At 47.6% G+C, this 134,812-nt stretch overlaps 4 protein-coding genes across 8 annotated transcripts; 2 read left to right on the top strand and 2 right to left on the bottom strand.

Annotated features, from left to right (window-relative positions):
- The first annotated feature begins 21,780 nt into the window (after positions 1 to 21,780).
- TOP2A (DNA topoisomerase II alpha) lies at positions 21,781 to 52,674 on the top strand. Of its 3 annotated transcripts, none has more exons than XM_075994549.1 (35): positions 21,781 to 21,935; positions 22,793 to 22,948; positions 23,177 to 23,267; positions 23,572 to 23,635; positions 25,504 to 25,649; positions 25,838 to 25,935; positions 26,157 to 26,369; positions 26,902 to 27,075; positions 27,272 to 27,373; positions 27,483 to 27,620; positions 29,563 to 29,701; positions 30,214 to 30,371; positions 30,637 to 30,762; positions 31,006 to 31,116; positions 31,322 to 31,427; positions 31,519 to 31,628; positions 31,906 to 31,998; positions 32,380 to 32,494; positions 32,598 to 32,719; positions 34,201 to 34,349; positions 36,441 to 36,672; positions 37,195 to 37,329; positions 37,442 to 37,642; positions 37,782 to 37,977; positions 40,778 to 40,869; positions 40,975 to 41,139; positions 41,271 to 41,354; positions 42,911 to 43,093; positions 43,408 to 43,498; positions 47,952 to 48,104; positions 48,556 to 48,679; positions 48,797 to 48,840; positions 49,994 to 50,131; positions 51,048 to 51,244; positions 51,549 to 52,674. In XM_075994549.1, exons 1-35 carry the CDS (start codon positions 21,903 to 21,905, stop codon positions 51,675 to 51,677), a joined length of 4,608 nt encoding a protein of 1,535 aa, XP_075850664.1. In that variant the 5' UTR covers positions 21,781 to 21,902; the 3' UTR covers positions 51,678 to 52,674. The 3 variants fall into 3 exon arrangements, with proteins under 3 accessions (XP_075850664.1, XP_075850667.1, XP_075850666.1); XM_075994552.1 differs by having other exon boundaries at positions 21,781 to 22,000; XM_075994551.1 differs by having other exon boundaries at positions 21,781 to 22,104.
- Positions 52,675 to 64,380: 11,706 nt separating this feature from the next.
- On the top strand, positions 64,381 to 65,622 carry GJD3 (gap junction protein delta 3). The gene has a single exon (XM_012765837.2). The coding sequence runs from the start codon at positions 64,381 to 64,383 to the stop codon at positions 65,245 to 65,247; it is 867 nt and encodes a 288-aa protein (XP_012621291.1). The 3' UTR covers positions 65,248 to 65,622.
- Positions 65,623 to 71,202: 5,580 nt separating this feature from the next.
- On the bottom strand, positions 71,203 to 116,369 carry RARA (retinoic acid receptor alpha). 3 transcript variants are annotated; one of them, XM_012765844.2, is made up of 9 exons: positions 116,264 to 116,369; positions 94,518 to 95,061; positions 79,956 to 80,104; positions 78,515 to 78,656; positions 76,365 to 76,525; positions 75,919 to 76,095; positions 74,349 to 74,553; positions 73,453 to 73,611; positions 71,203 to 72,821 (listed from the first exon to the last, which is right to left on the bottom strand). In XM_012765844.2, the coding sequence occupies exons 2-9, from the start codon at positions 94,693 to 94,695 to the stop codon at positions 72,604 to 72,606; spliced, it is 1,389 nt and encodes a 462-aa protein (XP_012621298.1). In that variant the 5' UTR covers positions 94,696 to 95,061; positions 116,264 to 116,369; the 3' UTR covers positions 71,203 to 72,603. The 3 variants fall into 3 exon arrangements, with proteins under 3 accessions (XP_012621298.1, XP_012621296.1, XP_012621299.1); XM_012765842.2 differs by lacking the exon at positions 116,264 to 116,369 and adding an exon at positions 107,143 to 107,358; XM_012765845.2 differs by lacking the exons at positions 94,518 to 95,061; positions 116,264 to 116,369 and adding an exon at positions 85,385 to 86,092.
- A 4,674-nt stretch (positions 116,370 to 121,043) lies between these two features.
- CDC6 (cell division cycle 6) lies at positions 121,044 to 132,631 on the bottom strand. Its single transcript, XM_012765839.3, has 12 exons — positions 132,003 to 132,631; positions 131,006 to 131,175; positions 129,441 to 129,731; positions 129,115 to 129,314; positions 128,689 to 128,864; positions 127,877 to 127,983; positions 127,277 to 127,416; positions 126,286 to 126,386; positions 125,056 to 125,120; positions 122,849 to 123,051; positions 122,270 to 122,410; positions 121,044 to 121,973 (listed from the first exon to the last, which is right to left on the bottom strand). The coding sequence occupies exons 2-12, from the start codon at positions 131,160 to 131,162 to the stop codon at positions 121,884 to 121,886; spliced, it is 1,671 nt and encodes a 556-aa protein (XP_012621293.2). The 5' UTR covers positions 131,163 to 131,175; positions 132,003 to 132,631; the 3' UTR covers positions 121,044 to 121,883.
- Positions 132,632 to 134,812: the final 2,181 nt, after the last annotated feature.

The following is a 134,812-nucleotide window of genomic DNA, read 5'->3' as shown; positions in this document are numbered from 1 at the left end:
CAGAGTCCTTTCCACCCCACCCCAGTGCTCCCAGTATCAGCCGCTGGACACCAAGCCGCGTGAGGTGGGGCAAGGGGTACAGGCGCTCAACCAGGGGCACGGAAAGGCCTGGTGGCCCTAAGACGTTAATAGGCTCTCTTTGCACTCGCCCCTTGCAACCTCTCCCTCCCCTGCAGTCGCCCCAGGGCTTGTGCGGGTGCTGGCCCACCCTGACTTCCCCAGGACAGAATCAACTGAACTCTCTGGCGGCGAGGGAGGTGCAGAGTCTCTTCCTCCTTCCTGAATGTTTACTTCTACTACCCTGACTCACTCCTGGAGGGAGACTGGCCTGGGAGATTGCCACTTGCAATGCGCAAGTGCTGCGTTGAACAACTCCAGGGGGCACCATTCCATGTAGTCATTGTATATTTGTTCGACTGTTGTGACCGTTTCCCAGCAGATGGCAGTCAAGGATTTTGAGGAAGGGGCGCTTTTCTAATTCACCTGCTGTTGCTATTTGGGCTAATGTTGATCCTACTGGTGTGGGTATAACCCCACCCTTGCTCAAATCCTTTCTGTGATTGAGGGGAGCCCTAGAGTAGCATTGGGAGTAAAGACCCATCTCCTGGGTTTCTTCTCAGGCCTCCCTAATACTCACCTATGCTCCCCTACAAAGGCTTCTGCTATACTAGAGCTGGTTTCAGGGTAGGGGTGCCTGTCCAGGCATAATCAGTGACCCACTGTGGATTCCCCCGCCCCTCACCCCCTTAGCTTGGCCTAGAAAGCTGCAGGGCACCAAACAGAAGTGCACTTCAGATATCCCCTTTCTGCCTCTTCTCCCAGGGAAAGGGTCTTGCAGCCTCGCAGGGGTTGGGCCACCTCCTATTTTCTGCAAGTGCAAACTGCTGGGGTGATTGGCGGGAGAGGTTGGAAGCCAGACCTGTAGGACAGACCAAAAAGTTGCAAACTGACGGCACCTACTGGCAGCCATCAAGATTGCAGGAGGGCTGGAGAGTGATGGCCAAGGACAAGAATCTGTGATTCTCTCATGGCATCTCACAGACGAAATGGAGACTCTTCTACCCCAATATGCCTTGGAGAAGGGCAAACAGAACCAGGTTCCTCAAGTCCCTGAGGGAAGATTAGCCTATACCTGATTCAGAAAACTGCCCCCAGCCCTGCTCCCCTGCTTCGTCATCACTGGACCCAGTTCCGCCACCAAGCTATGTGAACTTGGAGCTTTGGCTGTCCCTAACTTGAAAATGGAGATAGATCATCTCCACCCATCCTACCTCTTGATGCTCTTGTGAGAATAAGATGGAACTGAGAAGGCAATTTCTGACCCCAATGCCAGACGTGCCCCCTAGACAGCAAACCCAGGAGGAGGGAAGGTGCTGGGACACAGAGGCAGGAGTGCAAAGAGAGGCTGGACAAAGCCCCAGAGATGGATAAAGCCCTGGGATGATGCATGAGTGCAGGTGAGTGTGGAAAATCTGGAAGAGTTGCCAGGTGAGACGGATGCCCACACCTCAACCCCAGCTCCAAATTCATCCTCTGGTGTCCTCCCCAACCCTCATCACTATCTGAGATAATTCAAAGGAAGCAGAAAAGTGGACAGGAGGAAGCCTTCCAAACACCTCCCACCATCCATGCAATACACATTTACTGAATGAACACCTATTATGCACAGGCTTTATGCTACATACCAGGAATACACACATGGCCAAGATTACCCTCTGCCTTCAAAGAGCTCACTGCCCAGTGCAGGAGACAGTATGTGAATAAATAAGTCTAAGAAATGTGCAGATGGCCTGGGAGATGTCTATATGGGGCACTGTGGAGACCCAGAGGCACAAGCAGTCAGTTCTTACATCCAGGACATGGAAAACCTTCATTAACGAGGTTACCTTTGAGCCAACAGTAGGCCATGCGAGAGCAAAAAGCACAGGTGTTAGCATCAGGCTGACCTGGATTCTAATCCCAGCTTTGTCCCTGGACTCACTAGGGAACCTGAAACAAGTTACTTAAGCTCTCTGAGCTTCAGGCCTTAGCTGGAAAGTGGGACTTTGTGGTGAGAGAGAGAGAGAGATCTATGCAAAGTGCCTAGCACATAGTAGGCACCACATGTTTGCTCCCACCTAACCCTCCCCTGCTGGGAACTATAGCTTCTCCACATGGTTAGGGATCCCCTGAAAGCAAGACCTATGCATTCTCCTCCCCACATCACCCCCGACTGGAGGCTCTTAGAATACTGGGTTTAGTGTCCCCACTCAGGCTGCAAGTATCTGGAAGAGGCTATACATAAGGGGCATGGGATTTGGAGTCAGAAGACCTGGGTTCAAGTTGCAGCACAGCCACTTAAGAGCTGTGTGACCTTGGACTTGCCACTCAACATCTTGGAGGGTCATTTTCATCCTCTGTAAAAATATATGTATGTGTATATGTGTGTGTGTGTGTGTATATATATATATATGAAATAATTGGGCTTACCACCACAGAATCATTGGAAGAAAAAGTGAGATAATGAATGAGAAAGAGCTGTGGAACCCAAGGAGTGGGGTACAGGTGCAGGTGCTGGTTATGGGTTTTCTCCCCCGGACTGCTGCCTCCCTTTAGACTGGGAGCTCCAGACCAGGAGACTCCTAAAGGCAGAAACCCAGCCCTTCTGCCTTGCCATCTTTCCCAGACCAGGTTCTACCAGAAAGTGAAACCTTCTCTCCCACAGCATCCTTGTCTGTCCCTGCCTCCTGGGCACCTGAGGGCTGGGAAGATGCTCCTCCTGATTGATGGATGAAGAAAATCCCCACTCCCTCCCCACCTCTCCCACCCACACACTCATTGGCTTGTTGCTCCAAAAGTCTCACTAGCTCCCTTGTGGTACAATTTCAAATCTCTACAAGGCTCAGGCCAGGCTTCTTAGAGAATAGATAAGAGAAAAGCAAGCTTGATTCCCAGAAGAAAGACAAAGCTCCACTCTCAAGGAATCCCCAGTTTGATGGGCTTGCCCTTGGGATCATCTTATCTGATGGAGTAGACAAAATACACAAAGATCACAGACTATATGCTGGACATGATTCTAAGTGCTTCACTCATGTGTGCTTCACAACAACCTCATGAAGTAAGTGCTATAATTATCCCCTTTTTTAAGACAGGGCAACTTCCTGTAACTTGCTCTTGTAAAAAAAAAAAAAAAAAAGACAGGGCAACTGAGGCACAGAGAGGTATGTAACTCACTCAAAGTCACACAGCAAGTAAGTAGAATAGGGAAGTAAACCCAGGCAGTCTGGCTCCAAAGTCTGTACAACTAATCCCTATTGCTTTACTGCCTTCCAAAACAACTGTCAGAACTGTTCTAAACTAATGCCAACAAGAGCAAGATTATGATACACAATGCACGCTGGGTGTGGGGGATCAGAGGACAGGAGCAATTGGTATGGCCCAGGCTTCCTTATAACTTTGGCTTCCCAGCCCCACTCCTGATCACCCTGGACTATCCACTGTGCCCACACTGAGTAGGGGAGTCTCCCCAGGCATGGGCTGAGCAATGGCCTATTAGTACGGCTGCTTTTCTGCCACCAGGGCCCCATACTTGGAGAGACCAGATCAGGAGAGCCAGGCTCTCCAGAGAGTCACCACAGTGCAGAGGGATGTCTGGTCCTGCCCAGCTCCAGACCATGGAATCTGGGTTTTGAGGTGAACACCCAGGCAGGAGAAGGGGAGGGCAGAAGAGAGCCATCTGCAGGATCCAGTTTCATATCTCCAGACAAGCCAGCTCTGCTACTTGCCAGCTTTGTGACCACTTCCCCTTCCTCAGCTTCAGTTTTACCATCTGTAAAATGGGGGAGGGGAACTCACTGAATTATGGAGCTACTTTCAGCTCTGGCAGCCTAGAAATCCAGGACCTCTGGAATCCTTTTGCATGGTCCAAGTCTCCTTGTGTGCATGGCTCCCAACCCTCCAGAGTCTGCATTGCTTCCAGGCTAGTTGGCACCCACAGTATCTCCTTCTCATTGGCCAAAGCCTGCACAGGAGACAAGCCAAGTGAATGATGTTGGGCCCTGGGAGAGCTCTGTCACCAATAGAGAGATGATGAGGCTCACCCAAGAGCACACAGTTAGCAAGTAATCTAGCAAAGACTGTGCCAAATATATTTACTGCTTACTGCAATGTTAGCCCTCTGTGCCATGCTGCCTCTGCTGCCAGAGCCATCACCAGCAAGCTCTGGGCTCAGGACTCAAGAAGAATGGAGGTTGGCAGAGAAGTGAAGTCTAGGAGAATCTCACCGAGGACACTTGCAAAAGCAGAGACACACAGGGAACTCTGGGCAGAGAAAGCCAGAGGTTGGGGTGGGAAATCCTTTGCCCACCTCCCCTGACACTGGTTGAGTCAAAGAGCAGGTTGCCTCTTGGCCTGCCAGATCAGAAGCCCAGAATCACAGCAGACCCCTTTCCTTTCCCCATACTCCTTGAAGGGACTCCAGGCCCTGCCTCCTGTTCCCCCAGCCCTGAGGAACAAAGTGGTACATACACCTTAGAAGACCCCAAAGAGACTACCAAGTGACCTCTAAACCCAGAGAAACACCCCAAAAGGGCTCTAGGCCTAGAGAAGCCCCACAGAGGTGTCTTCAGACTCAGAAAACCCCCAGAGTTTATGGGACCTCCAGAGAGACCCCCCAACATCCCTACACACAGAGCCCTTACCCCCAAGCTACATGACTTCCCTTCCCACCAGCACTGGGAGCTCACAGACAGCACTAGTCGTGCCTTCTGAGTATTTCCAGAGCTCTCTCTGGCCCCATCACTCCACGCCAAGAGCCAGGTTCTCTCATCCCTCACGCCAGCCTTTATGCCTCGTCCTCTCTCTCCTTCTCACTCCTGCCCATTTCTCCCTAACCTTCCTCTTCTCCCTACCCAGGAAAGCATGTTGGCCTGAGGGACCCCCCAGATTAGTGGTGACCAGACATCCCAGCCCCACTAGGAAAAGTAGGGAGGGGCCCCCAGGAAAGGTGAGAATATTGCAAGGGAGGGAGGGAGTAACTGTGTGTCTCCATTTCCTCATCCACAAAATACCTAGCTCACAGAATTGTTAGGAGAAGCTGTACAGAGTGGGCGTTAAGAGTGCTTGCTTCCATTTTTACCTCATTTAATAAATGCATATGGAAAAACACAATGAGATACCAGTATATACCCACCAGATTGGTAAAAAATTAAAATACTAACAATGCCAGGATGTGGAGTAAGGAGATTCTCTCATAATACCGGTAAGAAAACAAATTTGTACAACAACTTGGAAACAATCAATAATTCCATCCCTGGATATATACTCAATAGAAATGTGTGTGTGAGTATATACACGTGTGTGTGTGTGTGTGTGTGTGTGTGTGTGTGTATCCCAAAAGACATGTTCAAGAGTGTGCATAACAGCACCATTCTGAATAGCCAAAAATGGAATCCATAGAATAGTTAAATCTCTATTTGAATAAGCTGTTGCTACATCCAACAATATAGATGAATCATATGTCGAACAAAAGATTACTACTATATGACTCTCTTTATATAAAATTCAAAAATAACAATAAACAATGCTATGGTTTGAGTGTCTCCCCGCCAAACTCATGTTGAAATTTAATTGCCATTATGACAGTATTAAGAAGCAGTACCTTTAAGAGATGATTAGGTCATGAGGCCTCTACCCTCATGAATGGATTAACCCTGCTATTGTGGGAGTGGGTTCCTGATAAAAGGATGATGTTTGGCCCCCTTCCCTTTCTGTCTTGAGTGCTCACTTCCACCCACTGCCATGGGATGACCCTTGCCAGATGCCAGCACCATGCTTTTGGATTTTGCAGGCTCCAAAACCATGTACCAAATAAATTTTTATTGTTTATAAATTATCCAATCTGTGGTATTCTCTTATATCAGCAGAAAATGGACTAAGACAACTAATCCATTTTTAAAAATCAGGATAAATGTTAACTTTGGGGAGAAGGGTGGAGGTAGTCTTTTTGGGTATGGATAATATTTATTATTTAGTTACATAGTATATTCACTATGTGAACATTTTTTGAGCTAAACATTTTTTATTTCTATACTTTTCTGTATGTATGCTATACTGCAATCTTTTAAAGAAAAAAAACTTTTTTTGTTTGTTTTTTTTAAAAGTGCTGGCTCTCAAGTCAGCCTGCCTGGGCTGGATTCCCAGCAGGAAATTCAGAATACGTTAGCCTGTGCCTCAGTGTCCTCATCTATCATATTAAATGAATATTATATAGTATGGCTATGATGATTAAATGAATGAATCTGTGTAAAACACTTAAAATGCTACCTGCCACATATTAAGTGCCCAATGAGTGTTAGTTATTAGCCATGACCAGCCAAGTGAATAAGATTAAGAGCCTGGAGCCAAATGCCTGCACTGAATCCTGGCTTTGCCATTTACTAGCTCTGTGACTTTGGCAAAGAAACATCCTCCCTCTTATCCTCAAATGCCCTCTGTTGTAAAAGAGGGATAATGCCAGCCCAGCCTGAGAGGGCTGTGCAAAAACCTGTTGAGAGATGATGTGTGTAAAGCACTTAACACAGTGCCTGGCATGGAGTAAGGCTCAATACTTGTTAGCCATGATGACCACTGATCACCATGGTAACCTTATAAACCCATTTTATAGATGGGGCTCCAAGTAGTAAAAAGACTGGCTTTTACTGGTCACATGCAACTAAATGTGATTTAAGTACATTTGTGAGAAAACAGAGCCTGTGAGCCATTCAGAACCCAGCCTCCAACTGGCACCCCTACCCCATCTTCTGAAGGTTTTCCCCAAACCTAAAAAGCACCTTTTCCTTCTGCCGGGCAGACCTGCTACCACTAAAGCTCCAATTGTCAGGTTCTGTGTACCCAGAGATTATTGTGTCCTTCCCTGCCAATGCAGTTCTAGTGCCAACCTGACAGTTCTGGTACCCTCAGTCAGGGTGCTGGGGATGCAGCCTGGACCCCAGATCTAACCTCAGCTGTGGGAACAGAGGGTCTCAGAGAGAAGCCACAGTGCCCACCAGGCTTTTCATACCAACCTCTTCTGCTGCAGTCTCCTTCTGTCCTTGGCCTGAGAGAGGTAGGGGTATCCTAAAGATAGCTGGCGAGGGCTGGAGGGAACTCGAGGGCAGAGGAACAGGAACAGCCCTTTCTTGCCTGGAGCCCCTAGTCCACACAGCCCCCATCTTCTCTCCTGAAGCCTGGATTCACTCCCTCAGCCCTAGCCATTTCCAGAGACTTGATGTTTGGAAGCAGTAATTCTCAAGATCTGTGCAGCCTGTTCCTTACCCCCACCCAGTCATGATGATCTAAAGGGTAGCATAAGTTGGGCCCTAAGCCAGGAAAAAGCAAGACAGCCTGAAATAAAGATCCACAAGCTGTGGGGCAGAGAGCACTGGTCCTGCAGCCAGAGGCAAGGGTTCAAATCCAGCTCTGCCCTTTTTAGCCATGCACTGTGGGCTTGTCTCTCCCCCTTTATGGACCTTAGTTTTCTCATCTGTAAAATGGGGATGCCAGTCCTTGCTTCACTGCATAGAGCTGTTAAGGGAGATCAAACGAGGCTGTCTATAAAAGTGAAAAGCTGTACATACAAGAAAGCAGGTTACAAATTGATGTTGTCATTATTATGACCCTCTTGGGTCTCCTTTGTTTTTTTGTTTTTTGTTTTGAGACAGAGTCTCGCTTTGTTGCCCAGGCTAGAGTTAGTGCCATGGCGTCAGCCTAGCTCACAGCAACCTCAAACACCTAGGCTCAAGCAATCCTTCTGCCTCAGCCTCTGGAGTAGCTGGGACTACAGGCATGCGCCACCATGCCCGGCTAATATTTTCTATATATATTAGTTGGCCAATTAATTTCTTTCTATTTATAGTTAGAGACGGGGTCTCGCTCTGGCTCAGGCTGGTTTTGAACTCCTGACCTCGAGCAATCCGACCGCCTTGGCCTCCCAGAGTGCTAGGATTACAGGCGTGAGCCACCGCACCCGGCCAGTCTCTTTTGATTCTAAAATCCTATCACTGATTTAGAGCAGAAGGATAAAGAGAAAGTGAGGGGGTATTAGCAAGGAGAAGGCCAAGAGAGGGGGGGCAAACACATTCAGTAGGAGAGAGAGAGATGGAGAGACAGAGAAGGATGAATAGATGTGATGACACAAAAAACTTAGAGAGATAGGAGAGATTTAGAGACAGATATGAAACCAAACATCCCAGTCCAGACTCCCTCTCTTTGTTCATTCATTCATTCATCATTCTTCAAAGGAAGGATAGAGGTAGCTTCTAGCAAGCTAGACCAAGCCTCAGAGCCCACGTCTACCCTCCAGACCTGCTCCTAGCAGCACCCAAGAGCCCTCTGAGGGCATTGGACTGGAGGATGGATCTCTACAGCTCTAGGAATCCTCTTCCTCAATCCAACCCCTGGGTTCAGAGTCCAAAGTCAGGGTGGGGGTACAGCTACCTGGAATGCTGGTCCCCTGGCCCTACTCTCTCCCTGACTTCCATTAATAAATCTCCTCCATGCTTCTTCTGATCACACTGATGTTCACCACTCAGTAGCTGGCCCGTACCTAGTCAAATAAGTAAGCCCGTCTAGGATAGGGAAGGAAGAGAAGGATCTAGAGCCTGAAAAGATGAGATGTCCAGAGAAACAGGTGGATGCTGGGTAAAGAGGTACACAGCACCCCACCCCATCCTACCCCTCTCTTCCTGGGCCCTACCATGATGCCTCCCAAAGACCTTCTCTGGGATTTCTGCCAATTTCAGAGCTGGGGAGAAAGTAACAGGTCTGGGTTACCCCATTCCCCACTATATTAGGAGGTATAATTGGCTTTCTCACACTATCCCCCAGGCCAGCCTACTGCTTCATCTCAGTCACCTACAGTTAGTTACACCTCTCTCTGGGCCTTAGTTTCCCCATCTGTACAATGAGAAGAAGGGACTTAGTGATTTAAGATCCAGCCTAGTTCTCACCTTTTCTGTCTTCCATGTGCATCCAACCCTGCTTCCAACCCACCTTCTGGGTGTGCCTGTCCTGTTGGCCCCCTTGAGTGTCAGGTAAGTGCTGACCTGGGTGAGAAATCTCTAGACTTTGGGACCCTCTGGGTGACATAAGGAAACAAAAGAAACTGAAAAGCAGGAGTGAGAAAGAAAGCCCTCTGGTTCCCACTTCTATCTCTACTACATGACTTGTCTGTTCCAACAGGCAGAGCAAGGGCAGAAGAATGCCCCCAGGTCAGAATGGGACCTGGCTTTCCCAATGGAAAATGGTTTGGAAAGCCCAGGACCACCCTGGTCCTCAAGGACCCTTCAGGGGTCCCTGGACCCCCCAGCATAAGCTGTGGCCCAAAATTGGCACTACCTTTGGAGGGAGCAGTTAGACCAGAGGTGAGAATGGATGGTATGCAATTGGTGGGAGGTAGGTGGTGAGTAGATGGTGGGTGAATAAATGGGTGGATGGTGAGTGGGTAAGGGGGAGGCTAAATGGAGGAGGGTTCTGAATGGATGGTGGGTGGGTAATGAGTAGTTGGTGGGTAGATGACCAGTGATGGCATTATTTGTGAGGAAGGGTGGTTGAGAGTCCTCTGAAGCAAGGATCTGGAGTAAACGTGGGATAGGAGTCTCAAACTAAGAACCCAGAACCCAAATTCCCCCTGAGAAATCTCTATACCATGTGCTGGGATAGGTCCTAGAACCCAGTAGACAATACATGAGTCTATGGGTGATTCAATTAGTGCCCCACCCCCAGGACCATCTTGGATTTCCCTAAGTGATCTCAAGGCCATTGGCACTTTCCCATGTACACTCTCTACTCCCAACAGGACTCCTGGGCTCCCACCTTCAAATATACACCCCTACCTCTGTGGTTCTCCTGCAGCCCTCCTGCCTCTCCTTCCCAGGAACAAGATGGAATTGGGCCCCCTGATCCCCCAGCTGCCCAGGATCTGTAGGACCCCCAGGACCTCAGGTCTACTCTGGTCTTGAAGTGCTCTCAGTACCACCCTGGATGCTCAGGAGCTTGTGGGATCCCAGGAACCCTGGACACACCAGGGCTTCCTAGACCCCAAGGCTATTCCGAACCAACAGGGTTGCTGGGCCCAGACAAGTTCCTGGGAATCCATGGAGCTCTGGGACTAGTGAAGCTGCTGGGCCAGAGTCTCCTCCAAGACAAGTCCACCTGAGTCTGCAGGTAAGAAGAAGCCACCTACCCTCTCAACCCACTCCTTTGTCCCCCATTCCTCTATCCCAAGCCTTCCCGAAGCCTTCCCAACATCTCCCTGGTAACTTCTCTCCAGGGACTGCTCACTTATCACTTTTTTTAGCCATCCTTTCTCCAGTTATCCTGCTGCCACAACTAGTGTATGAGTTACTGGACATCAATAACCATGCCTTTCTTTCCTCCCATTCCCTTTATTTCTTCAGTCTCTTCCTCCCTCCCTTTCTTTAGTGCCTGTTCCCCCATCCTTCCCTACATCCTTTCCTACCGCAAATGCTGCTCACATGCAAGACACTGTGTTGTCGGAAACCAGCACATACTAGATGCTCAGTAATGCCTGTTGGCTCACTGACCTAGTACCCCATCTCCCCAGGGATACTCCCCTGGGAGTTCTCCCAGGGCTGGAGAGCTTATCTCATCCTGTGTCCTATCCCCTTCCCAATACAGGGCCAAAGGGAGAACAAAGGTCCCTGGATATCCCAGGCTTGCCTGGTGCAAGAGTGTTGGAGGGACTCCTGGAGTCCCCAGTCTATCTGGAAAGATAATCTATGCTCAAGTGGCTCTCCCTGAGAGAAAAGAAGAAGCCCATGTTCTCAAGCGAGAGCCCACTTCCTTTAGGGCTGCCCTCCCCTCTTTCTCTTCAAACTCCTCTTCCTCCCTGAAGAAACATCCTCAAAGATGCTTCTCAGATCTCAACCCCTCCACAATGAAAATAAATTATCTTGGCTTTGAGGAGGCAGTGTGTAGAGCAGAACATCCAGTAGACCAGGAATTGGGATCTTGGACATGTCACTTATATGTCAGTGAAGCCTATGAAAATGTCTTTCTTTTCTCTTTTATATTATATAATTCCAGATGCCTCCCCCACCCTCTCTCCTCTCATCTGTTTGCTTAAAATTTAGACCACTGGCAATACCCTGCCATTCTCTTCATTCTGTTACATTCCTCTCAAAGTGCACTATTTAAGTGGATGTGTTCCTCCCTCCTCCCTACTGCCTCCAGGTCCACCATCGCCACCCCTGCACCTTCTGCCTTCAGGTAGCCTCAGGTAATAGAAATAGGGAAGCATCTAGAGAGATACCATGTGACTTCCCTGTCTCTTCTTCCAGAGGACAGACATACCTGGTTCCCATCTCTCTTCAGAGCCCACCTCACTCCAACCTTTTAAGTAATCTGGGAACAGCAGAAAATCTGATAGGAAAGGGGCTTGTGAATGAGATTGCTCAAGTTGCTGACACTTTATCCACTTCCAGTTAGAAGCAGGGTTAATTTCCTTCATGGAGAATTCTCCTCCCCTTTCACCTTATGGGATGCAGCCCTGCTCATCTGGAGAAGCCTCCCCTGGGACTCTTGCAGATGAACTTTTCTGTTTCTTCTGGGTTTTCCTTCCTGCAGCTCCCGCACTGGATGTCTTAGTCTGTTTCATGTTGCCATAAAAAAATACCTGAGACTGGGTAATTTATAAAGAATAGGGATTTATTTCTTATAGTTCTGGAGGCTGGGAAGTCCAAGATTGAGGGGCCAACATCTGGTAAGGGCCTTAATGCTGTGTCATCTCATAGCAGAAGGGCAAGAGAGGGACAGAGAACAAGAGAACAAGAGATCAAACTCACAACCTCAAGCCCTTTTATAATTGGCATCAATCCATTCATGAGGGTGGAGCCCTCATGACCTAAACACTTCCTGTTAGGCCTCACTTCCCAACACTGTTACATTGGAGATAAAGTCTCCAACATACGTTTATGGGGGGACACATTCAAACCATAGCACTGAGTCTTCCAGTCCAAGGTGCAGATGCTTGGGGAACACCCTAGTGTCCCCAAGGACAGCCCAGCCAATGTCAGCAATGGGTACTGTGCCTTCCACTGAATCCCCAGAGGATGGAGCAAACTGCTGGTACAGTAATCCCCAGCTTCCATGGGGGTGACAAGCAGAGGCATGTGTGGAGTTTTCCCTTCACTCAGGGGTTTGAATTTGCCCAACCACCCCACCAGAGTCCTGGCACTCCTGCACAAGGGGTCTGTAGCTGGGTATGCTGCCCCAGATAAACAATGATAGTATTTACAATACCATTCACAGAGGGCCTCCAACAGGGTGGGCACTGTACTTGGTGCTGAGGGTACATACCAAAGGAGCAGGCAAATCTCTGCCTTTAGAAGAGCTTATAGCCTGAAGGGGAAGACCTGCAGGTAAACACACACTGTGAGCAGTGCTGTGTAATAGAGAGAAATGCACAGGATGCCAAGAAAACAGAGAGGAAGGCGGGGTGGTTAGGGCAAGCTTCAAAGAGAGGTGACATTGAGCCAGGTGCAGTGGTCCGCACCTGTAATACCAGGCACTTAGGAGGGTGAAGTTTGAGCCTAGAAGTTTGAGACCAGATTGGGCAACATAGGAAGATTCATCTCATAAACAAATAAATCAAAAATTAAGTAAAGGGAGGTGACATTGGAGCTGAGTCTTGAAAGATAAATCAAAATTCACAATCTTGGAGACATCACCTAACACCTCCAAGCCTTGTTTGCCTCAGTTTTAAGGATTCTTGCAAAGATTAGGAGAAAATTACGCAAAGTACTTATAATTGGCACTTAACAAACTATAATCAACAAAATTATTGTTGGAAATAGAAGGTGTACTAGGGTTCTCCAGAAAAACAGAACATATATATGTTATGTATATATATATATATATATATATATATATATATATATATATATATATAATAGATTTAGTTTAAGAAATTGGCTTACTGGCTGGGTGCAGTGGCTCACACCTGTAATCCTAGCACTCTGGGAGGCCCAGGTGGGCGGATCACTCAAGGTCAGGAGTTTGACACCAGCCTGAGCAAGAGTGAGACCCTGTCTCTACTATAAATAGAAAGAAATTAATTGGCCAACTAAAAATATATAGAAAAAATTAGCCGGGCATGGTGGCACATGCCTGTAGTCCCAGCTGCTAGGGAGGCTGAGGCAGAAGGATTGCGTGAGCCCAGGAGTTTGAGGTTGCTGTGAGCTAGACTGATGCCACGGCACTCTAGCCCTGGCAACAGAGTGAGACTCTGTCTCGAGAGAAAGAAAGAAAGAAAGAAAGAAAGAAAGAAAGAAGGAAGGAAGGAAGGAAGGAAGGAAGGAAGGAAGGAAGGAAGGAAGGAAGGAAGGAAGGAAGGAAGGAAGGAAGGAAGGAAGGAAGAAGGAAAAAAGAAAGAAAGAAAGAAAGAAAGAAAGAAAGAAAGAAAGAAAGAAAGAAAGAAAGAAAGAAAGAAAGAAAGAAAGAAAGAAAAGAAATTGGCTCACATAATTGTATGGGTCAACAAGTCCAAAATCTGTAAAGCAGAGCAACAGGCTGGAAACTTGGGCAGATTTCTATGTTACAGTCTTGAGGCAGAATTCCTCTTCTGAGAAACCTTGGTTTTTTGCTTTTATGGCCTTTAAATGATTGAATGAGGCCCACCTTCATTATCAAGAATAAACTCCTTTACTTAAAGTCAACTGATTGTAGATACTAATCATACCTATGAAATACCTTCACATCACCTAAATTAGTGTTTGACCAAACAACTGGACACCATAGCCCAGCCAAGTTGACACAGAAAATGAATCATCACAGAGGACATTCCAGGAAAAGGCTATTCCAGACAGGGACCATAATACATTTTCCTATTTGACTATGCCTTTTGAAAAAATCACTGTTAAACTAGTAAAACATAAGTGTTAAAGAGGACTGTGTTTGAATACAATAAACAAGTTATAGCCAGATTTATAGAAACGCAAACTCCTAGGTAAAATCACCAGGACATCAAAAAGTTAGAAAGGATCTTGTAGCTCTTTGAATCCAGTCTTCACTCTGGAGAGATACTTCTTGCAACATATCTGGGAGAATGGTCATCCAGACTCTTCTTGAACATTCCAGTAGTGGGAGAAGTCCCTATCCCCTAAGAATGTTCACTCTTGGTCAGCTCTAATTGGAAACTTTCTGTATATGGTACTTTCTTACTTCAGCCCCTCTGTCACTAATTGTTCCTTTTTATCCTATTTTTTCCCAACCTTGAATGGAACACTTCCTTAAACTTGCCCTATATCTTAATCTATTAAGTCAAAACTCCCTTCTTGGCTTTCAGACTGCTTGATTTCAAAAGCCCATGCTAGCTTTTTCCTCTAGTGAGAAAAGAACCAACTACCTACTCTGACATTCTTCTCTATACTCTGTAAAACTCCCACCCTCTGCTCCTGTAGGTTCTCTCCTTTCATGATAAAGAAGGAAAAAAAGAGAAACACTTAAACAGCATTTAGGCCTTTGGGAAACACCATGGTTTTCTTCAATCCTAAACAGAAGGATATAGCTTTCTATTTTCTTCAAATGAATAACTTGTTCATAGCTCCACTCCACCCCTTTCCAATCTGCCTGGCATCTCAGATCATCTGTGAAGGGGGCCCTGTAGACCCAAACTAGCCCTGGTGGCCATGGAGGTATCAGTAGGAGGGACGGCTGTCAGAATAGCTTCAGAGGAAAGACACGTCAGAGACATACTTTTTTATTCCTCTTCGTAGATGGAAGATTCTGACACAGAGTCCCTCAGTGATGACCTTCCATATTCTACAGTGACCAGGTAAAACATACTACGGATAAGCATTCAGGTAGCCTGAGGACCATGAAGATACTCAATCCAGGCCAGATGCAGTGGCTCATGCCTACAATTCCAGCACTCTCAAAGGCTGAAGCAGGAGGATCCCTTGAGCCTAGAAGTTCGAGGTTGCAGTGAGCTATAATCAAGCCACTGATCTCATGCCCAGGAAACAAAGTGAGACATTGTTTCAAATATATATATATATATTCAATCTGGGCATGATGGCAGGTGCTTGCAGTCCCAGCAACTCAGGAGGATGAGGCTGGAGGATCCCTTGAGCCCAAAAGATCCCATCTAGCCTGGGCAACATAGCAAAACCATTTCTAAATAAATAAATAAATACAGATACTCAATCCAGTCTTGCCTCCCCTTCTTCGTAGAAGTTGAAAAGAGCAGAGGGGCCCAGCCCTGGCTTCTGCTGTCAGATGGGAGGGCCACAAACTCCGTCTCACTCCCTTCACAACTTCTATTCTGTGGGGTATAGAGGAAGGATGGTGGGACCTTGAGAGTATAGGGGTGAGGGAACAGTGAGGGTCTCATTGTTATGTTTGTCCAGGTCTTACTGACCAAGCCTCCAGCAGGCATGGAAACTAAAGCCAACCCCCAGTTCCAGCAGCTGACATCAGCAGTCCACTGGTGTTAGCAAGAGGCGGTTGGGGAGGCCTAGGGACCTGGCAGAGACTTAAGAACAGATCAGTCAGTCACACCACTAGGTCAGGAGGTGGGTGGAGGGTGTCACATAAGGAGTGAAAAGACTGAAAGGCTGTACACCACCTCCCCACTCACCATGGGTCAGCCCCAGTAGGCTTGAATTCTTATGTAGCCCTGGGCTGGGCTCTGTGGGGAAATGAAAGACAAATACAGGCATACCCTGATTTAGATTAATTAAGTGAACAAAAAGTCATATTGGAATTACATAGTGTTAGAACTAGAAGAGCCTTTAACAATCAGTTGTCCATGGGGTTTTTAATAAAGCTATGCAATGGATCCCTGTTTTCAATGAAATTTTACACAGAACCCAGGCCATGTAAAGATGAAAGCGGAGCTGCTCTGGATTGGAGAACCTGGGCCTCCCTTCCCTGAACTGCCTTCCCCACCCTCACCATCACCTCTCTTAGACTCTGTGGAAGGCATTTGCAACCCACTCTTCTAGCTGAGCTATCTAGACTTCAGTTTATAGATGGGGAAACTAAGAACTTGAGATGGGAGGGGATCTACCCAAGTTCATGCAACTAGTGACAGCAGAGATGGGCTAGGACTTCTCACCACAACACACTATCTTTCCATTTGGTCCAGAGATTTAGTTTTTCTAGAGTTCTGACCACTGAGTTCCCTGAAGCTGTTGAGAATCTATCTCTATCTACAAAAATTACATTCTCACACAAACTTGTATAGACAGGTATGCCTGCCATCAGTGAGATGGGGACAAAGTGACAGGGGTGAGGAGGGTGCAGGGCATGTGTGAAAATGAATAATTAGAAAGTTGCATTTTTGCAAGAGGTAATGAACACAGAGAAATATAGTTCAAGGTCCATAATTAATAATTTTAAATTAAGCTCATTTTTTACATTATGAAAATAACACATGTCCATAGTTTTAAACTTTTCAAATAGAAGGAAAAATATGAAGTCTTCCTCCCCCTCTATTTACAGTTCCTTTCAGATATTTTCAATGTATATATAAACACATATATAATTTTATTTACCCAAATAAAATTATGCTTTCCACAATATTCTTCACCTCACTTTTTTATTTTATTTATTTATTTATTTATTTATTTATTTATTTATTTTTTTGAGACAGTGTCTGACTTTGTTGCCCAGGCTAGAGTGAGTGCCATGGCATCAGCCTAGCTCACAGCAACCTCAAACTCCTGGGCTCAAGCGATCCTCTTGCCTCAGCCTCCTGAGTAGCTGGGACTACAGGCATGCGCCACCATGCCCAGCTAATTTTTTCTATATATATTAGTTGGCCAATTAATTTCTTTCTATTTATAGTAGAGACGGGGTCTCGCTCTTGGCTGGTTTCGAACTCCTGACCTGGAGCAATCCACCCGCCTCGGCCTCCCAGAGTGCTAGGATTACAAGCGTGAGCCACCTCGCCCGGCCTCACCTCACTTTTTTAAAACTTAGCAATATATCTTAGTGATATTTCCATATCAGTACACCTAGACCAACTTCATTTCCCTCATAGGTGTATATCATTCCATTCCATTAGACTGCTGCCAGTTTTTTCTATTAAGAACAATACTGAGGCCCAACGTGGTGGCTCACGCCTGTAATACTAGCTTTCTGGGAGGCCTAGGCGGGTGGATCGCTCCAGGTCAGGAGTTCAAAACCACACTGAACAAGAGTGAGACCCTGTCTCTACTAAAAATAGAAAGAAAGTAATTGGCCAACTAAACATATATAGAAAAAATTAGCCGGGCAAGGTGGCACATGCCTGTAGTCCCAGCTACTAGGTAGGCTGAGGCAGTAGGATCGAGCCCAGGAGTTTGAGGTTGCTGTGAGCTAGGCTGACGCCATGGCACTCTAGCCCAGGCAACAGAGCGAGAATCTGTCTCAAAAAAAAAAAAAGGCCGGGTGCGGTGGCTCACACCTGTAACTCTAGCACTCTGGGAGGCCAAGGCGGGTGGATTGCTTGAGGTCAGGAGTTTGAAACCAGCATAAAAGAAATTAATTGGCCAACTAATATATATAGAAAAAATTAGCTGGGCATGCCTGTAGTCCCAGCTACTCGGGAGGCTGAGGCAGGAGGACTGCTTGAGCCCAGGAGTTTGAGGTTGCTGTGAGCTAGGCTGACGCCAGGGCACTCTAGCCTGGGCAACAATGCCAGACTCTGTCTCAAAAAAAAAAAAAACAATACTGAGACGTGGTCAATCAGGCCCTGGCTCCCCGTGACGGGCGCTCCCCAAAAATAATTTTAAAAAGTAAAAACAATATTATACAATATTACAATAAATAACCCTGTCCAATAAATAACCCTTTGCACAATTGTGGAACTGAATTCAGTATTTCTAGAAGTTAAATTGCTGAGTTAAAATGTATGTACATTTTTAAATTTTTGATGGATACAGAACTGCCAGATTGCTATAGGAAATTTCTAAGTAGATTTAGGCATTAATCTCTGATCCTGAGCTGCTCCCCTCTGGAACCTCCCTTGCTTTCCTCCCAGCTCTAGCCAGGTGACCCTCCACCTTTGTCAGGGGCCACCTGGAGGCTTAGCTGTATGAGACATTTTGCGTTTTCCTGGCCTCCTCCAACTCAAGGCTGGTTTCCCTAGTAAAAAGGACTGGCCAGCCCCTGCCAGTGGTAAACCTCAAGGTAAACAGAGCCTCTTGGCCCAGGCCTAACCAGCTGAGTAGCCTGGCACTGGCCCAGCCTCAACTAGAAATTCCCAGTGGGCTCCAACCTAGCCAGCTCCAAACCCCAAATCCAGAGCCACACTTTCAGTCCAGCCCCCTTCTGCTCAGTCAGCCCTCAAGAGAAAAGAGACACTGTCTTTTCTCCGAAGAGCCCAGATTGATGATGGAGACACAGAGCCTTCAAGATCTCCCCTCCCCCTGCCACTCAGCAGAAAGAGAGGAAATACTCACCACCCAGGAGAAAACTCCCAAAGAATACTTATAAAAGGAACTCATCTGCATATGCAAATATACTTCCATAGACTTGAGGGAAGTTCAGTGAAAAAAAACTGTCAGAGAAGACTCCTTGGAGAGGGGAATTTTGAACTGGTTTTGGAGGAAGGGATTTAGGAGACTGAGAGGGAAGGAATGTCCCAGAGAAGAGCAGAGGTAATAATTGCTAACATGTTTTGAACACTTGTTATTTGCCAGGCAGTGTACTAAGTACTTTATCTGTGTTATATCATCCTGTGAGAAGGAAGAGGTATTCTCCTTATCCCCATTTTAGATAGTTAAACAAAAATTCTGAGAGGCCACTATTTGAGACTGAGTGCCTGCACTAGGCCCCAACAGACCAGACCAAACCAAAATGGAGTCATTCTTGCTAAATGCCACATAATCAAACTGAAACTTTAAGGAAGCAGATATTAAATAGATCCTGAAACAGACCACTTTTTCCTGAAAATTTTTCCAGTCTACTGGAGTCAGTGTAAGAAGGAAATCCACTCTTTAACCCTTACAAAAAGTCACCTAAAGTAACCTGATGTTAGTCAGGTTTTTTTCTATTGTTCTGTTTTCTTGTTCCCACCTTACAAAATCCACTGTTCTGCTATTGCCCTGCGGGAGCTCTCCTCCTGTGTTGCAGAATGCAGGGTGCTTATAATTTTATCCTTTGACAAGAAAAAATGAGGCACAGTGATACAGGTGACTTGTCCCAGGTCATATACCCAGCAGCTACCCTAATCTGGAGTCTGATTCAAGTAATCAAGTATAGGTGGAGGTAGGGATGGGGGTAAAGTCCAGATTGCTAGTTTGGGCCTCAGCAGAGTGGGGGCAGGGGGCTATGAGATAACTTCTTCCCCTCCCCCTACCACAGCCCCCTGGAATTGACTCCCAAACCCTTCTTGCCTCCCAGGACTAGCATCTGGCAGACATCTGGAATTCCTTCTTTGTGTGCAGTACCTCCCAGGCCCACCCATCCCAGACCCCTACCTATTTCTCCATCAATGGTCCCACAAGGCCTACAGGACCCCCTGTGATAGACTCTGGGAACAGGGAGAGGCTGGTAGAGAAACAGTTTAGTTTATGCCCAGAAAAGAAGGGAGGTGGGCCAGAGCAAGACCATCCTGTGCTAGATGGCTGGAGAAGGATTATCCCAGAGGCTTCCATATATCTCTCATTTAGCCCTCTGTGCCTTTGATAAAGGATAATGACATAGGGCAACAAACTGAGGCTCAGGGAGAATTCTAACTCAGGGAGAATCCTAACTACTTTAGGGTGTGTGTGACCCTAAAGTCCTTTTGACTCTTTAGTTCTGTTTCTGGGTTTTTGGAACAAAGACTCCCACAGTCAGGATCAGACTGAACTGCAGGGGAGATTTAAGCTGGTTTCCAGAAAATAGGGCTAGAGCTGCTCATTAAATTCCTGTCCTCTCATCTCCAGATGAGTCTTGCAGGGTACTGCAGGCTGGGATGAGCTACTGGGTGGAGGCTGGGAGCTGCCGAGCCTGGCCACCACCCCTACTGGGGTCTCTGTGTTCCAGGAGGTAGAAGGTGGCATGGCTGGTTTTCCCAGCTTATGTCCTGGGGAAACTGCAGAGAGTGACATGCTGGCCCTGGAGCCCAGAGCCTGGTCAGCCTTCTGGCTGTGCAGAAACTACTGGACAGGCTTCCCTAAACCTGTTCTGAGACCTTGGTGGTCCTGTGCTTTGAGGTCGCCTTCCTTTATAAACACATGCAGTGAGCAGGATGGAGCTGAGAACACTCAGGGATTGGTGGAGGCCAGGGACCAGAGGTCAGGGACCAGAACATGCCAAAGTTCCACTGTAACCCCTGGGCTACTTCTATCCTTGGCTTCCTGCCACATCACACCTCCTCCTCACTGGCCCTCCCTTCGACATGCTAGGGTTATGTAACAATAGTTGCCCTCCGGCTTCTTTTAAAAGAAAAAAAGAATTAAATCCACAAATTGTCATACCAGCCTAAGGAAAATTCCTGCTATCCAATTCTGATATTGTTAGGCTACTAAACACCTTACACTTATTTCATGTACTCCACATACAATTCTGATATAATATCATTATTATTCCCCCTTTTTGGCAGAGGAAACGGAAGCACAGAGAAGCTTCAACTGAGGGAGCAATGAATGGAAGGAGGTGGTTCAGATGGAATCAACAGTCATTCAAATTGTGTGGCTACTTTTTTCTAGCATCTTGTACTGTTGATAACTTTGTTTAACTCACTCAAACATTTATACATCGGAGTAATAACAAAAAATTCATCTTTGGCATTTCCTCATCAAACGTGAACAGCTGCTCTGAACCGCACAGTTCACAAAGGCAGGAGGGCAAACCCAACGAGGCAGCTCACCGGCTGTCTGAGGAAAAAGTTTCAGTCCAGGGATGGCTCTAACCCCCACCCTCGCCTCAGGAGACCATAACCACAGATTATTCCTTTTTTGATTTACTATTTGCATTCCAACGCTGCTCTACCCGGGACTTGAATGCTGCCCTCAGTTTTGCAAGACCTCGGCTATATCTTTCCATTGTGTGGAAACCAAACACCACAACTGTAGCCTTTTCTCATTTTTCAAGAAAAATGGATTCTTGTGGTGGGGGAGGGGGGCTGAGGCAGACGCCAGAACCTATTCGATAACTTTTTGTTTAACCCAAACATTTATATGTCAGATTAATAACAAAAAAATTCATCTTTGGCATTTCCTTGTCAAACGTGAACAGCTGCTCTGAACTGCACAGTTCACGAAGGCAGGAGAGCAAACCCAACAAGGCAGCTCACCCGCTGTCTGAGGAAAAAGGGGGCTGAGGCAGACGCCAGAACCTATTCGCTTAGCCCAACAGGCGTGCCTGTCCAGAAAGCCGGCGCTCGGTTTCCTCAGGAAAATAGAGCTAAGACTCCCATTCTTCTCGCTAACAAACTCAGAATGGGAGAGCGGTTTTTAGATTTCAGGGATCTAAAATAGGTTAGAAGTTCCTGGGGAATAAATAGCCTTTTTTTTTTCACTGTGGCCAGCACCTCAGGTAACCCCTTCGCGCTTCCGCCGCTCCTCTCTTCAGAGTTTTCCCGGCACTGAGCGAACTTAATAAACCCTCTTCATTGGTCGGATGCCTCGTCACGCTCTCCGCTACGTCCACGAGTAGGGCCTTTTGAAAACCCTCTAGTCCCGCCTCCCCTACCTAATTGGTTCATTCGAACATGCCAACTCGGCTGTTCATAGGTGGATATAATAGATCAGATACGATTGGTTCTTCTGATCGGGCCCGGTGAGAGCAGCCAATGATTGGCTTGTTTGGTTTGGGCGGGCTAGAGGAAGGTTCAAATGGTACTAAGGGCGCTTTCCTAACCGACGCTAGTGCGTGGGGGAGCGGCTTGGTCCCGGCTTGTCTCGTGGGTCCCGCCGGTTTAGTCGCTTTCGGGGTTCTCGAGCCCTTTCATGTCTGTCACCATGGAGGTGTCACCACTGCAGGTACAGCTCGAGGAAGGGGCCGGGTGGTGGAGCCTCGGCGAGGCCCGGCATCTCTCTGGCCGCCGGTGAGGGGTGAATCTCCTGGGCCGTGGTCCGTCCCGCGACGAGATGGGAGCCCATATTCCCTATCGACCCCCCATCTCCTGGGTCCTGGGTGATTGTGAAGAGGGTGAAGCCCTTTATGGTGCTAGTAGTGAAGGATTATCAGATAAACTGGCTTCTAGGGTGTTGTGTGTTGTTTTACGGTTTTTAGGGGCAGGATTCAGTTCGTCCCACGGTCGATCTGTATTACAATGGGACGTGCGTGACTTTAAGAAGCACTTACGGAATGCTTTCCTCTCCTGCCCTCTGGTTGAAAATGGGATTGAATGTCGCTGGTCTTGGAAGGTCCCGAGCATGGCACAGTGTTCCCACTGAGATGCTGGCCGGCTTCAAAAAATGCCCTTCCTGTGTTCAAAACTTTAAAGTAGCCAAGGGATGGAATTGATAGCTTCCCAAACTGCTGCTCATGTACTAGAATCTATATGTGCTTGGGACATCGTAGGTACAAATATTTGTGCAGTAGATGAAAGAAGTGGGTGTGTTTTACCCATCACATCTAAAATATTGTTCAAGAAAAAGGTTTCCACAACAGATACACTTGGTGAGATAACATGTCTATTTAACACCTGCGAACTTGTCTGCAGTGAATTGAAATTGTCGTGTTTGTACAAAACTATGTAAATTCCAACACTGCCTACAACAGATTGCAATTTGTGATAGACTATGTTGTGTCTCATGGTAGACATTTTGCTCATTGTTTCTGATAAACCTATGATTACAAATCTCTTTTCTTCTATTTTAAAAAACATTGCTAGCCTGTAAATGAAAATATGAAAATCGACAAAATAAAGAAAAATGAAGATGCTAAGAAAAGACTGTCTATTGAAAGGATCTATCAAAAGAAAACGCAATTGGAACATATTTTGCTCCGCCCAGACACCTACATTGGCTCTGTGGAATTAGTGACCCAGGTAAAACCGAGCTAATTAAATGCAGTTACTTAGTAGTTGAAATGTATACTTTCCAAGTTAATTTTTTGTACCTCACGTACTGAGTGTCACTAGAACTGCCCTAAACTATCATATATGTATACCGTATGTATTGGTAGTATTTAATCTAGAAGACTTAAGAGTAATCGTGATGACAAAACAGAATAAACATAGAGTAAAAATAACTGAATTTCTTTGCCTTATTTCTAGCAAATGTGGGTTTATGATGAAGATGTTGGCATTAACTATAGGGAAGTCACTTTTGTTCCTGGTTTGTACAAAATCTTTGATGAGATTCTAGGTGAGTAAATTCTTTCATGTAACAATCTACTAATCAAATCCTTCATAAGAAGTATCATTTTTACCAAACCCTCTGTAGTCAGGGTTCCTGTCACTTCATAGTTAGTTGACAAAGGTGAGACAGTCTACTGGAGCACAGCAAGTTGAGTTTTTTCCTAGGAAACAGTCATATGAACAAAAATTGCTAAATTAACACCTTGTTAATGCTGCTCCTGTGCTATTTGGGATTTTTTTTCTTAGAGTTAAAGAATATTTTTTAAAAAACACTTTAATTTCTTACAAATGTGTATTTTGTTTTATTTCAGTTAATGCTGCGGACAACAAACAAAGGGACCCCAAAATGTCTTGTATTAGAGTCACGATTGATCCGTATGTCTTCTGCTTAATTTTTTGTTTGTTATAGCTCATTGTTATTGTTAGTTGCATTTACTTTGATTACTAGTGAAGTTGGCTTTTTTTCAAAATGAAGGTTTGCAAAAGTACAAAAAGGCAAAAGTGCTAAAATGAACAATTTATGGATACCCACCACCTAGATCCAACAGTTAATCAACATTTTCCATATTTTCTCCATCTACATTTTTTTCTGAATCATTTCAAAATAAATTACATACATTATGACACTTAATCTATAAATACCTAAGCAAGCGTCTCCAATAATTGCTTTAAGTATTCGGGTTGTCTTTTTTTTTTTAACTTTTTCTCATGATGCTATTTGTACAATAAACCAGTAGGTGGTGGTAGATAATAATTTGATCAAACATTTCTGGTTATAAACATTTCTGGTGGGTATCCCTTTGTGGGTGGTCAGGGTGCTTGTCTCACCTTTTTATTAGCCTGGTCAGTTATGACGTAAGCTATACTCCAATGCTTCTAAGGACTTGATAATCATAGTCTTTCCAAAACTGCTGCTAGTTTTAATTAGTGTTTTTTATAGATAATTTTAAGTACTTTTTTTTTTTTTTTTTTTGAGACAGAGTCTCACTTTGTTGTCCAGGCTAGAGTGAGTGCCATGGCGTCAGCCTAGCTCACAGCAACCTCAAACTTCGGGGCTCAAGCAATCCTACTGCCTCAGCCTCCCAAGTAGCTGGGACTACAGGCATGCGCCACCATGCCCAGCTAATTTTTTCTATATATATTAGTTGGCCAATTAATTTTTTTCTATTTATAGTAGAGATGGGGGTCTCCATCTTGCTCAGGCTGGTTTCGAACTCCTGAGCTCAAACGATCTGCCCACCTCGGCCTCCCAGAGTGCTAGGATTACAGATGTGAGTTAAGTACTATTTAGAATAAGAACCATAGTATATGTCTAATTACAACTAAAATACATTATTTTCTGAGAATTAACCTAAAATAATTAAGAGACAAATCCAGGCCGGGTGTGGTGGCTCACACCTGTAATCCTAGCACTCTGGGAGGCCGAAGCGGGTGGATCATTTGAGCTCAGGAGTTCCAGACCAGCCTGAGCAAGAGTGAGACCCTGTCTCTACTAAGAAAAATAGAAAGAAATTAACTGGACAACTAAAAATATATATGTATATTAAAAAAAAAAAATTAGCCGGGCATGGTAGTGCATGCCTGTAGTCCCAGGAGGCTGAGGCAGGAGGATTGCTTGAGCTCAGGAGTTTGAGGTTGCTGTGAGCTACGCTGACGCCATGGCACTCTAGCCCAGTCAACAGAGTGAGACTCTTGTCTTGGAAAAAAAAACAAAACAGACAAATCCAAACATGTTTTTGGCATTTTATTGGTGAGCAGGGCAGTTTCTGATTAATAATATTTTTCCCTTTTTCCCTATCAATTTCCCATTGATAATGTTTTGCAATATGCTTTGCCAGGTGGGAAAACTAAGGGAACTAGAGATGTACATATGATCCTCTTAAAAGTGGTATAATACTGTCTCCAAATTTTGTCCTTTCCATTGGGCATAAATCATTTCCCTTTGTTTATCCTAACATTTTTATTTTTAAATTTCATATTTTTTCAACATTATCAGTGTCTACCCAGTCATTGGAAAAAGTTTATTTTTTTCCTCTTGGCTCCTATTTCAGGGCTGTCAGGAACTAAGCATGGTGGGAAAGGTTGTTCATGCTGACTTTTATAGGGTATATATGAAAAGAGTCATAAAGAAATTGAGGCTTGTGAAGTTACATATTTTAGAATTAATAGTATTTAAATATTTTTTAAATGTTAAGCATTAGTTTAACATTTGTTGTACAATAAAATATTCAATCTTTTCTTAGGGAAAACAATTTAATTAGTATATGGAATAATGGAAAAGGTATTCCTGTTGTTGAACACAAAGTTGAGAAGATGTACGTCCCAGCTCTCATATTTGGACATCTCCTAACTTCTAGTAACTATGATGATGATGAAAAGAAAGTAACAGGTACAGTCTTGAAGGAAACCAAAGAACATATTGCTTGCTAAAAAAATACATCTTTTAAATGACTGTGGCATGAGGGTTGAAACTATGGAAATAAATCTCTATAATTGAATAGCTTTGCCAGTGATTAAGAAATAAAGCTGCCAATGAGATAGTAACAATAAAATAATGTTTCATATTTATTCACCCAGGTGGTCGAAATGGCTATGGAGCCAAATTGTGTAACATATTCAGTACCAAATTTACTGTGGAAACAGCCAGTAGAGAATACAAGAAAATGTTCAAACAGGCAAGTAAATAGGTATCTTGTGCCTTGATGATAAATTGTAGTATAGCCATTTATAATGACATTAATGGTTGGTTTAATTTAACATAATTTATGAGCTATTGGATCGTGGAAAATTATTTGTGAGCATATATTAGGTTATTAGGACTCATAAATTTGTGGTATTCTGTTCTAGTTTGTGAGATTACTTGAGTTTTTCATCCTTCCTGTCTTTACTTCCATAGACATGGAGGGATAACATGGGAAGAACTGGTGAGATGGAACTCAAGCCCTTTAATGGAGAAGATTATACATGTATCACCTTTCAACCTGATCTGTCTAAGTTTAAAATGCAAAGCCTGGACAAAGATATTGTTGCACTGATGGTTAGACGAGCATATGATATTGCTGGATCTACCAAAGATGTCAAAGTCTTTCTTAATGGAAATAAGCTGCCAGTGAGTATTTTCTTGGATGTTAAAGATAATAGGGGACTTTGTGATCACTGTCAAGTGCAAAATTGATTTTTTTTCCTCCCATGTGTTATTCTTATCATTTCTCAGATATGCTCCTGAAAAGAGAATGGCATACCATGTTTTTTTAATCAGTTCATTTTAAACTTACTGAAAGAATTTCTTTCCTTCTTTCTTTTTTTTTTTTTTTTTTTAAGACAGAGTCTCACTCTGTTGCACAGACTAGAGTGCTATGGCATTAGCCTAGCTCACAGCAACCTCAAACTCCAGGGCTCAAGTGATCCTCTTGCCTCAGCCTCCCAATTAGCTGGGATTAGAGGCGTGAGCCGCCTCACCAGGCCAAGAATTTCCTAAAGAATCACTTAAAATAAATACTTTGTGTCCTTCTTTAATGACTATTTCTTATACACCCATTAGTGAACATCATTGCATTTATTTTGAAAAGTACTCATAGTCTATTATTAAATCTACTTTTTATAATTTTTTAAAAATACCATTACTTTTAACTCCTGTACAGGTAAAAGGATTTCGTAGTTATGTGGATATGTATTTGAAAGATAAGGTAGATGAAACTGGCAACCCATTGAAAGTAATACATGAACAAGTAAACCACAGGTGGGAAGTGTGTTTAACAATGAGCGAAAAAGGCTTTCAGCAAATTAGCTTTGTCAACAGCATTGCTACTTCCAAGGTAATTTTATTCTTGAATTATTAATCATGATTTATATTTACATATACTTGTTCTTAGTGTTTTTTAATATATTAAATGGACTTGAAGAGTAGGCTACCTTGGTATAAAAGAAGATAAGTTAGACTTTTTTTAATGTTTGATTATTATTATAATTTGAAGATACTGAGTTTTATAGTTTGGTATTTTTCCTCATTAGGGTGGCAGACATGTTGATTATGTAGCTGATCAGATTGTGGCTAAACTTGTTGATGTTGTAAAGAAGAAGAACAAGGGTGGTGTTGCAGTAAAAGCACATCAGGTATGGTATTTTAGCACAGTTTTCTTTTCCTAAAGTCAAAGAAGAAGAGAAAGCCTATAAATAAAGCATGAGTATGTTTTTAATGACTTATTACCAACTCTTATTGCAGGTGAAAAATCACATGTGGATTTTTGTGAATGCCTTAATTGAAAACCCAACCTTTGACTCTCAGACAAAAGAAAACATGACTTTACAAGCCAAGAGCTTTGGATCAACATGCCAATTAAGTGAAAAATTTATCAAAGCTGTGAGTACTTAGAAATTAAAAATAGAAGCACCTGACTTTATTTTCCATTGCCCTTCTTGCTCTGCAGAAACAAAGATTCCTCCCACAGTACACTTATCCAAGTCTTCCCAATCTCAAAAGGAAGTAAAAAACAGCTTTTCCTTCACTTGCTTTACCAAGGGCTTAATTACCATCTATGTGCCAATATTTTCCAATTACATATTATCATTCAGCCTAGCTCACTTTTGAATTCATTTAACTGCTTAACAAATACCCTCACTTAAATGCCTAAGATTGTTCTTAATCAATGTATCCAAAACAATTAGTTATCTCTATACTCACTGACCCCCATGCAAGGAACTCCCCACCCCTCAACAGTTTCCTATCCTAGTAAAAAGCCCCAACCAACAACTAGTTTCCATAAACAAGAAAGCTGGGAACCTTTTCTCTTTATTTCTCCTCCTCTCTAGTCTAGTTAATAAGGATCATCTCTTGGATACCTCCATAGCCTCCTGTCATTATCTCTTTCAGATTACTATAGTAGGTTCTTTTTTATTTTATTTTATTTTTTTTTTTTTTTTGAGACAGAGTCTCACTCTGTTGCCTGGGCTACAGTGCTGTGGCATCAGCCTAGCTCACAGCAAACTCTTGGGCTCCAGCAATCCTTCTGCCTCAGCCTTCCAAGTAGCTGGGACTACAGGCATGTGCCACCATGCCCAGCTAATTTTTTCTATATATTTTAGTTGGCCAATTAATTTCTTTCTATTTTTAGTAGAGACAGAGTCTTGCTTGTTCTCAGGCTGGTTTGAAACTCCTGACCTTGAGCAATCCTTCTGCCTCAGCCTCCCAGAGTGCTAGGATTACAGGCCTGAGCCACCATGTCCAGCCTATAATAGGTTCTTAACTTTCATCCTGGTTGAGTCCATTCTTTGCAATGCTCTTGAGTGACCTTTTTGTATTAAAGCATACATTTTTATCTTTACTCCTTTTTGAAATCTTTCTATTAACTTCCATTCAGGAAAGTCCAGATTCCTTAATTTGGCTAACAAAAAAGATCTGCCATAATCTAGTCCCGCCTACTTCTCCAACCTCATCTCAATGCCACTTTTTCCTATGTTGTCTAAGCTTCATTCCTATTGGTTTTAAATTACTCAAAGACACAGTACTCTTCCCCTCCATAGAGCTTGTTCACATGCTAATCCCTCTACCTGAAATACACACAGCAAAGTTTTCACTTATACATAACACTCATCACACTTATAATTTGTTTTCTTTTTTTTTTTTTTTTTGAGACAGAGTCTCACTTTGTTGCCCAGGCTAGAGTGAATGCCATGGCATCAGCCTAGCTCACAGCAACCTCAATCTCCTGGGCTCAAGCAATCCTAGTGCCTCAGCCTCCCAAGTAGCTGGGACTACAGGCATGCGCCACCATGCCCAGCTAATTTTTTCTATATATATTAGTTGGCCAATTAATTTCTTTCTATTTATAGTAGAGATGGAGTCTCGCTCTTGCTCAGGCTGGTTTTGAACTCCTGACCTTGAGTAATCTGCCCGCCTCAGCCTCCCAGAGTGCTAGGATTACAGGCATGAGCCACCGCACCCGGCGTATTTTTTTTTTTTTTTTTTTTTTTTTTTTTTAGTAGAGACAGGGTCTTGCTCAGGCTGGTCTGGAACTCCTGAGCTCAAATGATCCGCCTGCCACAGCATCCCAGAGTGCTAGGATTACAGGCCTGAGCCACCATGCCCAGCCTATAGTAAACATTTATTGAGCAAATGAACCAAAAGGAACTAGCTCACTCAGTGATGATAGCCTGACACAGGAAGATGTGCCACCCACTATCTAGAAATTCTTATTCTACATCTTTTTATATCTTTGAAATATTTTTATTGTTATGGAGGCTCATTTGTATTTTAGATTTCTTAACGAACCCTTCTTCCCTAATATGAATCTTCTCATTTTTAGGCAATTGGGTGTGGTATTGTAGAAAGCATACTAAACTGGGTGAAGTTTAAGGCCCAAGTCCAGTTAAACAAGAAGTGTTCAGCTGTAAAACATAACAGAATCAAGGGAATTCCCAAACTTGATGATGCCAATGATGCAGGTACACATTTAATATTGTTCCCAGACTTTAACTGTAGTTCAGTTACTTGTTGTATCCATTAACAGTATGTCATAGAGATTTTTCCCTTGATATTTTGTATTCAACAGACTAATTTTGTTAAAAATCAACCAATTCCCCATTATGAACATTCTAATTTTTAGGCTCTTATAAATAATGTTGAGATGATTGTTTTGGAGTATAAAGCAACAATGTTTCTTTAGTGATCTATTCCCTAAAAATAATTTTAAAATAATATAATCAAGTGAATGTTTAGCAGCAGTATAAGTGTTACGATGACAAATTAATCTAAGGAACTAAGATTTTTTATTTACTGTTACCTTTAGCTAAAATTTATATCAAATTATTGGCTCCATTTTACTCTTATTAAGCCAACTTGTTATAAATTGTAAATTATTTGTGTTTTATCATAAGGCTATTAATGGCATGTCCAAGTTAGTATATTTGAAGTTGAACTAAATGTGCTAATATTAATCTGTGTATTTTTATTTTAGGGGGCCGAAACTCCACTGAGTGTACACTTATCCTGACTGAAGGAGACTCAGCCAAAACGTTGGCTGTTTCAGGCCTTGGTGTGGTTGGGAGAGACAAATATGGAGTTTTCCCTCTTAGAGGAAAAATACTCAATGTTCGAGAAGCTTCTCATAAACAGGTAGATATAAACTATCTTTAGAATTTAAATCTAGTTTATAATATAGGACTTCATACTTATATTTCATTCCCTCATCGGGCAATTTGAAATTTTAGACAGTTTGTGATTATTTTAAGAAATTGTAGCATATCTTAACAAACCTTTCTGACTTACTAAAGTATAGGCCAATTAATAACTGGCGCTCAAGAAAGCCCAAGCAACATATTTCTTTGTTCCTTTCAAATTTAAAATTTTAAAAACACTTTTTTTTGTATGTCCATTTCAGATCATGGAAAATGCTGAAATAAACAATATCATCAAGATCGTGGGTCTTCAGTACAAGAAAAACTATGAAGATGAAGATTCATTGAAGACTCTTCGTTACGGAAAGATAATGATTATGACAGATCAGGTCGGCTTTGTTATCAGATATTTGAGGTTGTTAAACTAAGTTAAATGTATCTTAATATTGCATTGCTTTCCTGCCATATAAAGAAATTAACAAGGAGCTTTATTCATTATCTCTAATGAACATCTAGTCAGATATGCTTATATCATATGTATATTACATATACAGGTAGAGTGAGTCTGGATTTGAACAGCCTTTTTAATTTCTAAACAGTGCTTTTGAGCTTTGGCTTTCAAATATTTCTAGGACCAAGACGGTTCCCATATCAAAGGCTTGCTGATTAATTTTATCCATCACAACTGGCCCTCTCTTCTGAGACATCGTTTTCTGGAGGAATTTATCACTCCCATTGTAAAGGTATTTATTTTACCTTTATTTATAAGATAACCATAATAGATTTTTTTTTTTTTTAATTTTTTACCCCAAGCAGCTGTAACCATAATGGATATTTTAAGACCCTACTCCTCAAACCTGGATAACACATAAACTTACTGATGTGTGGTGGTATGCAGATAATACCACAGTGTACAAAGCCACAACCATGTGTTCTTCTTTACCACAGGTGTCTAAAAACAAACAAGAAATGTCATTTTATAGCCTTCCTGAATTTGAGGAATGGAAGAGTTCTACACCAAATCATAAAAAATGGAAAGTCAAATATTACAAAGGTTTGTAATGAAACCCATATAGAACTTTTCATTTTATTATATACCCTTGTACGAGATTATGTTAGTTAACCTGGTGTTATTGGTTTTGTAGGTTTGGGCACCAGCACATCAAAAGAAGCTAAAGAATACTTTGCAGATATGAAAAGACATCGTATCCAATTCAAATATTCTGGTCCTGAAGATGATGCTGCAATCAGCCTGGTCAGTTTGAGTTGTATTTCATATATGTGTGTATACACACACACACACACACACACAGAGTTTAGTTTTAGAAATCACTACTTTGGCTTGTCAGTTGAAACATTTAAATTTTTATATGAGTGTTTTATAGAATAGAAAGTTACCAGTTAGCATATCCCAGAGAAAACTCAGATATTTTAGAAAACAGGGGTTTTGTTGTTTGGTTGGTTTTTATAGAAGAGATATTGTAGAACCTGTTTAGTACCAGTGACATCTTTTTTTATCTTTTAATTTGTAGGCCTTTAGCAAAAAACAGATAGATGATCGAAAGGAATGGTTAACTCATTTCATGGAGGATAGAAGACAACGAAAGTTACTTGGCCTTCCTGAGGTAAAAAGTTTAACTATATCCCACAAATGTACTATTTGAGTGACCATTTAGGACTGATATTATAGCAAATTAAATGTGCTTAGTAGTTATTTCAATTAAAAAAATTACTATAGTAGATAACTACATAAATATTCTTATTTGGACTACTGAATAAAATATATTGAGTTTGAATGAAATTACAAAGGGAATGCACTCTTTAAAGTTATACAGCAATTAAATTTGCTATACCTTCTACAAAATATAAAGTACTTTTGTATAATTATATATTTATGAAGGCTTAAGAATAGTCATAGAAATGATAGTTCTGAGAGGTTTCTTTATTTTTGTGTTAAGCATTATTAAGACAAGGGGTCTCAAATAATACTCTCTTTGGTCCCTCAGGATTACTTGTATGGGCAAACTACTACATATCTGACATATAATGACTTCATAAACAAGGAACTTATCTTGTTCTCAAATTCTGATAATGAGAGGTCTATTCCATCTATGGTGGATGGTGAGTTCCAATTTGTTAGTCTGTTTTTATTGTAACGTGGAAATCAATGCCCAGAAATGGTTAAATTTAAGATACTTCTGTTTGCCCTTCTTTCATTTTAAAGGTTTGAAACCAGGTCAGAGAAAGGTTTTGTTTACTTGTTTCAAACGGAATGACAAGCGAGAGGTGAAGGTTGCCCAGTTAGCTGGGTCAGTGGCTGAAATGTCTTCTTATCATCATGGTGAGGTAAACACACAATCCATAATGTTTCCAGAAAGTATTATATCAAAAATACCTGCAGGCTGGGTGCGGTGGCTCACGCCTATAATCCTAGCACTATGGGAGGCTGAGGCAGATGGATCGTTTGAGCTTAGGAATTTGAGACCATCCTCATCAAGAGCAAGACCCTGTCTCTATTAAAAAAAAAAAAAAAATAGACAGAAATTAGCTGGACACCTAAAAATATACATATATAAAAAATTAGCACGTGCCTGTAGTCCCAGCTACTCCAGGAGGCTAAGGCAGTAGGATTGCTTGAGCCCAGGAGTTTGAAGTTGCTGCGAGCTGGGCTGACGCCATGTTAATCTAGCCTGGGCAACAGAGTGAGACTCTGTCTCAAAAAAAAAACCTGCAATGTTATTCTAAAAACATGTTTGGTGAAAGTAAAAGCTGGTATATTTATAGTAGAGAACAATTTGGTAAAATCTATCAAAATATAAAGTGTGCTTGCCCTTTGATTTCTAGAAATAATATTCCTATAAGGATATTCGTAAGTCTGCAAAGATCTATGTTCAAAGATATTTGGTGATATTTACTATTATAACTTTGTGATGTCAAAATTTAGACATCCAAAATGTCCACTGATTGGAAAACTATTATAATAAATTATGACAGATGTATGCATAGGATCAGTGCTATTACTTAAATAAGACTGTGCACTAATACTGAAGAATGTCCATGGTCTGTTGTCAGATGGGGAAAAGAAAAGGCAGAACAATACTTAAAATAAAATGTCTAGAAGATGCAGTCCAAATTGTTCACATTAGTTATTTCTGGGAATTGGAAAGGGCAACTTTCACTTTTTACATATTTCTGAATTGTTTGACTTTATATCAACATGTATTCCTTTTTTATTTTGTGATTTAATTGCTTTTTGCATTCATCATGTAAGACAGTTTTTAAAGAACTAGATTGCCTGTAAGTTTCTAGAAATTTAAATATAAGGGCTGTCTTCCTTGTTGCTTTAAATCAAAATGTAGTGTAGACTCAGTCAATGTTCACCCAACAAACATTTGTTGAATGCCTACTATGTTACCTTGTATACAAAGATAAACAAAATATGTTCCCTACCCTCCGGGGTGTAATAACAATTTAGCCAGAGGGTCAATACACACATAACTGCAGAATAAAATGATACTGGAATAGAAATAAACAAAGTATTGTAACACACAGAAGGAAATACTTCATTTTGCTGAGGGTAAGGAAAGGAACTATGCCTTCAAAGTTGAGTAGGATTTAATAGATACATATTGTTGGGAGACAAGAGCCCTGAACATGGAGCAAGAAGTCAGGTTTAGGTACCACTTCTACCATCTATTTATCTAGGAAAAGTCTCCAAACAACTAAATCTCATAAGACCTTACAGGATTATAGTAAGGTGTAGTCATAATCATTTGTATTATTAAAAGCGTACACTATACAGATTAATGAATCTTTTTTTCCTCCAGATGTCACTGATGATGACCATTATCAATTTGGCTCAGAATTTTGTGGGTAGCAATAATCTAAACCTCTTGCAGCCTATTGGTCAGTTTGGTACGAGGCTACATGGTGGCAAGGATTCTGCTAGTCCTCGATACATCTTCACAATGCTCAGGTATGTATGCTTTCAATTTTTAGTGAATTACCATTTCCCCAAGTTTTGAAGCAATGTGAGATTTAGTTGACAAAAAGCACAAAAATTTAGTTAATCAGAAAATATTGGCATCTAGTGGGCAAGAGACTAGGGGTGCTACTATAAAAACCCTCTAATACACAGGACAGCTGCCTACAACAAAGAATTATCCAGGCCAAAATGTCAATAGTGCCAAGGTAGAGAAACTGTGATATAGGGTTTGGGTTTGAGTAAATAAGACTTTGAGTCTTCCTAAGTATCACAATTGAAATTTTACTCCTTTACAAGTCTATGGAAAGTACATTATGAATGGTCAGTTTTCAGCTCTCATCTTATTCAACCTTTCAGTGGCATTCAACACTTACTGATTGCTCTATCCTTCTTGAAACTTTATTTAACATCTATGATAATAGATTCTGTTGGTTCTCTTATTAGACTTCTTTGCTGGGTTCTTCTCATCTTCCCAACCTCTAAATACTGGCCTACCCCGGGATGCCTTCCTTAGATCTCTTTCCACTACCTACACTCACTTCCATAATGACGTCCCATCCATCCAATTTCGTAGCTTTAAATCTCCAGTCCTGACCTTTCCCCTGAACTCTAAAGTTTTATGTCTGACTGCCCTTCCAACATTTCCCACTTGGATGTCTAGTAAGTATCTCAAACATAAGTCCAAAACCAAATCCTTAAGTTTTACTATCTCAATAAATGGAATGCCATCCTTCTAATTGCTCAGGCTTAAACTGTCATCAAGGTTCCTTTTCTCAACATTTGTATACTTGCCATCCAATCCATCAGCAAATGCTATGGGCTCTGCATTGGAAAACTACTAAGCTACTCCTGGTCATCTAATTTACCACCTTTTCTGGGTTTTTTGTGGGGGTTTTTTGTTTTTGTTTTTCCTTTTCCAGATAGTCTCACTTTGTTGCCCAGGCTAGAGTGCCATGGTGTCAGCCTAGCTCACAGCAAACTCAAACTCCTGGGTTCAAGCAATCCTACTACTTCAGCCTCCTGAGTAGCTGGGACTACAGGCATGCGCCACCATGCCCGGCTAATTTTTTCTAGATATTTTTAGTTGGATAATTTCTATTTTTAGTAGAGATGAGGTCTTGCTCTTGCTCAGGCTGGTTTCGAACTCCTGACCTGGAACGATCCGCCTGTCTCAGCCTCTGAGTGCTAGGATTACTGGCGTGAGTCACCACACCTGGCCTCCCCATAACTTTTTTTTTTTTTTTTTGTGACAGAGTCTCACTCTGTTGCCCGGGCTAGAGTGCCGTGGCGTCAGCCTAGCTCACAGCAACCTCAAACTCCTGGGCTCAAGTGATCTTCCTGCCTCAGCCTCCCGAGTAGCTGGGACTACAGGCATGCTCCACCATGCCCGGCTAATATATATATATATATATTCTTTTAGTTGTCCAGATAATGCCTTTCTCTTTTTAGTAGAGACAGGGTCTCACTCTTGCTCAGGCTGGTCTTGAACTTCTGACCTTGAGTGATCCTCCTGCCTCAGCCTCCCAGAGTGCTAGGATTACAGGCGTGAGCCACCGTGCCCAGCCTCTCCATAACTTTTGATTCCTTCTCATACCATCTCTACTACAGCCACACTGGCCTCTGCCTATACTCAAACATACCAAGCACATTCCCTCTTCAGGGCTTTTTAATTACTGGTCCCTCTGCCTGAAACACTCTTTCTCTACATATTCACATGGCTCATTCCCTCTGGTTTCTCTGCTCAAATGTTTTCCTATCAGAAAGGGCTTTTCTTTCCTTAGCACCTCTTCAGTTACTCTCCTACTTTACTTTTCTTCTTAGTGGTTACTCTACCACCTGAGAAAATATATGTTCCTCATCAATCTCTCTATACTGGAATGTGAGCTCCTTGAGGTCTGAGAGTTTATGCCCTTGTACCTGACACATAGAAAGTGCTCAGTAAATACTGCTAAATGAATATTAGTCAGCAAGTAAAGCCAAGGTAACTTTCATGCATAGACATGAAATAGCACATGTGCTTTCCATGAAAGTTAAACAGCAAAGTAAGTATTTTTGTAAAATAACATTCTTTAATTATTTTAGCTCTTTGGCTCGGTTGTTATTTCCACCAAAAGATGATCACACATTAAAGTTCTTATATGATGACAACCAACGTGTTGAGCCTGAATGGTACATTCCTATTATACCCATGGTTCTGATAAATGGAGCTGAAGGAATAGGTACTGGGTGGTCCTGCAAAATACCCAACTTTGATGTTCGTGAAGTTGTAAATAACATCAGGCGTTTGATGGATGGAGAAGAACCTCTGCCAATGGTAAGTATTCTGTGTGTGTTAGGAACTTTACTTCTCAAGTTTCAATGAGTAGTCTATATGATTAAAGAGGATGCAGGCCGGGTGCGGTGGCTCACGCATGTAATCCTAGCACTCTGGGAGGCTGAGGCGAGCGGATTGCTCGAGGTCAGGAGTTCAAAACCAGCCTGAGCAAGAGCGAGACCCCGTCTCTACTATAAATAGAAATTAATTGGCCAACTAATATGTATAGAAAAAATTAGCCAGGCATGGTGGCACATGCCTGTAGTCCCAGCTACTCGGGAGGCTGAGGCAGAAGGATTGCTTGAGCCCAAGAGTTTGAGGTTGCCGTGAGCTAGGCTAATGCCACAGCACTCACTCTAGCCTGGGCAACAAAAGTGAGACTCTGTCTCAAAAAAAAAAAAGAGGATACAAATACAAAATTTATTTCATATTTCATAGTTAGATTTATTGTTGAATGCCATTGTGATTTCTGTCTTTAGTATCACATTTAAAAAACATACTCTTTTGAAAATGCCAATTTAGCTTCCAAGTTACAAGAACTTCAAGGGTACTATTGAAGAGCTGGCTCCAAATCAATATGTGATTAGTGGTGAAGTAGCTATTCTTGATTCCACAACCATTGAAATCTCAGAGCTTCCCATCAGAACATGGACCCAGGTAAGTAATTATGGAATTCCTTTTATGGGTTTTACGATTGTACTATTGCTGTTGATTATTCAGGAGCAGCCTATGTTTTAGAAATTTACAGAAGGATTGTTTCTTTCTTTAGACATATAAGGAGCAGGTTCTAGAACCCATGTTGAATGGCACTGAGAAGACACCCCCTCTCATAACAGACTATAGGGAATACCATACCGACACCACTGTAAAATTTGTTGTGAAGATGACTGAAGGAAAACTGGCAGAGGCAGAGAGAGTTGGACTACATAAAGTCTTCAAACTCCAAACCAGTCTCACATGCAACTCTATGGTATGTCTTGTTTCGTGAGGACTACCTATGTTTCAATTTTTATTAAAAATTAATGTCAATTTAAAAAGAATATCTTAGGCTATCTTTAAGTTTAGCCAATTTATCTATTCTTGGCTCCAATTTTGTTTTCCCTTTCCAGGTACTTTTTGACCACGTGGGCTGTTTAAAGAAATATGACACAGTGTTGGATATTCTAAGAGACTTCTTTGAACTCAGGCTTAAATATTACGGATTAAGAAAAGAATGGCTTTTAGGAATGCTTGGTGCTGAATCTGCTAAACTGAACAATCAGGCTCGCTTTATCTTAGAGAAAATAGAGGGCAAAATAATCATTGGTATGTTTTTGGAGTAATAATTGCCTGTAGTTTGTTTCTTTAAAAAATGCCAGACTTTCTTTCTTTAAACATTTTTTGTGAGAGTAATGGTGGAGAGGGAGGGCAAAATCCATGTAGTTCATCTGGTTACTTATATAACCATTTCTTTTTTTGGTTTTGTTTGTAGAGTTGAGGTCTTGTCTTGCTATGTTGTCCAGGCTTATCTTGAACTCTTGGCCTCAAGTGAACCTTCCACCCCAGCCTCCCAAAGTGCTGGGATTACAGGCATGAGCCACCACACCTGGCCAGTATTTCTTTTAAATATCTGATTAGGTATTATAGTTTGAAAAAGATAGTGTTTCAGGCCGGGTGCGGTGGCTCGCGCCTGTAATCCTAGCACTCTGGGAGGCCGAGGCGGGCGGATTGCCCAAGGTCAGGAGTTCAAAACCAGCCTGAGCAAAAGCAAGACCCCATCTCTACTAAAAATAGAAAGAAATTAGTTGGCCAACTAATATATATAGAAAAAATTAGCTGGGAATGATGGCACATGCCTTTAGTCCCAGCTACTTGGGAGGCTGAGGCAGGAGGATTGTTTGAGCCTAGGAGTTTGAGGTTGTTGTGAGCTAGGCTGACGCCATGGCACTCACTCTCTAGCCTGGGCAACAAAGCGAGACTTTATCTCAAAAAAACAAAAAAGATAGTGTTTCATAGAAAGAGACAGTGTTTCCTCGATAGAGGATTTTAGAGAAATCAAATCAAGATTGAGTTGACATTTAGACTGGAAGAGAATAGAGAACTGGAAGACCTTGTATAAACTGATAGATCAAGAAAAGAGATAATGAGTCTGACAGAAAAAAAAAGCAGGAAGGAAGATTACAAATGGCTTATATGACAAGTAATTGTGTATACAAGACTTAATCATGTTTTAGGGAATTTTTTTCTTTCTTTTTTAATTCCAAAAGCAACCAAGTCAAGGTTTAAGTGACCAGGAAGAAAACCGTTTTGACTAATATTAGGGTATAAAGAAGTTTAAAAGGAATAGCTCAACTCTGGTTAGGGCTAACAAGGAAAGGCAAGTAACTTTAAGGAGTTATAGTAGCAAACATGAATTACTGGTGATCACAGGATAATTTTCTGATGGCACACAAAAATGTTTAACTTAATAGTTAAATGTTCATTTTCATGTATATCTAAAGAAATACCACTATCATATCAGCCCCCTTAGTTCACAGATACTATTGCTTAAGGCAAGGCTAAACTGAGTAATACTGGGTATGACTTGAAGAAAAATAAAAAGTAAAATTGACTGGAATTCAGGAAATAGTAGAGACTCCTTGAGGAATAAATATAGAGGGCCTAACCTGTAATCTATTTCAAGATAACTGATGAAAGGTGGTACTTTTGAAAGTTATTCTCTATATAGCTAATGACTCTCTATATCCCTCAAAGTGTAATAAATTGACTGCCATAGACACTGAAAGAGAAATACTACAGAAAAACGGAATGAATACATCATGGAAGACCATGGTTAAGAGAAATCAGTCTTTGAATAGGTGGCACTAAAAATTTGCCCAGGACAATGGCTCACGCCTGTAGTCCCAACACTTAGGGAGGCCAAGGAGAGAGGATTGCTTAAGGCCATCTTGGGCAAGATAGCAAGACCCAGTCTCTACAAAAAATTTTAAACATTAGCTGGGTGTGGTGGTGCACGCCTGTAACCCTAGCTACTCAAGTGGTTGAGGCAAGAGGATCACTTAATCCTAATAGTTCTAGCCTGCAGTGAGCTATCATCGTGCTATCGCACACCAGCTTGGGTGACAGAGTGAGACCCTGTCTCAAAAAAAAATAAAATAAAAATTTGCTGAAACAAGTATTGCAGTAAAAAAAAAAACAGGGAGTATATAATTGAGACAGAAGCTTATCAGAAATAAAGGTTTTTGGGGTTTGAGACATAGTCTCACTCTGTTGCCTGAGCTAGAGTGCCATGATGTCAGTCTAGCTCACAGCAACCTCAAACTACTGGGCTCAACCAATCCTCCTGCCTCAGCCTCGCATGAGCTGCAGCCACAGGTGCATGACACCACACCTGGCTAATATTTTTTAGTAGAGATGGAGTCTCAGTCTGGCTAAGGCTGGTTTCAAACAACTGACATCAAGTGACAACTGACCTCAAGTGATCCTCCTGCCTTGGTCTCCCTGAGTGCTAGGATTATAGGCGTGAGCCACCATGCCCAGCCAGAAATAAAGGTTCTGTTTGGCTTGTTCTTTTAAGAATTATGATTAGATCAAAACCTCGTGTGTGATTTGACTGCCCCCTTGTGGTAATTTACATTTGTAAATGGTTAAGGGAGATTTGTCTCTGTACCAGGATGTACAGATTTGTGTGAGACAAAGGCAGTTTAATTTCCAGTTTTAATCTTTTGACTTAATATGGTAAAACCTTATCCCTTTTCTAAAATGTTCCTCAAAACTAGCTGGGCACAGTGGCTCAAGCCTGTAATCTCAGCATTTTGGGAGGCCAAAGCAGGAGGATCACTTGTTTGAGGCCAAGAGTTTGAGACCAGCCTGGTCAACATAGTGAGACCCCCATCTCTACAAAAAATGAAAAAATTAACCAGGCATGGTGGCATGGCCCTGTAGTCCTAGCTGCTCAGGACAGTGAAACAGGAGGATCACTTGAGCCCAAATGTTTAAGGTTATAGTGAGCCATGTTTACACCACTATACTCCAGTCTGGCAACACAGCGTGACCCTGTCTCAAAATGTACATTAATATATATATAATTCAAAATCATTATCTCTGTTTACATTTTTTTAAATAGAAAATAAGCCGAAGAAAGAAATAATTAAAGTCCTGATTCAGAGGGGATATGATTCAGATCCTGTGAAAGCCTGGAAAGAAGCCCAGCAAAAGGTAATTTCTCAGTTAGCACTTTTCTATATTGCTAAAGACTATGTACTGTATAATTTTTATGTTTCACATGGCCTATTAAGAGCTACAGTTTAATTTGTCCTTTAGGTTCCAGATGAAGAAGAAAATGAAGAGAGTGACAATGAAAAGGAAACTGAAAAGAGTGACTCTGTAACAGATTCTGGACCAACCTTCAACTACCTACTTGATATGCCCCTTTGGTATCTAACCAAGGAAAAGAAAGATGAACTGTGCAAACTAAGAAAGGAAAAAGTGAGTTGATAATAGAACAATGCCTGTTACTTACTTTGTTCTAATGGTAAAAGTAAATATTTAATTGTGCATTGCATGAAAATGCTATTTGTGTACATATATTAGCTCAACTTTCTGACTATTTAATAAAGGAGCAAGAGCTGGACACATTAAGGAAAAAGACTCCATCAGATTTGTGGAAAGAAGACTTGGCTGCTTTTATTGAAGAACTGGAGGTGTGTAGTTTATAATGCCCATGTTAGAATTTTTATTAATTAAATAGTGTATTCCAGCAATATACCTCTTTGTAAAGTAATTTCACAATTATCAATAGAAATAGAGAGAATATAGGAGGCATAAGGATACCTTCCAAAATAACATATAAAGAAACAGATTATTAAGTACTAGTTGTAATAAAGTAAATGATAACAGGAAACATACCACCCAAAAGTTTATGGACAAAGAGAAGAAAGGGCAGGAGTTGACTTTTGATAAGGAAAGGGACTTATGAGGACTGAGAAGATAAAGAGAGCTTAAATGTGGAAGAAAACCAACCCAGTCCCCCAGGTGAACTTAAAAGCAAAAGCCAGTTTACCTTCAGAGCTAGCCAGTCAGATAGTTTCAGAAGATCCTTTTTTACTTAAATCTCCCAAATTATGCTTGTTTCCCAACATTATTTTTTTTTATTTTTTATTTTTTTTTGAGACAGAGTCTCACTTTCTTGCCCAGGCTAGAGTGAGTGCCGTGGCGTCAGCCTGGCTCACAGCAACCTCAATCTCCTGGGCTCAGCGATCCTACTGCCTCAGCCTCCCTAGTAGCTGGGACTACAGGCATGCGCCACCATGCCCGGCTAATTTTTTATATAGATATTAGTTGGCCAATTAATTTCTTTCTGTTTATAGTAGAGACGGGGTCTCGCTCAGGCTGGTTTTGAACTCCTGACCTCGAGCAATCCGCCCGCCTCGGCCTCCCAGAGTGCTAGGATTACAGGCGTGAGCCACCGCGCCCGGCCCCAACATTATTTTAACATTTTTTAAAAATCTCATTTCATGCTGGGCACAGTGGCTCACGCCTGTAATCCTAGCACTCTGGGAGGCCAAGGCGGGCGGATTGCTCGAGGTCAGGAGTTCGAAACCAGCCTGAACAAGAGCGAGACCCTGTCTCTACTATAAATAGAAAGAAATTAATTGGCCAACTAATATATATAGAAAAAATTAGCCGGGCATGGTGGCGCATGCCTGTAGTCCCAGCTACTGAGGCAGCAGGCTGAGGCAGCAGGATTGCTTGAGCCCAGGAGTGTGAGGTTGCTGTGAGCTAGGCTGATGCCACGGCACTCACTCTAGCCTGGGCAACAAAGCAAGACTCTGTCTCAAAAAAAAAAAAAATTTCATTTCATAAATTAAACTAACATGCAAACTTATATTATTGTACTTCAGTATAGATGTCCACCCCATAGTAATTAGTTGATTGGATAAGTGTACATTACTGATACCACATCCTCATATGAATTTTCAAAATATATATGTATTTTATCCTTAACTCAGTTTCCCTTTGTTATGCTCAGATAAGTGATACAATCAGGAATAGAAGAACCCAATCTTCTGTCTCCACACGTACCTTTTCAAAGTGTGCCTTAATTGTATTTTCACTATTGTTGATACTGTATGTGGTTATGGAACAGTTTATCACAAATTTATCATAAGATGTAACAAATTGAAATCAGTTTATGGTCTTTTAGAAGCTATAATATATTTGTTAGCCTATAAACTTACTTTCTTATATTCTTTTGTAGGCTGTTGAAGCCAAGGAAAAACAAGATGAACAAGTTGGACTTCCTGGGAAAGGAGGAAAAGGAAAGGGCAAAAAAACTCAAATGGCTGAAGTTTTGCCTTCTCCACGTGGAAAAAGAGTCATTCCCCGAGTAACCGTAGAAATGAAAGCAGAGGCAGAAAAGAAAAATAGAAAGAAAATTAAGGTAATATTCTTATAAAATGTTATAATATTAAATGTTAAAGCATGTTTCCACTTAAAACAAATGATATCATAAAATTTCTAATCCCATATTTTGGAATTTATTCTGTATCTAACCATAACCTTCCTTTCTTATGTGCCTTCTTTTTTCTTAAGTATTTTGAAAAAGCCATACCTGTACTTTTATGCAGAGCTCTTAACCAAACCCAAAGAAAAAAGCACTCTTTGACTATATATATATATTTGTATATTTGACTGTATATTATTCGAAATAATAAATTGGCAGAACTTGACCATTTTTGTCTTGCTATCTTTTAGAGTGAAAATACTGAAGGAAGCCCTCAAGAGGATGGTATGGAAATAGAAAGCCTAAAACAAAGATTAGAGAAGAAACAGAAAAGAGAACCAGGTAACATTTTTTTTTTATATTTTATTTTATTTTATTTTTTTTTATTTTTTTGCTTATGTCCATGTCTTTAGACGAACCAGGTAACATTTTAAGGAAAATGGCATAAAGTCAAAATTAAATTGTCTTTGTTACTGAGGACATTCCACATAGAGGTTCAAAATATTTTTGTTGAGCTTAATTGAGTAACATGAAGGAGAACTGTATATGAATTTTACTTGAACCTCTGTAATATCATCTTTGGGATTTGATTCATTTTAGAAAAGATCATTTTGTAATGAAATAGTTAATTTGGTAATTTGAATTCCTTAGTTGGGATCTAAGAAAACACCCTGTTTATTAGATTTCACTTTCTAGCATATTATGAAGTTCTAGTATATCAGGCTTCTTGAGGGCAGTGACCACATCTTAGTCATGGTTGTATTGTCTCTAGAGTTTGACATCATGCCTGGGATATAGGTAATCCTCATTCAGTAAACTAAATAGAATTAACAATTATATTAACCATTGGATTATACCTTTACTAAGTATCTACCCTTTTTTTAAACATATTTATTGAGATATTCAAATACCAAATTTACCCATTTTAAGTATATCATTCCATGGCTTTAATGTAGAGTTTTAGAACAATTTATCCCCAAAAAGAAAAACTGTACCCATTAGGCCTTAGGCTGGGTATGGTGGTTCATGCCTATAATCCCAGCTCTTTGGGAGGCCAAAGCAGGAGGATCACTTGAAGCCAGGAGTTCAAGACCAGCCTGGGCAATATAATGAGACCCCATCTCTATAAAAAAAATGTTTTAAAAAGTTAGCTGGCCATGGTGCTACATGCCTGTAGTCCCAGCTACTTGGGAGGCTGTGGTGGGTGGATTTCTTGAGCCCAGTAGTTTGAGACTGCAGTGGGTTATGATTAGGCCACTACACTCCAGCTGGGCAACATAGCAAGACCTTGTCTCAAAAAAAGACCTACCCATTACCAGTCACTCCCCATTTCCCACCAACTCCCTTTCCTCTACTAGGCAACCACTAAAAAATCTACCATATCTAGATTTACCTATTCTGGGCATTTCCTATAAATGGAATCATATAATATGTGGTCTTTTGTAGCTGGCTTCTTTCACTTGGCATGATGTTTACAAGAATTATCCACTTACTAACATGTATTAGTACTTCGATCTTTTTTATTGCCAAATATTTCATTTTATGAATATGTCACACTTTATCTGTTCATCAATTGATGAGTATTTGGGTTGTTTTCACTTTTTGACTGTTAGAATAATGCTGCTGTGAACATTTATGTACTATATAAGTTTTTGTGTGGACTTATATTTTCATTTCTTTTGGGTAAATACCTAGGAGTAGAATTTCTGGGTCATATGATTATTGTGTTTAACCTTTTGAGAAACTGCTGTCCTATTTTCCAAAGCAGCTGTACCATTTTACATTCCCACTTGCAATATACAATGGTTCTGATTTCTGTACATCCTTACCAACATTTATGTCTTTCTCTTTGATTCTAGCCATCCTAGTGGGTGTGCAGTGGTATCTTGTGGTGTTTTTTTTTTTTTAGACAGAGTCTCACTCTCTTGCCTGGGCTAGAGTGCCATGGTATCAGCCTGTCTCACAGCAACCTGTCTCAAACTCCTGGGCTCAAGCGATCCTCCTGCCTCAGCCTGCCAGGTAGCTGAGACTATAGGCACGTGCCACCGTGCCAGGCTAATTTTTTCTATTTTTAGTTGTTTGGCTAATTTTTTTCTATTTATAGTAGAGACAGGATCTTGCTCTTACGAAGGCTGATCTCAAACTCCTGAGCTCAAGCAATCCGCCCGCCTCGGCCTCCCAGAGTGCTAGGATTACAGACGTGAGCCACCACACCCAGCCTGTCTTCTTGTTTTGATTTGCATTTCTGTATTGGCTAATGATGTTGAGCATTTTCATGTGCTGCTTTCTTTGGAGAAATGTCTATTCAGTGCCTTTGTTCACTGTTTAATTAGGTTGTCTTTTTATTATGGAATTATAAGAATTTTTTATGTATTCTAGATACCAGTCCCTTATCAGATACAATTTGCAAATATTTTCTCCCATTCTGTGGGTATCTTCATTTTCTTGATGGTTTCTTGAAGCACAAGTTTTAATCTTTAAATTAAAATTTTTAATTTTTCCAAAGTTGAGGCCGGTGTGGTGGCTCACACATATCAATCATCCTAGCACTTTCTGAGGCCAGGGTAGGAAGATGATCGCTTGAGGTCAGGAGTTTGAGACTAGCCTGGGCAAGAGTGGTACCCCATCTCTACCAAAAAAAAATAGAAAAATTAGCTAGGCATGATGGGGCATACCTGTACTCCCAGCTACTCAGAAGGCTGAGGCAGGAGGATCACTTGAGCCTGAGAATTTGAGGTTGCAGTGAGCTATGACCCTGTCTAAAAAAAAAGTTTTAATGTCATATCTAATCTTTTGCCAAATTCAAAGCCATGAGAATAGAATTCTATGTCGTCTTCTAAGAGTTATAGTTTTAGCTCTTACATTTACATCTGTGATCCATTTTGAAATTAGTTTTTGTATATGTTGTAAAGAAAGTATCCAATTTAATTCTTTTACCTATGGAGATCCAGTTGTTCCAGTACCATATGTTAAAAAAGACTTCTTTCCCCTGTGTTAAAAATCATTTGAGTGTAAATCTTAAGGTTTATTTATGGACCCTCAATTATATTCCATTGATTAGTCTATATATCCGTCCTGAGTATCTATTTTTGACAGATAATGTATGCTCAATTCTGTAGGCACACATATATATCGGTTCATTATAAGGAAACATCTTAGTATTTTTTTAAAAAGTAATATGTGTGACATGCTGTGCAACATTATAATACAGCACACATTTAATTTTAAACCAAGCTAGCAATTCTTTAGCATATATAACCAACAATCATTTTAAGTATTTTGAGCATTCATGTTCCCACCATCATATCAAATATTGTGAGGACACAAGAAGTTGGAGAGCATGGCATTTACATTTACCTTCAAGAAAGTTAGTTAAGCACTACATACTAGTCACTGTAGGGATATAGAGAAAGGTTGAGGTAGATCAGTGTTGGCCCATGTACATTATAAAAGCTTTGTGAAAGAGATAAAAGTTGGGTTAGAGTCTTAAAGATTGGTTAAGATTTAGGTATTATAGATTAGAAGAAGAAAAATGAGCATATAATGTGTATGGGACAAAGAGAATGCCCCACTAACAGAGTAGAAGGTTTTATTTTGGGAAATAGTAGGAAATCCGATAATACCAGGTTGTTGGGGGAAGATGGATAAGCTAGGTTCAATTAGCAAATATGAAATAGGTGTACTTTAGGAAAATCCGCCTGACAAGAATATGAAGAAAGGACTATATCTGACCAATAAAGAGAGGAGACTGCCCCTGTCACCTTTGTGGGCCAAGATGAGGGAAATAAAAAGCAAAGGATGGGTATGAGAGACATTTGTGAAAAAGAATTAGAGTGACTTCAAAGTCCCCTCAAGGTTTGGCCCTAGCCATTCTTTTCCCTTTGAACTGTCTCCCTTGCCTTAACTTCAGCAGTAATTTCCCATTGACCTCCTTGCATCTATTCTTGTCCCTTCCTTTCCAATCTCCACCTAAGAGAACTTTTAAAAATGCAAATCTGGTCATATAGGATCCTTGTTTGAAATAAAATCCTTAGCAGGATTAGCCATTGACTACCCCCACCCCTTCTGCTTTCTAACCATAGTGGGCTTTCCATTTCCTAAGTGCATGGGTTTCCTCACAGGACCTTTGTATTCCTGAATTGGAGTGTTCCATCACCTACCTCCCTTCAGCTACTTAAGTTCTATTTAACCTTCAGATCTCAGCTCTCAAGTATCTCTTTCTTGAAGAAGCCTGACATTTATACTTATATACCATATACCCTACATAAACACATTGTATTTTTTTTTTTTTTTTTTTTTGAGACAGTCTCACTTTGTTGCCCAGGCTAGAGTGAGTGCCGTGGCGTCAGCCTAGCTCACAGAAACCTCAAACTCCTGGGCTCAAGCAATCCTTCTGCCTCAGCCTCCCAAGTAGCTGGGACTACAGGCATGCGCCACCATGCCCAGCTAATATTTTTTATATATATTAGTTGGCCAACTAATTTCTAGTAGAGACGGGGTCTTGCTCTTGCTCAGGCTGGTTTTGAACTCCTGACCTCAAGCAATCCGCCTGCCTGGGCCTCCCAGAGTGCTAGGATTACAGGCAAGAGCCACCGTGCCCAGCCAAACACATTGTATTTATTTATGAAATTAAATGACTAAGCTATATGCACGACAAAAACAGGGACTATGTTCACCATTGTATTCCCAGTACTATCATAGTGCTCAATAAACATTTGAAGGATAGATGTATTGTAGATGGAGAAAAGTGAGTCTAAGAATATTTAAAGGTTGTTAATTTCTATTTCCCCTCTAGGTACTAAGACAAAGAAGCAAACTACATTGCCATTTAAACCAATCAAAAAAGGAAGGAAGAGAAATCCCTGGTCTGAGTCAGAATCAGATATGAGCAGTAACGAAAGTGATTTTGATGTCCCTCCACGAGAAACAGAGCCACGGAAAACAACAAGTAAGGAAAACTAAAAAATATTTTAGATATGCTACAAGATTTAAGTATACTTCAAAGTACTTAACCCCGGAAATTATCTTAGAGCCGTAAATTATAATGTTATATCAATCTGTGAATTAAATGTTTCTCCTGGATGGATGCAGTGGCTCACGCCTGTTATCCTGGCACTTTGGGAGGCTGAGGCAGGAGTATCGCTTGAGATCAGGAGTTCCAGACCAGCCTTAGCAAGAATGAGACCCTCATATCTACACAAAATAAAAAACTAAGCTGGTCATGGCTGAGGCAGGAGGATCAGTTGAGGAGCTTAGAGCAAGGAGCTTGAGGTTGGAGTGAGCTATGATGATGCCACTGCACTCTAGCCAGGGGCAACAGAGTGAGACCCTGTCTCAAAAAGAAAAAAATTCTCTTGTATTACCCTCTCTGATTCTTTGTATATGTATATTTTTAATAGCAAAAACCAAATTCACAATGGATTTGGATTCAGATGAAGATTCCTCAGATTTTGATGAAAACACTCAAGATGAAGATTTTGTCCCATCAGATGCTAGTCCACCTAAAACCAAAACTTCCCCAAAGTAAGTGTCTTATGTAATATGGATTATATCCTGATTGTTTTTAATAGTAGATGATATATTCTTTGTTGTTTGACACACTTAGAATTGGTTGTCAGTATGTTAATTTTTTTATTCTAGACATACTAGCAAAGAACTGAAGCCACAGAACAGTGCTAAGTCAGGTATGTATTTAAGTAAAAGTAGTGAGACTTCCACCCTACTGGGACACTTGGATCCAATTGGCTTCTAATCCTGGTTACATTATACAAGCACTTCCTTTGAAAACAAATTTGTTTTTGTTAGGATTATGTTGATTTTGTTCATTAGGTTCAGTTTTGTACATAAATAGGTTCTACCAATATATTAAAAATAATCATAGTGTTTGCCAGATACTGTGCTAGGTGCTAGAGATAAAAATTAAATTAAAACTGTTTTTGCTGTTAAAGAATTCAGAAATTAGAACAAAGGTATGAGTATGTTTTAAGCTGAACATGGTGGCTCACATCTGTAATCCTAGTACTCTGGGAGGCCGAGGCGGGTGGATTGTTTGAGCTCAGGAGTTCGTGACCAGCCAGCCTTAGCAAGAGTGAGATCCCGTCTCTACTAAAAAAATGGAAAGAAATTAGCTGGACAACTAATATATATATATATATACACATATATACATATATATGTATATATATAAAAATAAATTAGCCGGGCATGGCGGCGCATGCCTGTAGTCTCCCAGCTACTCGGGAAGCTGAGGCAGGAGGATTGCTTAAGCCCAGGAGTTTGAGCTTGCTGTGAGCTAGGCTGACGCCACGGCACTCTAGCCCGGGCACCAGAGCAAGACTCTGTCTAAAAAAAAGCAGGTTTTAAATATTCCAGAAAAGTCACAGGCTTAATTTTTATTTTTTTTTATTTTATTTTTTTTTTTTTTTGAGACAGAGTCTCGCTTTCTTGCCTAGGCTAGAGTGAGTGCTGTGGCGTCAGCCTAGCTCACAGCAACCTCAAACTCCTGGGCTCAAGCGATCCTCCTGCCTCAGCCTCCCGAGTATCTGGGACTACAGGCACAAGCCACCATGCCCGGCTGATTTTTTATATATATATATTAGTTGGCCAATTAATTTCTTTCTATTTTTATGGTAAAGACGGGGTCTCGCTCAGGCTGGTTTTGAACTCCTGACCTTGAGCAATCCGCCCGCCTCGGCCTCCCAGAGTGCTAGGATTACAGGCGTGAGCCACCGCGCCCGGCCTAGGCTTAATTTTTAAATAGAAATTCATAGCAGGGACAAAGCAACAAGTGGATTTTCTTGTGTTGCTTATATATGCTGTTTTCCTTCCCATTTGAAGAAAAGGACCTTGAGGCTAATGATAAAGACAGTGTACCACTTTCTTCAAGCCCTCTTGCTTCTGATTTCTCAGCTGAAACTGAAATTGTAAACCCAGTTTCTAAAAAGAACGTGGCAGTGAAGAAGACAGCAGCAAAAAGTAAGCCTAAATCTTTGAGATGGTTTAATATTGCAATTAACTAACTGGTTTCTATAAGTCAGTTTCAATTTTTTATTCCCAAAACTTACTATTCCTTTTCCTCAAGGAGGATCGCTTGAGGTCAGGAATTCCAGACCAGCCTGAGCAAGAATGAGACCCTTGTATCTACACAAAATAAAAAACTTAGCTGGTCATGGCTGAGGCAGGAGGATCAGTTGAGCCCAGGAGCTTGAGGTTGGAGTGAGCTATGATGATGCCACTGAACTCTAGCCAGGGGCGAGACCCTGTCCAGTTCAATGGAAGCAATTTCTTTTAGTTCTTTATAATCAAAGTTGATAGTCAAAGGTTTAAAATCATGTGTTTCTCTGAATGCCAAGGCATTATCTAGCTCATTTCTATGACATGGTTAGGATTTATAAGCAGTTGGAAGTATTTAATATAAAACAAATTTTAAAAATTAAATGCTTAAGAATACTTCAAGGCCAGGCACAGAGGCCAATGCTTGTAATCTCAGCACTTCAGGAGGCCGAGGCAGGATCGCTTGAGCCCAGGAGTTTAAGGCTATAGTGAGCTATGGCTGTGCAACTGCACTCCAGCCTGGGCAACAGAGCAAGGCCCTATCTCTTAAAAGAGAAAAAAGAAACTTTGATTCCCTAATGCTGCAGACTAGTATCTGGCTGAGGCCTGTTAGGTTCCACCACACCCTCCCACCCTCATCCATGGAAAAATTGTCTTCTGTGTATGAAGCCGGTCCCTGGTGCCAAAAAGGTTGGGGACTGCTGTTGTAATGTTTTTTCAGCCCTTAAATTGTCTTTTCCTATGTTCAATGTACACAATCATCAGGTTGCTAAAGAAAGTTCACAATGAAAAATTCATCTAACAGTGCCAATGATAAATTACCTGTGTTAACCTGTAGGTCAGTCTTCTACTTCCACCACGGGTGCCAAAAAGCCTGCCCCAAAAGGAACCAAAAGGAATCCAGCCTTGAATTCTGGTGTCTCTCAAAAGCCTGATCCTGCCAAAACCAAAAATCGACGCAAAAGGAAGCCATCCACTTCTGATGATTCTGACTCTAATTTTGAGAAAATTATTTCTAAAGCAGCCCCAACCAAAGTGAGTATTTATCCTAGTTAGTCCTTTTGCTACAGATGTTCTGAGACACATAACTAAGCCTTTGTTCTTAATAACTTGGCATATTTTTAAGAAAATAAATTTAAATCTCACAATCTATTAGGTTTTACTGTATATAATTTAGTTGTAACAAAGTTAAATATGCCACTTAATTAGTCAATGGGAGAGCTGGCCTTACTATTTGGTAGAAGGTAGAAAACTTGAATTGTCTGTTGATATATCTTTTACATTGGAATGATGCTGTCAGGTTTACATTGTGGAAATTACCTGGGCTTTTCTCTTGTAGAAATCCAAGGAAGAGAGTGAGGACTTCCATCTAGATTTTGACGCAGCAGTTGCTCCTCGGGCAAAATCCAGTCGGGCGAAGAAACCTATAAAGTACCTTGAAGAGTCAGATGAAGATGATCTATTTTAAAATGTGAGGTGATTATTTTAAGAAGAGTCAGATGAAGATGATCTATTTTAAAATGTGAGGTGATTATTTTAAGTAACAGTTTTATTGAGCCTAAGACTGGTTTTAAGTTTATCTGAAGCTCTTGATTGCCTCACCTCTCAATTTAGTTTTGGGAAGGTATTTCTAATATAAGACCATCAAAGTGAAGTGAGTAGAGCCCCAGTATCCTTTAGCTTTTTGTAATACTGTTAAAATAGTGACCATCTCATGGGCATTGTTTTTTTTTTTTTTCTGCTTTGTCTGTGTTTTGAGTCTGTTTTCTTTTGTCTTCAAATCCTGATGTTAAGCTCTTCTGGACTTATAGAGATAGTTATGTGGTCACTTCAGCCTGAATTGTTTATTGACCACTCATTAAGCTAAAAGTGTCACTCTGCCTCCTTTCCTACTTTCAGTAAATATGAGATAGAACATAATTAATTCTGTTTTATCTTAGTTTTATAAGTAATTTTCCATCAGATAGAACTTTATAGTTCTAGTACAAATACTCTCTGCTCAGACTTTTATGTGCTGAATTTTGTTCAAGCAATGAGAAATTGCTCATATCCTTCTGAATATCATCAGAGGCTGATAAAAAGCACCTTGGCTGTGTCTATATATCCTCAACACAGTCAACAAGATGAAGACCAGTTATGTGACTATTCAATTCCTGACTTGTCCCCTCTGGCTATCTCTGAATCTGAATCTCGCAAAGAGAGAGACAAGTTTCTAGGGAGGACTGGATTGTATAAGACTGGGGACAATGTTTGCTCCAAGGTCTTACTGATGCTGTGCTCAGCAATAAGCTGTTAGATCCATTTGGAGAAATCTCCATAATTTCAATCTGTAAACTTTTTAAGACCTTTCTACATTGTTATGTGTGACTTGAGTGATGTTATCAGTGTTTTTGTAAATATTTACTATGTCTTTCTATTTAGCTTAATTCCAATTTTGTAGTTTAATAAAATGTTCTAAACATTGCAAGCCATTGAATGCCTTTTTTTAACCCACCACCTACACCCTTTTCCCTACTCTAAAATATAGTCCACTTCCTTTTTTAAATGATTCCTTACTTTAACAACTATTTTGTTAACCTAGTCAACTACTTGATGGTATCAATAAGTTGCTAATCCATTTAGGGAAAAAAAATCAGGAGTCCACTTTTTCAAGGCTTCTTGGGCATGGCTCTGAGTCATGGTCCTCAAATTTGGCTCAGAATACATCTCTTTTTTTAAAAAAATCTTAGATAAATCCAACTACTATCTTACATCTTACACCAAAATTACACTCAAATACACTAAATATTTAAATGTCAAACGAAACTATAAAAATGTTACTATAGGCCGGGCACAGTGGCTCACGCCTGTAATCCTAGCACTCTGGGAGGCCGAGCCGGGCGGATTGCTCAAGGTCAGGAGTTCGAAACCAGCCTGAGCAAGAGCGAGACCCCGTCTCTACTATAAATAGAAACAAATTAATTGGCCAACTAATATATATATATAGAAAAAATTAGCCAGGCATGGTGGCGCATGCCTGTAGTCCCAGCTACTTGGGAGGCTGAGGCAGAAGGATTGCTTGAGCCCAGGAGTTTTGAGGTTGCTGTGAGCTAGGCTGACGCCACGGCACTCACTCTAGCCTAGGCAACAAAAAGGGAGACTCTGTCTCAAAAAAAAAAGTTACTATAAGAAAAGTAATCTTGAGTTATAGGGGGATAAACTAAATATATCCAAAAGGATAGTGTTATAAAGGTGTGGAAAAATGAGTCCTTTCAAAGAAATCTGGATAGAAAGGCCAAGCTCTTTGACCCAGTAGTTCCCAGTAGAACTAAATTTTAAGGAATTTAGTTCAAGAGAAGAATCAGACATGTGCAGAAAACTATATAAGCCTGAGCAACGTGCCAAGACCCCATCTCTTTTTTTTTTTATTTGTTTCAGTTTTATTTTACTATCTCAGTTTCAGTAAAAGCTTCAGAGACCTGATTGACACACATCATAAACTATCACCACATACAGTATATATAAACTGTTTCTTCTTTTCCTTTTTCGAACAAGGTGGCTCTATCTTTGTTCTAACCAAGACCCCATCTCTACAAAAAAAAAAATTAGCCGGGCATGGTGGTATGTACCTGGGGAGGTACTGGAGAGGTTGGAGCTGGAGGATCAATTGAGTCCAGAAGTTTCAGGTTCCTGTTAACTATGATGATACCACTGTACTCAAGCCTGGGTGACATAGTGAGACCCTGTCTCAAAAAAAAAAACAAAACAAAAACAGAAATATGGGCCGGGCGCTGTGGCTCACGCCTGTAATCCTAGCTCTTGGGAGGCCGAGGCGGGCGGATTGCTCAAGGTCAGGAGTTCAAAACCAGCCTGAGCAAGAGCGAGACCCCGTCTCTACTATAAATAGAAAGAAATTAATTGGCCAACTGATATATATATAAAAAAATTAGCTGGGCATGGTGGCGCATGCCTGTAGTCCCAGCTACCCGGGAGGCTGAGGCAGAAGGATCGCTTGAGCCCAGGAGTTTGAGGTTGCTGTGAGCTAGGCTGACGCCACGGCACTCACTCTAGCCTGGGCAACAAAGCGAGACTCTGTCTAAAAAAAAAAAAAAAAAAAAAAAACAGAAATATGGGTACAAATAAAAGGAAATCTGAATAAGATCAATGGGTTATATCAATGTCAATATCCTGGTTATGATCTAGTTTTGCAAAATTGGGGGAAAGTGGGCAAAGTGTACAAGGGGACTCCCAAAACTGCATGTTACCAAACTATAATTATCTCAAAGCCATATACCAAGATGTTTATTAAAGTTTTTTTGGTTTTTTTTGAGATACAGTCTCACTCTGTTGCCTGGACTAGAGTGCCGTGGCATCAGCTTAGCTCACAGCAACCTCACAATCCTGGGCTCAAGCAATCCTGCCTCAGCCTCCCGAGTAGCTGGGACTATAGGCACACGCCACCATTCCTGGCCAATTTTTTCTATATATTTTTAGTTGGCCAATTAATTTGTTTCTATTTATAATAGAGACAGGGTCTCGCTCTTGCTCAGGCTGGTTTCGAACTCCTGACCTTGAGTAATCCACCTGCCTTGGCCTCCCAGAGTGCTAGGATTATACTCCCAGAGTGCTAGGATTATAGGCGTGAGCCACTGTGCCTGGCCCAGAAATATTTTTTTAAAAAAAGAAGTTAGTCAACTTTTGACTTCAGACTAAAGCTACCTACCCAAGGACTTATTTATCAAATATGAAGGTTAAGCCGGGCATGGTGGCGCATGCCTGTAGTCCCAGCTAACCGGGAGGCTGAGGCAGAAGGATCACTCGAGCCCAGGAGTTTGAGGTTGCTGTGAGCTAGGCTGACGCCACGGCACTCACTCTAGCCTGGGCAACAAAGCGAGACTCTGTCTCAAAAAAAAAAAAAAAAAAAAATATGAAGGTTACATCAGTGCTGGTCATTCTAGACTGTGTATACAATCAAGCTTGAGTGTATAACACATTTTTCTTTTGCTATTTTCTTTTTTAGTAATTTTCTTGGGGAATTAAATTTTGCAGACTTTTTCCTTATTTTGCTATCATGTTTTGCACAAAGCAGAGCCACTGTCTGACACAACTGTTAAGGAATGTTAAACTGAATTATACTCTAAAAGATGGTGCATTAGATTTGCCTGAAAAACTTTACCCATTTTCATTCTTTTTAAAAATACCATGTAATGTGTACATATTTAACTAAAGAGATTTATAATCATAATTATTTTATTGTAATGGTTTTAACTAAAGTTTTTCCTTTTTTCTCAAAAATAAATTAACAAGTTAGCTCTTGACCAGGAAAGTGCTTGCTAACTAAAAAGGTGAATACATTTTCTTGGGATCTCACTGTATTGCCCCAGCTAGAGTGCAGTGGTATCATAGTTCACTGCAACCTCAAACTCCTAGGTTCAAGCAATCCTGCCTCAGCCTCCCAAGTAGCTGGTATTACAAGTGCACACCACCACACCCTGCTAATTTTTCTATTTTTTTTATAACGGGGTCTCCCTCTTGCTGGGGCTGGTTTCAGAACTCCTGGCCTCAAGCAATCCTCCTGCCTCAGCCTGTGAAAGTGCTAGGATTACAGGTGTGAGCCACCGCACCCAGCCTCTTGTATGTTTTTATTCAAGAAACCCACTTAAGAGAGAACTAAGGAAGTCACCTTACCAGTAAGATCTGGAATTGACCAGAACATGCACTGAGGGCTACTGGGGAGAGATTTTTAATAGAACATGGGGGAACTATCAATCCAGCTTTGAAGAATCTCCATGGAAATTGAGCTCGATAGTGAATGGTTGCATTACCACCTGTGTCAAAATTATATGCTTCACAATTGTCTTTGCTAGATCAGAGACTCTGAAAAGGCTAGAAATGAGAATGTAAAAACCTACCTTTGATAAATTACAAAGTGAAAAGGTGGAGAGCTCTGGCAGACACCACATTAACTAAGTGATCAAACTTGGCACAGCAACAATGAATAAGACCAAATAACATAATGTCCTCCTGATGTGATGCAATGGGAAACATACATCATCACCCATGTAGTATTCTTGCCAAAAAGACTTACCCTGAACCTAATAATGAGTGAACAATTAGACAAATTGAATTATAAGACAAATTCCCACTGAAAGGGGTGAGCTTGGGGACTTCTACTAATAAAGCAAACAGGCTCAACTACAAGGAAAGAAGCAATCTGGTCCTAAATCTCAGCCTTGAATCTCTAACCCTGAATCTGTCTTGGTTTGTTTTCAAATTTAAAAATTCTATGTCCGCCTTACTGTTCTGAGTTGGGTAGATGACTAAAACCATAAAAGTAAAGAAATAATATAGAGATGAAAAAGCAATCAAACCAATAGTATTTATAATTTTGTGTTAAATTTAGGAATAAATGTCAGTTATCAGGATAATGTGTCTGTATTACATGTTTTATTTATTTATTTATTTATTTTTGAGACAGAGTCTCGCTTTGTTGTCCAGGCTAGAGTGAGTGCCGTGGCGTCAGCCTAGCTCACAGCAACCTCAATCTCCTGGGCTCAAGCAATCCTCCTGCCTCAGCCTCCCAAGTAGCTGGGACTACAGGCATGCGCCACCATGCCCAGCTGATTTTTTCTATATGTATTTGTTGGCCAATTAATTTCTTTCTATTTATAGTAGAGACGGGATCTTGCTCTTGCTCAGGCTGGTCTCGAACTCCTGACCTCGAGCAATCCTCCCCCCTCGGCCTCCCAGAGTGCTAGGATTACAGGCCTGAGCCACCGCGCCCGGCCTGTACTACATATTTTAAATGTCCCTGATGTTTAAGAGAATGTGACATTGAAATTGTAATTTCAATTTAAATGTGTGATTTTAATTTCAAAGATTTTAAGAAATTTGATTAAATTTGTAAACATTATTGTAAAATTTGAAAGAACTTGAATTACTACATTTATAAGTTTGGTTTATGAGGTTTACAAGAGTTGTTTTTTTTTTTCACGTATGCATTTGTTTTATATTTTCTGTACTTTTTTGTTTTTTGAGACAGTCTCACTTTGTTGCCTGAGCTAGAGTATAGTAGTATCAACCTAGCTAACTGCAACCTCAAACTCCTGGGCTCAAGTGATCTTCCTGCCTCAGCCTCCCCCGTAGCTGGAACTACAGGCCCTGGACACCACACCTGGCTAATCTTTCACAAGAGTTGTTTTAACGCATAGGAAGATATTTGTTAGAGCTGTAAGTCAGCCCCAACCAGGCACTGGAAGTGTTTAGAAATTTAATTAATCAAGTTTGTAATTGGTCTTCCTTGCTTAGGCAAATTTAGCTTATCAAAATTATGAGATAATTGAAAATTAAAGAATAAGAGGACAAGGAGGAGGGGAAGTGGGAAGACGGGAAAGAAGTCTCCCAGAGAGGTGGAGAGAGAGATGTGTAATGAAGACTTAGACAACGTCTTGTTCTCTGTTTTCACTGATTCTGCAAAGACTTTCAGTACAGATCTACATTGCTTTTTTTCTTTCTAAATCAACCTTATTGAGGTATCATTTACTTACATAAAATGCACATTCCATATAAAGGAAGAAGATAGCAGGCAAAAAAGGAAAAAAAAAAAAAGTACGTCCTAAGTATACAGATTGATGACTTTTTTTTTTTTTTTTTGAGACAGTCTCGCTTTGTTGCCCAGGCTAGAGTGAGTGCCATGGCGTCAGCCTAGCTCACAGCAACCTCAAACTCCTGGGCTCAAGCAATCCTTCTGCCTCAGCCTCCCCAGTAGCTGGGACTACAGGCATGTGCCACCATGCCCAGCTAAGTTTTTCTATATATATTAGTTGGCCAATTAATTTTCTTTCTATTTATAGTAGAGACAGGGTCTCGCTCTTGCTCAGGCTGGTTTTGAACTCCTGACCTCGAGCAATCCTCGCACCTCCGCCTCCCAGAGTGCTAGGATTACAGGCGTGCGCCACCGCGCCCAGCCAGATTGATGACTTTTTGACAAAAGTATGCTCATATTTCTCCCTTCCAAGTACTAACCAAGCCTAACCTGCTTAGCTTCCAATTTCAGGGAGGTATGGCTGTAGACAACAAACATCCAGTCCTGCAATAACCACCATCACTATCAAGATACAAAACATTTCTGGCTGGGTGCAGTGGCTCACACCTATAATCCCCAGCACTTCGGGAGGCTGAGGGAGGAGGATCACTGGAGACCAGTAGTTAAAGTTTACAGTAAGCTACAATCAGGACACTGCACACTAGTCTGGGCAACAGAGTGAGACCGTGTCTCTAAAAAAATTAAAAATAAATAAAAAGTTTAAAAAGTAAAATAAAGCATTTATATCACCCCAAAAGTTCTTATGTGCTCTTCAACCCCTGGTCCCAGACAAACATGGATCTGATTTCCACTACTATAAGATACTTTTACCTATTCTAGAATGTCATATGGAATCACAGTACACATGTTTTTGTGGCTGGCTTCTTTTCATTCAGCGTGTTTTGGAAATTCATCCATATTGCAGCTATCAAGAGTTCCTTCTTTTTTTGTTGCTGATTATTATTCCATTGTATTAATTTGTTTATCTATTCACCTGTTATGGTCATTCAAATTGTTTCCAGTTTGGCCCCATTATGAATAAAGCTGCTATGAACATTAGAGTACATATCCTTTTTCAGACATATATTTTCCTTTCTTTTGGGTAAATACCTAGAAGTGGAATTGTTGAGAGTATGTTTAACTTTATAAGAAACAGGAACTAGTTTTCACAGCAGTTGTATCATTTTTACATTCTCTCTTACATTCTTCAGTACTTTCAGGAGTTAGATTTGTGTTCTTTTAGATACAACAGTATCTTCATTGGCCTCAAGGTGGTCCCGATATGTCCTGATGAGTGTAAAAAGATATACCTGTTCAGATGAGATGCCCAAGCAAAATTTAAAAAAAAGAAAGAAAAAAAAAGCTGGACGCAGTGGCTCACACCTGTAATCCTAACACTCTGGGAGGCCGAGGCAGGTTGATCGCTCAAGGTTAGGAGTTCAAAACCAGCCTGAGCAAGAGCGAGACCCCATCTCTACTAAAAATAGAAACAAATTAATTGGCCAACTAAAAATATATAGAAAATGTTAGCTGGGCATGGTGGTGCATGCCTGTAGTCCCAGCTACTCGGGAGGCTGAGGCAGAGGATCACTTGAGCCCAGGAGTTTGAGGTTGCTGTGAGCTAGGCTGACGCCACGGCACTCTAGCCCGGGCAACAGAAAGAGACTCAGTGTCAAAAAAAAAAAAGACTAGGGGAAAAAAGATATACCTGTAAATGTTATTTTAGCTGGAAGAAAGGAAACCCCATCTACAGATGACCTTGTCTTTCAACCCCCAGTGACTTTCCAGAATGTGTGCCAAGTACAGCTTTTTGGATCTAGGAGAATTGCTTTCAGGGAGGGAACTGCTAAGGTCTGCCAGTCAACTGATCTTGATCTGACCTGATCCCACTTCTGCCCTGCAGAGTCCTCCTTGAGAGATGCTGAAAGTGAAGGGACCTCAGAGTACTCTCTCAACATGGCCCCAAGTCCAGGATCACAAGGCTGGGGTGACAGAAAGAGGGTCAGGACCCCCAGGCTCCAGGCAGTGACAGTGATTGCTTATACATCTTAACATATACAAACACAGGCTATTCAGAGCTGCACAGAGGGGAAAGGAACTTTGAAAGATGCTGCTAGGTTACTCAAACCCTTCCCCTTCCCCACCCCCAATCCCAAAGCACTTTCTCTCACCTGTCAGTTCACTTGGGGCTTCAAGGAATGGAAGAGAGGGACCCTCCACCCCCTTGGTCACTCAGATGAGGCTACTGCAGGGCCCAGACACCTTCAGGTACAGTTACTGTCCTCACGGAGCAAGGTTAAAATTGCGTGAAAAGGTAGGGGCTTCCACTAATGACCCCTCCGCCCAAGGACGGGAAAAAAGGGATGGGGCTTGCCAGAGACACATGGAAAACTCAAGAGGTGCATTGGTTTGGAAGGGCCTAGGGTCAAGGTGACAAGCAAGTCTGAGGAGGTTTCCCTCTTCCTTCGGGGAGAAGCTGCACATGCACGGTTGATGGGGGGAACCGAGTGCCTCTGACGCCCCAAGAGAAGCAGATCTGTGACACTGAGGGCTGCATTCTCCCTACCTGGGCACTAGGCCACCTAGAATAGACTACATTACCCAGCCTCCCCTGCGAACAGATGTGGCCAACGACCTGTGAGCAGATAGGTCACGTGACAGCTTCCCGGCATCCCTGAGAGAGCGGGCCTGTGGGGCGGGGCATGGGAGGAGCCTGCGCCCTGGGGCCTGGGGGCCTGGGCAGCACTTCGCCCTGTTTTCATGTGAGAGAGAAACAAGCTTCTCTTGTTTAAGCCACTACTTCGTATTTTTGTTGTTCCAGCCGAACCTAATAATAATCTTAAAAATTATGGGGCCAAAGGAGGAGCTAAGGCCGGCTGCGGAGGCGGGCCCCAGGTGGTGGTGGTACTTCAGAGCCCGAGGGGTCCGTGGGGGGCCGGGGCGCCCAGGTGAACAGAAAGTCTTCCGGCCTGCAGGGTTTTCAGGCCGCCGGGGAATTAGAAGGTCAGAAATGGCAAGGAAGGGACCAGAAGTGATCAAGAGGAACCAACTGTGCCCACCCTCTCCCTTTCCTACCCAGACATCTGGGCCAAAGCCAGCAGGGCTGGGGCGGGAGATTTTTACCATCAACCCATTCGGGTGCCCTTTCTCTGGACTGGATGTTCTGATCACTGAGCTGAGACTGAGGTGGCCACTTAAGTGCCCACAAGCTCTAGAGGAGACCGGAGTGAGCGGCTGAGGCATGGGACCCACAGAGTTTGCACCATCTTGAGGCAGGGAAGATCTGCACCCTCCCCACCCCTCCCGCCCCACTTCATTCCTTCATTCCCCCAACAAACACTTACTGAACATCTGCGTGCCAGGAACTGCTCTAGGCCCTGGGGACAGGGGACAGAACAAAACTCCGTGTCTGTCCTGTGGAGTGTACGTGCTAATGGGAGAGATGGGTGCTAAACAGGATAAATAAGAAAACTATAAAGTGATCAGTGCAAAGGAAATGAAGCTGAAAAGGGACAGGAAATAGGGGGTTACATTTCAGTCGGGGCAGCTAGGGAAGGCATCATTGAAAGGCAACATTTCAGAAAAGACTTTTTAAAATGTTAGCGGGGCAAGGAGACAAAATACAATCATGTCTTGATTATGTCATTGGGATTAATTTACTGGGTACAAACATGAAAAGCCTGCATACGTGTGTCTGTGTGTGACTGACGTGGGCAGTGGCCCCACAATCCGACAGGCCAGGGAGAGGTGTCTGGAACAGAGACCGGAGCAGGGCAGGATGGGCCTCTCAACCCTGCCCAGTCTTCAAGCATGGCCAAGAACGCGGCCTCGGGCTGCCAGCTCTGGGCAGCATCAGTGACACCTCCTCCCAGGCTGGACGGTGCTATCTGGGAAGGAGCCTGGGCCCCTGAGATTGTAGAGTCTCCTGTGTCTGGCCCTGTGGCATCAGGGGCTAGGGACAGTGAGGTGTGACCATGGGCTCTCCACATCCCGCCCCGCCCTAGCCCACCACCTCTGCCACTTTCCATTCCCGACAGGCAGACAGGGTCTGATGGGGTTTTTCCAGGCTGGGCCAGTGGCCTGACCCAGCTGTGGTCACAGGGATGGGGTGGGGACCATTCCTGGACAGTCAGGGAAGATGAGGTGTGACCCTGAGCCCCTGTGGCTGGGGGCAGGAGGCGGGTAGCAGCTTTGCCAGGAGCAGGCTGAGGTCAGAGAGGGGGCAGTCAAAGTGCCCCCACCCCACATCCTGTTTTCAGAAAGCGGGGCCCCAGCACTGTGCTTTTTCCTTTGGACTTTCTCCAGGGCAGCGTCCCCCCACCCAGGCCCACTCCCCAGGGAACCTGCACGAGGGTGGGAGGGTTCCCCGGCACGCCTAAGCAGGGATTCACCTAGAGTTTTTCCAGACTGGGCTGGGACCCTGAGCTAGGGAGGGGGGAAGTCACATTCCCATCCCTTCCTGAAAGCAGGCCTGAGGGGCCCCATGAGCAGATGGAAAACCACACAGGCCCTCATGGTGGGCAGGGAGAGGAAGTGGCACCTTCCCCCTTAAAGAGATAGGTTTGGTCACCTCCAGTGCCTGCACTCACCAACCCCACCGGACACTGGCCATTCAGAGCTGCACTGGCCATTCAGAGCTGCACAGGTGTCGGGCTCTGGGACACCACCTGAAAAGCCCAGCCAGACTAGGTGGAGGACAGTTCTGTAAAAGGCTCAAGAGCTGAGGCTCTGGAACCCACCAGGCCAGCATGGGGCTGGGACCTGCTCTTTACTGGCCACGTGACTGTGGGCAAGTGGCTTAGACCCTCTGAGTCTCAGTTTCCCCTGTAAATAGTGCCATCCTGCCACTGTTCAAAGGAGGATTGAATGAGCTAATTGGGCTCCATGTGGGGCCTGGCCCCCCAGGTGTGCAGGTGAGGAGGGGAGTGCTGTGTGGTGGGGCAGACTCCTAGGAAGACGGGACAAATAAAACATCCTAACCTGGGAGTGTCCCATCCCTGGCTGCTCAGATCACCATCGGTCACCCTAACTCTCCTCGCCATAGGACAGCTTCCCAGCCACCTAGGGCAGTAGGAATGGACTCTCAATTCAGAGCCTTCTGGGGGGGGGGGAGAAGTTTTCTACACTTCACATTATAAAATAACATGTTCGTTATAGTAAATCTGGGAAATTATAGAAAAAGCAGGAAGAAACCACATACTTCATTCAACTACCAAAGCCAGACACTCGACAGTTTAATGTCTTTCCATATGGGAGTTCTTCCAGACATCCCAGAGAACATTTGGTTCCCTGTAACATGGTTGGAACCTCAACTTGAAGACAATGAGCTGGAAGAAATCGTGGGTCAGCTGGCCTAGCCTCCTCAGTTATACGAAGCCAGGAGAACCCAGCCCAGAGCTGCTGAATGACTTGTCCAAGGTGAGCAGTGGCAGACTGGAACCAGAGCTGTTAGATGTTTGCTGCTCCTTAACCGCCAGCAGCGAACCTCCCTCCATCGGTGAAGACCATCTTCAAGGGGACACAGCTAGCAGCAGATCTACGCCCCCCAGTGTGGAGGAGTCTGGCGGGCTGCCATGGCTCCCCTGGTTCCCTTGATAAAGGATGTGGCTCTGGTTAACCCATCCCCCATTTCTAGGTGGAGACTTAGCTATGGGGGTGCTGGGGGAGGGCTGGAAAGGGAGGGCTGGCAGAGCCCAGCAAGGGGTATGGCCCTGCATCTGTTCCCAAGGGTGGAGCCAGGCAGCAGGGTCTCCCTGTCCCTTTAAGAGAAGGGGGAGAGCGAGCCCCTCTGGCCATCCTGTCCTGTCATCCATCCCAGCCAAATCCGAAAGGGAAAATGAAAGAGAGAGCAGGAGAAACAGGTCCCAGCCACCTCTCAAGGTCCCTCGCTCAGCTCTGACACCTCGGCTCCAGCCCCAGGGTGAGTGGGGTCAGGTGAGGGTTTGGGGGCACAGGGGCCTATGTGAGAGGGGCAGTGGGGGCTCCCAGGAGATTTGGGGACTGGAAGCAGAGGTCCCCAGGGAGGAGAGCGAAGGCCTGGGCCCGCGTTCCCACCGCACTGGGGTAGGAGTGCAGGGACACCTCCAACAAGGACCCCGTGAGAGTTGTGGAAGTAGGGGCTACTTTGTGTCAGCCTCCCAACCTGAGAGGAGTTCACCGCAGTAAAAATGGTGAGAGAAATGGTGGAGGAGTCGTCTTCCTGGGTCTGCCGCTCCCTCCTCTCCCAGCGGCACCAAATTGGGCCTGGAGTCCCGGGTTCGAGGCCCCACTCTGCCCGTGGCAAGCACCCTTGGCAGTGAGGTCCCTGCTGAGTGTCTGCTTCTACCAGGCAAGTCAGGGATTGGCCCTGCTGATCCCTGACGCCCCTTCTAGAATCTGGAGGCGCACAGGGTCTAACCAAGCAGGCTGGGGGCGTGTGGCTAGGTCGGGGTGGGGCTCCTCCCCACCCAGCACCGTCGGCCCAAAGGGAAGGGAACCCAGGGTTGAGAATTACCTGATACACTCGCCCTCAAGTTAGAGGTCTAACTGACCCCACCCCGATGGCGCGGGAGGGGTGGGGGTCCCTGACCTGCCCCAGCCTCTGACCCCGCCCTGTGTCCCCAGCGCCATGGGGGAGTGGGCGTTCCTGGGCTCGCTGCTGGACGCCGTGCAGCTGCAGTCGCCGCTCGTGGGCCGCCTCTGGCTGGTGGTGATGCTGATCTTCCGCATCCTGGTGCTGGCCACGGTGGGCGGCGCCGTGTTCGAGGACGAGCAGGAGGAGTTCGTGTGCAACACGCTGCAGCCGGGCTGCCGCCAGACCTGCTACGACCGCGCCTTCCCGGTCTCGCACTACCGCTTCTGGCTCTTCCACATCCTGCTGCTCTCGGCGCCCCCGGTGCTGTTCGTCATCTACTCCATGCACCAGGCCAGCAAGGAGGCGGGCGGCGCGGAGGAGGCGGCGGCGTGTGCCCGCGGGCGGCCCGAGGGGCCCTGCGCCCCCTGCGCCCAGCGCGCCCGCCGCGCGCGCCGCTGCTACCTGCTGAGCGTGGCGCTGCGCCTGCTGGCCGAGCTGGCCTTCCTGGGCGGCCAGGCGCTGCTCTACGGCTTCCGCGTGGCCCCGCACTTCGCGTGCGCCGGCCCGCCCTGCCCGCACACCGTCGACTGCTTCGTGAGCCGGCCCACCGAGAAGACCGTCTTCGTGGTCTTCTACTTCGCCGTGGGGCTGCTGTCGGCGCTGCTCAGCCTGGCCGAGCTGGGCCACCTGCTCTGGAAGGGCCGCCCGCGCGCGGGGGAGCGCGACAACGGCTGTAGCCGCGCGCACGAGGAGGCGCAGAAGCTGCTCCCGCCCCAGCCGCCAGCCCTGCCCTCCCGGCGCCCCGGCCCGGACCCCTACGCCCCGCCCGCCTATGCGCACCGGGGGCCGGCCGGCGACGAGGGCGGCAGCGGCCGCGGCAAGGCGTCGCTGGCCACTAGCCGCCAGGACCTGGCCATCTAGCGGAGGGTACTGCCTCGGGCGGACAGTGAGGTCCGAGGCTGGTGGGGACCCCACCAGCTCGGCGTCACTGCAGAAGCAAGAAGTGACTTCCGCAGGAGGTGTGGCAGGGCCTGCCAGAGCGGGAGACACGCAGTGGGGATGGCCCGGGAGGTGGCATCGCACCTGCCGGGTGCTCCCTCCCAGCTGCCGCCAGCAGCCGTGCCCCGCCGAGCTGGGGGCGGAGAATGAACTCAAGCAGGTGCTCCGTGCCACGATCCAGGTGGAAAGGACAGAGGCCGGGCCTGAGAGAGTGGCCGGGAAGTGGGCAGAGCAGAGTGGAAGGTGGAGGGCAGTAGGTGACCTGGTTGTTTTGCTGGGGACAAAAACAACTACGATACCAGCATTCCCAGGTGCTCTCCTCAACGAGAAGAGTGGCCTCCATGTGGGCTCCCTGTGAGTGTGCACACATGTACACACACATGCACTGTGAGCTGTGTGTGCACGTGCACATGGAAAGCTCCTTGTATATGCGTGTATGCATGAAGTCCTTGGGTGCACGCCTGCACACGGACACACGTATGTCCTGTGTGAACTGTGTGCACGCACGTGGACAAGTACACCTTGCGAGCTCTGTGTGAGTACATTGTGCACGCGCACACGTGTCCCTCCTGCATGGGCTCACTGTGTGTGCACACCGCCTGTACACAGGTACATCCTGTGAGCTCTCTGTGTGTGCACACTTACATCTGGTGTGAGCTCCGAGTGCGTGTTGGTGATCTCCCACATGCACTGCTGGGATGGCCAGGATCCCATGCCAGCAGCAGCCACAATGGCTCCCTCCCTACTGCCCGAACCCAGCCCACGTGCAAGGGCACAAGAGGTCTCCCCTCCTGAGAGCCCACCCAGGAAGGGAGGGGGAGGGGAGCACCCCATTCCCAGGGCTGGGAGCACATCCACACTGTCCACCTTGTGGCCGGGCAGGGAGGCTGGGCCCTTTTCGTGGAGGTGGAGCAGGGGTGGCATGGGGCAGCAGGGCAGCACAGAGAATGTTGTCCTTTCCTCTTCCGTCTTCACCCTCCCCACCCCAATGCTGCTTCCCTCCTCTATAAACATGGTTAAGTCCCTTCCATCCTCAGGGGGAACCTCCCCCAAAGCAAACGTGCTCCTGGCCCTGGTTTCCCCCTTCTTCCTCCCAGGTGCTCAAAGAGCTGTCTGCAGGGCCGCCCCACGCCCCCTCCCACCTCTCCCCTGCCCATCTGTCCTCCTGCTTCACCACCCAGGTGCACTGCTCTCCATAAGACCACCCAGGACCTAAGTGACAAATCCAGGGGCCTCATCAGACCCTGCTGACATGGCCCGACCTGCTACTGCCACGACCCCACTCTGCTTGAGTGTCTTCCATGTCCCTGGCATTCCCCTGCCCCCAGTCATGTGCTCACCTTCCTTAGCTCTCCTCTTGTGCCTTGCACAGCAGGTGGGGGGACTTTCTCAACAGCCCCCTTGTTTAAGCCCCTGGAGGCTCTCCTGCCCTCAGGGTAAATCCTTCAGGAAGCTTCTCAAGCCTCCAGCCCCAACACACCGGCTTCCCCCTGGTTTCTGGGTTCCTAAAGATACCCCATTTTCTGTTCTTAACAAGCACCATGCCCAAATGTTTGAACATGCTGTTTCTTTGCCCAGAGCAGCCGCCCTCTCTCTGCAGCCTCCTTTTGCCCTAGCTAAGGCCTTTTTGGTCTCACTTGGGAAGAAAACAGATGCCTTTAGGGAGAGGTCTTCCATGATGGCCCCCACCCCACGTCAGAGCTAGACGCCCCAGGGTACGACGCTTCACTGGGAGGAGCCCCTCTCCTGCAGGATGGCATCGCTCTCCCCGTCCATGGCACATAACAGGTGCCTAATGAGTATGTGTTGGATGAGAAGCTGAAGGTGTCCCCAGCCCACACCATCACCACGCCCAAGCACTTATCCACGCTGACAACAGGCACCGCTATCTCTCTGTTGACAATTCAGTGTCCACAGCCTAGATCCCTCCATACACACTGAGACTTGGATGTCCAGCTGTTTTCCACATATATTCATTCAACAAATATTTACTGAGCACCTACTATGTGTCAGGCAGTGTTTGAGATCAGCAGCATCTGATAGAAATAGCATGTGAGCCACATATGTAGTTTCAAGTTTTTCATTAGCCACATTAAAAAAGTAAAAGGAAACAAGTGAAATTAATGTTAGTAATATATTTTCTTTAACCCAATATACCCAAAGTATTATCATTTCAAAGCATCATTGATATTAAAAAGTATTAAGGAGATATTTTACATTCTTTTTTTTCATACTAAGTCTTCCAAGACTTAGAGCGCATCTCAGTCTGGACCAGCCACATTTCCAAGGCTCAGTCAACCTCCGCGTGTGCGTAGTGGCTGCGCATAGAACAGAGCAGATCTAGATGTCGGGCTGCGTTGGTGAACAACACCTGCCCTGGTGGAGCTTATCTTCTGGTGGGAAGGCAGACAATAGGTGGATTTAGGACATATGTCAGGTAGCAGTAAGAGTAAGAGGGGAGAGAATGCCATTCCTGAGCAGGTGAGACTTAAACAGAATGTAGCAAGGGGCTGGCCATGAAGCTGTCTCCAGGAAGAGCATTTAGGTGCAGGGAATGGCAAGTGCAAAGGCCCTGAGGCAGAAATGCACTAGGGGGAGGGAGTGCAGGTGGCAAGGAGGCTGGTGTGGCTGGAGTGGAGCGAGTGGCAGGGAGAGGTGACAGCGCCACAAATGCAACCCCAACATCCTTAGTTCCTCAGCTCAGTTACTGGCACCTCCATCCACCCAAGCCACCTCCACCCAGCCTGTCCTCTGCCCACCTTCCGCATCTCAGCAATCCTCTGGTCTTCCCATTTTACCACCCAAGCATCCCCTACCATGTCCACTCTTCTCTCACCCTTCAGAGGCTGCCCAGGCTCAGCCCATCACCAATGGCCTGGAGAGCCCCCCAGCCCTGCTCCTGCCTCCTCTGCTGCAACATGAGCACCACCCCACTTGCTGGTTTAAAACTCTTCACTCTCATTGGCCTCAGGATCAAGTCCAGCTCTTGACTTATCACCTCTGCACCCCACCTAGCAAACTGTTTCCCTTAGAGATTTAGCTGAGAGGGGCCACCTAGTGCCGGAAGGATTCCGAGCCCTGCCCAAGCCTGGTTAAATACCTCTGTCCTGCATGGCCCTGTAGACTCAGTGGTTGCCCTCCCCAGGTTCTACCCAGTCACCAGCCTCTGGCTCAGTCTCCCTGTGGAGGACGGCTCCTGGCTCCGTGAAAAGCAGGTCAGCCCTTGATGACCAGGTTCTAAGCAGTGGTTCTCAACTGGGGACAGTTTTGCCCTGAGGGGACATTTGGCAATGTCTGGAGCCCTACTTGGTTGTCACAGCTGGGAAGGTGGGCTGGTGGGAGGCACATCTAATGGGTAGAGGCCAGGGGTGCTGCTCAACTTTGCACAATGCATGGGAAGACCCCTCCTAACAAAAAATTACCTGGCTCAAAATGTCACTAGCGCTGAAGTTGAGAAACTGCTTTATGGCAGGGAACTGTTAATCAAAGAGGGCAACTGCAAGCCCAGAGGTTCCCAAGAGCAAAGGCATTACCGCAAGAGAGAGCGTTGTATCAATGTAGGGGCCACTGCTTTGGTTGTCACATCGTGGGGGACACTGTTGCCATTTAGTGGGAAGGGGCCTTGAATGCCAAGATACCCTCCCACAATAAAAAATTGTGCACAACTTTAGAATGCCCCATTGGACATTTACATAGTGAAAAACTTCTTTGTAATTACCTGAGCCCCAAACTTGACTCTGTTTTACACATAAAACATTAAGTGTACATGGTTTTGTTTGTTTGGTTTTTTGGGGGGGGTTTTTTGCACAGTTTTAGTATAGATGGAATATGCTGGTTTTTTTGTTTTTTGATATGGGGTCTGGCTCTGTGGCCCAACCTGGAGTGAAGTGGCACGATCATAGCTCACTGGAACTTCGAACTCCTGGGCACAGGGATGCTTCCACCTCAGCTTCCCAAATGGCTGGGACTACAGGTGTGAGCCGCTGTGCCAAGCTAAATATGCCAGTTTTTATTTCCACATCCACCCATACTCTAATTTTTCTGGGCTTCTTATATGGAATGGCTTCTGACCTTCTTCCCTTTTTTTTTTTTTTTGAGACAGAGTCTCACTCTGTTACCCGGGCTAGAGTGCCGTAGCATCAGCTTAGCTCACAGCAACCTCAACCTCCTGGGCTCAAGCGATCCTCCTGCCTCCACCTTCCAAGTATCTGGGACTACAGGCATGTGCCACCATGCCCGGCTAATTTTTTCTATATATATTTTAAGTTGTCCAGCTAATTTCTTTCTATTTTTTGAGTAGAGATGGCGTCTTGCTCTTGCTAAGACTGGTCTCCAACTCCTGAGCTCAAATGATCCGCCCGCCTCAGCCTCCCAGAGTGCTAGGATTACAGGCGTGAGCCACCGCGCCCGGCCTGACCTTTTTAAAAAAATATCCAGTTGTGGCTGGGCACGGTGGCTCATGCCTTTAATCCTAGCATTCTGGGAGGCCGATGTGGGCAGATCGCTCAAGGTCAGGAGTTCGAAACCAGCCTGAGCAAGAGCGAGACCCCGTCTCTACTAAAAATAGAAATTAGCTGGACAACTAAAAAAAAATATATATATATATATAAAATTAGCCGGGCATGGTGGCGCATGCCTGTAGTCCCAGCTACTTGGGAGGCTGAGGCAGTAGGATTGCTTGAGCCCAGGAATTTGAGGTTGCTGTGAGCTAGGCTGAGGCCATGGCACTCTAGCCCAGGCAAGAGAGTGAGACTTTGTTTCAAAAAAAAAAGTAGAGGCAAACCCCAAGCAAGAGCAAGACTCTGACTCTAGAAAAATTAGCCAGCGTGGTGGCGCATGCCTGTAGTCCCAGCTACTGGGGAGGTGAGGCGGGAGGATCACTTGAGTCCAGGAGTCTGAAGTTGCTGTGAGCTATGATGACATCACTGCACTTTAGCCCAAGTCACAGAGACCTTGTCTCAAAAAATAAAATAAAATAAAATAAAATAAATGCTAGAACTAATGTGCTGAAACACATAGCATGTTCCCTTAATTTCTCCTTTATAATACAGTTGTGATAACATATTGATTTTTGAAAGCATGTGTACAGGTATGTTATACTAAATTTCATTTCAAATTCGTAAAGACATTAGAAAATATTTACTAGAAGCCCGGCACGGTGGCTCACGCCTGTAATCCTAGCCCTCTGGGAGGCTGAGGTGGGAGGATCGTTTGAGCCCAGGAGTTTGAGGTTGTTGTGAGCTAGGCTGACGCCAGGGCACTCCAGCTTGAGCAACAGAGCTAGACTCTGTCTCAAAAAAAACCGAAAATATTTACTAGAGAGGAAAAGCGCCTCTGCCCAGCCAGCCCGCTCCAGCCCGGGGCAAGGAGTTAAGGAGCTCCCGCCACCTGGTGGCTGACGTAGAAATGGCAGGCGGTTGGACCGGTTTGCCGCCCTGACGCCCCATCACCTGGAGGCAGAGGGCTGGCCTCCCAACCTTCCATCACATGAGCCCTGACCCCCAGCCCTGTGCCATCCTCCACTCCTGCCATGAAGGTCAAGTATGTGGTCACTCCCCAAATAGCATTCTTCTGCCACTAAGTGACCCAGCCTCTGGCTTCCTAAGGACCAGGACTGTGTGTGGGCAGGGTGGCTTCCTCTCTCAGACCCCAGGCTGAGAGCTCCCCAAGGGTAGGCCTGTCTCCTCCCTCAGCTCTCCAAGGCCCCAGCACCACAGGCCGGCCTTGGAGGGCAGCTTGGAAGGGCGTGCACTGGCCAAACCTTTGGTCCCAGTACTCATACGGGACCAGAGGCCCAGAGCCCATGAGGAAGCCCCCATCCCGAGCCCCTTGTCCAGACCCTGAGAAGAGGGGGTGGAGGCAGTGAGGCTAGAAGCGTGTGTAGAATAAATATAACTTTATTCTTTATCCAGTAGATCTCAGTGGAAAGCCCAACAGTAACAGGTGCACCAGTGGGCTGCAGGGGGCTGAGACCCCAACCCCGGGTCGCGGAGGTCAGGGCAGAGCCAGCTCCCCCATCCCCCAGCTGGGGGTGCAGGGGTGAGGGGAGGAGACCCCCTGTAGGCCCGTCCTGCGGGGCAAGAAGGGGGCACGGTGTGGGGCAGGTAGGGGTGGGGGCTGGCCAGGGAAATGGAGGAACTCAGGCCAAGTGCGTGCCGGCCTGTCTACGGTCCACAGTGTGTGTGTGTGTGTCTGTGTGTGTGTGTCTGGGGCCCTGCAGGTGTGCTGGTGGCTGAGGCAAGGGACGGGGGCAGCTCAAGACCCCTGGCCAGCCCCTCAGTAGGGGCTGGAGGGCTTGGATGACAGGGGCCCTGATGGGAGGCAGCTCTGCCAGGGAGACAGGGTGCACAAACACGCACCCCGTGGGTTCCGAGCGCCCCCTCGCTTCGCCCCTGCCCTGCTCCTCGTGCAAAGGCCAGGGCCCTTCCCTCCAGGGGCTGCCGGGCTGTGCACACCCAGTGGTTAGGCAGGGGGAGAGCGGGCTGGCTGTTCCACAGCACAAGGCAGGGGACGGCAGGCCTCGGAAAGTTAGTACTTCACAGTTTGAAAGAGAAAACTGAGGAGGAAAAGGCTGAGGAGGGCGAGGGGGCACAGGGACACGGGAGGGAGTGTAGGAGCCCCTCTGAGCCACTCCCTCCCCCAGGACCCACCCCCTCCAGCTCTGGATCCAGCTCCCCCCAATACACAGCACAAATTCCTTCAGTATAAATGTGCTTAAAATGAAAATTCTTATTAAAAAAATCAAAACCAAAAAAAATTAAAATAAAAACAAAACCAGCGAGAATTAATACCTGGGGGTTGGTACGGCAGGGTATGTACAGGGGGAACCCCCACCCCTAGCCCACCCCTCTGTCACCAACCAAGGCAGGGGGCAGGCTGAGGTTCCCCAGCTGGGGAGCAATGGCTTGTGAGTTCTGAGGACGGGGAGCCAGGTCCCGGCATTTGCTGGTGATGAAGATGTGGCGAGGTGGGCAGAGGGGTACCTTGATGAACACGAGGCCCCCAGGCCCCACCCTGAGGCCCAGGACCAGGGGCCCTCACTCAGTTCACGGCCTTGGCCCCTGACGTCAGCCCAGCCTGGGGAGCGGGCAGTCCATTGAGGGCCCAGGCCTCTGTCCAGGGAGTCGCTGCCTCCTCCCTCCCGTCCCCCAGGGAAGGTCCCCCTGTACTGTCTGGAAAGACAGGTGGGGGCAGGGCTGGCGGGGGTCGCATGGTTGGTAGAAAGGCAGAGAAAAGCCGGGGTGTGGGGCGAGGGCTGTGTCCATGTGGTGCGGGCGGTCACGGGGAGTGGGTGGCCGGGCTGCTTCTGTTTGAGCTTGGGCTGAGGCTGGGGCTACAGCTGCCTGGGGGTGGGGCCAGGCCACCCCCTTCCCGCCCCCCACCCCCCGGCTGTCCGCTCAGAGTGTCCAGGCCCTCTGAGTTCTCCAGCATTTCCTGGATGAGAGGCGGCATGGAGCCCGGGATCTCCATCTTCAGCGTGATCACCCGCTCAGCCCCTGCAGGAAAGGAGAGGCAGAGGTCAGCGCCGGCCCACTCTCCCGGCCCAGCAAGCCCGGCTCTAGGAAGGACAGTCCCTGGGGACGGGAAGATCAATGCTACCAATATGTCAGCATCCACCAGACACTGAATCTGGGACCTAGTTCTTCGACATAGCCAGCTTTCTTAAGCCCCCAAGTCCAGGGCCTTGTGGCAATGGGACAAAGTGGTTCTGAGCTCTGCTCCAGCACCAGACGGCCTGCCTGGGTTTGACACTGGGCCTTTCCTCCGTGCTGTGCATTACCCTACTGACACCTCTGTGAATACCACCATTATTCCCATTTTCAATGGGAAACTGAGGCTCAGAGCTCTTAAGTGACCTGCTTAAGGACACACGCCTAGGAGGTCTGGTTCCAGAGCCATGCCCTGAACTACCATGCAGAAGTACCTTAGGGCACACATGCAGGAGGTCACCTGGGCACGGTGGAGTTTGGGGAACCCTTTGTCTAGACACAGATGAGAACAAGTTGAGCCCAGATGAGTGTGTTGCCCTGGCAAAGACATGGGGTGCTGGCTTGGATGTGGGGGGCCTGGCCTGAGCACGGGCGGCGGGTCCCGAGTCAGAGGCACCCTCCGCTCTGGGAGCCTCACCCTTAGCACTGATGCTTCGCAGGTCTGTGATCTTCATCAGCATCTTGGGGAACATGTGCGGGCGGCTGGGTCTCCGTTTCCGCACATAGACCTTCAGTGCTTCAAGCAGCGGCTCCTGCAGCATGTCCACCCTGTCCGGCTGCTCCAGGTCCTGCCGGTCTGAGGAAGCAAAGAGCCACCCACTGAGCAGCTGCCCCTGCCAAGCTGGGAACGCAGTTGCATTCCCAGCCTTGGCCGCTGGGGGGCGCGCTTGCCCAGGCCACAGCCCAGGCTGTCCAGCTGGGTGGCTCCCCAGGGCACTCAGGTCTCTGAGCTGCCAGTGGGACATAAGCCCTTAAATGTGGGAGAAGAGGAGCTGAGGGTGGAGTTACCCAAAGCCCTCCCTAACAGCCCAGTTAATGGGATGAAACCCCCAAACGCAGGCAGTGCTGCCCCCAGACAGAGGAAGGATTCCCAGACAGGCCACCCACTCCCACCTGTTATTACTCTGGAAACAGCAAGACATGGCAGAAATCACAACAATAAAATAATAAAGGGAACTAATATTTACTGGGCACACTGTACATTACCACCTTCATTCTCACATCAACTTTATGAGATAGAGACCATTACTGGCCCCATTTTACAGAAACAGGCTCAGAGAGGTTTAGCAACCTGCTCAAGGTCACACCGCTGGCCAGAAGTTGAACCTGGGAGGTCTGCCCATCAAGCCCTCACTCAATCCCCCTACCAGGAGGACTCCCAGAAATAGGGAACAGGGGCTCAGGCCCCCAACACCGCTGCCTTGCTGCCTGGCTGCAGACCAGACGCTGCCCTCTGCACCTCAGTTTTCCCCTCTAAGAGCCAGGGGCTGCACCCCCACCCCGTGCCTGGCCGCCAGCCCCAGCCCCACCCACCTCCACAGATGAGGCAGATGGCGCTGAGCAGCCCAGTCTCAGCATCGTCCATCTCCAGGGGCAGCAGCTGGTTGGCGAAGGCAAAGACCAGGTCGGTGAGGGGGCCGAAGCCAGCATTGTGCATCTGGGTCCGGTTCAGGGTCAGCCCATCTGAGAAGGTCATCGTGTCCTGCTCGGGCGTGTACCGCGTGCAGATCCGCAGGATCTGGGTGCAGAGGACGCGCAGGTTCAGGGACTGAGCCCCAGCCACTTAGCTGGGAGCACTCCTGCACCAGCATTCCCCAGGGACCACCTGGCAGGCAGCCAGAGCAGTGCTGTCTGATAAATCTTCCACAATGATGGAAAGGTTCTACGTCTGCACCATCTAATAACGGTAGCCACCAACCCCATGTGGCTACTGAGAACTTGAAATGTGGCTAATGCAATTGAGGAACTGAACTGAGTTTAATTTTAATTAATTTTAATTTAAATAGCCACACGTGGCCAGTGGCTACTACACTAGATGGTGCAGGTCTAGGTCATCCTGCCTCCATGCAGAGAATTTAGAGGAGAACTAGAATTTCCAAGAGACAAAGAACATGACAGATGTATGCGTACAGTTCCCAGGATAGGGCACACAAGAGGAGCTCAATAAACGAGTACCAGCTCGAACCCTGCTGACTCTGGCTGCGCCTCCTCCATCTGGGGGTGGGGACGGGAGGCTGCCCTGCAGGCCGCACACCTACACCTCCCGCCCCTCACCCACCCCAGTGTTCAGTCAGAGGCATCCCACAAAGAAACCCACCAAATCCCAGGCTCCCTACCCTGGAGGTGGCCCAGAGGGAACAGATGGACTCAGCCTTGTCAGGGATAACAGGGGGGACAGTCCTCCTTCCAACCTTGGCTTTGGCAGTTCCTGCCACCGCTCCCCACTCCCCATCCCCCACCCCTGGACCTGCCTTTGGCTCAGGCTGGCCAAGTGCCCTGTAGTGCCCTGAACCCAGAATGGCCTCACAGCAGCACCTTTCACCTCCTGCTCCTAAGTTAGGGACACCCTCTCACCCGCCTCTTCTACAAACCCCTCGGTGCCACCTCCTCTGGGACCAAGGCAGGCGACGGCCCTCCTCCCATCTCCAGCCAACATTTATCACAGTTTTGCAACCTCTGTTGACTTATCTGTTGCCTCCACCACATGGAAGGTTTTCAAGAGGGGATGGTCTTGTGTTCACCTCTGGGTTCCTGACACCCAGCTCAAGGACTGGCCAGAGAGCCCTGGGTGAACCTTTATTACAGACTAAATGGATGGACGGATGGGTGGGTGGCTGCATGGAGATTCACTGGCTGGAGGAGAAAGGGTGGACGATGCATGTACAGGGGAACGGGTGAACCATGCACACTTGGGTTCTGAGTGGCTAACTGGATAGGTAGGTAGGTGGACGGGTAGATATATGGGGAAGAGAAGAGTGGTTATATGGGCGGTGAGCATTTGGACAGGTCAATTCCAGGTGGACATTTAGGAGGGTGGCTGCTGGCTGGAAGGATGTCTACCAAGGCACGGGGTAGTGCCCAGGGGCAGGGGGCAGACCCTCACCAGGATGTCCAGGCAGGCAGCTTTGAGGAGGGTGATCTGGTCGGCAATGGTGAGGGTGGTGAAGCCGGGCAGTTGCTTGGCAAACTCCACAGTCTTAATGATGCACTTGGTGGAGAGTTCACTGAACTTGTCCCAGAGGTCAATGTCCAGAGAGACACGTTGTTCTGAGCTGTTGTTCTGGGGGAAGGGGGAGAGTGAGGGCCTTTGCCTCCAGGCACCCCTTCTCAGCTGGGCTCTGCCAGCCCCCACAGGCCTGCCCCCCCTTCACTTCCTGAGAGCTCCTTGGGAGGAGGCAGCCTGAGGAAGGAGGAGAAGGGAAAGGGGAGGATGTGGAGGCCCAACCAGGGCTGAGGAGTGAACGCCTGGCAGAAAGGGTGCCCCGGGGGGGCCATCCTGGCCCTGTGGCACTGGGCACAGCCCACCCAGCCAGGCAGGGGGAGCCATACCGTAGTGTATTTGCCCAGCTGGCAGAGGGCGGGGAAGGTCTCCTGGTGCGCTTTGCGCACTTTCTCGATGAGTTCCCCCACCTCTGGCGTCAGCGTGTAGCTCTCAGAGCACTCGGGCTTGGGCACCTCCTTCTTCTTCTTGTTTCGGTCGTTCCTCACAGCTGTGGGGGGCAGAAAAGCAGGTTAGAGGGCAGTTGTGGGCAGCACTCTGTCCCCAGGCCCCAGGTCCATCCCTAGCATGAGCTCTTCTCACCACAGAGCTGCCAGCTGCTGGCTACTGAGGAGGTCACCCCTGCTGGTAAGCACATGCACGCACACACGCACCCATGTGCGTACACATACTCTCTCACACACACGTACGATCAGACAGGGCATGGCCACATGCTCCAGCCCTCCATGCTCACCCAACCCACACACCAAGTTCTGCCCAGAGGCCCACAACCACAGCTGTGGCCTAGCACACACCCCCACGGCTGGCCACACTGCCATCCCCCATACGTCTACTCCAGCCCACACTCCAGGTGTGCATCACCCTCCTCTGTGTTCTGCCTCCTGCCCCCCAAAAGGACCTGCTCCTGCCTCCACTCAGCCATCCTGGCAGCAGTCTCCCTGGGGGTCGCTGGGACTGGCTATGAGCAGCTCCTTGGGCAGGCGGGGAGCAGGCTCCCCAGCCGGAGAGTGGGGGGCCGGCAGGAGAATCTCTCGGCCCATTAGCTGGGGAGCTGACAAATCACCAGGGGCGCTGAGCCGCACACACCACTCGGCTTTAAAGAAGCGATGGGGTCGTTACCAGCCGATTATCCCAGACACACAATCACTCACAGGGCCGGTGGTGGCTGCTGCTGACGCGAGAGGAAGAGAGGGTGGGGGGAGGGGGCCTGGGAAGGGGGTAGCTGGCATAATTTGGAGATCACTCATGTCGATTCTGCAAATTCAATAAAGTGCAGGGGAGAGAAGGGAGAGGGAGAGGGAGAGTGGGGGGATAATTTGGGAAGAGAAAATTGCAGCTGTGACAAGACGTTTATCATTCAGAAGCTTTAATTCTATTGAAATGGCAGCTGCTCAGCTCCAGGGCACAGAGCAGCGGGGGAGGGGGAGCTGGCGGTGGGAGGGAGAGGGGGTCCCCACCCTGGTCCTTCTGCCAGAGAAGGTGGCACACACAGAGAGAGCAGGAGGTGGTGGACCTTATGCAAAAGGTTCCAGGCTGGTGGGTCCCAAGTTGCTAACCACTCTGCAATGGCAAGCCACCACTTTCTGGGCTCAGGACAAGGTACCCCCCAGTCTCCTGTGGCAGGAGACTCCAGGTCCCTTCAGCTCCTTTCTGGGGCTCTTCATGCATGAGTCAGAACCATCTCTCCCTATGCTCCCTCCCCACTTCCCTCTCCACTGTCCTCCCCACAAAGGGCTAGGGGGTCCTGTAGCCCCTTCCCCCACCCCATCCCCCAAGGCTCAGGCTCCATGGCAACGGCCACGCAGACAAGGAGGCGTCTGTCAGCGTCATTTATCTCTGACATCATCAATCACCGGTCACCACGGCAACACCCATGATTCAACACCAGAGGGTCTCCCTGTCCAGCCTTTCCCTCCCTTCCTTCCTCAGGCCTCAGCTGGGCCCAAACTGGAAACCCCCACTCTTCAGGGATCTGAGAAGTCCCAATTCTATCTTCCAACTCCAAGTCCCAGGCTTAACCAGACAATGGCTTCTGGATCCTTGTGCCAGCGCCCCAACACACATAAATCCCAACCTAACACTCCTCAAAGTTCAGACCCCTCCCCTAAGACACACAATGAGAAGGGGCTCAGGTATGCCTCTGAGCCCCATGCCCGAGCCACGCAGGGCCTGGCAGAAAGCCATCCTGGGAGCAGACACACATGCACACGTGTGCAAGCTCACACAGCCAGACATGCACACACAGGAACAGTCACATGTATCGTACCTGAGCACCGACCCGCTCACCACAGACACACAGCCAGACAGGTCCTGACAGCCACACGCAAACCATCCGTAACCACAAGCCTGCACGCCACAGCATCTATGTTCACATGTGTGCACACACATCCACAGAGCTCTGCTCCCTGGGTGCTAGGAGCACCTTAAGCCCCACCTAGGCCAGGGCTCAGCCCCCGGCCCCTGGCCCTGCAGCACTCACACTCCTTGGACATGCCCACTTCGAAGCACTTCTGCAGCCGGCAGTACTGGCAGCGGTTCCGGGTCACTTTGTTGATGATGCAGTTCTTGTCCCGGTGACACGTGTACACCATGTTCTTCTGGATGCTGCGGCGGAAGAAGCCCTGGGAATAGAAGGGAGGGAGTCAGGTCACCAATACCCACAGTGGGGGTGGTGCCCAGCCCGTGGTCCCAGCCTCGGGGGAGAGGGCCAGGCCAGCTGTGCCCCCAAGCGTTTGCTCAACACCTACCTGAGCAGGCCAGAAAAGGTGGGGAGAATGATTCACCTAGTGGCATCCTCAGGAGAATCCCAGTACCTCCCTCCATGCTGTAGGGTGGGGGGCGAGTCTTCACTCACCCTGCACCCACATACCTGACTTCTCCCTTCTAAGGAAAAGGACCCCAGGGCTGCTCGAGTAGGAAGGCACGGGGCTACACACGAGAGAAGCAAAGGTCTGGAACCTACAGTCCTGAACTCAGAACATAGGAAGAGAAGACAAGCAGGAAGAAGCCAAGAAGGCAGACACACAAGCTGGCCAGCTAGACGGAGGTGCAGACGCACACTCATACACACTCAGGAGACAGGAAGATTCACCAACCAGAGAGATGTGCACTGACCACTCACAGAGACAGACCCAGGCTGATCAGGGGCTCTTCATACAGGCTAACCAGAGGGAGAAACCAGAACCAGCCAGGAACAACCAGACAGATACACAGCCTGGGGCCTTGTGCTTTGCCCTTGACCTTTGTGCCACACCCGGGGATACCTACTCCAGGTTGAGGGGCAGCCCAGAGCCCCAAGTCCCAAAGCTGTGCCTTTCTGAGCCCTAGCCTCTGGAGGAAGAAACCAGTACAGAGGCTCAAGCCCTAGGGATGAAGAAGCCAGGCCCAGAGCTGCTGAGGTCCAGCTACATGTGCACCCTGGCAGCCTAACATGAGGGTGGGGGAATCCAGCCAGACACTGGGGAGCCCACAGCCTGGGCACTGAAGGGGAGGGAGACCAAAGCAGGGTGCCTGCTCCTAACTGCCTCCTGCCAGGCTACCATGGCAAGGTTCAGGCAGGGCCGCCGGGGGCAGGCCTCCTGGGTCCCCAGCCAAGAGCCTGTCGGCAGCCAGCTCACCATGGCAACATGGGCAGCGGTGGCAGAGCGGGCGTAGGCCCTGCCAGCTGGAGGATGGAAACAGGGAGAAGAGATGAGGCAGGACGGGACGTCTGGTTTGGGGGAGCCCTGCTCCTTCATGGCAGAGGTTCTACTGCAGGTGCCCCTTCCTCCTCCAAGGCTGCTGCCAGCTTCCACAGAGAAACAGCAGCAGCAGCTTCAGGAACATCCTCCCACCCCCAACTACATATTCCCAGGAAATGGAAGTGGGACATCCCATTTACCCAGTCAAGACTGCCCTTCCCAGTGACCCCCTGGACTCACCTTGCAGCCCTCACAGGCGCTGACCCCATAGTGGTAGCCTGAGGATTTGTCTTGACAGACAAAGCAAGGCTTATAGATGCGGGGGAGGGGAGGTGGCGAGGGTGGGCTGGGCACTATCTCTTCTGAACTGCTGCTCTGGGTCTCGATGGCTAGAGAAAAGAAAGTGAAGGGGCAGTTAGAGACCTAGGGTCACCATCCTTAATACCGTGCCCCGCCCTGCCTCATGGTCTCTCCCTGGAGCCTCTCCCAGCCTCCCCATCGCTGGCAGGATTCAAACTGTGGAGCAGGGATGTCTCAGAAAAGCCGGGACTCCTCAGCCAGACTCCGGGAAGGAGGCTGCCAATGGAGCCTGCAACACCCCACCACTCCTGTCTCCCCAGGATTCCCACCTTCACAACCAGAAAGAGCAGATTACACACTAGCAGATTTGTACATGTGCCATGACGATACTTGGGGAACTGAGGAGGGAGTCAGACTGATTCTAAAGCCCTGCCCTGGGCAGCCTGGCTCCCTTCTCCCCCAAGTTAACAAGGAGTTAAGGCCTGAAGAGGAGGGAGGGAAGAGGACACAAGCTGGGGGCAGAGGAAACTGGGGTCAACAGGATATTCAAAGGCGGCCACTCCCCCGCCCCCTCTGCTTCCGTTCCCCCTCCACCCCTTTCTGCCAGCAGCCACAACCCCTCCTCCACCCAAACAATCCCCTGGCCAGGGACCCAAGGCAGGGTGTGCAAAGAAGAGTCACAAATGTTGGGGCACAGCAGGCAGGGACTCCCTGGGATGGGTAGGGGGACCCTCTGAACACAGAAAGAAGTCCCCCCTGGCCCCAGAAGCCAATCATTCTGGGTACCCCTGTCTGGAGGGGGGAAGGCATGACAAAGGGGGTCTGTTCCTATCAATGCTCTGTCTGTCTGGCCTCAATACTATGTCCGGGTTACTATCCCCTCCCCTCCTGCTATTCAGCTCCAAGAGGGCAGCCAGGAGGGGTGACCCAGCCAATAGGGGCAGCCCCCATTGGCTAAAACCTCCCCAGTGCATGGCTCCATGCCCATCACCCCAGGCAGAATAGGCTGGGCTGGGTGGGAGCTGTCTGTCTGTCCCCAAGCCTGGGCAGCTGGGGTGTAGGGTGCTAGATAAGAACTATGACTGAGGCAATCCCAGATTCTCAAGGGGCTGCCTAGCATCCTCCTGAAGCCCTTGCCAGATTCACTTGTCCGAGGCCAAGGATGGGCGAGGATGCCTCCCTGAGCAGAAAGGGCCCTGCCTCTTCCCATACTCAGAATCCTACCTAACACCCCAATTATGTGAGGTTCTGGCATTTTCCCGGCCCAAGCACCATACAGCCATGAGTCACATGGCCCCCATGTCCACGCACAGAGGAAGAAACTGTGGGCACATTGGGGGCTGGCTGTGTGCTACCACCCTCCCGCTTACCTGCAGACACACCAGGAGCTGCCAGGCGGCTGATGATGGGGAACCAGGCTAACAACCTCGGCAGGGCCTTCCTGGCTCTTAGTAGGGCCTGGGCACCAGTTCCCTGATCAGCCTGCTGACCAGCACTGCTGAGGCCCGAGGTCCCCTCCCCTGTCCAGAGATCGGCCTGAAGCAAAGGGACCATCCATGTCCACACCCCTATCAGTCAGGCAGACTCTTCACTGACCTCCCCCAGCCGCCCTGGCCTGGTTTTCTCCCACCTCATTCTCCCCAGGCCAGACAAGCAAATCAGACAGGCCAGAGACCAGAGAACAGCTGCTGGGGTGGGGGGGGCGGGCTTGGGGGGCCTGGGTGAGGCCAGGAGGCAGAGGGGGTGAGCCACAAAGGAGCCCTTTGTTGTGCTAACTTTTTCCAAGACGTAAAAGCAGTAACAATAGACAATCCAGACTGGTGGGGGGATGTCAAGGACAAGGGGGTGTGGTGGTGGGGGGACCATGGCCTAGAATCCTGCTCAGCATTCCAACAAGCAGAGGAAAAAGCCATTGACCTCTCCTCCCTCCTAATCCACCCTTTGCCCTTGGCCCTGCCTCTCCTAAGGTCCCACCTCTAAAGTGAACCAGACTGGAGAGGGAGCAAGGACTGAAGGCGTTTTGGGGTACAGAGGGGAGGAGGAGGGCAGGCAGATGGGCATGGGGAGACACAGGATACTGAGGCAAGGGGCAACAGCTCTAAGGTCAGGGATGGACTAGAGAGACAAAGAGCCATCGAAATTTGGAACCAAAGTAAAGTCCAGGGAGTGTTTATAGAACTGAAAGAATGTGCTTTTTAAAATTATTTTTTGGCAGGAGGGGAAAGATGACCCGAGGCAGGGGCTACAGTTGGGCTGGGTGAGGCCTCTTTTCAGCCCACCCTACAGGGCTGGCTGCCTTTCAGGTGGTAACACAGTCTACACCCTTACCCCATCCTCACCTGTCACCCAGGTAACCCAGATCTGAGGTTTCCTGCTCTGCCCTTTGAACCCAGAGCTTGAGGCCCAGTCCCCACCTCTCTAGGCCTCCAGCCAGCAGCCTAGGTGAGGTAGAAGGACCAAGGCAAAGGCATGAGGAACTCCAGGACCCTCACAGCCTCTGCAAGTTAGGACATAGCTATAACTCCCTGCACACACAGGTGGAGGAGGAGGGACAGCCCTGGCTGGGCCCCTCCCCACTAACGTCCCTCCCCAGAGGTCCCAGCCCACAAATCTCTTACTGCAGAAGGACTCAAGAGGGCTGGAGAAGGACCACACCTACTCAGCTCAAAGTTCCAGCGCTCAGCCAGGGCTGGAACCAGCCCAGGAAGCCAGGCGTCCCCTCCCGCCAACGCTGCCAGGGTGCCCCTCCCTCGTTCCCCCATCCCGGTCGGCGCAGAGCGCTCTGGATTCCCCACGCCCCTGAGCCGTTTGCAGGCTCGCACAAGGGGCCGGTTTCCTGGAGGAGATCAGCAGGAAATCAGCCGGGCCCCTGGCCAGCGCTCCCCTCCCAATCCAGCTGGCGCCCGCTCCTCCTCAAAACCCCTGGGGACGGTTGGGGAGGGGGTGCAGGGCCCTCTGTACCGCCCTTCCTCCTCCTGGGGAGCGGGTGGGGGTGGCTCTGGGTGTAGCGCTGGCAGGCTGCGGAAGAAGGCCCCTAGCCCAGCCTGCCTGATAAGCATCTCTCCCCCTCCCCCCACTACGAGCATCCACGTGCTTCACATTCTTGGACGTCTGGGAGCAGGCGGAGGCGTGAGTGGCGGAGATTGGTGGGGGACAGATGGGGAGCCACATCCTGTGCACCCCTTGTCCTCTAATGCACCAAAACAGGATTTCTGGGGAGGGAGGCAAGATTCCTCAGGGCCCTGCAGGACCCAGGGGACCACCTCCTCCCACAGCCAACCTGCTCTCTCTTTCCGTCTTCCTTGGAGGTGAAGGGCAGAGTGGAAAATTCGCCAAGAGGGGGCTGGAAAGTGGGTCCAGTCACCAGAGGACCTCCACATACCAAGGGGTTCTTTCCAAGGTAGTGATATTGGCCCCATGTCCTCTAGACAGGGTCTACTCACCACTCTCAGACTCCAGGTCCTTCTGTGCCTCAGACAGCCCCCACACCCCTATCATGCCCAACCCAAAGCCTTGGGACCTGAGTCCACTGGCACCCCACCAACATATACACACCCCTCCACTCCATCTATAGGAACTGGGAGCCGAGGCCTTTAGGTCTACCCCACCCCATACTGGGTGGGGGACAGGTCTCCACTTCTACATGTCAACTGGTTTGGGGCATGCAGGACTCATGAAATCTACCAAATCCACTGCCTGTCAGACTCTGATCCTCCTCCTCGCCTCCAGTTCTGGGCCAGGAAGAGCTGAGCTGTCCCCATGGACTAAAGAAGAGACAAGGGCTAGATCCAAGGTCTCAGATCCTAGCTTCCTTCCCTCCAGTCCTCTGGAGAAAGTGGTCAAGGCAGTGGAAGGGGTGACCCTGGCAGCTCAGCCCCAATTATCCCATTGGGGGGGCCTTCCTCCAGCACTGGGAGAATGGAAAGGGTCCCAGTGTCACCCTCTCTCTTTTGCCAAAGTCAACGGTCTGCCGCTCACACCCTCTCCCTCCCATGTCTGCAGCCTCATAGCAGATTCAGCCCCAGGGGTAAAGGTCAGGGGGGCAGGACAATAGGAAAGGCTGGCGTTGAGGTGGTTCTGGGAGGGCAGAGGTGGGCTGACTGTCCACCTCAGGTCTCTCTGAGCAAGAGGGGCTTTGGGTGGGATAAATCCTTTGCCTTTCAACCTTCTCCAATCTGCCAGGCCCCCAGAGATCCACTCCACACCCTCCTCCCTGGGAAGCAGGAGGAAGGCAGCAGGTTGGGAGAGTGGGATAACCTTCAGGAAGAGCTGAACCCAAAGCAGGGTAGGGAAAGAAACCCCAGCCATCCAACAATAACCTAGCGCCTGCTCCCACCTACCAATACACACAGCCTTATAGCTGGGCACAAAAAATGCCCAGGTGTGCACTCTGGGCACTCACAGCACCTGAGCGTGCATAGAACCCCTCCCTCCTAGAGGAGCCTGAACCCAGGCGGGGGCAGCAAGGAGAAAAGGTGATCAAGCTGCCAGGACACTAGGGTTCTCATCAGCACCCCTCTTAGGAAGGAACAGTCCAGGCCCTGGCCCTATCCCCAAGTGAAGGCAGGGTAACAAAAGGACTTGGCGGTGGGGTTGGGAGGGGATGCAGTCCTCATTTCCAGAGCAGCCCCGGACCCACAATAAACAAACTCATTCTCTGGAGAACAAACTGGATTAGGATTAGGGGGAGAGGGATTCCTCCAATCAGAGCAACTTCTCCCTTCCATTCCTGGGAACAGAAGACTCAAAGTATCAGGCCAGGACAACCCCAAGATGGACCAAGTGCCCCTCCCCAAGATATAAGGCTGGGGTTAGGATGGCAGCCAGGTAGGTGTCTGATGAAGTTGCCCCTTTCTGCCACACCTGTCAACACCAAAAGGCACTCCCCTGGCACCCACTCTAGTGACACAGGGGCTGGGGACAGCAGCTGGCACACAGGAGCGGCTCTCCTTCAAGCTTAGGCAGGAGTGGGATCTCAGGAGGGGGTTCCTCCTCCTCTGAGTAGACAAGCCCCTGACAAGACCTTTACCCCACCCTCGTGCCTACTGTGAAGCTATTGGATTCCAAGCAAGAAGATATAAATTGGGGGCAAGAGACTTGGGCTTCATTTCCTCTGGAAGAAGTGGAAGAAGAGATGAAGGAATGTTTCCTGAAAGAAGGAAGCTTAAAGTTCCTCAGTCCTAATACAACAGAAGGAGCACCCAGGGTTACTCCAGGCGAGCGTCCAATTGTCCAGCAAAGACACATGGGCTAGGTGAAGAGTTAGAATAAGACCCCCAGCATGCCCCCGGGCTTGCATCCCTGGTAAGAATGGAAACCCACCGCCCACCCTCACCCTTACAACAGCAGAGGGAGAGACCAGTACGTACAGTGGTTTGAGCCATTCCAAAGCGGAGTCCGGAGCGGGGTGGAGTAGGGACCAGGGGCGGGGAGCCCCTTTTCCGGGAGCAAACAAGCCCGGTTCTGGTTATAAAAATCCACCACTAGGAAGGGGTTAGGCGTGGGGGTGAGCCCCCCCACTTCCACACTCTCGTACATCTTCCCCCGCGAAGGCAAGAGGTCCTGGCGGGGAAGTCCTGCGCGCTGCCCCCCTCACTCAGCCGGCGGCGCCATCGGAGCAGAGCAGCTGGGGGCGAGGGGACGCTCGCCCCGACTGGCGACCAGGGCAGGGGGGCTCCCCCTGCCCTGAAGTCCCCCACGTCTAAGTCTACCGGCCGCTCCGCCAGTCCGGGTGAAAAGCGGGGAAGTTGCCTGTGCTTGGAAGGGGGGTTCTTCTGCTCTCGCGGAGAACGCCCGGCGGGCCCAGGGCACTCAGCGGCTTCCCCGCGAAGGGGCTCCAGTCTCGAGTCTCATGGTGTCCGAGGCAGAGTCCAGCGGCTCCCCAAGTCCGCAGGCCGGAGGCGGGATCAGCGTAGGGCGGGGGGGGGGGGGGGGGGGGGGGGTCAACGAGCACTTCCTCCTCCCCGCCGGGGCTCCCGGCTTCTCCCAGGCGAGGATTCCGGGCGGAGGTGGTGACCCCCGCGGCTCCGCCTCCTCCAGGCCCGGGGCAGCCGGCGGCTCGCTGGGTCTCCGGTGGCGCGCGCCGCTGCCCCCCCACCCCAAGCCAGCGCAACCCCCTCTCCAGCCCTGCGCGCCCCCTTCCCCTGAGGGTCCCACCCCCTTCTCTGTGCCCCGCCCCACCCAGGCACCGCCCCTGGCTTAACCCATTCCTGGTGGGTCTGGCGGCAGCGAGCGAAACGCTGGGAACCGAGAGGGCGAGGCTGCATGTGGACAGGCGAGTGGGGGAGCCTGAGAAGGGGGAGGAGAGAAGAGAAGGAAGGGCAAAGGCACCAGAGGAGGAGCACGCAGAGTGCAGACCGAAGCAGGGTACCGGGAGAGGTGGGGGCGGAGGGCAGGACGGAAGAGGGGCGGGCGTCTTCCCCCATCCCAGTTCCGGTTCCAAGCCTCCCCAATGGTTTGGTCAATCCCCGGCAGGGTGAAGCCGGACACGGGAGGTGGTGAGGCGGAGAAGAGGGGGGTGGTCCCGATGTCCTCCCCTTAGCACACACCCCGACCCAGGCCGGACCTCATTTGCCTAATGCAATGCGGCTGAACTCTCGCTGAACTCGCCTGGCGGCGCCTCACCTCCGAGTGACCCACCCACCGCTGCCCGTGACATCACCCGGTCGCCAGCCTGCCCGAGGGCTCGCCCGCCGGCCCCTTGCCCGACTCGGCCGGGCCAGCTCTGGCGGAGACGCCGAGAGCGGCCGCAGGAAGACTAGGGCTGAGGCGCGTGTGGCCAAGTGTGAACGCAGCGTGCCGGGTGTCCTGGGTGTGACATTGTGCAGCTTGAGTGCTGTGTCGGATTGAGACACCCGGGTTGTGTCATTGTCTGTGACATCATGTGTGACTGGGGCCACCGGAACCCGACGCGGCAGCGCTGGTGTTGTTGGCACATACATAGCAGAGGGGGCTCTCCTCCCCACACTCCGCGTGCTTCCGGTGAGCAAAGCCCCGCCCAGGGTGTCTCCCAGCTGGGGAACCAGGATAGGCCTCCGCTGCACCATCCAGCCCAGGAGAGATCAAAGAAGGGTCTGGTGCCTCCCAGCTGATCACTTCATCCCGGAAGCCCTCGGGATGCCTGTTTCATTAGAAGAAAGGCCTAGCTTGGATAGGTCCCTAGAAAGAGGGGATACCCCTGAAGGAAGGGGTTTCCTACCCTGCTCTCTTAAAGGAATGGATGGAAATTTACATGCTACCCATGGATATTCTTCTAGAAGCCAGGTTCTTTACATATGTTGTCATTTAATTCTACAGCAACTCCAAGAGATAACTTTTACAAATAAACAAAATGAGGTCTCAGCAAGGCTATGTGGGTTGTCCAAGATCACACTACTGACATAAAGGATAGAGCTGGTATTTGAACTTCATGCTGCCAAAGCCCATATTCCCACCAAGCCAGGCCAATTCAAGAAAAACTGTATTTTCTGAGCGCCTCTATATGGATATCCTGGTGAGCTTGCCCCTGTAGACCCTACGGAGCAATAGCCATTAAACAAATAATCACAAATATATACATATTTAATTGCAAACTGAGATAAGTGGTATTATGACACAAGTGTTATATGCTCTTAAGGAGAATTAACACAGGTACCTAATTTAGGTTGAACTGAATTAGGAAAGAACCCAAATAAAGCAGAGACTTAAAGAGTAAAAGTTTAGAAGTGAATTAGGCAAAGAGTAGAAAGGACTGCAGGCCCAGTAAAAAAAGAGCATATGCAAAGGTCCTGGGGTTACAGAAGTTGGTGAATTCATTCAAGGAACTGACAGAAGATTAAGAAGGATGGAGCATAAAATTCAAGAGGGAAAAGTGCAGGCTGGAGAGGTGAACTAAGGCCCACCAGGAAGGCCTAAAGGTCTCAACTGAATAAGGCTTTTGGATTTTATCCTAAATGCAAGCAGAAGCCATAGAAAAGTTCTAAGCAGAGGAGAAGCAAGTTCTGATTTACAGTGTAAAAAGATCTTTTGAAGGCTGGGCATGGTGGCTCACGCCTGTAATCCTAGCACTCTGGGAGGCTGGGCGGATGGCTCAAGGTCAGGAGTTCGAAACCAGCGTGAGCAAGAGCGAGACCCCGTCTCCACTATAAATAGAAAGAAATTAATTGGCTAACTAATATATATAGAAAAAATCAGCCGGGCATGGTGGTGCATGCCTGTAGTCCCAGCTACTTGGGAGGCTGAGGCAGTAGGATCGCTTGAGCTCAGGAGTTTGAGGTTGCTGTGAGCTAGGCTGACGCCACGGCACTCACTCTAGCCTGAGCAACAAAGTGAGATTCTGTCTCAGAAAAAAAAAAAAAAAAAAAAAGATCTTTTCAGCAGCTGTGTGAAGAATGAATTATAGGAGGATGAAAGAGACCCGTTAGAAGCCACTGCAGTAGTCAGGATGGCTTAGCCTATGACACTGGCATTGCTGATGGAGAGAGGAAAGTGGATTCACCAGAATTTTTTTTTATGAGACAAGGTCTCACAGTGTCACCCAGGCTGGAGTGCAGTGGCATAATCACAGCTCACTGAAACCTAAGACTCCTGGGCTCAAGTAGTCCTTCCGCCTAAGGTGTGAGTCACCGCTCCTGGCCTCAGCAATATATAAAATACCTCACCGGTATTTTAAAGGTAGAATCAATGGGAGGATGGGAATGAAGGTAGCAGAGAGGACTCTCTGATGTGCAGCTTATGCAACAGTGACGTTCCTGAGACTGCAAAGTAGAGAAGTCCACTGGGCCACTGCACAGGTGGGTGTGGGGCTCTGAAGTAAAGTCAGATGGAATGCTGGCGTCTGGGGCAGGGATGCAAGTCTTGACAGTGGATGGGGCCGCTAGGGAAGAGGAGAGACTGCTTCCATGCTCTTGGTATCTTCCCTCTCAAATGATGGAGCTCCTGGGCACCAGTTACATGCTAGGCTCTGTGCTCATAGGTTCAAGGTGCTCAGGGACCTCAGACTCTGTCCCTGCCATCAAAGATCTTGTGGTCAGGAAAAGATCTCCCACATGATTACAGTTCATGACAGGAACATTGAAGAAGTAACTTCATGGTAGAGAGAAGAGTGTTGGAAAAATAAATAAGTAAATAAATAAGGACCCACAAGCATACTAAGGAGGGAGGGAGAGCGTGGAAGGAAGGAAGAACATCTGTGAAGGTTTCTGAGAAGAGGTGGCATTCAAGATGTTTCCTGAAGGATGGATAGGATTTCTGAAGCTAGAGAGAAGCTGGAGAGGCCTGTTCTAAGCAACACCAAGGTCATGGGGCAGGTCAGAGCAGAGCCCAGTATCCTGAAGCAGTGGGAGAAGAGGGACAAAGGAAGGCTCCAAGCAGCAGCCAGGGGTGGGGAACCTCTGGTGGCAGCTGTCTACAGGCCTGAGGCCCTGTCCTGCTCAGCCTTATCCCCATCCAGGTCCTTCTCGAGGCTTGTGCTTAGTAAACCCTCAGCAGGTGTGGGTTGAACTGGCCCCTCCTTGTGCCAAGCAGGGATCCCTACTGTCCCCAACCCCATCTGGAGGGGATAATTAACAGGATATGAGACCAATGCCAGGTGGACACTGGGTCCCAGTGCAACGTGGCCATCCCCCAAGACAATGCCCAGCTCCACCCCACCCCTCATCATCCCTGTCCTTGCAGGGTACTTGGAGCTAACCAAGGCTTTCACCAGAAAGCAGGTCACCATGGCCTAAAAGCAACTCACCCAACCAGAGACAGATTAGATGTCTTGCTTTAAAGAGGAGGAAACAGATTCAGAGAAAGGTTGGGTGACCTGCCTGAGGCCGCACAAGAAAAGCTGTCCTTTAAGACTTGGGGGGTCATCTTGGTTTGTGAGCTGGCTGAGGTTTCTAGCAACCCAGAAGTCAAATTGGGGAGGGGAGGGCCTCTATTTTTGGCTTAACCAGGGCTGAGTGGCCTCCAGTCTACCCTGGGAAACCCAACTCACTGGCTGTGCTCCTACTCCATGAAGGGTGAGGAAGAGGAAGGCACCACCCTGAAATGATTTAGAGAAGGGAACCACTTCCTCTTCCCACAGACACTACCCCGAAAAGGGCAGTTAGGGCCTGCACTGGCACAGCCCCATGGGCACACATCCCGAGGCATGGGGTGGACACAATGTTTCGGGCCCTGACCCGCCCAAGAGGAAGACCGGCTTCCTTCCCTGGGTCCCCTCCCCTAGTCTATGCTGGGATCCTGCCCTAAGAGGGCTTGTGCATTATCCTTGGTGGGAGATAATAGGTAAGGGGTCCCATTTTCATTTAAAACCCCAAGTAATGATCTGTTGTCTGACTCTGCACTTTGGACTACAGGAAAGGCATTGCTAGGTAGTACCCCTCTCCCTGGGCTATCCCTCCTATTGTCCAGGGAAAGAGTGGGAAGAAGGGAGAGAGGGAGGATGCACAAACTGAAAGGGGAGGAAAAGGCAGAGAAGAGGAAGAAGAGAAGGGCACACCCTTCTCCTCTCCTGCAAGGTTCACCCAGACCCTCAAGCCATTCCCCAGTCACTAGGCACACGCAGCAAATATGTGGACTGGAAATCTGCAGCCACCCTTTTGGGGCTCCCATCCCTGGCTCCTCTATTGATTGCTTCCAACTTCTCCGCCCCCACTCATAAATTGAAACAAAATAAGAATAAAAACTGTGGCTTTTACACTCTGTTCCTTCAGTGTCTGTCTGAAGATGTGGGGAGGGTGCTCACTGAGCTCTGCAAACTCCCATGGGCTGCAGCGGGCAGATTTGGGGGTAGGGATGGGTGTGAACAGATTGTATCCACAGCTTCCTGGACAGGATGGCGATCTGGCCCAGGCCTCTTATCTCTCTTTCCTCCAACATTCAGGATCCAAAACAGAGTGGAGGGGGCGTGGCTTGGGGGGACCTTCCCTACGCCCCCTACTGGGGGAAGGCGGGAGGTTCTAAGGCAGAGACAAGGCCTCAGCAATTGGGGGAGGTGGTTCAACATTGGCACTAACCCCTGCTCCCTATCCTCTCCCCACATTCTGGAGCACCCCCCACAATCCCCTCCCAAAGCTGCCTATCTGGATGGCGGAAAACAGCCCAGCTTTGCAATTTTACAGGCCCAATTCTGAGCGGAGGTACCTTAACCTCCCCCAGCACAGTTTCCTGTGTGTAAATGCGGAGGATAATGTCTCTCTTCCAGTATGGTAGGGTTTAAGATTTGTAAATCACAGATTAAAGTCGCTGACACACAGTGGGAGCTCCACAGATGTTAGCATCCCATTCTCTCCAGCTCGCATTTACAAAGGGCCTAGGTCCCACGACACCATGTCACATGCAAGGCAGGGAGCTAAGTGCATTAGTCGATGATCTTGCCTAATTCGAAGCCCTCTGAGGGGTTCTGGTAATATCCTTGTTTTACAGATGAGGAAACATGCTCAGAGAGGTTGTCAGCACACAGTAAGTGGCACAAAGGTCCAAGTTTTAACTGTGAAGCCTGCCTACTCCACAGCCCCCAGACCCCTTTGCCCGTGGAATTCCCAGTGTGAGCAGCAAAAAAGGCAGATTAGCTCTCCCGTCCAGCCTAGAAGAGCCATAAGAAATAGAGACACTTCCCTCCCAAACAACACAATCTGAAGCCTACGCCCCTTAACCACTCTGTGTCCTAAGTCACACCCCCTCCCAGTTCCAGCAGCGAACAAGCTAACATCCCCTCCCCAGCTCCAGATTTGATTCTCCCCAAACACATTCACCTCTCACCCAATGTACATAAGCCATTAATCCCCTTCCCAACAACACATCCAACCTTGACCCCCCTCACCCCTAAAACACACACAACCCTGACCCTCCCCAGAATGCACACAGAATCCCAAACCTCCACGGTAAACACCAGTCCTCAGAGACCAAGCCCAGGGGCTGGCCTGGGAGGAGGGGAGAATCCCTGTACTATCTCTGGGGCTCCCACCCTGGCTCCCTGGGAGACTGTAGCAGGACAAATACTCATCCCTCCCCACAGTGACCTGGAGACGATTTCTGTTGTCCCACAGGCCACTAGGTATCTGAAGGTCACACCCAGGTCACCTAAGGCACTGCCTCCTTCCCACCCAGGGAGAGGGATGAGGGGGTAGGAAAGACCCAACACTTTCCTTTGGCAGGGACTGGGAGGAGGAAGCCTCATCAGTGAGGTTTCCTACAAAAAGGGTGGCAGAGGACCAGAGCATATCATTGTTCCCTGCAGGAACGTAGTGCCACTGATTACTACCGCTCTTAGGAACTGCCTGACCCCCAGGGCCAGCCCCAAGCCAGGGGAAGCTAAGCTGCCTCCATCGCTGAGGCCAGACATGTCATGCTTTCCTACGGAGAGCTAAGGAGCTCTAGTCACCAGGAACCCCAGCCCTGCAAGAGGAGGGAGGCCCATGGCCACGCCTCTGGTCCCAGAGCAGAGGAAGGTCAGAGAGAAGCTCAGATGCTGGGGGTCGGGATAGGAAGATGAGTTGTTGTTGTTTACTAGGAAGGGGGGAGGAACAGAAAAACCCAGGGGCTCACAGAGGGAGGGGGCAGGAAGGGGGTATTGCCTAACCTGGGTGGGGAAAGCCAAAGAAGACTACACTTGCCTGAAATGTGGGCACCCCACCCTGAGGAGAGAAGGTTACCAGGGTGGGAAGCCCTCCCCACCCACCTCTAAGAAAGAGGAAGAAGCTTGCAACATTCAGGGCAGGGCAAAGCATTTGCTCAGTCTGGCACAGAACGGGCACAGGACAGGGCCAGGCCCCAGCCCCCACCTCCAACCAACTGATGAGTCCAGGCTCCAGGTGGACAGAGTGTCTGGGAGCTCTGTTCCCATCACCTGGGGGAGGACAAGTTGTCCATAGGCACCAGGTTGTAGACCCTCAACTCCTCCCTCATTAGAAACCCCACTAGCAGGAAGCAGACATTCTTCCAGCTCCCGTGACCCAAGCTCAAAATATGAATCCCAGTCGCTTTAAATACAGCAAAAATTCCACACTGATACACACACCCATTCCCAAGCAACCCTGAACTCCAGAGGCCAGCCTCCCCCCCCCCGCATTAGCATAGACTAAAAGACCAGACCAGAATCAGGGTCTCCAGACGCTGTCCACCTCACACTACTACATGAGGTAGAAGGGAGAGAGGGAGGAAACAGATGAAGGTTTGAAAAAGGGTATCAGGGAAACTGAGGCAGCATCTGCCTGGCCTCAGGGCATAAAGAGTTGGGGGCATAAAGGAGTACAGACATAACATCCCTGCTCCTGGCGGCTGGTGGGGCCTGGGAGGGAGGGGGCTGTGGCAAAGCCAGAGGAGGCGATCCAGGAAGCAGTGGTGGTGGTGGGCAGCCAGCCAGTGTGGGCAGCGAGGCACCCTGCCAGGGCCTGCCCCTGGGACAAAGAGACTCCCTGGCTCCGGGGAGAGAGCGCTGCCCCCACACCGAGAAGGGGGTACTGACCCAGCCCAGCCGAGTGCTCAGGGCAGTGGTGCCAGGCAGTTTGCCAGTGGTCGTGGGAGGGGTGGTGGGTGCCCGGGGCAGGGCGTTCAGTCCCTGCTAGCCAGGAGAGGTGGGACACGTTTCCCAGGTCAGCAGCTGACCAGCCAGCCAGCCAGCCGGCCATGGCCCATTCTGCTGCTTCCACCCCTCCCACCCCAGGCCAGGCCCTGGCTCTCTCCTCCCCCCAGCCCTGGCCTGCCGCCCAGCTGGGCCCTGGGGGCCAGAGTTACTGTAAGCGGCCTGGCAGGCCCCAGCCCTGGACTCTGCCAGCTGGCCATAGCCGCCGTCACCTCCCACTACCTGGCTAGGCCATCCGGGGAAGGGTACTAAGACCCTTGCCTAGCCAATGGGTGACCCCCATGGCAGAGGGCAGAGGCAGAGGAGAAAACACAGGCCCTGCCAAGACCATGCATGCGTCCAAGGCCAGAGTCCAGGCCGAGCGCCCCCTCCTGGGACACTCTATCAACTGGGCTAGCCTGTGGGTCCCTCCCTATCACCCTCCCCACAAAGGGAAGCACATCCTAGCACGGCCAGAGGTGGAGCTGGCAGGGAGAGAGAAGGAGGTTCCAGCCAGACTACCTCTGTCTACTCCTTCAAGGCCTCCAAGGCACTAGTGGGGGTGGGGTATGGGAAGGTGCTGCTCTCATCCTTGGTAGAGCTGTCATTTCCACCAAATGTCGAGAGGTTTGTTTACCTGCCTCTGGCCTCTGTGTCCAGTCCTTGGAGCTATTTATAAGGCCCTCAATGGCAGAGCACAGGAGGGGCTGCAAGGAGTATTGCGGGCCAGAACAGCATGGTTTCATCTCTCTCTCTGCCTCCCCCAACATTAAACACAATCACCATGATCAGCCTACAAGCTGTGGAGCTTTCATCCTCAAGACCCCCAAATCGTGGTCCCCTCAAATGGAGAAGTACTCGCCATGCACTGCGACCGCAGTAGAACAAATGTGCCCAGAGCCCAAGCCCTGAGGCCTGCCACCCTCCACAGTCCCCTCCCACCAAGCATCCCCCAACACACAGAGACTTACTGGCTGGGGATGGTGTGCTATATCCACTAACTGGAAGCTGGTGCTGGAGAGTGGTCAGAGCGCCTGGCGGGGAGAGTCCACCCAGCATTGGGGGGAAGAAGAAGGCGTAGGGGGGCACTGGGTACCCATTGAGGTGCCCGCCCCCAGGTGTCGGGCAGGAGCTGCTGTTGCTGGCCATGCCAAACAGCCACAGTCAGAAGGGCAGGCAGACAGTCTGGCAGGGGGCTCTGGCGGGCTTCAGGCCGCCCCTCCTTGGGGCATGAGGCCTGGGCCCAGAGGGGGTTTTGGGTGGTCAGCCCACCCCCCCCTTCTGTCCTGGAGCTGCTGTCCAAGGAGGGCAGGCTAATCTTGGCCTCCTGGAGCCCCCACCCTAGCTGAGGGCCGGGGGGTTGGGGGACGTCTCAAGAGCTGGTCCTTTGGTCAAGCAGTTCTGTGAGCTGGCACTTTCCTGGGAAGGTCCAGAGCTGGCCTTCAGGGCACCAAAATGGATGCCACTCCTAGATGGGTCCCGGCTAGGCGGCTGGGGGGGCCATGTCCTGTGATGCTGCAGAAAGAGGAAAGACAGGTGAGTGGGCACTGAGGAGCAGGCACACAGGCATTCCCCGTGGAGCTTCCCAACCTGGGCTGCCGGAGATTTTCCCGTGGCACCCAGCTGAGCAGACAGCTGGCACCATGCCTGGCTGGCAGAGACAACCTGGGAGCAGGGCCCAGACACTGCTGGGGGTGGCAGGATAGTACAGCCAGGCTGGGAAGACAGAGACAGAGCCCAGAACCTTGGAGGGCCTCTCACCCACAATCCTGAGTGGAAAGGGTCCACAGTGCCACCCCAAGGGATCACTGCAGCAGAAGCAGGCAGCTGGCCCTCCTTCCCCAAGGGGGGGTTACCTGAGGTCAAGATGCAGAGGGGGGAAGAGGGAGGGGGAGGAAAAGCCGCTTCCCTAAAGCATGGGCACTTCTCAGAAAAATGACTCCTAAGCTGGGGGGCCCCTCTTACACCACTTCTCCCCCCCAAATTGAAGCCCCGGCACCCCAGATGAGTTTGTTCCACAGACCTGGGAGGAGCCCCATTTACATACACACAGATAGGGAAATGGGAACCAAGAACTCCTAGGCACCCCCTTCAATGCTAAACAGGATGGATGGTCCAATGCTTAACAGCTAGGGGTAGGCAATGTAGGAGGGCAGGGACTGCCCAGGAAGCCTCCTACCCCCAGGCAATAAAGGGGCAAGAGAGATTGATCTCAAGAGTTCACCCACATACTTCTGTCTACAGATGCAAAATACATGGAATGGGGTGGGAAATGAAAGGTCAGATGCCCCTCTCACCCTCTCACCAGTGTGTACACAGATCCACACCCTGTCTGAAGAGCTGGGACCAGAAAATATGCATAGATAATACCGTAGAGAGAGACAGAGATGAATCCAGAAACTCCAAGACACAGTGAGACAGACAGGCAGTAATGAGAGCAGAGAGAGAACACAAGAAACAGATCCACAAGACGATGTTTCAAATCCATTCTGGGATAGGCTATACATATATATGTATTTATATATGAATATATATATACATACACGAAAGACACAAGAGATAGAGATAGACAAAAGAGATAGACAGAGATAGACAAAAAGAAACACAGCCAGTGAAAAACACAATGAGATACCACTTCACACCCACTAGGATGGCTACAATCAAAAAGACAGACAATAACATGTATTGGTAAGGGTGTAGAGAAATTGAAATCCTCGTACATTGCTGGTTGGAATGTAAAATAGCTGCTTTAGAAAATAGTTTGGCAGTTCCTTAAAAGGTTAAGCATAGAGTTAGCATATGACCCAACAATTCCACTCTTGGGTATGTACCCAAGAGATGTAACAACATAAGTCCACAAAAAGACGTATACATGGGCCGGGCGCGGTGGCTCACGCCTGTAATCCTAGCTCTTGGGAGGCCGAGGCGGGCGGATTGCTCAAGGTCAGGAGTTCAAAACCAGCCTGAGCAAGAGCGAGACCCCGTCTCTACTATAAATAGAAAGAAATTAATTGGCCAACTGATATATATATAAAAAATTAGCCGGGCATGGTGGCGCATGCCTGTAGTCCCAGCTACTCGGGAGGCTGAGGCAGAAGGATCGCTCAAGCCCAGGAGTTTGAGGTTGCTGTGAGCTAGGCTGACGCCACGGCACTCACTCTAGCCTGGACAACAAAGCGAGACTCTGTCTCAAAAAAAAAAAAAAAAACCAAAAAAACAAAAAAACAAAAAAACAAAAAAAAAAAAAAAAAAAAAAAAAAAAAAAAAAAAAAAAAAGACGTATACATGAATATTCACAGTCGCATTATTCATAATAGCCAAAACGTGGAACCTGGCCAGGCATGGTAGCTCATACCTGTAATCCTATCACTCTGGGAGGCCAAGGCAGGAGGATCATTTGAGCTCAGGGGTTTGAGACCAGCCTGAGCAAGAGCAAGACCCCATCTCTACTAAAAAAATAAGTAGAAAGAAATTAGCTGGACAACTAAAAAAAAAAATATATATATATATATATACAAAATTAGCTGGGAATGGTGGTACATTCCTATAGTCCCAGCTACTCAGGAGGTTGAGGCAGGAGGATTGCTTAAACCCAGGAGTTTGAGGTTGCTGTAAGCTAGGCTGATGCCACGGCACTCTAGCCCAGGCAACAGAGTGACACTCTGTCTCAAAAAACAAAAACAAAGAGTGGAAGCAATCTAAATATCATCAATCGATGAATGGATAAATAAAATGTTATATATCCATGCAATGGAATATTATTCTGCCAAAAAAAGGAATAAAGTACTAATACTACAATATGGATATCCCTTGAAGACATTACCCCAACTACAAAAAACCATATATTATATGATTCCATTTATATTAAATGCCCAGGATACACAAATCTATAGAGACAAAAAGTAGACTTGTGGTTATCAGGGGCTGGGGCGTGGATTTGAGGGAAATGGGAAGTGGCTGTTGATAGGTATAGGGACTCTTTTGGGGTGATGAAAATGTTCTAAAATTAACTGTGGTGGTAGTTGCACAACCCTTTGAACTAACATCACTGAATTGTATACTTTAATAAGTGAGTTTTATGATATGTGAACTCCATCTCAATAAAGCTGTTTTTAAAAAATAGAAGAAAAGAAACAAGGCCACAAAGAACCAAAGTAAGAATTGTCCCTTTCCAACACCCTTTATACCCCAGCCCCAGCCCCAAGCTCAGGACATACCAGGTTCCAAGCTCCAAGTCCCAGACTCCAGGCCCAAACCTGGAGTCCAGGGGACATGCACATGGCCAGCATTTGGCTGAGGACCAGGCCTGCGATAGGGGAGTTCCTGCCAAGGCCACTGTGGAAGAGGCCAGGGCTTCTGGACCCAGCTGGGCCAGCCAGCTAGCCTGTGCTGAACTGAGGGAGAGAGGGAAGGAAGAGAGGAGGGGACAGGTACTGGCTAGGAAGGGGACAGTTACACCAGTAGTAAAATCTGGACCTTGTTAATGAAGATGATTTTTACTGTTACTCATTATGACAACCACAGGGGGTCTATCCTTGCTCCAGGTGCCCTCTTCCCTCCCCAGGCCCCTGCCTATTCCCTCCTAGGCTGAGAGGGCTGACGTCAGAAGAACAGGGGCTCCACCTACCTGACCACACCCCTGTGGGGCCCCACACAATGGGAACTTGAGCTGAAAGAGCTAGGCAAGGGAAGGAGGGGCTGGTTGAACCTCATCAGTGGCTACAATTGGACCCTCACACACTAATACACACCACACACTTGCAGAAATTCACGCACGCAGGTCCATAGAAAACATCTGGGTGGGCAAGAGCATGCTTGCAGCCCCAGCCTGTGTGTGTGCGGGCACGCATATAAGGAGAGGGAACCTAGAGATACCATCTCTCCACACCTGGGCTCCACCACACAATGAACACAGTTCAGAACTTGTGTGCACGGGCCCCGGTACTCGGCTCCCCAAAGACATACAACCACAGTCCCACAATTTCCCAAAATGCACATTCCCTGGTCCATACACAGGCAGGATGGCCCCTGAATTTGTTTCTTCTGCCACCAGACACTCTGAGACCCTCCTTGTGGGTCCAGCTTGTGTATAGCACCTTCCACAACACACACCAGTGTCCACAAACACTCAAGTGGATTCACATCCACATGAGGTGAGGCCCAGGAGGCAGCAAACCCAACGTAAAGCCTCCTGAACCAAGGATGAGGCCCAGAAAGCCATTTGTTTCAGACTCCAGGCATCCTGACCCAGCTTTTGGTGGGGGGGAATGGGTTCAGTCAGTCCAGCCTAGACCTTCTGGAACCCACCCTAGCCCCCAAAGAAGAGACAGAATTAATGCCTTAACTCTGCCCCTGAAGAGTTTGAAATTGGACCAAACTTTAACTTTCCCAAAGATTCACCCCCACCTCCCACTCTCCACCCCTGTCCCCCACCCCCTGCCAGCCATAGGTACACACTCCAGGGAGAAGCTGGAAGGCCTCCCCAACCCCTTGCAGAGCCTCCAATATGCCTAACCCAGCTCAGCCTGCAAACATCAGTGCAAAGTTACTCAGCTCCCTGGGAAGGGCCTTGAGCTGCAGGAGGGGGTAAAGGTCACAGAACTGGGCCAAGGGCCAGGCAGACCAGGAAACAGGCATGGGCAAAGGCAGGGATGACGAGGGTGGAGACAAAAGAACACGGGTCGTGCCTCAGAAGGTTCTCCAGGAGCCATGACCCATGGCCCAGGGAGACACCTGGGCCCCAGCCCCCTGCACCCAGGCAGGGGTAGAGAAGGCCCTGTCAGAGAATTGAAACCAGCACCAAAGAGAGGGAAAACAAACTACCCACATCCAACCTCCACCCTATGCCAACCACCTCCACTGCCCACAGGTACCCTCCCCTGAGAGAGAGAGAGAACCACAGGCCCACACCTCCCATATACTGAGCCCAGGCTAAGCACAGCAGAAGAAAGGGTGGGGGGCTGGAATGCCTGCAACCAGCCATGCACCCCTGCTCGATGGGGCCTCTCTCATCCCTAGAAGGTGTCAGCATCCCTTCCCCAGCATCAGGTATCTGTAACTATCCACTCATTATACCCCAGAGTCACACAGCTAGAGAAAAAAATGAGAGCTGCCTGGGCCACAAAGATGGTAGAAAGAACCTGAGGTCTGAAGGGTCAAATCTCAGCTCTGCCACTCTGGCTGACCTTACACAAGTCACTTAACCTCTCTAAGCATGTTTACCCGCCTGTGAGTTGCCTACCTCAACAACTGGTTGTGTGATTTAAGAGAGGAAGTCCTGGAAAGCACCTAGCCCAGAGCCTACCATCCCCCAGGCCTCTTGCCACCCTGGTGCTCCCTGGGCACTTTGCCTGCTTTCCCTTGCCTCTCCCCGACCAGGGCTAGCAGCTAGGAGGGAGAATTACCCATTTTCCAGGGTCTGCTTCCCCCCAGACTGAGGAGAGGGATGTGGAGAGAGGGATATTAGGGGTGTGGGTAGAAGCCTGACCACAACCCTTTCCCAAATTCCCGTCTTTCATTTCACAAACCAAAAAAGGAAACCTTTGAATTTGGGGAGGGGAGAAGGGGAAGAGAAATAGACCATTTCCTCCCCTATTCTCAGAGGAGAAGAACCAGGGGTCCCCAAGCCCAGCAGGCCCAGCCTCCCTTCTTCATTCGCTCTCCCCTCTCTGCTCCCCGGCTCCCTGAAACAGTGGTTCCCAAGGAATAGAAATCAGGCAGTCTCAGAGGGGCTGAGAGAAGGAGACAAGGATTGGGGAGCTTAAAAGAAGGGGAGACAGGGGGTTTCCTAAGCATTCTAGACAGTTAATGAATCATATGCAAATGTTACCCAGAGCTCAAGCTCAACTTGGGCAGAAGGGACTCCAGCCCTGGCAGAAACAAAGACCTGCCCCCTTTGGACCCCCTACTCTTCCAGGAGCTGGCCAAACAGGGCAGGACAGAGCAGATTTCAAACCAGAACAGTGGGCTGGAACTATTTATAAACTTTCCAGGAAAACATTCACATACACACAAAGCCACAACCTCTCCCCTCCTCCCTGCTCCTCAGTTCTGCGGACAGGGGTTGGGGAGCAGTGATGACCACTACTCTCTTTCCTAGGGGCCCCTCTGGTCAAGGCTCTCTCTCCTCTCCTCCCTGGCTAGCCCACAACCCTGCCACTCTGGTTCTCTGTTTCCAGTCTACTCACCCTACCAGGGTCTGGGCTGCAGGAAGCCAGACAAGCCCAGCCTCATTTTAAAAGAGATCTGGGGGAGGCTGGGACGTTGGGAGGGCACCCCTTCCCCACCAGGCCCACAGAACCCCAGAATATGCAGGCCATAGCACGTCCTCATGGAAGTAAGGGGAAGGTAGAAGCCCAGCACCTTGCTTCTGGGTGCTACCACTGCCTGCTGCCTCAAGATGCCTTATCCCAGAACAAATCCAACATCTCCCCCACTTGTACCCCACCGAGCTCAAGGTTCTGCCTCAACTACACAGAGCTGCCTTACCCCCACGTGCCACAATGTCAGCAGTGACTGAATACTGGGCTGACAGGGTGACTGAACAATGCAAGCTTAGGACAGGCCAAGTTCTAGGAGGAAGAAATGGGAGTCTCTGCTGGGCAGGCTAGTGCTCCCAACGCCTCCACACTCCCAGAGACCCTACCCGAGAGGCCCCTAGGGGACATTCTAGGGACCTCTGAAGCCCAGGGTGGCTGAGGGATCCACCCAGAACCAGAGCCAAAGCCTCCCACCAGATCTTCCTTCCAAGCAGAGAGTAGGTGAAAGGGCAGGGGGCAGCCCAGGCCTCTAGGAGTGGGACCAACCCACAGGGAAGGAAGAAAACAGGAAGAGGAAGAGAAGAGCCGGCCGAGGCCACAGCCAGACCACAGGAGTGTGTGGATCATACAAAGGCAGTTCTGTCTGGGTAGGGGACCAAAGGGGCACAAACAAAAGGGGACCCCCCCCAGCCTGGAAACCCCCATCCTCACATCCAACCTGGCACGGGGTTTTCCCCACCTTCATCTTGGCAGCTGCCCACCTCACCACTACCTCCCCCTACTCCACCATGCAGGAAGCATGACTCTCTCATAATAGGGGAGACAGCTCACAGAGAACAGGCAGCACAGGGGCAGGGAGGTAGGCTACAGCAATTGCCCACCCATCCCCTTGGCTCAGCCCCAACCCTGTGAATGCCATATTCTGAATCGAATCCTATAGGGGCAAACTGTCAGATACCACCAGCCCCCTCATAGCATCCCATCCTGGGGACCCAAGCTGCAGGGAAACCAATGCACTCCCCCACTCCTGCCTCAGGATATCCTGTTGGCTCTGACCCCAGACCAGGCCTGAGTCAGACTGTGCCCTGCCCCAGACCCCCCCCCATTTGTCAACCCCCTTAGGAACTTCCTACTCCACTGTTGGGGCTAGAACCAGGGGGACTCTCTTCCCCCTCTACCCACAGCTGAACAGCAAAGCCCACAGGGGGTGGGGACAGTAGGTCACAGAACCCCCTTCTCCTTAAAGAATAGAGCCTGTGGGATCAGGGGGAAGCTGCCACAGGCTGTGTGTGCAGGGGAAAGGATGGTTTGCAAAGCCATCACCTCCCCAGCCCCCAAAACACACACAGCCTGGTGCCCTGCCCAGAGTCCCTCTACAACCCAGCCTGGATCCCAAGAAGCCACAGAAACTCCCTGGGGAAGGTGGTTTCCATCAGAACACAGGACAGGGGCAGGCTCCAAAACTGTGAAAGGGGATGGGGAGTACACAGGTTCCCTGAACCAGCATCTTCATGAGGCAGAGGGACCAGGCTAAAGGTGACCAGGACTGCAAAATCAGTCACACTAACACAGACAACCACAGCCAGACGTGGTCACAGTCTCACCAACACTCAGTCTGGGTAGGTGGTGGTGACTCCTTCCCACAGACAGAAGTCTGGGGGGTCCTGGGGAATCTGGAGCATCAGAGACCACACACAGCCTGAAAGGGCCCCCCAGCCAGGTCCCCAAGTACCCACCCCAGCTTCATGGGGAGGGGTAGCTCCCTCCCCACAAGAACCAGGGGTAGTGCCCACAGCGGCCATCACCATGGCAACCAACAACAAACATCCCAGGAACCACAGTGGGACAGGAAGTGACAGCCACGTGACAGGAAGACATTTTTTTCTTAGCGTTAGGGAGGTGATGAAGATTGTTTGCAGCCCCTATGGAGTCAGCTGTCCCCAAGTTTCCCCCACATGGAGCTGGAGGGAAAGGGGATCATAGGAGGGTGGCTACGCCTAAGCCCCGTGTGCACGGTGGGGGTGGATCACAGGACTCACAGGGCCCTCCCTCCCCGCCTGCCACTCACGGTTTCCCCCCCTCAGCCCCCCTCCTCCCCACTTCCTGCCGTGACTGGAGATCAGAGAACTCCCCACCGCAGCTTCCCCTTCTCAAGTCTCGATTCCTGGGCTTAAGGTTTCGCTGTGGGGCTAGGGACAGAGGGAAGGTGGGCTGAGGACCTGCGGTAGGACCCAGGGGACAGAGGCTCCAGGGGGAGGGCCAGGAGGAAGCCACTCCAAGGTAGGTGTGTACATACAGGCACACAGCAAGTGGGTCACGGTGACACTGCCCGGCAGGGGCGCAGTGACACATGGAGACAGCCTGAACTCAGGCAACTCTAGGGGGAGAGGGAGCAGAGCCAGAGGATCCAGACCTGGCACACCCTACTCCAGACCTGTCCTGAGCCTCCAGGTTCATCTCAGGTGTCTACTGGCCTCCAAGCAAGCACGGTCCCAACTATGCCCAGCCCCTACTGCCTCTCCTCTGCTTTATGTGCTGAGGAATCCCCCTCACTGCTCCAAGGTGCCCGCCCAGACGAGGGCACCTTGGCTGGAGGTGGGAGAATGGAACCTCCCTCCACCCCCCTCCCCTTCTCTGCAGATGTCCCAGACTATATTTAGCCCAAACCGGGCAGCCAGCCAGACCCAGACTCCCCACTGGCCTGGAGCTGAGCTCCCAGTTTTTATGCAATTAAAACATTAACAGAGAACCACCCCCATCCACACAACCCCCACACCCCCTAGCCCTGCCAGGGCTGCAGAGCTTTGAAAACTTGAAGGAAGGCAGCCCAGGTCTGCAGCCAATGATGGGGGTGGGGGTCATTGGACAGGACAGGGGCATCATCCACAATATCAGGTTGACACTCGAGTGTGGGAGGGCTTTCCTTGTTCCGGCCGGAAGGGAAAGGCATATTCAGTTCAGAGGTGGGAGGGGTTGCCTGGCTGCAGAAATTACACCTGTCATTTTGCAGCCCCCTCCCTGGCCAGCTCCAGTTACAGGGCTGGGGTTGGCAACAGGTGCTGGCCAGCCTGGCAGCAGCCTAATCCCCCCACCGGCTCCCCAGGCTGACAGTGGTGCCTGGAGGTCCAGCAGGGGCCCTTCAGGGCAGGATGTTAAGTAGAAGGAGGTAATAACTGCCTTGAGGGGTAAGCAGCCCTGGCCCTTCCGTAAGAGCTGGCCCCTGGGCCATGTGATGTGTGCTAGAGGGTCTGGGGAAGCCAGGGAAAACTTAGTTCCATAGCACCTATTTCATTTCCCCATGATGCCAGGCAGGCGGGCTAGAGTGTGGGAGGTCTGTCTGCCTGCCTCTTCCTCCTCCTCCTCTCCAAATTCCAGGAACAGGCAAGGGAGGCTCCAGTTGCGGGGAGAGAGGGAGAGCAAGCAGGCGGTCCCAGCTGGGGGGGCAGGAAGGGGGAAGAACTGGAGTGGGAGGCAAGATCCAGACGAAGCAACAGACACCCACACCCCAGACACCCACACCCAAGCCAGACTGGGGACAGACACACCAACGCTGACATATTCTCACACTCTGGACCAGGTCCCCGCATGCCGCCTACTCTGTGGGAACACCCGGACACCCTCAGCCAATCCTGCCAATTTCCAGAACACTCCCTGGACACACACAGAGATTCAGGATCTGCCCCCCACCCTGCATCCCCCCCACAAACCGTGTGGGCTCCAGACAGCAGCCGGAGGGGTGGAGAGGGGAGCAGAGGGAGGAAAGACAGCAGGCGTCAGAGAGAATGTGCAGCCAAAACCCTGGGAGCTGGGGGTATCAGTTGCTACACTCCTTTCCCAAAACTCAATAAGTTAAGACAACCCTGGTCCTCTTGCCAGGGTCCCTGCCAGCTTCCCACACTCCCAAAACCACCACCACCAGACGGGTGTGGGGTGCTGAGCAAATGAAGATTACCCATTTATTCGTTGAGGGATAGGATTACCTTCCCCAGATGCCCATCACCCCAGATCCTAGGCAGTGCTCCCAAACAGACCCCACAGAAGCACAAACACACCCACCCCTCGAGCCCAGCCTAGGTCCTGCCCTGCTCACATTTCCCAGAGGACAGGAAACTGGGCATTGAGGATTGTATTTTGGGGCAGGCCCCACCTTCACATCACACAGTTCTAAGGACCATCTCACATAAGACCCTAGAGCCTAAGCAAGGAGTAGTCTAGGAGGAGAGGTCCCAGAGGGCAGAGCCAGCTTTGGAGACTAAATGATTTAGGGGAAGGGGAACTCATTATTAACTGGGGCCTGGATCAATGTGCCCGAAACAGACCTGAGGGGCCAGACAATGCCCTCTCCCCACACTAGACAGGGTGGCAGGAACCATGTCATGGCACATGTAGGTGACTATGCCCAGTGGGGGAGGAACAGGGCAATCAGGATGGGGCTGCCCACAGTGAACTTCCTGCTAGGCTGCTGCAAGTTTGGGAGTAGGAAGGGGACTAAAGACAACACGTGTCCCAGGGTAGAAGCAGGGGCATTTAGGGTCAGACTGGAAGGAGAGATTTAGAGGCTGCATAGGAGGAGGTGGCCAGGATTAAGGCATTCCAAGCCCAGGGTCTTCTCAGAACAGCCACTGCATCTATACCACTATCATCAGCCTGGTGGTGAAACCCCTGCAATGACCACCTCATGCATACTCACTTATACCCTCAAAATCCCTGCAAATCCTAGATCCTCAGCTCCTAAGCGCCTACTTGAGTCTGACCTGACTGACCTCTCTGTTTCAGGACACCACATGGCCCAGACTCCCAGGCAGTGCTGATGTCCTAGCCCCTCCCAGTGCACCATCTTTCAGAGCCACAAACTCCCTGACTCCACAACCACCACCCGTCCTCCAGGAGGATGAACCACACATCCAACTCCAAATACTCTTTTCTCTTGTTCCTTCCCCCAGACTCATCTCCTCCACCTCACCAGGGAAAGCCTCAAGACTATAAGCCACCACCCCCCACACTCCAACCTGGGGCTTCCCTAGCCCAATCTCCCTGTCAAGCCCTGAAGGAGAATTTGGGGCCTGAACCCCAGTTTCCTAGCAAGAACTGGAAGGTCCTTACTGAACCACTTCCCTCCAAATAATTTTGCCCTACGAAGATTGCAGCCAGGAAAGAGGATAAGAAACATCTCTGAATCTCCTAGCCAGAAAACTGGGGGGGGGGGGGGGAGGCACAGGGAGCAGAAGTAAGGGTTAGGGTAAGCAGCAGGGTAGGGAGTGGGGGAGTATTTTCAGGAACAATCCCCTCAGAGATTATATACATGCACACCTGTGCACACAGCCAGCAGAAGAAGGCAACCTGGCTACAGAAAAGGGGGCCAGCCAGGGCATACCCTTCCAAGCCAACACATTGGGCATCCTATTCAAGATAGGATGGAGGGTTGAGAAACATCTCCAAGGCTGAGGGGCTTTTTTATCTGATTTCCATGAGTTGGCCTAGCACACTGGGGGTCTGTCGTCCTTCCCACAGAGCAGCCTGACAATAGTGCAGTGCCCAGAAAAGAGGACAGGAGACCTAGCCAAGCTGATTTTCCAGCCCACCCCAACACACACACACACACACACACACACACACACACACACACACACACACACACATCTGGCTAGCAGCTTCTAAGCCTCATGGGTGGCACCAGGTCCCAGACACCCTCAGCAAAGCAAGGTCGGCCAGTCTATTCCGTCCTTCCCATCACCCCCAAAAGCTTCCATACCCCGTGGTAACACAAGAACCAGGGAATCCCCTCTCCACACACACTGCATTGGCTTCCGCACCCAATTCTGACGACTCCCCTCACTCCACAGGGGACACCAGCTGAGCGGGCCCCGCCCCCCAGCCGGCTCCTCTGGTGGGGGTGGGCCCCCTGGCTGACTCTCCCCAAACCACAGGGCGGCTCAGATAACAGGAGGGAAAAAGGGAGGGGGCTAGTCCGTTGGGCATCTGATCTCTCCCCAAACAGGTTTGAAAGTCTTTTTGTTTTGCTTGTTTTTGAAGAGAAAAGAGAGAGCAGGAGTTCCCAGCGGCGCTTCTGCAACAGCTCGAGGGCAGGGGACACGCGCGGCAGACGTCCCCAGATGCCTCAAGGCTGCGCGCGAAGACACCGCGCAAGCAGACGCACAGACGGGGCTCCCCCACCCTGGAGGCGGCGGCGGCGGGGTGGGAAGCCCAGGAAACCCCGGGTTCCCATCTGAACCGCCCGACACCCGGGCACCTCCCGGAGCTCCTATCAGGAGCAGGCCGTGGGGACCCGATGCCTGCAGGAACCAAGGGCTCCCCAAAATTCCCGGAGAAAGGTTACCTCGCAGCGGGGGACGCAACCCGTTGGGGTTGCCCACGGGCACGGCGTCTGCCCTAACCCGGCGCCTAGGTACCAGTCGGCATCAGGGGTGCGGAGTCCCTGGAGAGGAGCCGTCCGGGGGGCCGCGGCTTAGGGGCGCGGGGCGACGGCAGCGGCCATGGCGAGTCACGTGCGGAGGCTGAAACTTTACCCGGAGCCCCAGACTGGGGGGGCGGAGGGTACGGAGCAGAGGTGGGGGAAGGCCCTTTCCCTCGGGCCCACCCCTGCCCGCCCACTGACCAATCATCAGTCAGGGGCGGGTCCACAGGATCACGCCCGCCCCTCCCCCTTAATAGAACCAGGGAAGGGCGAGTCTTAAAGGAGCCGCTCCTAGCTGAAGGCTGGACCGTGGGAATCTGGGAGAATCCCTCCCTCAAACCCAGAACTGGAGATGCAGAACGACGAGGGAGTGAAGTTCTGCAGAAAGAATAGAAATAGGGCTCAGTGGAGAAAGGACCGCAGTGTGTGGTACCCTACAGTCCTTTCCTCCTGGCCACACACATCCACACGGGGGTTCACGGATCACACACACACACACACACACACACACACACCCTTTAGTCCCGGAAGAGAGGAGGAGGTGTAATATGGAAGTGAACGCAGTGACTCTGACCCTAGCTGTCAAGCCCCTATCTCCCATAATTATAATCCTCCTCCAAGGACCAGTTGAAACTGAGAGTTGTGTGACCTTGAGCAAGTCACCTCCCTTCTCTGGATTTAATTTTCTCATCTGCAAAAAAGAAGTACAGAAGTAGATCTCCCGCATGTACACCGCCTCTTTTCCCAAACACCTCTCCAGCTCCTGTGGTCACAGGGGCTCTGGCCTAACCCAACCCCTCAGGTCCTCTTAAAGTACACTTCCCCCAAAACGGCACAGGCTTTGGGATCTTCCACTAGGGGCGCCCTCCATGCTAGAGGACTCAGACTCAAACTTCTCCCTCCTGGCCAAGTCTGAAGGAGCCAGGAAAGCTCTCATTCATGTTCCAGCTGGACAGGATCTGAATCACTCTCCATCTGCAGAGACCCGAGTCCCCAACACGGTCTTGAGCCCCCTCCCAGCCTGCTGCCCTGTTTAGGAGGATCACGTCTCCATCGCTAGCAGTTTAATGGGGTGGAAAGCAGAATCACTAGGGAACAAACCCCCTCCCCATTCCCAGGCAGAGTAGTGGCCACAAGTGCCCCCACAGGACTTCCCACTGGAAGGGGAAGTGCCACACTTCCAGGCTTCCACCCCCAGGTGACTCTCAGCCTGATACAGTGGCAGAACTCTTAGACCCACCAGTCCGGTCTGATAGGCCCCTCTTTACAGACCAGGAACTAGAGGCCAAGAGTGGGCAAGGAGTTTTATCCACTGCCACACCAGTTGCAGAGTCGGGTCTAGAATTTAGGTATCTGATTGTCTCTGGTGTTAGCTCCCCAACCTTGGTAAGGTAGGACAAGCAGTGTCGGCAGGATGCTCTGCCTAGAGGTCTGGCGGAGAGAGCAATTGCTCCAGCGGTTGGGGCAGCGCTTCCCCAGGCTCCTTCCCGCCCGCTGAGCCAGGGTAGTGTCTTGCTCCTGTCTGGATTTCCGTCCATCCTCCGGTGCGAACCGCCCGCCCAACCTCTCCCGCCCTGTCCTGTCCAGATCCATCCGCAAACATGCGCTCAGCCGGCAGGAATGCGCCAATGGCTCCCAGATGTGGACACAGACGCTTAACCCCTTCCCCCCCAGCCCCGCCCCCACAAGGGCCTTCCAGCCTAAGCCCTGCCAACAGTGGGGAGCTCCGCCCAGATGAGGAACCAGTCTAGGAGGGGGTCAGGGCCAGCCCACCCCCAGTGCCCACAGGCACCTCCTGACCTAAATGCTACCAGTCTTTCTTCCAGCTGAGGCTAGAGGAGAAGGCTCATGGATACAAAAATGCAAGCGTGCATGGACAGTTCCTCCCCACAGGAGATGACCTTTACATACATACACCTGCCATCACATGGGGTCAGGTACACTCCTGCACACTGAGATGCAGGCACCCTCGTAAAAATGCACACTCACGTGCATTCAGGGCACGAATGTCTATACTCCCAAGATGCATGTATACACATCCATGCACAAATAAGCATATATAAACATTTATGCACGTACAAGTGCATGAAGCCAAGGATGGGGCACACTTCTGAATAGACATAGCAGTAGGCCTATGTGCAAATGAAGGAAGTAATTCATACACACACAAACTCACACCCCACAGGGGGTCAGACACTCATGCACACAAGACTAGTAGCTATGTATACAAACAGGCAGCCTGCACACCTTGGGGCACTCCATTACTGCCCAGTACCACCTGTCCAAGGTCAAGCCCTACCCAAGCTAGACTCCAGGAGGCAGGAGGGTTCTCTAGGTGGGAGGCTAGGAGTCTTTAATCTGTAGTAGCAGCTGAACTCCAGCTGTGCTGAGTACACATCAGGGCTTCCACCCCTCTCCCACCAAGGACCCTGATGCAGAAGAGTAGAGTATCTAGGGGATAGCAGGAGACTAGCAGAGAGGCCCAGAGGCCCCTCACTCTTTAGGAAAAACACTCTTGGGGCCTACGCTTTCCCTGTACACGGAAAGAGATAGACTGGGGAGGAGCCTGAGCCTGGTTTCCCAGCCTTGTCTGGTTCCCAAGACAAGATCCCTCTTCAAGCTAGAGGAAGCAAAGAGAGAGCTCCATAGGTACATGGGCCAGTGACAACTTTCAGGAGTCAACGGCGATATAAAATAGCTTTGAGACATCCTAGTAGGGCTCACACCTCTAGTAAAACAAGGCCTGCCTTTCATAGCCTGTGGGAACTCCTAAAGAATAGCATAAATGGTAGTTTGGAAAGAACATGGAAAGCAGTTGTCCTTCTAAGACCACCCGGATATGATGCAGGTAGGGTGGGAGTTGTCTACTGGAACTGGCCCTAACTGACTCCTCTTCCCCTCCCCAGCCTCCTAGCTTATCCCAAAAGGAGCTCCTCCCACAATTACCTTAATGGTCCCACCCCATTTGGTTATCACAGTCCTGAAGGGGTAGGTATCCTATTTCTATCCTACAGATGAGAAAACTGAGGCTCAAAAAAGAAATTGCCTTGCCCAAGGTTATATGCCTTGTCAATGGCAGAGCTGGGATTTGAAAACACAATCCCCTCCTCAACTCTCCTCTCCCCCAGTTTACTCCAAATCAAACATATTCCACTCTACTCTGTACCCTTCTGCCTCTTCCTTTACCCCCTCAATGGAGCATATAGGAGAAGCACCATCCTTGCCTGGCTCTGCAGATTTATGGGTGGGTCCAGGACATGCCAGAAAGAGATCAGAGCAGACACTGGGGGCTACATACATAGCCCTCCACTCCCACCCCAACCAAGCATGGTGCCCACCTGCCTAGCAGGCATGGCCGGGTGACTCAGCTACATCCGGGGGAGATGCCAGGGCAGTGACTCACCTACCGAGAAGAGCTGAGCCTGGCACCTTGCCAGCCTCAGGACAGAAGCGACTTAGTCACCACCGGGACTTCGATGCCCGATGCCTGGCAGGCACAGCCCAGGGATCAGAGACAGGGGCAGACTGTCTCTCCATGGTTACATGCGCCCCCTGGCGAAGAACAGCTCTCAGCATCCTGGGGCCAGCAATGGCTGTGACCACCCCTACCCCCTCACCACTGCCCACCCTCAGCACGGTAGGCCCTGCTCCAGTGCCAACAAGTTTTGTGAGACCCCTGGGCTGCCCTGCCCCGCCCCCTGCAGCCCGCACCCTACCCATCATTCACCACCCACTCTCCCACTTGCCCCACCTCCTCCTGCCACCCAAGTTGTACCCAGGCTGTGAGTCTCCTTTAACATGTCCTGGCAGCAACCCCTGCCCCCACAACCCCTACCACCCCCCTCGTACACACATGCACTCATACACACTTCTGCCAGCCCTGCTTCTGCCAGCAGCTGCTGAAGTTGTTGAGCAGGAGGGAAATCGGGAGGGTGGGGTGCAGGGATTGAGTTACCAGGGCTGATGGGGTGGGCTGTCACCCAATCCCTTCCCCAGTTCATCCTCCCCCACCATCTCCCTCACCCACCTGCCTCCCTCCCCACCTCTGGCAGGCAGCTTACTGCCCTTTAAGCCCCTCCACCCCCACTCCACCCAAGCTAGAAAATAAATGTTCAAGAGTATTTGTCATGCTAAGACCAGCCCAGTATATAAGAGAGAGAGAATGAAAGAGACAGAAACTGACAGAAAGAGTAATTTCTGTGCTCAGTGCTCTGACTACAACCACTAGATGCGTATATCTATGTGTATGTTGACCCAGAAGGGGAATGAGTAACTCTGCAAGTCCCAGGAGAGTTAGTGGGGTGCAAGGGGAGTCGACAGGCTGAACAGCCTCAATCCATTTGCACTATTGATTTCTCACACACTGCAGCAGGCCTGGTGGGGGGCATGATAAATCAGCCCCCCAGAGTCATAAAAACTGAGTAGAGAGCAGGGGAGGAGCTTCTGCACCACAAATTGTGGCCCACTGAGACCTGCTTGGTGGGGAGGGGGTAGGCAACAGAGGAATAGGAGATGTTGAATGGCAGAAGGCAGGGTAGGGGAGAGAGTGTTGGATTAAGTCCTGTCTGGAACACCTTCTTCCAGCTGGATCTGAAGCTAATTTGAAGAAAGAAGGTAGGGGACAGACACGCTCTGTTTGGCTACATAGGCAAGGCCCTGAACAACTCCAGGAGGCGCCATTCACATCAGAGTCTATGGAATGGCTTCCCCTGCAGCTGTACCACATAGTGGTTCTGGGAAAGAGACTGAGGCAGGAGACAGAACACAGACTGAATTCTGAGGGACCACAATTCTCCACTGAATTTTCTCCCCACACACCCTCAACTCTCCTGGAACACCCACTAGGCTTCAGAGGACGGCTGCCTTCTGACTAGTGATCATATGCTGGTAGTAATCTCCCCACTCCTCAGCCCTGCCTCCCTCCTTTGTTGGAGGGATTGGCAAACAACCATGGCCCACAGGTCCTGGGCATGGCAGGAAGAGGGCTCACAAAGGGATCTGGAGAGTATGGAGACCTGCATCCTAGTCTTCTGATTCATCCGGGAACTATGGACAAATCCCTGGCTCTCTCTGGGTCTCTAAAATGAGGGAATCGGACCAGATGTCCCTTCTCTAAGGTGTTTCCAATCCCTACAGCTTGCCAGTCTGCGAGCCTGCTGGAACCTGTCCAGCACCTCAATTCACACCAGTGGCCACAGGCCACCCAAACAAACCCCAACCCTGACCTCCTTCCAGCCTGGACACAGACTCTCTCCACACAGAGACTTATAAACAAACCAGGCTGGGGCTTAAGGAGACCCTGCACAAACAAGCAGAGGGAAACTGACCAGGTGTGCCTGCCCTGAAGTCTGTGCTACAGCATGGGAGGGAAGCACAACAAGGTATGGTGAGGGGCCATGACATGAGAAAAATGGCACAAGGGGCCTCTGTTCTCGTCCCCACACAGCTAATGACTGATGATTGCCCTAGGTTAAATTGCATAACCTCTCTAGGCCTCAGTTTCACCCTCTGTGAGGGGAAGGGTCTAGGTAGCTTCTAAAACTCCTTCCAGTTCTGAGTCTAGTTGGACAAAAAGACCCCTGAGGAGTCCTAGGACTCTTCCACCCAGCCCACCCCAGCCCGTCTACCTGGGTCAGGTCCCTCTCAGCAAGGTCCTGCCCCTGCCCAACATGCCTCTTTTCTCCGTCTGCTGCTCCTCCAGCCCTTCCTCACTCTTCTGCCTGCCTGCTTACCTTCACCTTAGCCAGCCCCTCTGCCTGCCCCGTGCTTTTCTGCACGTCCCTCCCGCCAGGGGACAGACCAACTAAAAATAGTCCCTGCAGCCTTTCTCGCCCACAGCTGCCCAAAGAGCAGGAAATGAGGGGGGCAGGGAGGCCCATACCCTGCCCTCCCCCACTAACTCCCAGGTCAGAACTGTGTCCAGCACTCCAGCCTGGGGCTAGTGCCAACTTGGCCATCTTGGGGGCAACCCACACCCCTTCCCCAGGGGAAGGCCTGCCCATAAGTGCCTACAATAACAGAGCTGCCCCTACCCTGTGGGAGGAGGAGAAAAGAGGCAAGCGGTCTAGAGGGAAACCTTCCCAATTTCTGACAAATCAGTGCCAACCACATTGTGGGCACCAAGAGGGCAGGGCCTGGCTCCACTGACTGGTCTTTTGAGGGCAGAAGGAATTGGCATGGGGAAGCTTGTGCTGGTTTCCTTCATCCTGGCCCAGATGGAAGGAAGACAAAATAGTGCCCTAGCCTCAATTATGCTAATCCTTTGCTCCCCAAAACACAGGGGTTTCAACAGCCACCCCCACATATCATGGGGGAAAAGCTAAAACCTAAAAATGATAGCAGATCTTGGCTACCCACATGTAAAGACAGAAGTCTAGATGCCTGCCAGGCTGGGCATGTGCTGCCCCCAAGCTGAGTCAGAAGCCAGGAGAGAGAAGCCAGGGTGCCATGGTGCCAGAGGCTACCGTGCCCCCACTCCTATCCCACCTGGGATTTCTGACACCTCCCAGCCCTAGGGGAAGGCCCTCCCTGCACAGGAGGAGGAAGGAAACCAGCTTAGCAACTCTCTGGAGCCCTGCGGGGGAGCCTGCACTGTGAGGCAGGCGGGAAATCCAGGAGTCCTGGCGCCCAGCCCAGAGAGTGAGTGAGAGAAATACCTCCAAGGGGAGGAAACAGCCCAGATCGAGGCAGACACATGGCACCCCCAGCAGCTCCCAGATGTGACCCATAAGGAGGTACTGGTCAATGGGGCTGGATGGAGAAAGTGAAGACATTTCTGAACAAGAAGAGAGAAGTGAGGCCATGGGAATGGAGAGAAGGTGGGGCCAACCTGGCTGTCACCTGCTATTCTCACTCCTCCTCAGAGTTAGAACTCTGACATTAAGGCCATCCAGTATCAACCAGGTCCTCAGGTCCTTGGTGTGTTTCCCTCTCCCCTAATCTCTGGACCCCAGCCTGTTCATTCCTGAGCTTCCTGTGGTACCCCTTCTCTGGGGCCAAGCCAAATGAGAATTAGCAGGCCCAAGGTGGAGCTCAGGAGGCCCAAGCAGTGCCAGGGGCTGTCCTCATACCATCCTCCCACCGGCTTCCCTCCCGCCTGCTCTTAGCCGCCACACATATCTCAGCTGTCGAATCCGATTAGGGCTCCTGCCCAGTGAGCCGGACAAGGAGGCCACTGGGCAGGGGAGAGAGAGAGACAAGGACGCCAAGCAGGGATGGCAGAAGGAAGGTGGAGACAGGGCTCAGGGGAGAAGGTGTGGAGCCCCAGAGGAAGAAAAGCCTGGTGGAGAGATCTGTACTCTCTGGCAACAGCTACAACCTGCATTAGGAGACTGCTGCAGTACCTGGGGTAATAGTCCTGCCTGGTTCCTCCATCCCCCACATGGACAAGGATGGGGGAAGAAAACCAAAGGCAGAGAGATTGACCTAGATTTAGGGAGAGGATTCCATCCTCGATTCCCCCAGCTATAACTACCATTTGCACTGGGCTTTATGATATATTATCTTGTGGGGTCTTTATGGCAGTATCCTTGTCAGGCAATCAGGGCTTGATACTGATGACCATTTTTACAAATGAAGAAACTGAGGCTTAGAAAAGGGGAAGACCTGTATAAATGCACATGGTTAAGTAACCAGGCTGTCTCTAATACAGGCCTCTCATTCCCAGTCCATTGCTCACACTAGAATCTCTACTTTCCTTCTGGGATCAAGACCAGAACTAAAGTCTGAAGCCACTCCATTATCTACTCTTTGTTCCAAAACCAACCCTTAGGGGACTCTGGGAGCCATGGAAGAATACAGAGCACACCCCACACCTAGACAGAGTTACCAGATGGGGACATGTCACTCACCCCATCCTACACTAAGAGCCAGAGGGATTCCCTCAAAGTGTGACCAATCTCTTCTATCATCCACCCTCCTCAGTCCACTGCCCCCTGAGGCAAGATACACACTCAAACATGGTTACTCGGGCAAATCATATACCCTTCCTATAAACTCACGAAAATAGAATGAGATGCCCTAGATCTTCAGAGAGCAGGGCCTGTCAGCCCACAAGAGAGAAAAATAAGCCACTATAAACAGTAGGTGCCATCTAGCCCTCTCCCAGAGGACCTATGGGGGGGGTAGAAGCTTGGGGACCTCCCAGCTCTAGGGTAACACTAGGAGCCTGAGGCTCTGAAAGCCAAGGAGCTTAGGGAGCTGGCCCAGGCTGAGCAACCTCCCCAATCTTGTCCACACCCCCTTCCCTAGCCATCTGGGCTGAGCCTGTTCTAGCTTGGGCCACACTCTGGTATCCCTCCCCTTCGATACACACAGCCACCTCTATCCAAAGTTTACAGATCTTACAACCTTAGGCACACATACACATACACACACACACATAAGGATGGGGTGGGGGCTTTTTACAATAGGTGTTGAGGTGCTGGCAGGGATGGGGGCACTAAGCCAAAGAACTTTCCCTAGAGGAAAAGGTCACCAAAACACTCACAATCTCTGCTACTCTTCCAACACCTTGACCACCCAAGTGTGAGATAAACCTGGAAGGGAGTATTAGTTCCCCTAGAAGGTGAATAGGGAGTGGGGGCAAAGTCTTGAGCTCTTTGGGCTAGGAAGCAAGAGAGAAATCTCTCAGGGAGGCTCAGGTCCCTCTCTGCCTCTCTCCACTCTCTTTCTATTACCCCAGCACTTGCCAATTCTCCTGTCTAGGTGAGGTGGGGGAAGGGATATTAGGCAACACTGCAAAGAAGGGTACAAGGGCGTGGGGCCTGGGCAGACCTTCCCTCTACTTTCCATTTTTAGTTAGAGAATGGGGAATGCCTGGGGAGGGGAATGTAGGAAGGGCACTGGAGGGTGCAGAGGCTCTGAGCTTTCAGACACTCCACTGTTCCCAGGCTCCCACCTCCCAGGACTACAGTGAGCGACCGACGGGAGGAGGGATGGGGAAAGCCAGAACTGGTGAGAGGGGAACGGCAAGATCAGAATCAGAGAGGCCGGGGTGAAAGGCAGCCAAGGAAGAATTGGGAAGGGGTGTGCATGGTCCTACCTGCTCAGGTGTGTGCTGGCAGGAGGCGATGGGGTTCCCAGGAGAACCGGGGAAGCCCTCTCAGCTCGATTCAGGATTCCCCCCTGCTTCTGGGTTAGGCGGCTGCAAGAGGCATAGGTTCCCGTTGGGTCCTAAAGCCCCCTCTCTAAACAGAAGGCTCTCCCCGCCCTCTTCTACCAGCCCTGATTGGGTCAGTGATACAAAGCTGAGGACTGATGGGGGAGAAATAACCTGCTGGAAGAAAGATGGGAGTGAGTCATGAGTTGGGGACAAGAACAGCCCCCCCCCCCCCCCCCCCCCCCCCGTCTCAAATACACAGCATATGTTTGACTTTAGGTCAGGATAGGATGACATAGAACAGGAGGAAATAGACATTTCTTTCTGCCTGACCTGAGCAGATGGATTTGGGTTTTGGTGCTGGAGATGGGGTTAAGATTTCTCTCATCACTCCTGCTGAGCCATTTAGCTACTGAGAATTTTGAGAAATTTTGGGGAGCATTCATTTTGTACGGGTGCTCACTTCTGTCCTCTTCCTCAGACTACAGCAGTCTCCTCATTCCTACCCACTATTCCTAAGTGAGTAGGAGGCCATGGGGTGGGGGAGGATGACCTGATCTGCAGCAAGTAAAAGAGACAGGATGACTTAGATGGCAGTTGGAAATGGGTAGTTTTATATATTTAGCTGGAGGTGTGTGTATCTGTGTGTGGTTATACAGGCAAGAGTAGAAGAAGGTAGGGTTGAGGGAGAAGGGGAAAAACAAAACAAAACAAAAGAGGACTTCAGGCTGCATCCATTACTAGAAATGGCAATTATCAGTGGGAGAACAGGATGCAAAAGATAGAGATCAACTAGCGCCCCTATCAATCTCTCCCTCAATAGGATCCTGAATATTCACTACCAGAAAGAACAAGTTAAAGAGACAATATTTTCCCAGGTACCATTTGGGATAAATATGGGGGCAGAGGGACCTTTTAATGCAATAGATCAACTCAAGGTCACTGACTTAGTTTAGGATAGTCAACCTTCTCAGTAGCTCAAAAGGGAGAATTCAGGTCTGGCAGGCCAGACAGGCAAGGAAAAGGCAGATGAGAAGTCTGCAAAGGTCTGGATTTAGAACATTTTGCAAGGAGAGTTGCACATATCTCCAGCAGCAGAGCAGGGAAAATGTCATGGGGAAAAGGGCCAGAGGAAGTCAGGGACAGCCTTGAGGGAAGGGAGGACAGCAATGCTTCCACCTCCTTCTCTGCCTCGCAGGAAGATCTGGGGAAAGGAGTTAGACAGTAAGGATGGAGGGCCCTAGGGTGGAGTCCATGGGGTGAACTTAGGTCAAGCCATTCACCCTAATGTGCCTCAGTTCTCTCCCAGCTGTTAAACAGGGCTCTTGGTTCTTCCCAGGCAGTTAATGAGTGTTTACAAAACACTTGGAGATCCTCAGATCTCAGCTGGGCCACCACTACAGTTATAAAGCTCAATAAGGGCTGAGTGTTATTTGGGGAGGGGAGGAGTAGGGGAAGAAGGAAATAGACTACTCTATTACAAACTAAGGATAAAACCAAGCTCAGAAAGAAGCACAAGCCTAGCTACCACAGGATATCCTTGTGCCCTGGATGGAGGTCACCCCCACCCCCAACCACTACCAAAGGCTGGCCTCCAGCTAGCTGTAGGCAGAACCCAGACTAGCAGCTGGTCTTCATTAACTCCAGCTTTTTCACCCCCCCACTGTGAACCCACAGCTTCTACAGGCCTAGGCTAGAGGGGGCTGCCCTTGCCTGACCTTGTAGCTGACTAGGGTGGGGGGCATGGCACCAAGGGCCAGGTTACCAGCTGAAAAGAAAGTCAAAGCAAGACTTTTTTTCCCACTGGGAGAAAGAAGAGAGGAAAGAAAGGAGTGTGGGGGTGAGGGTGGAGGTGGGGGAATTTAGGGCAAACAGCAGGCAGTGAAGTCAGCTGGATTGAGGCCCAGAAACCCCCACACCCTGGGGCCAAGTCTTACTCTAGCTTTGCTCTCAGCTCAAGTCTTGGCGAGGCCCCAAAGTAGGGAAGGCCCTGGTTGCCCCTTTCCGCCTCCCTACCCCCACCCTTATTAAATACACATTTTATCTCTCAGCATCTTCATTATCTTAACTGAAGGAGACAAGCAGTGGATGGCGGCAGCAGAGAGCGTCAGGAGAGGAGGGGCAGGCGCGGGGAGCAGGCGCACCCTTGTTATAAAGTGCTGATCTAGCTCTTTCAGGCAGTGTGGGAAACAGAGGAGGGATCAAAGGGAGTGAGGCTGATTCAGAACTCAATTAGAGCTTTTTAAAAAATGAAGCTGGCTCTCTCCGTTCACCAGTATTCAGCCTTTACTCAGGCCCCTTGCACCCAATTACCTTCTACTGCCAGTGCCTTGGTGCTGGGGTTGAAAATCAAGGGGAGGCCAGAAGGCACACCTTCCCCTCTAGGGAATGCACCTGAGAAGAGGGAGACCTGCCCTGTTTATAGCTTAAGAAATGTGTTTTATAGGGCACCTTATCTCTTCAGGAAGAACCCTGGATCACAACTTTTCCCAAAAGTTAAAAAGTGGGACATCAAAGGTGAGTTTCTCACTAAACCTTTGCCAATTAGAGGCACAGCTTCTGGCCAATCTAGGGACACTGCATAACATCCACACAGCCATCCGTCTAAACCAGCCTGTAGATATGACTCTCTCCCCCATAGCCAAAGCTTCCCAACAGGAACATGGAAGTTGCCTCAAGCAACATACCACTACATCAGAGGGAGTGATTGGAAGGCATCTGTGAGGCTAATAAATGCTCACAACTGTGCCAAGACACATTTTGTAAGATGGAGTACCCTTCTTTTGCAGGGGCCTGCTCCACCTCAGTGCAAAAGCACCAACAATATTTACCTTCAGCTTAGAATTGTCCTCAAGATGGAGGGAAAGACAGCATCTTATGTGGTTCATTGACCCGTTCATTCATTCAACAATTACTGAATAGCCACCAGGTACTAGGTACTATACTACTATCCCTAGACAGATACAAATGTAAATAAAATGTCAATCTTGGGTCTTTCTTGTTCTCCCTTAGTTCAAGGTAACACCTCTCAACAGATATTTTAAAAAATGTAACTTAAGTCATATCTTATTCCCACTTCCCAGTTCTTATTGGTGTATCTTGAAAAGGCACTTAATAAAGGTAGAAAGCAATTGGGAAGGAGAGAGAATAGGGCTCTGCCAACTTTTTTGATCTCTGGATAGCTTGGACCTCACACGTCTTGCAGTTAGCTAGCCACAGGCAAGTTTTCATTGAGCCAGAAATGTCAGTGGTAGCTGGGGGTTGAAACGCACTCCAGCTTTACTGTGTCTATGTTCTTTCCATGGCAATACCCAACACTCTGTGGAAGCTTAATCTCCTTGGGAGGAGGGAATAAACCAAAGTATAGACACACACCCCACCACCTTCAAAAGGAAGAATGTAGGTCAGCATCTTTGCCACTACTCTATGTGAAGCAGCCTATGATCTTGGCAAAAACTAGTAACCACACAAGTCCATCCCATCCCACTAAAACTCCCACCACCTTCCCGTAGCTCTTAGCGTCAGTGAGAAAGTCAGCAAGGAAAGGGCTTTCTTCCTGCTTTCTTCCCCAGCTGTCTAAATTACACTTAAGACTTTACTGACAAACATATATCAGCTTTTGCTCCCACAAGGGCAGCGGAAGCCAAGCAGGGACTTTAAGTCTGCTTCACGCATCAATGACAGAACCAACCCTGTTCCAATTGCTAAAGTCTTAAGAGCAGCAATGACCTAGAAATTGACAATGGGGGGAGAACTGAAGGAAAGGAAACTAACACACCAGTACACAGAAAACCTTATTTCCAAATACTAGGGGAAAGGGAGAGAAAGGAGGTAGAAGGGAAAGAAATTTGGCCCCTTTGAATCCACAAATGTGATCTTGGCTGGAAGCCAGGGAGGATACATAGCAGCCCCACTGCGAGTCAAGCTATGTTCCTGACTCAAGCCCTACAGTTAAGAGGAAGGCGCCAAGCCTCAAACACAACGAGGTGGGGAGGCTGCTCCTTTTTGGGCAGGATCCTACTGTGGACACAGAACAGACAGCAGCTGCCCACAGTGTGGAAACAAACTGTAAAGCAGTCACGTCTCTTAAGGCTGCAGCATCCAATAAAATGTAATTTAAATCAAGCTTCGCATCTGTTCTCAATCCCATTCAGTCTCTGCTTTCCATCAGCCTTCGGACAATCTTTGCAATTATGCTTGTTAACCCTTATAGTCCCAGACACTTTCCAATCTTCTAAGTATAGAACTGTGTTCCCCACTTGCAAATTACCCTCAGAGGGAATGAATGCTCTAATAAATGAGTATGAGAGAATGACATTCAGACTCATGTCTATAGACTGCTACACACACCAGTGGGTAGTGTTCATTTCAGAGGGCTCTCTCTGCTTTCCTTTCTATCCCATACCACCTGCTGTAGCTCAGATCATATTGCAAGGATACAGTGGGCAGGATGAATGAAACAGTGGCCAACAGATCATTTGTACACATATCAAGTTCTCAAACTCAAGGCCATGTCAGAAAGGCAAGAGGCAGCAGCAGAAGAGCTCAGGGAGAAGCTCATTCGGCCACTGCCTCTTAGACCATTCACATCACACATGGTTTGCATTTCAAGCCTTTGCTTGAATTATAAAAGTATAGCAATTTCCCAAACAAATCAAACTTAAGAACTCTCCCCCACCCACCTTCCCTCAAAATTACCCCAGCTCCAACCCTGCATTATCAAAGCAATGTTATAATAGTGCCCTCTGGTGTCTCTGTCACAAATTGCCATTTAATGCCATTGGAAACCAAACACAGAAAAGAGTCATCTTGAATAACCATATGTACTAATTTAATAAGACTGGAAAAATATGTTTAGATGAAAATCCAACCCTAAACTATGGTATCTTGAAACAAGTGGCTGCATCTAAGGGCAGCTAAGACTGTGGGGCAGTCTGGGAATTTTGCCTTCTGGAAGCTTGAGCTCTCTTGAGATGTGATCGCTTAAAGAGACAAAGAATGCAACTTGAAAATAAATATATTCACAATCTGTGGAGTTACATTCTTCTTACCACGCCCACAATCTTGGGAGTGCTCAAGAAACTCAATGACTCTTTAAAATGTCACAGTGCAGTAATATCTGCAACATGAACACATTATATTCCAATAAAAGAAAATTCTTGGACCAAATTGTCCTCCAAATCTCCATGTGGACTTGCTTATTTTTCTGGATCATTTTTTTCATTCTTCTTACCTTAACCTAAAAGTTCTTACTAAGAGGTAGATATATACACATCCCACAACACAAATCTGTACACTTGTAAGCACACTGGTTAGAGACACATAAGTGGTAGAAGTAATGAATGCAATTAAAAAGGGTCTACTTGTTCACTTTTATGGGTACAAATAAGACCCAAAGATATTCTGTGCCAATATTAATGAATCTATAGATTAAAATTCATTGGTTTTAAGTAAAAAAGGTCATATTTGTTTTCAGACCTGAATATATAAAGTACTAAAATGAAGACTCTGTAGCTCTCTAAATGCCAGCTGAATACTTTCAGGTAGGGTATAAGAGAAGCATTTAAGGCAATCCAGTAGCTAAGATATTTCCAATTAAAGCTTTGTCTTTCAGAGCATGTTCTATTTCCTTCTCTTCAATCTTCAAAGACACCTGGAAAGAAGAGAAAGGGATTTTTCATGGTGGAAAACTCACAGAAGCAAAGTTATCATTATATAACTTTTACCATATTAAACTTCTCTCACAAGAGGCAAGCAAGTGAAACACTGCTTTTTTCAATGACCTAGAAAAAATATTCATATCACACTCCTATCCTCCAACACACCTTAAATCTTATCTAACAAAAACTGTTTAATTGTGGTCATTTTTCAATCTTTACTTTAGCAAAGGATAAGCTCTCCAACACAGGACAATTAAAAACATTATCACAAAGAAGCAGTTAGTCTTACCTTTGTTAAGCGGGTTTCCTTGTTTTTCTTTAATCCTAAAATGCCCCTAGCCTCCAAGAGACCTGAAAGTGACAAACACTCTGACTGGTCCACAGCTGCCACCTGCTGTTTGCGACAGACTTTACTATAGGTTTCGTATAACTGGGAGAGAAAAAAAAGAACAAATGTTGCTTAAATGTCACATCTCTTGTAATATTATAATTTTTACAAAAGGGTTTGCAAAAAAGTTATCCAAATACCCTATTTCTTTCTTTTTTCAGTAAAATCTTCGAATAGGCAATCTGTAGATATTCCCAAAAACCTATACTGTAATATAGCAAAGGGGCTTTGTATATTTCATAGAGAGATGCAAAAATGAAGGGGAGGATGGGGAGAAGATTAATGGTAAACTCTCAACCACAACCCAAGGGAAATAAAGTCAGCTGCCTTTTATATACTATCAGTATTTATTCTTACTGTTAAAAAATCCATTTTTAATTCACATCAGCTGGAGCATGATAGGCCTTTTGGAAAATAACTGCTGTGCAAAGCAGATTCTCATCTCTACCTCAGCTCCATCTGCTGAGATCCCCAACTTACCTTCCCGAGAGTGACCTCTTTGATTTTCAACTGTCTGGTCAAGAGCAGCAAAGAGCAGACCAAGATCTTCTGCTGAAGAGGGAAGGAATCTTGTGCTCCTTCTTGGCTCAAGGTCATCCTGTTACTATCAACTTCTGAAATGACTTGGGATATGTGAATAAGACCAACCTGCTTGGGAATCAGAGACTCAGACGGTGATTTACCTATAAAGTAAACAAGTCAAACTTAATTAGAATTTTAAAATATTGTGTGTATGTATATGTATGTTTGTGTATGTGTATGAATGTGAGATAGATGACACTAACTTTTAACTATAGGAAATTCAAGGTGGTAAAGCAGAGATTTCAATTCTCTAACCAGCCAAAGGATGAGAGAAAATGCTATCCTCAGAAAGATGCCAAAATAATGTGAAATGACTTGGAAGGTAGAGTTATCCTTTCTCTGGACAGAATAGTGAGCTATTTTGTCTCGTGGAATGTAATTTAATGTCAGAGAGACAAAATCCACCTCATAAAAGAATAAAGAACAGAGAACCACTGTATTCTGCCTTGAAAGTTCCTAATATTTCAGAGGTAAAGAAGAACAGAAACTTGAAGCAAAGATGATGACTGCACCTGGTAATTAAGGAAGAAAAAAAAAGTTGGAAAACGTACCTAATATTTTGAATCAAATGAGTGGCTAAATGTGGACAGTAAAGTGAATCCCACATCAGTCCTCCCCAAATGACCTTTGAGGTTTGGTTCACTTGCCCAAGCTGATCTGCGGTAGAGCAACACTTGAGAAAAAGTCACTGGATATCCTAGCAGATAACAGCATCTCAAAAGCCAGAGGTTGGGAAACTGCCAAGAAGCTGCATAGGACTATGGCCTCATTGTTTGGAGATGCATGAATTGCAAGACAGATGAGAGATTTGCTCTGTAACAACCTTTGCCTGAAGTTACTTCCTGAGACCACTTACAGTTGCACCACCACAATTTTCTTCTATTTCATTACCACAAAGGGATGGTGCAGAGGGCTTATGGAGAAACCAGAGCTCACAGATCAAGTAAGAGTATCTTAAAGTTGAAAGGAATTTAGAGGTCTATTCTTACTCCCTACCCAATGGCTGAATCCCCTCTAAAACAATCCCTACATGAGGTCATCTATCCAGCTTTTGTTTGAATATCTTCAATACTGAGGAACTATGTTTCAAGATAGCCCAGTTAGTTCTATCTATTAGAAAGTTTCTTCTTATGTTTAGTTGAAGTCAGTTCCCCTATAGTTTTCTGAACCCATTAAAAGCCAATCCTACACATTCCCAAAGTCAAAAAATAGGAATTAGGTTAGCCTTATAATTTATGCCAGGAACTTACAACCTCTTTTAGCTATGTGTGTGCCAGTGGTGATCACAGAGGCCACTCACAAGCCTAAACATTATTGGTAAGGGAAAAGGAGGGGGAAAAAGGGAATAATCTGAAAAACTGAAGAGGAAGAAGAAATCAATATTCAAGTCTATGCATTGGCATATATATTGCTTACTATCAGCCTAAGCACTAATTTTGGCTACTTCTGAAATATTTTTAACTAGTTTCTTTTAATAAGTTGATGAAAAAAAGAAAGCATTTCATGTAGAACTATAGCACTAGAAACTATTTTAATAACTCCTAACCAGTGTAGGAGTAAAGGAAAAAACAATCAAATCAGACTGTCCTGTTTCTAAAGATTAACACTGGATATTACTAACAAAATGGCCCTTTTTGTCATTTGTAACAGCCTACAGTTTACTGTAGCAAGGTGATCTTTGTACCTCTACCCTCACAGACTTGTTTAAAAGCTTTGCTATCCCAAACTGAACTCAAAATTCTTTCACCTGACTCTCTCTTATTTATCACCTATATCAAGACCTAAAGTACACTCAACATAAGCACCCAGAGAGAAGCTGGTCTAAATTTATTGTCTACAGCTTTCATTCCTAGAGCTTGGGAAGAAAACTTACTCCATTTCAGCCATTTATATAATACACTGGGAACTCATTTCCAGTAATGCATAGAGTTTGGTACTGAAAGGCAAAAACTGAAATAAAGTAGTTGAAATTGTCTAAAAACACAGACACACATAAAAATCAGTGAGTGTGGATTTAACTATGTTCATTTGATCTTTCTACCTCTTTCCTCAGAAAAGTTAAGCTTCCAATTAAAAAGGAAGACAGAAGGAGATAAACTACTTACATTCAGACAGTGGTTTGAGGATAGTCTGGCTTTTGACATCCGACTCTACAATTTCAATAGCTCTCCTATAAAAAAATTTCTAAAGTTAATTTAGTCTAAGCCAAACCAAACACCACACCAAACCACTGAGCTCAAAAGCAGGCACACTAATGAGAAACAATATGTTTTATAATTTTAAAGCCCCAAACAAAACTGGGTTACGTCTCAGCTAAAGGGGACTTAATTATCTTGAAATAATTCATGGACCAGAGATTTGAGAAACTTCAACACTAAATGGTTTCCTCTTATAGATGCCAAGTAGGTCGTCATATATTGAGCCAATGATAACATCTGAGGCGAAGAGAAAATGTCATGGGTAGGAGAGAGGATATGTAGTGTGGGTGACTGACTAAAGACAGCCAGCACCACCCATACACACCAAACCTAAAAGGAGTGTCCTTAGTTATATATACATAGGATATGTGTAGGCTAAACCATGCCAGCCTACATAACTATTGCTCATAGCTGCAGTCTTTACCCAAGTAGTTTGCTGACTAGGGGAAACTTTCAAATTCAGGATCATGCAATCTAGCAATAGGAAGAGCTTACTCTCCCACTGCTCTCTCCAAAGTATTTTGCCCACAGGAAGCCATAAGCCAGACCTGGATCTTCTGCATGGCAATAGAGGGAGGTTGGACCAGCAGGCCAGCACAGCAAGTATCATTTTAATGGACCCAGTGTCCCTACTGAGAAGGAAGAAATTTCATCAGTCAGTGCAGAGGCTTTCCCCAGCAGGAGGGGCAGGGGGATGGGAAGAAAGAAAGAGGTCTGGAGTACAACTGTGGGGGATCACCAACTAGAGGGAAGAAGGGGTGTTCACAAAAGGAAAGGAAGAGAAAAAAGTCTAAAGGCAAAGATGGTTCAGGTCCATAAATAAACCTGCTTGAAACCAGCTAATGGAAAAGTAAACTGGAGTCTTTTTTAATACAAATGTAATTAACCAATCTATAATCACCACAGGGAGTGCCAGCAACATCTCATTTGTTTCTCCCTCTGTAGGTAATGGACTGATAATGTTTTAGACATTAACACGGTGGAAACCCACAGCTTCCCACTGAGAAACAAGTCCTCCTTTCTGAGCATAAAAAAGTAGCAGAACGGAGCCTCTTAAGCCACATTCACTTGAGTTACATGAGACAATTAACAGCATTTCTTTTTTAAATAAAAGCAGCCAACAGTACCATAACTCACCTGCAAACATCTAGTGCTTTTCGAACATCTCCTGAAACAGCAGAGACTTTGCGGGCACAGAACTGAATTGCAGCATTATCCAGAACCTGATCTCTAGACACCTTTGGACAAGACACAGAAGATGACAGTTTGAATTAGAAGATTCTCCCTCTGTAATTTAGGTCTTAGGGATAAATATTTTCACATTTAAGTCTAAACTTGATTGGCGACTATTTAGGGTCTAAGAGATGTTTTTTTCTGCTCATAAATAAATGGAGATGTTTGAGTTTTCACACATTTAATCATTTTGTAGGAATGTGGTAGAGGTTCATGAATGGAAAAAAGCAATGGGTACTAAAAAAGCAATGGGAGCAAAAAAAAAAAAATCTATTTAGTCACTTTCAAAAGAGAAAGGTTTTTTTAGGTCCTACATTTTAAAGGCCATTAAGGAAGCATTTGAGTGACTCCTCTAACTCCTACTTTTATTTCAGCACTGAAGCATCCAATAAATGAATGGAACTGGACCAGGCGTGGCGGCTCATGCCTGTAATCCTACCACTCCTCGAGGCCCAGGCGGGCAGATAACTCAAGGTCAGGAGTTCGAAACCAGTCTGAGCAAGAGCAAGACCCCGTCTCTACTAAAAATAGAAAGAAATTAATTGGCCAACTAAAAATATACAGAAAAATTGGCCGGGCATGGTGGCACATGCCTGTAATCCCAGCTACTCGGGAGGCTGAGGCAGTAGTATTGCTTCAGCCCAGGAGTCTGAGGTTGCTGTGAGCTAGGCTGATGCCACGGCACTCTAGCCAGGGCAACAGAGAGAGACTCTGTCTCAAAAAAAAAAAAAAAAAAAAAAAGAATGGAGCCATGTGTGTAAATTCACATAAAAATATTCTCACTATGGTCCATAGGAACTCCTTGCTCCATTAGTAAAGCAATCAAAGAACTATCGTTAGGTTTCCCCAACACAGGCGATCCAAGGAACATATGGGCAGAATGGCTGGTACCCACCTGATTAAGTCGGTCTTGCAAGATAGTAGCTATCTGAACTCTGGTATAAGGTGGAAAGTTCAACAGCTGTGGCTTACATTTTCCTCTAGCTTGAAGCCTAGGCAGAATTCTGTCTGTGAGATCCAGGGTATTAGCAATACCTGAGGAGGAGATTAATAACATTAATCACAATTGCTCAAACCACCCCAAAAGGAAATCTAAACCCTCTGAAAGATAAATAAAATTTCCAGTTATAATCCATCATTTCAACTATTGCTTCCCACTTGCCCCCTACCCTACCCCAATAGATATTAGGTAAGATGTACATAGTCATTATAGAATGTTCGTTTCAAGTTAGGCTTAGAATTGTTCACTGATATGCAGGACCAGATACTCCAAAAATCTATTACTTGTGAAATGCAAGAATATATCATTCTATTGAGACTTAACAAAATTGATTTTCCTTAAATTAAAATTACTACTTTATAGTAATTTTCTTATTTGGACAAGACAGAAAGCTGGTTTAAGATAAAATGATAGGTGATAAATAAGTTGAAAGAGTTAAAAAAAAAAAAAACAACCTTTAGAACCATCATGTAACAATAGTGATTGAGTACTAACCAATCAGCACCAATCGGGAATTGCCTAGCCATGGCCATTCAAACAGTGTGTACAATACATCCTGCCCTTTGCTATCCAGTTGATCCATCTCATCCAACACCAACACACTGCATACAAAGAGAAACAATTAGTATCCACATTCACCTTCTTAACCCTCCAGTCTGTTTTTTTTTTTTTTTTAGAGAGTCTCACTCTGTTGCTCTGGCTAGAGTGCCGTGGCATCAGCCTAGCTCACAGTAACCTCAAACTCCTGGGCTCAGGCAATCCTCCTGTCTCAGCCTCCCAAGTAGCTGGGACTACAGGCATGTGCCACCATGCCTGGCTAATTTTTTCTATATATTTTTAGTTGGCCAATTACTTTCTTTCTATTTTTTTAGTAGAGATGGGGTCTCGTTCTTGCTCAGGCTGGTTTCAAACTCCTGATTTTGAGCAATCCGCCCACCTCAGCCTCCCAGAGTGCTAGGATTAGAGGCGTGAGTCATCGGGCCCGGCAAACCCTCCAGTCTGATCTGGGCTGACTTTAGGTCAAATTTCTAAAGCTGAGACTAATTTGATGATCATAATTTACCCTATCTCTAGTCTCTTGTTACAAGGATACCTCCCATCATGAACAAGTAACATTCAGATATTTTCAAGCAATTAGTTTAAAAACACTTTTTCCAATTTAAAATTACAGGGTATATTTTTCATTTCTTCTTTTCCTTTAAGTATATGTAACTATCCCTCATAGAGCAAATACAGGGAATGTTTTTTTTGTGGGCAACAACCCTTGCAGATTTTCACAGAGCAACACGCAGCAGAGCAATACTTACATCATGGGGCCCTTCTCTGCAGTCATATATTTTTCCAATTTTCTCATCATGTCCTTCCCAGCTGGCCTGGATACTTCTTCCTGACAAATCTCCCGAGCAATAGCTGGGAAGACAGCCTGGGCACTCCTCAAGGACATGCAATTCAGCATGATAGTTTTAAAGTCTTTCAGTTCATTCTAGAAAAAATGCAAACATGGGAGTTATTTTGGCCTCTGATAAAGATTTGATGGAACCTGAAATGTCTTTGAGGAGTTAACAGTGTATAAGAGAGGAGGAAACTCTACTTTCATTTGGAAAGATTTAGACAATGAAACTACAAATGTCTTATTTTGAGAAAACCTTCAATCTCCTAAACTACTTTTCCTTAATCCTTAAAAACCAAGTGTCATTTTAGCAAGAATATCATAGTTCAGACTGTCAATGTACCTTAAGGTCTTGCAGAATTCGGCCTAAGCAGGCAGTTTTTCCAGTTCCAGGAGCACCAGAAAGGTAAAGACTTCCAGCTTTTTTCCCACAGATGTGTTCCCTCAGGAAATTCCTGATGACATCCATCTCCTTTTCCCTGGCAGGCAGCCGATCCGGGACAGCTGTATTCAGAACCAGCTTTGCTTGCTGGTAGCAAGTACCTGTGCCAGACATAAAAGGTCAATTAGACACAACAGAAGGTGACTGAGAAGACCCACTGGGTTTCATTCGTAGTTATCAGCCTTGTTTACAATGGCTGCACTAATAGTTGCCACATAAGAACAAACCTTCTTGCTTGAACAGTCTCATACATGCAGATTCTTTCTCCAACAGACATCTCTGCTTAGAATTTGTTGTGCTCTCTTGACTTTTTTGAACTGAGGAAAGTATTTTGTTTTGGTGAACTTTGGCTTGTTCTTTTTTGCTAGGAGATTTAACTGTTAGCTGATTGTCAAATACCAATCTGCGTCCCTTTCCCTTAGATGTTGTGTGAGAGCGAGGGGGACCATTCTCTTTCTTGCCTTGCTTTGGTGGAGAACAGAGAGGTAAATGAGGAGTGTTGCATAGGTTGTCATCACCTGAAACATTAAAATCAAAACGTGGTCATTGATAGCAGTGGATAGTAAATGGACTTGTAAAGACCTCTACCTCCCCTATTAAAGAGGTGAATTTCAACCTCAGTCAAAACCACCAAAATAAAATGCTCTCTCAACTAGAAGCAAATATTGGCCACCAGAGGGCACCACTGATCTTACTACAATATTTCTCTTTTATCCTAGATTTTGCCTTCAGTGGTTTCAGTTGCCCCACGTCTGAAAATATTAAATGTAAAATTCCAGAAATAAACAATGCATTAAGTTTTAAATTGTGAGCTGTTGAATAGCATGATTAAATCTTGCACCATCCTTCCTGGGACACGAATCATCCCTCTGTCTAGCATATCCACACTGTATACATTACCTGCCCATCAGTCACTTGGTATGGTAGCTGACTTGGTTAACAGATCAAAAAACAGTGTGTGTGTCTGTGTGTGTGTGTATAAATATATATATACGGTTCAGTTCTATCTAAGATTTCAGACATCCGCTGAGGGTCGTGTGTGTGTGTGTGTGTGTGTGTGTGTGTGTGTGTGTGTGTATAAATATATATATACGGTTCAGTTCTATCTAAGATTTCAGACATCCGCTGAGGGTCTTGGAATGTATCCCCCATGGATAAGAGGGTAATTTGTTAGAAACCAAATGGGTTTTAGTGGGATGAAATTCTAAGATTGTTCTAAAACAAGATATCCCAATCTTGACACCATTGACATCTTGAATCAAGTTGTCAGAAGGCTGTCCTGTGCATTGTAAGATGTTAGCAGCATCCCCGGCCTTTACCCACTATGCCACTCCCTCAGCTATGACAACCAAAAATGTCTCCAGATATGGCCAAATAACCCTGCATTAGAAACAAATGCTCTAAAACAGGCAAGGACTATGAACTATTGTTCTAAAACAAGAAAAGGACTGAAAATATCAAGAATGTCACCTATTTTTTTCTTTTAATTTCACAAATATTGAGGCAAGTTTCATAATACCATGTAACTGCAAGGTCATTTAAAACACTGACAGAACTAAGTTCAGTATTAAGGAATTGAAGATCAGACCTATTAAGTAGTTCACAAAGTAATCTTAGTAAGTGGCTTAACCCTGGAGTTCAGTAAGCACTTATCAACCATTCTGAATATAACTAAAACGAATAGAGTATTCTCAAATCAACTTAGAAAGCTCCTTCAAAGGACAGGTATCTTATCGAGAAAAGAAAGGTTGACAGCTACTATTGAAAAAGTTGTATGTAATGGATAGCTTACCAAGACGTTTTCTGGGGCTGAGAGGCAGAATTTTTACACAGGGAGAACAGGGTATAGTCTGGACATTTGTTGGTCCTAGTTTGATGTCCAATGGCCAAGACAATTTCTTTTTTGGAAAATTGATTATAGCCTGTGCCTGGGATCGGGTTTGAGGCATGATGGCAACACAGCTGGATACAAAAAGAACAGGACAGCCAGTCAATATGTAAAAGTGAAGGAAAAACAACATGGAATTTATTTATACTGATGATCAACACTTATTTTATAAGTAAATATAACAATATTTTAGCATTCAGTTCTGCCTCACACCCAAATCTATGCAATAATGGCTAACATTTGTTTTCTACCTACTATGTGTAAGATGCTGCAATAAGCATTTTATATATTAACTCATTTAAGCTGCACAACTACCTGAGAGGTAGGTACTATTATTATCTTTGTTTTATGGAAGAGATGCACAGAGGCGCAAAGTCACAGGAAAGCAGGGATATAACCCCAGGCATTCTAGTGCCAGAACCCAAGTTCTTAACCACTTGAACGATGCAATAAGAAATTATCTGAATTGACTTTTATGGTACTAATTCCCCCACTCTAGGCTTGCGGGGTACCATTATCACCAGCTTAGCCCAGCGACCGCCACATTTACAGTCTCACTCAAGCCCTCACTGTGAAGTTCACTCTTCCCTCAGTTCTTTCCTCTGACCCTGCACTCAGTCTCCACTCTACACAGCTTTCAAACCCACCCTAGGGCATTCCTTCCTACAGCTTTCATCTCCTTCACACCACACACAACTGTAGGAACTACTCTGAGGGTGCACAGGCCCCTCCCTGACCCCGACCTCAGACCTCCAGCGATATCAGCTCTCTTCCGCTCCCTTGTCCTCAGGCCTAGCGGAATCCGCAGCCCTCGTTCCAGCCCTCGCCCAACTCCATTGCCTCCTAGACGCCAGGCCTCCCAGAGCAATCCTCTCCTTTTGACCTCACAGGGCTGCCTCACCTCAGTGCAGTCTCCTTCTAACGTTTCACACACGGCCTCAGGGACTCTCCGCAAGATCCTGAGTAAACCACACACCAGCCGCGCTCGCGCCAAATCTGCTCAACTACAGCGTTCCCACCTCCCGCCAAAGCCCGGCCTCGCTTCTGACTGGCTGTTGCTATAGCGCCCTGCGTCTTGGCACCGCCCCTTCTTTCGCGTCCAATCCTGCTAGAAGGCCCACAGCCAATGAGAGCGCCCCAGGTCTCAGAGCCAACGTGAAGCTACGCCCATTGAGCTGGAAGGTCTACATCCGGGGCCTCCGCGGAAAGACACGCGCAATTTAGACAGGGCGACTCTGGGTAAGGCGGACAGACGCCGCCGCAATGCCCGACGGGAGGTGTAGTCTTTACCCGACTCGACTGTATTTCCGCACACTTATTTCGACTGGCGGTGTCTTATGATGTGGTTCCCCTTTCTCACCGCCAAACGTTCCATTTTCATTATCCTGATGGGCTAGATTTTCAGAGAGCTACTACATAATGCCTACCGTTTTGGGGGGGCGGTTCTGTGCGCCAGGTATGATATTATGCGCTTTACTTAAACTCTCTAATGCTTAACCCTCCAAGGCACAAAGCAAATACCGGGTATGTGCAAAGGGTTAGAGGTCACAGCATCTTGGTGGCAGTGAAGAGCCTAGGACCCAGGTCTCCTGACACTTGAACCAGTGTTTTTTTTTTCCATAAAGTTCTACACACCTATGTAAAGAAAACAAACTACATTGTATCTCTTAATTTGTGCTTCAAAGGCGAGAAATAGGACTAAACCCTTTTTTATGTTGTTCAAGATAAGATTATTATATTCTGTGTACCTTCTTACCATTAATCCACACATTGTAGGGAATGAAGAGAATTATGGCCCCTTAATTTTAAAACCTTTTATGGCTAAACACTAGGGTTTCAGGGCCAGGGAAGACAGCTGTAGAAGAGGCAAGCTGAGCTTTTAATGAAAAATATAAATTAAAGCAGTAATTTGCAGGCCATCTTCCAAAGCTAATAACCCATTTAAGCCTCAGGTTCCTTTAAAGGCCAGAATACAATTCTAGGTGATGGTAAACATTTATCTTTTATCCTTCAATATCAAATAAAATAGAGCCATAAAGCTGAGAAATAGAAAAGCAACTATTACAATCATCAGTTGATTGTACTTAGTTCATGTAGGAGCTAAGACCCAATATTGAGTTGCTTAAGTGTATGCCAGGGATTGAGCTCTCTATGTCACCTATTAATCTTCACAAGCACCCCACGAAGTTGGTATTTCCATTTTACAAATGAGGAAACTGAAGTAGAGGTGGTTGAATAAACCTGCCCAAGGTCACACAACTAGTATAAGGGGAAGAGCTGAAATTTGAACTCCAAAGTCTGACAGAAAATCAGACTCTTAAACACTTAATCACAGGGAGATGATTAGACAGATGTAAGTTCTAAACAGGAAGAGATGGTGGAGTACATTTTGGGAAGGCTTTCTTAGCAGCTGAAAACTGCAGAAGTGAACAGGCTATGAATGGGAAAAGAGCACAAAATGAAGGCTTTTAGACTAGACGGTATTTCTGATCTCTTAATGGGACAATAGAACCCAAGAAGCAACCTTCACTGTTGAAAACCTGGGCACCTAAAAATTACCCTTAAAACCTCAAATGATAGTATGTCCAGCCAGCTCTAAGTGATGGTGGTGGTGAACAACCTACCTCCATGACAGTGGGACAGAGAAAGCAGATATGCTGTATTGGAGCCTATAAAAGCACTCACCAGGAAATATAGCAGTGGCCCAAGAAAAGCCTACAGAATAAATGACCACTGTAGAAGCAAAGGATCACAGAAAGTCAGGTTTGAAAGGTCTCTAAAAGGTTATCTACTTGGAACTTTCCCTTGTCACGAATAAGTATGCTCCAGTAGCATGATGGGTACACCATCATACTGTTTCTCGCTTCTATGCCTTTGTTCTTGCTGTTTCCCCTCTGGAATGACACTCACCATCCTTATTCCCTGGGTCACTCTCATAAAGCCTTTTTAATACCCTGCATAGGTTTCTCCTGGAAGCTGTCCTAAAGTCATCTACTAAGCAATGAGCTCCTCAGAGGCAAAGGCCATGTCTTATTTATCTTTGTATTGTAGATGCCTGGTACAAAGTATGCAATAAATGCTTGCTGAATGAAGGAATGGAAAGGATATTCCTGCCAAGTGGACATCCATCCTTTGCATAAACATTCTTGCAGTTGGATAGCATAGAGCCCCTTAAATCTCACACCCCTAAACCCAGGAGGGCAGAATGAATCAATTATGTGTAAAAATGATCCAGACTGGACTTCAGAGATGTCAGCGGCGAAGCATCTTCCCAGTTATCTTCTGGGGTGGTCAGGATCCTGAGGTTGACATTTTTCTATTTCTAGTTCATTTTTCATAGTTCTCTTACCTCTGTCTGCAGAGTACGAGGAAGTCAGAGACAGGCATCTTCCTTCTAATGAGTCGCTCAGTTTACGGCTGGATTGGGTCAGGAAATACTTAGGAGATATATTTATGGCAAGCAGCTGTGCCTCAGTAATAAAGTGAGCAAACTAGTGTCCTTAACACCTGCTAACTCATACACACAATATTATGGAGGAGGAACCAAATCACACTGTAAGGACCTGTCTGGCATCCTTCTGTTTGAGTGTGTGTGTACATACACACAGAGACCAGAAAAACCATCCCAATAAGATAAAGAAAGCTTATGGAGTTAGCAAATTAAGGGTCATTTAATGCTCAGGGCAGTGTCTGCAAGAAAAAAAGTAAGGG

The sequence above is a fragment of the Microcebus murinus genome, chromosome 18, assembly GCF_040939455.1.
Source record: "Microcebus murinus isolate Inina chromosome 18, M.murinus_Inina_mat1.0, whole genome shotgun sequence".
Lineage (NCBI taxonomy): Eukaryota > Metazoa > Chordata > Mammalia > Primates > Cheirogaleidae > Microcebus > Microcebus murinus.
This window is presented reverse-complemented; position numbering and strand designations above follow the sequence as displayed.

Coding starts and splice junctions, on each gene's coding strand:
- TOP2A (XM_075994549.1), top strand. CDS start 21,903: ATGTCTGTCACCATGGAGGTGTCACCACTGCAG. Junction 21,936..22,792: donor TGGAGGTGTCACCACTGCAG/GTACAGCTCGAG, acceptor AAACATTGCTAG/CCTGTAAATGAAAATATGAA. Junction 34,350..36,440: donor TACATCTTCACAATGCTCAG/GTATGTATGCTT, acceptor TAATTATTTTAG/CTCTTTGGCTCGGTTGTTAT.
- GJD3 (XM_012765837.2), top strand. CDS start 64,381: ATGGGGGAGTGGGCGTTCCTGGGCTCGCTGCTGGACGCCGTGCAGCTG.
- RARA (XM_012765844.2), bottom strand. CDS start 94,695: ATGGCCAGCAACAGCAGCTCCTGCCCGACACCTGGGGGCGGGCACCTC. Junction 76,096..76,364: donor AGCTGGGCAAATACACTACG/GTATGGCTCCCC, acceptor CCCTTCCCCCAG/AACAACAGCTCAGAACAACG. Junction 74,554..75,918: donor CTGCCTGCCTGGACATCCTG/GTGAGGGTCTGC, acceptor CTCTGCACCCAG/ATCCTGCGGATCTGCACGCG.
- CDC6 (XM_012765839.3), bottom strand. CDS start 131,162: ATGCCTCAAACCCGATCCCAGGCACAGGCTATAATCAATTTTCCAAAA. Junction 127,984..128,688: donor GCAGAGAAGGGCCCCATGAT/GTAAGTATTGCT, acceptor CTTTGTATGCAG/TGTGTTGGTGTTGGATGAGA. Junction 126,387..127,276: donor TGCAAGACCGACTTAATCAG/GTGGGTACCAGC, acceptor TCTTGTCCAAAG/GTGTCTAGAGATCAGGTTCT.